Below are 144,179 nucleotides of genomic sequence, written 5' to 3'. Positions count from 1 at the left end.
GCCCACCAAGAGAAGCTCTCCAAAGCAAAATACCTTTCTAAATTAAATTTTATGGAAAATAGATCCAGATTTCAACTTAATGATATAAAAGTACCTTTCAGCTTTTATTTTCCTAGGGTCGTTAGTAGTTCTACCTTTGGGAAGATAGAACAGCAATGAGGAAAATCAGGATATTACTAGTTTTTAGTGACTTTCTTCCTTCCTGGATCATCCACCTTCCTAGTTTTCCTCTCTTCCCACTGACAGTAATTCTAGAGACTGGAAGGTGACATCCCCAGATGGCATTTTCTTATAGTCAAATCCTAAGTGAATTTTAATTATCTTTGTTTTTATTGAAAAAAATAGGCTATAAGTTCATAATTCAGAAATCATAAGGCTGGAGAATGAGAACTGCTATGAAATGTCATGATAAAATTTGACAAAAAGCTTTAGTGGTGTGAGGCTATAGGAGGTGATTTTCTGACAGTTTGGAGTGTATATTTGCTTGTAAATATTTATTTCTGGAATATGATCTCAGAAGACTGCTAAAAGAGATGTGCTCAGACATATACCTATCCTGTGATGTTGAGTTTCTAAGTCAACATCACACTGAAAAAGTTTTACAGTAAACTTTTTCTGTAAAAGGCTGGTTAGTAAATATTCGTTACTTTGCTGGCTACCTAGTCACTGTCGCAACTACTCAAACCAGCCATTGTAGCACAAAAACAGTCAGAGACAAAATGTAAACAAATAAGCAGGGATATTGAAATGAGAATTTCACATATCATAAAATGTTATTACTATTTTGATTTTATCAACCATTAAAAAATGTAAAACTATTCTTATCTTACAGGTCAAAAATAGGCAGTAGGCTGAGTTAACGGCTGTAGTTCCCCACCCCTATTCTAAGTCTATGAAATTTCATTGTGCATTTTGGGAAGAAATGAGGGCGTGGGTGGTGGTGTCAACTGTGAGCATTTACAAGGGGAGAGCAAGCCGGATAGTCAAAGTGAATATCCAATTTAAATATAGGACAAAATCAGGCATTATGGCCTCTTGATAAACAGAATATAAGTACTAAGAATAAAGACAAATAGTACTAAAAGAAGTTGTAAGTACTTTGAAAGGCCAAAGCAGTTGGATCACCTGAGGTCAGGAGTTCAAGACCAGCCTGACCAACATGGCAAAACCCTTCTCTGCTAAAAATACAAAAACTTAGTGGGGTGTGGTGGCAAATGCCTGTAATCCCAGCCACTTGGGAGGCTGAGGCAGGAGAATCACTTGAACCCAGGAGGCAGAGGTTGAAGTGAGCTGAGATTGTGCCACTGCACTCCAGCCTGGCAACAAAGCAAGATGCTGTCTCAAAAAGAAAAAGAAGAAGAAAAAAAGACATTGTAAGTATACTGGCTCTCTTTCCCTTTCCTCCTCACTTCTCCAAATCCTCTTCCCCAGAGAGGAATTCCTTTCTAGATATTTCCTCTGGTTTTATATGCCTCCATTTCCCCATCTACAAATTTCTAAATATCTGATTCATCCACTTATTTTATTTTGTGTATTTTTTCTTTTAATTAGTAGATAAAATTATATGTGTTTACTGTGTACATGCTGTTTTGAAGTATATTTATTCTGGAGTGACTAAGTCTAGCTAGTTAACATATGCATTAACCTCACATGGTTATCATTTTTGTGGTGAGAACACTTTACATATACTCTGGATTCATTTATTTTTGGCATTGTCCTTTGACCTCCTGTTATGGTTGGTAGAAACAATACAGTAGAGTGAAAGTACAGTTTTTGATTAAATCAATATTCAGCGTTTATTATATTCCATTCAACCCTTCCTATCAGATTATTACAATATTCAATAATTATATTCATACTTCTTTCCCTAAAGTTAATAATTGCTTTGCCTTTTTATAATTTTATGTAGTTTTTTTTTTTTAACAATTGCTATTTCTTCTCACATCTTCCAATAACTTCTCAGTACAATTTCACACGAGGGCAATTTTGTCAGCTAATATGTTGGCTCCAGATTTTGTGTGTGTGTGTGTGTGTGTGTGTGTGTGTGTGTGTGTGAGAGAGAGAGAGAGAGAGAGAGAGAGAGAGAGAGAGGCAGTTGCTACTTTCTTTACACCCTGTTGCTCTTTAGTTCTGCTGCACAGCTGTGATCCTGGGACTTGCTTTTGCTTTTTGCTGTCATCCTAGGGATTCCCTTTGTCTTTCTCCTAATTTGGATCCCTGTTTTCCTGGACACCATGTCTCTTTTGGTGAAATACATTTACTAGTAGCTTTTTAAAGATAAAAATGACAAAGGAAATGAAGGTGATAGTTCTTATATATATGACCTTTGAATTGCTACTTTTCCAATTTGGAACACTGTTCTTATCCTAGGATCTCACTTCATCATTGGGGATTTCTTTCACCTCTCTCTCTTATTGGATCTTTGGTTTTATGCATCCCATATCTTTCTCTTTTCTTAATTTAGTCTCTCTTTTTTGAGTAACTCACCCTGTGGTATCTTCTGATGAAATGTGCGTGGGAGGTAAATGTTTGTGAGAACTTGCATGTCTAAAAATGTCTTTATTCTACTTTCATGCTAGATTGTTAGCCTAACTGGGTATACTATTTTAGGTTTGAAATAGTATTTTTCTTTGGTATTTACCTATTGTTTTATAGATTCTGGAGTTACTTTTGAGAAGTAAAAAACAATTTTTGCTTTCTTTTTTATTTTACTTATTCTATCTATTTTTCTATCTATTCAGAAGTTTATAGAATCTTTTCTTTGTCCCAGTGTACTGTAATTTTACAATGGTGTACTTTGGTGCATTTTTATTTTGTTTTCTATACTGAGCATTTTGTGGGTTCTTCATTGTGAATATTCATGGTCTTCAGTTCTAAGAAATTTTAAAAATTACACTCATCTACCACATAATGTTTCAGTAAAAAATGGGCTGCATATACAATAGTGGTCCCATAAGATTATAATAGAATATTTTTACTTACTTTTTCTGTGTTTAGATATGTTTAGATATGCAATACAAAAACTTACCATTGTGTAATATTGTGTTGCAGTTGCCTACAGTATTCAGTAAAGTAACATAATGTATGGTTTTATATCCTAGGAACAATAGGCTATACCATCTATCCTAGATGTGTAGTAGGCTATACCATCTAGATTTGTTTAAGTATACTCTATGATATTTGCATAATGACAAAATTACCTAATGACACATTTCTCAAAACTTATCCCATTGTTAAGCAACACATGGCTGTATTGTGGTGGTGGTTTCCTCCCACATGATAGTCTCTTTGGCTCTTTTTCTTACTTCCTAGGAGATATCCAACTATTATTTATTTTCCAACTATTCTATCAAGATTTCCATTTCTTTCATTATGTTAATTCTAAGAACTCTTTTTTGTTTGTTTTGTAAATGTAATTTGTATAGTATACTATACTTGTTTTGTGGATGCAATTTATCTCTCTGAGTACCTTTTGGTTTTGACATTTGTTTTCTTCTCTTTGTATACTCTCTGTTTCCTCCAAGGTGCTTTTTTCCTGTTCGTTTGGTCTTTATCATTCATACTGGAAGCTTTCCTCATTTGTCTGGTGATACTTGGTTGTCTGTTTACATTCAGAGTGGAAGACTGTAATATGAATTGGAATTCTGAGTGCTTTGGTGGGACTTATCGACTTTGAACTTTTTTATTGGTTAATCAGGCTGGTTCTTTTACTGAGAAGCCCTAATATAAATATATTTAGGTCTTTCCTCTTGAACTGCTCTGATTCTTCTGTTAAGACTCTTCTGGTCCTTTACCTGGATGGTTGGACCTGGTTACCAATATTCTGCAATTCAAATGAAAGAAGAGATCTGGAAATCTTAGCACTCAAAAAGCGTATGTTTCTTTCATCTCTCTATTTTGCACATACTATTAATACCTTCAAGTAGACCTGGTATTTACCAGTGTTTACTTATTTTTGAAAGTAAACAAAATCACTGTTTACTTTCTCCAAAGAATAAATTTTCCATTTTCTGTTAGGGTGGATAACAGATTATTCTCACAGCTGTGTGCAGTGGGGGAAGGGATAAAGGAATTTAAATGTTTTAAAAATAATTTTCAACCAATTCTTCTTTGTTAATCTTCACCCCGACACTCTTCATTCCCTATTCCAGAGGACTTTTCAGTGTACATCACAGTTGGTTCTTAGTCCCATTCCCCTGCCTAGCTGCTGTACTGAAATTTTTCTTTCTTAGCTTTGCAAAATCAAATACTACACATCTATCTTTTATCCATTTGCAAAATTTTGTTGCTGAGGATTGTTTCCCTTCTACTCAGAAATGCTCTTTGTTCTTTTCAGTTGACATGTAATAATTTTACATATTTATAGGGTATAGACTGATGTATACAATGTGTAAAAATCAAATCAGGGTAATTAGCATATCTATCACCTCAAATATTTATCATTTCTTTGTATGGTGTATATTCAAATTTATCTCTTCTAGATTTTCAAAAATATACAATAAATTATAGTTACCATATTTACCCTACAATGATGTATAACACCAGAACTAATTCCTCTTACGTGTCTGTAATTTTGAATTTGTTACCAACCTCTCATCTTCTTCTTTCTTCTTTCATTCCCAACCCTTAATATTCAAATTATACCATCTACTTCTATATGCTAAAAATTTGTTTTCGCTCACACATATGAATGAGAACATGTAGTATTTACCTACCTGGGCCTGTTTTGCTTAACATGTCCTCCAGGCTCATCTATGTTGCTGCAAATGACGGGATTTCATTATTTCTTATGGCTGAATGATACTGCATTGTGTATGTATACTGCATTTTAAAAATCCATTTTACTGATTGACATTTGGTTTCATTTCTTAGCTACTGCGAATGGTGCTGCAATAAACATGGAGGTGCAGGAATCCCTTTGCTATACTGATTGCCTTTCCTTTGGATAAATACCCAGTAGTGAAATTGCTGGATCATATGGTAGTTCTACTTTTGTTTTTTTGAGAAACCTCCATACTATTTTCCATAATAGCTATGCTAATTAATTTACATTTCCATCACCATTGTATAGGAATTCTCTTTCCCCTACATCCTCACCAGCATTTGTTATTTTTGATAATAGATATTCTAACTGGGGTGACATGATATTTTGGTTTTGATTTGCATTTCTCTGGCAATTAGAGTTGTCAAGGATTTTTTATGTTTTTTGCTCATTTGTATGTCTTCTTTTAAGAACTCCATTTCTTGATTTTTAATGGATTGAGTTCCATTTCCTGATTTTTAATGGATTTTTTTCTTTTCTCTTTTTTCTATCTCTTTCTTGGGATATTTGAATTTCTTGTATATTCTGGAAGTTTGTTCCTTATCAAATGAATAGTTTGCAAATATTTTCTCCCATTCTACAGGTTTTCTCTTAACTCTGCTGATTATTTCCATTGCTGTGTAGAAGGATCTTCAGTTTAATATAGTCCCATTTATCTATTTTTGTTTTGTTGCCAGAGGTTTTGAATTCTTAGTCATAAAATCCTCACCTAGACCAATGTCCTGAAGGATTTCTCATGTTTTCTTGCAGTAGTTTTATGTAACAGTTTTAGGTCTTATAAAATCTTTAATCCATTTCAGTTTTTTTTTAATATGGTGAGAGATAGGAGTCTAGGTTCATTCTTTTGCATATGGCTAATCTCCCCAGCATCATTTATTAAAAAGGGTGTCATTTCCCCAAAGTATTTTCTTGGCATCTTTGTCAAAAATCAGGTGGTTATAAATACATAGATTTATTTCTGAGTTCTCTATTCATTTCCCTCTGTGTCTGTGTCTGTTTTTATACCAATATCATGCTGTTTTGGTTACTATAGCTTCATAGTATATTTTGGAGTCAGGAAGTGTGACACTTTCAGCTTTGTCCTGTTTGCTCAGGATTGCTTTAGATATTCAGGCCTTTTGTGAATCCACACAGATTTTAGGATTGTTTTTCCATAAACCTGGAATGTCTTTTGATTTTTTAGTGTCTTCATCAATTTCTTTCATCAGTGTTTTGCAATTTTAGTTCCAGAGGTCTTTCACCTCCTTGGTTAAATTTATTCCTAGAAGGATTTATTTTTATTTTTTGGTAGCTATTATAAATAAGATTGCTTTTTCTTGATTTATTTTTCAGCTAGTTTATTATTGGTCTTAAGAAATACTACTGTTTTTATATCCTGATTTTGTATTCTACAACTTTATTGACGTGGTGAAGAGCGTTTTGGTGAAATCTTTAGATGTATCTTGATATACTTTGGATTTGTGTTTCTGCCAAAATTAAAATTCATGTCAAATTTTAATCCCCAGTTTTGGAGGTGGGGCTTGGTGGTAGATGATTGGATCATGAGAGCGGATTTCCTCCTTGCTATTCTTGTGATAGTGAGTGAGTTCTCATAAGACCTGGTTGTTTAAAAGTGTATGGCATCTTCTCCTTTGCCCTCTTCCTCCTGCTCTGGCCATGTAAGATGTGCCTCCCTCCTCTTTGCCTTCTGCCATGAGTGTAAGTTTCCTGTGGCCTCGCCAGCCATGTTTCCTATACAGCCTACAGAATTGTGAGCCAATTAATCATCTTTTCGTTACAAGTTACCTAGTCTCAGGTAGTTCTTTATAGCAATGGACTAATACATTTCTTTTTTTTCTTTCTTTTTTTTTTTGAGATGAATTCTCACTCTGTCACCCGGGCTGGAGTGCAGTCGTGCAATCTCAGCTCACTGCAACTTCTGCCGCCCGGGTTCAAGTGATTCTTCTGCCTCAGCCTCCTGAGTAGCTGGGATTACAGGCATCTGCCACTATGCCCAGCTAATTTTTTGTATTTTTAGTAGAGATGGGGTTCTTCCATGTTGGCCAGACTGGTATCAAACTCCTGACCTCATGATTCACCCACCTCAGCCTCCCAAAGTGCTGGCATTATAGGTGTGAGCCACTGTGCCCAGCGGACTAATACATTTCTACATATAACATCATATTGTCTGAAAAGGCAAACAATTTCTTCCTCTTTTCCATTTTGGATGCTTTTTATTTCTTTTTATTGCCTTATAGCTCTGGCTAGGACTTCTAGTACTGTGTTGAGTAAGAGTAGTGAGAGGGGACATCCTTGTCTTATTCCAGTTCTTAGAGGAAAGACTTGCAGCTTTTTCCCATCAGTATGATGTCAGCAGTAGATTTGTCATTTATGGTCTTTATTTTATTGAGGTATGTTCCTTCTATGCCTAACTTTCAAGAAGTTTTATCTGAAGGGATGCTAAATTTTATCAAATGCTTTTCCTGTTTCCTTTCAGATATCATATGGTTTTTGTCTTTCATTCTGTTGATGTGGTGTATCACATTTATTGATCTGTGTATGTTGAACCATGCTGTCTTTTTGATGTGTTGGATTTGCTTTGCTAGTATTTTATTGAGAACTTTTGCATCTATCCTCATCAGGGATATTGGCTGTAGTTTTGTTGTTATGGTTGTTGTTATGACTTTGGTTTTGGTATCAGGGTAATGCTGGCCTCATTGGATCAGTCAGGAAGAATTCCCCTCTCTTCAATTCTTTTGGAATCATTTGAGAAGAATTGATATTACCTCTTATTAAAAGATTTGGTAGAATTCAGTAGTAAGGCCATCTGGTCCTAAGCCTTTCTTTGTGGGAAGACTTTTTATTACTGACTCAATCTCATTACTCATTATTGTCCTGTTCAGGTTCTCTGTTTCTTCCTGGTTCAATTTTGGTAAATTACAGTGTCCAGAAATTTATTCATTTCCTCTAAGTTTTCTAATTTCTTAGTACATAGTTATACAGAATAGCCTCTAATGATCTCCTTGTATTTCTGTGGTATGAATTGTTATGTCTCCTTTTCTGTGTCTGATTTTATTTATTTAGGCCTTCTTTTTTTCTTGGTTATTTTAGCTAGCAGTTTTTTTTTTTTTTTTTTTTTTTTTTTTTTTTTTTTTTTTTTTTTTTTTTTTTTACTAGGCAAAGAACTTTATTAACCTTGGTTTCAAACTTGATTCCCAGGCTTCTTCGGCTTAATTAGCTGCAAAGAATGAATTGTGTATAAGCAAAAAACTGAAAAGAGCTGCAGTGTCCAAGGGGCTTGGGCTTAAAAATATTAGAGATCTAGATTTTATCAGATCCATAAACAAAAATTTCTTAAAAAGCAGTCATAATATAAAATAGCAGCTCCCAGTAACTTCTTCAAGTTTTATCTTCAGAAGTTGACTCAATTCAGTTTGCCCCATTCTTGGAAGCCTCATCAAAATTCTCCACAAGATCTGGAACTTCATCATCATCCTCCTCTCCAGTAGCAAGTGGTGCTTTTCCATCCACAGATTGTTAGGGCAGAGCTTCAGCCAGTCTCCTTAAACTAGTCAGACTGTCTGCCCCAAGCTGGTTTAGGATGCTGGGTAGCATTTCTGTCAGCTCCTTTGTCTCAGCATGGCCTGTAATGGTGAAAGTGTTTGCTGCCAGAGATGCCTGAACTTTAGGGTTGTTAAAGTGGATCACTGTTCCTTGGTTTGTAAACATATTCACCTCTTCAATACCAGAGATATTGTTTACCCCTAACTTTTTTAAGGAGAACTGAAGTTTTTTATCATCTGCTGTGGCTGTTCTATGAACCACCTTCTTCTTTCTGCGAGCAGTTCCTTTCCCACCAATGCGCACTTGTGCCTGCAGTTTGGCGAGTTTTTCCTGGTTCATGATTGTTTCTTTCATCTTGTCCGAGCGGATAAGGAGTCGCGCGGGGGACTAGCGTTGGTGCTCAAGGGGTCTCGGGTGGACCAGCTGAGATTAGGCGCACACACGCGGGGACGCAAGATGGCAGCTAAAGGGAAGCCGGAAGTGACGCCACAGTTTTTTTTATATTGTTTATCTTTTCAGAAAAATAACTTTTTATACTTTTGATCCTTTGTATTGTTTTTTAGTCTCTATTTTGTTTATTTCAGCTCTAATCAGTATTATTTCTTTTGTTCTACTGATTTTGAGATTGATTTATTCTTGCTTTTCTAATTTCTTGAAGTGTATCATTAGATTATTTGAAATCTTTCTACTTTTTGGATGTAGGTGTCTATTGCCAAAAACTCCCCCATTACACTATTTTTGCTGTATCCCATAGGTTCTGGAATGTTGTGTTTTGATTTTCACATATTTTAAGAATTTTTTTAATTTTCTACTTAATTTCATTTTTTGATCTAATGGTTATCCAAGAGCATGTTTTAAATTTCCATGTATTTGTAGAGTTTCCAAAGCTCCTGTTGATATTGATTTCTAGTTGTATTTAATTGTGACCTGAAAAGTTATTTGCTGTATGATTTTAATTTTTAAATTTGTTGAGACTTATTTTTGTGGCCTAATACTTGGTTTATCCCAGAGAATGTTCCATGTGTGGATGAGAAGAAGGGGTATTCCACAGTTGTTGTATGAAATATTCTATAAATGTCTGTATAATATTCTATAAATATTATAATATTCTGTAAATGTCTGTTAGATCTATTTGGTTTATAGTGCAGATTAAGCCAGATTTTTGTTGTTGTTGATTTTCTATCTAGATGATCTGTCCAGTGTTGAAAGTGGAGTGTTGAAGTTCCCAACTATTTTTGTGTTGGTGTCTATTTCTCCCATTAGCTCTAATAATGTTTGCTATATGTATATTGGTGCTCTAGTGTTGGGTGCATATTATTTACCATTGTCATATCATCTTGCTGAATTGATCCCTTTATCATTGTTTAATGATGATCTTTGTCTCATATATATATAATATATATATGTATATATGTCTCATATATATTTTATATATATATATATTTTATTGCACTTTAGGTTCTGGGGTACATATGAAGTACATGCAGGATTGTTGCATAGGTACATACATGGCAATGTGGTTTGCTACCTCCATCCCCATCACCTATATCTGGCATTTCTCCCCATGTTATCCCTCTCCCACTCCCTCCCCCACACTGTCCCTCCCCTAGTCCCCCCCAACAGACCTCAGTTTGTGATGCTCCCCTCCCTGTGTCCATGTGTTCTCATTGTTTAACACCGCCTATAAGTGAGAACATGCACTGTTTGATTTTCTGTTCTTGTGTCAGTTTGCTAAGAATGATGGTTCCTGAGTTCATGTCCCTACAAAGGACATGAACTCATCGTTTTTTATGGCTGCATAGTATTCCATGGTGTATATGTGCCACATTTTCCCTGTCTAGTCTATCATTGATGGGCATATGGGTTGGTTCCAAGTCTTTGCTATTGTAAACAGTGCCACAATGACCATACGTATACATGTGGCTTTATAAAAGAACAGTTTATAATCCTTTGGATATATACCCAGTAATGGGACTGCTGGGTCAAATGTAATTTCTATTTCCAGGTCCTTGGGGAATCGCCACACTGTCTTCCACAATGGTTGAACTAATTTACACTCCCACCAACAGTGTAAAAGTGTTCCTATTTCTGCACATCCTTTCCAGCATCTGCTGCCTCCAGATTTTTTAATGATTGCCATTCTAACTGGCGTGAGATGGTATCTCAATGTAGTTTTGATTTGCATTTCTCTAATGACCAGTGATGATGAGCATTTTTTCATATGTTTGTTGGCCTCATATATGTCTTCTTTTGAAAAGTGTCTGTTCATATCCTTTACCACTTTTGAATGGGTTTGTGTTTTCTTTCTTGTAAATCTGTTTTAGTTCTTTGTAAATTCTGGATATAAGTCCTTTGTCAGATGGGTAGATTGCAATAATTTTTTTCCCATTCTATTGGTTGCAGGCTTCACTCTAATGATTGTTTCTTTTGCTGTGCAGAAGCTCTGGAGTTTAATTAGGTCCCATTTATCTATTTTGGCTTTTGTTGCCATTGCTTTTGGTGTTTTAGTCATGAAGTCCTTGCCTATGCCTATGTCCTGAATGGTTTTGCCTAGATTTTCTTCTAGGGTTTTTATGGTGTTAGGTCTTATGTTTAAGTCTTTAATCCATCTGGAGTTAATTTTATTGGAAAGTGTCAGGAAGGGGTCCAGTTTCTGCTTTCTGCACATGGCTAGCCAGTTTTCCCAACACCATTTATTAAACAGGAAATCCTTTCCCCATTGCTTGTTTTTATGAAGTTTGTCAAAGATCAGATGGTTGTAGATGTGTGGCATTGCCTCTGAGGTCTCTGTTCTGTCCCATTGGTCTGTATCTCTGTTTTGGTACCGGTACCATTTTGATTACTGTAGCCTCGTAGTATAGTTTGAAGTGCAGTAGTGTGATGCCTCCAGCTTTGTTCTTTTTGCTTAGAATTGACTTGGCTATGTGGGCTCTCTTTTGATTCTATATGAAATTTAAGGCGGTTTTTCCAGTTCTATGAAGAAGGTCATATGTAGCTTGATGGGGATAGCATTGAATCTGTAATTTACTTTGGGCAGTATGGCCATTTTCACGATATTGATTCTTCCTAACCATGAACATGGAATGTTTCTCCATCTGTTTGTGTCCTCTCTTATTTCCTTGAGCAGTGGCTTGTAGTTCTCCTTGAAGAGGTCCTTTATGTTCTTTGTAAGTTGTATTCTTAGGTATTTTATTCTCTTTGTAGCAATTGTGAATGGCAGTTTGTTCTTGATTTGGCTCTCTTTAAGTCTGTTATTGATGTATAGGAATGCTTGTGATTTTTGCATATTGATTTTATATCCTTAGACGTTGATGAAGTTGCTTATCAGTTTCAGGAGATTTTGAGCTGAGACAATGGGATTTTCTAAATATACAATCATGTCATCTGCAAATAGAGACAATTTGACTTCCTTCTTTCCTAATTGAATACCCTTTATTTCTTTTTCTTGCCTGATTGCTCTGGCTAGAACTTCCAATACTATATTGAATAGGAGTGGTGACAGAGGACATCCTTGTCTAGTGCCTGATTTCAAAGGGAATGCTTCCAGATTTTGCCCATTCAGTATGATATTGGCTGTAGGTTTGTTGTAAATAGCTTTTATTATTTTGAGATATGTTCCATCAATACCTAGTTTATTGGGGGTTTTTAGCATAAAGGGCTGTTGAATTTCGTCAAAGGCCTCTGTGTCTATTGAGATAAACGTGGTTTTTGTCTTTGGTTCTGTTTATGTGGTGAATTATGTTTATAGACTTTCATATGTTGAACCAGCCTTGCATCCCTGGGATGAAGCCTACTTGATTGTGATGGATAAGCTTTTTGATGTGCTGTTGCAATAAGTTTGCCAGTATTTTATTGAAGATGTTTGCATCTATGTTTATCATGGATATTGGCCTGAAGTTTTGTTTTCTTGTTGAGTATCCACGAGGTTTTGGTATCAGGATGATGTTGGTCTCATAAAATGATTTGGGAAGGATTCCCCCTTTTTAGATTGTTTGAAATAGTTTCAGAAGAAGTGGTACCAGCTCCTCTTTGTATGTCTGGTAGAACTCGGCTGTGAACCCATCTAGACCTGGGCTTTTATTGGTTGGTAGGCTATTCATTGCTGCCTCAACTTCAGCCCTTATTAATGGTCTACTCAGGGTTTCGACTTCTTTCTAGTTTAGGCATGGGAGGGTGCAAGTGTCCAGGAATGTATCCATTTCTTCCAGGTTTACTGGTTTATATGCAAAGAGTTGTTTGTAGTAATCTCTGACGGTGGTTTGTATTTCTGTGGAATCTGTGGTGATATCCCCTTTATCACTTTTTATTGCATTTATTTGATTATTCTCTCTTTTCTTTTTTATTAATCTGACTAGTGGTCTATTTTGTTGATCTTTTCAAAAAACTAGCTCCTGGATTTATTGATTTTTTGATTTTTTTTTTTTTAGTGTGTGTCTCTCATTCAGTTCTCCTCTGATCTTAGTTATTTCTTATCTTTTGCTAGCTTTTGAGTTTTTTTGATCTTGCTCCTCTAGCTCTTTCAATTTTGATGATAAGGTATCAATTTTAGATCTTTCCTTGCTTCTCATGTGGGCATTTATTGCTATGAATTTCCCTCTAGACACTGCTTTAAATGTGTCCCAGCGATTCTGGTACGTTGTGTCTTCGTTTTTGTTTGTTTTGAAGAATATCTTTATTTCTGCCTTCATTTCATTGTTATCCAGTCAACATTCAAGAGCCAGTTGTTCAGTTTCCTTAAAGTTGTGCAGTTCTGAATTAGTTTCTGAATTCTGAGTTCTAACTTGATTTCCCTGTGGCCTGAGAGATGTTTGTTGTGATTTCCATTCTTTTGTATGTGCTGAGTGATTTACTTCCAATTATGTGGTCAATTTTAGAGTAGGTGTGATGTGATGCTGAGAAGAATGTATATTCTGTGGCCTTGGGGTGGGGCGTTCTGTAAATGTCTATTAGGTTTGCTTGGTTGAGATCTGAGTTCAAATCCTGGATATTCTTGTTAATTTTCTGTCTTGTTGATTGGTCTAATATTGACAGTGGAGTGTTAAAATCATCCACTATTATTGTGTGGGAGTCTAAGTCTCTTTGTAAGTCATTAAGAACTTGCTTTATGTATCTGGGTGCTCCTGTATTGGGTGCATATATATTTAGGATCGTTAGCCCTTGTTGCATTGATCCTTTTACCGTTATGTAATGTCCTTCTTTGTCTCTTTTGATCTTTGTTGCTTTAAAGTCTATTTTATCAACGACTAGGATTGCAACTCCTGCTTTTCTTTTTTGCTCTCCATTTGCTTGGTAAATCTTCCTCCATCCCTTTATTCTGAGCCTATGAGTGTCCTTGCATGTCAGATGGGTTTCCTGGATACAGCACACTGATGGGTTTTGGCTTTTTATCTAATTTGCCAGTCTTTGACTTTTGACTGGGGCATTTAGCCCATTTACATTTAAGGTTAATATTGTTATGTGTGAATTTGATCCTGCCATTTTGATGCTAAGCTGGTTGTTTTGCCCATTAGTTGATGCAGTTTCTTCATTGTCTTGATGCTTTTTACCATTTGGTATGTTTTGGAGTGGCTGGTACTGGTTGTTCCTGTCTATGTTTAGTGCTTCTTTCAGGAGCTGTTGTAAAGCAGGCCTTGTGGTGATGAAATCTCTAAGCAATTGCTTTTTCGTGAAGGATTTTATTTCTCCTTCGCTTATGAAACTTAGTTTGGCTAGATATGAAATTCTAGTTTGAAAGTTCTTTTCTTTAAGGATGTTGAATATTGGCCCCACTCTCTTCTGGCTTGTAGGGTTTCTGCCAAGAGATCCACTGTGACTCTGATGGGCTTTCCTTTGTGGTAACCCGACCTTTTTCTCTGGCTGCCCTTAGCATTTTTTCCCTCATTTCAACCCTGGTGAATCTGACGATTATGTGTCTCTCCATCACATTCAGGTATACCTATCAAACATAGATTAGGTCTTTTCTCATAATCCCATTTTTCTTGGAGGCTTTGTTCATATCTTTCTACTCTTTTTTCTCTAATCTTGCCTTCTCATTTTATTTCATTGAGTTGATCTTCAATATCCTTTCTTCTGCTTGGTCAATTCAGCTATTGAAACTTGTGTATGCTTCGTGAAGTTCTCGTGTTGTGTTTTTCAGCTCCATCAATTCATTTGTATTCCTCTCTAAGCTGTTTATTCTCATTAGCATTTCGTCAAAACTTTTTTCAAGGTTCTTAGTTTCTTTGCATTGTGTTAGAACATGTTCTTTTAGCTCAGAGGAGTTTGTTTTTACCCACCTACTGAAGCCTCTTTCTGTCAATTCATCACAATCATTCTCCATCTGGCCTTGTTCCCATGCTGGTGAAGAGTTGTGATCCCTTGGAGGAGGAGAGGCATTCTGGATTTGGGTGTTTTAATCCTTTTTGTGCTAGTTTCTTACCATATCTGTGAGTTTATCTACCTATGGTCTTTTTAGTTGGTGACTCAGATGGGGTTTCTGAGTGGACATCCTTTTTGTTGACGATGAATTTATTTCTTTCTGTTTCTTAATGTTCCTTCCAACAATCAGGCTCCTCTGCTGTAGGATTGCTGGAGGTCTACTCCAGACCCTGCTTGCCTGGGGATCACCTGCCATGGCTGCAGAACAGTAAGGGTTGATGCCAGTTTCTCCTTCTGTTATATTTGTCCCAGAAGGATACCCGCCAGATGTTAGCCTGAGCTCTCCTTTATGAGGTATCTCTTTGGATATAGGGGAGTCAGGGAGCTGCTTGAGGAGATAGTCTGTCCCTTACAGGAGCTCAGGTGCTGAGCTGTGAGCTCTGTTGTTCCGTTCAGAGCTGCTGGGCAGGTATGTTTAAGTCTGTTGCAGTGGAACTCATAACCATCTTTTTTCCACAGGTGCTCTGTCCCAGGAAGGTGGAGCTTTATTTATAAGTTCCTGTTGGGCTGCTGCCTTTTTTCAGAGATGCCCTGCCCAGTGAGGAGGTAGTCTAGTCACAGTCTGCAAGCAGAGGCATTGCTGAGCTGCCGTGGGCTCTGCCCAGCTGCTGTGTCAACTTCTTTGCAGTTTTGTTTATAGAGGTATAGTTAGAACTGCCTCGGTAGTGGTGGTCTGCCTCAGTAATGGCAGACTGTCTCTATAACGGCGGACTGCCTCAGTAATAGCAGATTGCCTTGGTAATGGCAGACTGCCTCAGTAATGGCGGACTGCCTCGGTAATGGTGGACTGCCTCAGTAATGGCAGACCCCCTCTTTAGTGGTGGACTGCCTCAGTAATGGCGGGCGCCCTTCACCCCACAAAGCTGGACTGTCCCGGGTCCAGCTGTGCTTGCTGTGAAACTCTCAATCCAGAGTGTTTCAGATTGCTGGTCTTTGTGGGGGTGGGACCAGCAAAGCCAGATCACCTGGCTCCCTGTTTCAACCCCCTTTTTTTTCAGTTGAATAGGCAACTCTGTCTCCCAGGCGTTCCAGTCACCAGTTGAAATGGTGCCCAGATTTGTGTTCATTTTGTAGGGCATGTTGGGAGCCAGATGTATGGCTGATTGCCCCACAGGGTCGTGGGGTGAGCCTTTTGCTGTGCTGAGGCACAGGATCCGAGAAATAAAGAGACAGGACACAGAAGTACAAAGAAAATGCAGCTGGGCTCGGGGGGCCATGCCACCTATAAGTGGAGTCAGGCGAGGCTGGCTGGCAAGCAGCTGGCGAGGTGCCTGGTGAGGCAAGGCTGGTGAGGGTGGCAAGCCCCGAAAGTCCAGAAGCATTAGTATTTATTGTGTATAGGTTAGGGGGCAGGGCAGTGAGTGAAATCATCTTTAAAAACAGTGATAGGGTTGTGAGCAATAAAACATAGGGTCCACCCCCATTAGGTCACCTAGGCCAGGAAGTGGACAGCTTGCAGCAAGGGGCCCATTCCCATGAAAGCAACAGCCCTGTTCCCACGAAGGCAAGGGCCATGTGCAGTAAAGGGTCCACCCCCATTAGGTCACCGAGGCTTGAAAGTGAGCCGTGCGAAGTGAAGAGGGTGCAGTGTGTGATACTTCTATCTATGGGAAACTACTTCTAAGAAGATTTATAGGAGGATGCTTAAATCACATTGCAGTGACAGAGCTATCAAGGTTACTGCCACCTTCTGGCAGCTTCCAATGGCTTCTATGGAAAGATGCTTTTCAAGCAGCACAGTAGCAAGAGCTGATAAAGTTCAGAGTCACCAAGGTGGATTGCCGTTCTGAGGGCAGCCTTCCACAAGAACTGGAGCAAGGTCCTACAACTCCTTTATCAGGAGGAGTGGCTCTCGCCCCAAACCTGCCATACAGTGGGTATCTTTACGATACTGAACACTGCTGCCTGGGCCATGGATTCTTGTCCTGGTATAACTGTCTTCCCTTAAACCATGCTCTGCACTGTGTCTGCTGTAGGCATTCCTCCAACTGTAAGCTGCTTATTCCTTAATTCATGCTCTGTACTGTGTCCACTCTAGGCATTCCTCTGATTATGAACTAAGATATAATTATAGGTATATATGTAGGGAAATATTCTTTAGGCACTCATATTATCAACTATTATATGATTATATATTAAGGATTATATAAAGGGATTCTTCAAGCCCTATTTCTATAAACTAATATATGATTATGTAAAGGATATATAAAAGGAAATAGCTGAGTAGTAACACTATGAAGTGAGATACTCTTCAAACCCTAACTGCGCCAGGGTTCTGCTTAGCTCTCATTCCTCAGTGCCTATATGGGGGGTTACCCACATTTATTTGGAGACCTGCTGCGCTGGCTGAAACAGCTGTGCTGGGGACTCATGGCCTTTTCCTGCCTGGGAATCTCCTGGTCTGTGGGCAGTAAAAATTCATTTGGAAATGTAGTGATCACTCACCCTCTGCATTTTTGCTGGGAACTGCAATCCAGAGCTGTTCCTATTCGGCCATCTTGGTTCCCCTTCCCCTTTGTCTCTTTTTATGTGTTTTTCTTTTTTTTGCCTTAAAGGCTATTTTTTGTGATATAGGTATAGCTATTCTTGCATATTTTTGGTTTCCATTGGTGTGCAATTTTTGTTATTCCTTCACTTTTGGTCTAATGTGTCTTTAAAAGGGAAGTGACTTTCTTGTAGGCAGCATATAGTCGGGTTCTTGTTTTCTTATTCATTCAGCCAGACTGTATCTTTTAATTGGGGAATTTAAACTATTTACATTCAAGATTGTTACTGATAGGTGAGGACTTAACTGCTGTCATTTTATTAATTGTTTTCTGTTTGTTTTGTATAGCTTTTGTTCTTTTATTACTCTTTAATATTTGCTTTTACAATTTGTTTGGTTTTTGTAATGATATTTGATTCATTTCTCCTGATCATTTGTACATATGCTCTGCCAGTGAGTTTCATACATTTGTGTCTTATCATGACAGATATTGTCCTTTTGCTTCTAGATGTAGAACTCCTTTAAGCATTTCTTGTAGGACTAGTCTAATATTGATGAATTCACTAATTTTTTGCTTGTCTGAGAAAGACTATTTCTGTCAGTCAAGAATAGTATTGTTGGTTATAGTATTCTTGTCTGACAGGTTTTTCCTCCCCCATCATTTTGAATATATCATCCCATTCTCTCTTGTCCTGTAAGATTTCTACTGAGATAATGATAATGATTCCTTTATATATGACTTGATACTTTTCTCTTGCTGTTTTTAGAATCTTAGAATTTGACTTTTGATAGTTTAACTATATGTGCCTCAGAGAAAAGCTTTTTGGATTGAATCTATTTGGGGATCTTTGAGCTTCCTGTATCTGGATGTCTATATTTCTCCCAAGACTTGGGACGTTTTCAGCCATTATTTCCTCAAATAGATTTTCAATGCTCTTGTTCATTTCTTCTCCTCCTGGGACTCCCATTTCTTCTCCTTCTGGGACTCCCATTTCTTCTCCTTCTGGAACTTACATTTATTTTATGGTGTCCTGTACGTCACATAAATTTTCTTCATTCTTTTATTTTTTATGTGATTGAGTTATTTCAGAAGATGCCTTCAAGTGCAGAAATTCTTTCTTCTGAATGATCTGTTGTTGAAGCTCTTGATTGTATTTTTCCTTTAATTTATTGAGTTCTTCAGTTCCAGAATTTCTATTTGGTTATTTCTTATATTTGTCTTTTTGTTGAATTTCACATTTATATTATGTGTTGCTTTCCTGATTTTTTCTTTGTTTAATTGTGTTTTCTTGTGTCTTACTGAGTTTTCTTAAGATTATTATTTTGAATTCATTTTCAGCTATTTTATAAATTTCCTTTTTGGGGGCATCTGTTACTGGAGAATTATTATGTTCATTTGAAAGTGCTGTTTCCTTACTTTTTCATGTTTCTTTTGTCCCTACTTTGAAATTTATGCAATTGGTGTAATAGTTGCTTCTTCCATACTTGTGGATAGAATTTCTTAGGGAAATATTTTTTCCTATATGTGTACCTATAGTGTTAGTTGGTTAGGGTGGTTTGAGTTTGATTCTGCATAGCTGCAGTTAGTATAGTGTCTGTATTATTTCTTCAGCTTTAATCAATGTCAGTGGTGTCTATGAGCTCCATAGTGGTATAGGTTGCAGTTGTTATTGGAGGCTGTGGTGAGACTGCTGGGGATGAGAATGCCAGGTAGGCCAGTCCTTGGGCATCAGTAGTGGTGGCAACTGGATAGGCATGTCATCCTTGGGTCTCCAGGTGGCATACACAGGCACTGGCAATAGCAACAGTGAGCCAGGTGGGTGAGTTCTTGGACCCTTGGGCTATTCACATGGCCCCAGCAGTAGAATAGCAGCAGCAGACTGACCCTTAGATCCTTGGGTGGCATTCATGGGTGCCAAAGGTGGTGGCAACAGGCTTGGCAAGCAGGTCTCCAGACCCCCAGGATATGTATAGGTGACAATTATTGCAGTGGTGGTCAGCGCATACTTTTTCTCAGGCCCTTGGATGCTGTGTATACTGTCAACATTAGTCCCATAAGTAGGTGGGGTGGGCCATTTGTCAGGTCCTGGAGAGTATGTGCAGGTGTGGGCACCAGTAGTGGTGGCCAGAGTGGACCTGTCCTCAGGCCCCTGGACAGTCTATATGGGTTTCAGTAGCAGCTGACAGGATGGATTAATCCTGAGGCCCTTGAATGGCATACACAGTCATAGACAACAGTTGTGGCAGACAAGGCAGGCTTTTCCTTAGGCTCCTGAATATTTTATAGGGGTGCCAACAGCAGTGGATGAGACAGACCTGTCCTCAGGGCCCTAAATGTCATGTGTAGGCACTGGAAGCAGTGGGCAGGGCACATCAATCCCCAGTTCCCTGCATGACACATACAGTCATCAGTGGTGTCAATATGTGGGGCACGCCTATCCTAAACCTTCAGAAGCCTCATGCAGTTGTACAATGGCCTTGCCCTCAGTGCTGCAGGGTTTCTGTCAGTGGTGGTGACCCAGGCAAGCAGCTCTGGGGAGCATGTGTTTGGCTCCCTTTGTCTTGATGCAGCTTGCTTTGTGCACTGTACTGCTTGTTCCCTGGGTTGTAGGACACTGCATGGATTAGAGTGCTAGGGATCCAGCTACACCACTGGATCCAGATGGTGTCATGACACTGCAGCCCTCTTGATGGTCATGGGGGGATTCCGGTGGGGCTCCAGGGGTGCAGAGACACAGGAGCTGTTGGATCCCAGGTCAGGATATAGGATAGTAGATATTGGGCTCTCAGAATAGTGCTGTGCTGCAGCTGCTTGGGTCTCAGCATGGTGAGAGGTGCCTGATGTGGATTCCCTCTCTGGAACAATTGACTCATGTGGGCTCCAGGCAGTTCCTTATACTAGGCTCAGAGCCTCTGATGGCCAGGGGGCTCTCCTGTGACTAAAATTGCAGGTGTTTGTAGGGGAATGTGGACCACTGGGATTCTCTAGCTTAAGTTTTCTCCACAGTGCAGAGTTCCTTCTGTCTCTGAGCTGATCTCAATTGGGCTAGCTACATCTTCACTCCCTTCTTCTTCTTGACCTCAGAAGTTTCCTATAACTTCCCTGCTGAATCCCAATGTTCTTTCTTAGATGTGCTATTCAACTTGTAGTTGTCTACTTGTTCTTTTGTCCTTCCTTTGTGGAGGAAAGTTCCAGGTGCCTCTACTCTGCTATCTTAGAAATGCTCATTGCTGATGTTTTACGTCTGTATACTCTGCATGTCTATGTCTTAAAAAAAAATACCTTTGCTCTAGTGATCCTGGGGTTTAAGGGAGCAAAATTAGATGTTAGTGTTCAAACAACAATTTTCTGGCTCCCAATAATTTTGACATTTCTCAACAGCCCTCAATGAATTGACTAACAACATATAGAATGCCAATTCAACAAAAGCAAATGTCCAGAGAAGATTTTGGGAAGCTAGCAGAATAAGAATCACCAATAATCTGTCTCCCTACCTAGACAAAAAATGCACTGGCAGAATCAGTCTGATGTAACTATTTTGGAACTCTGGAGTCCGTTGAAGGACTGTAGCTTCCATGGGGGAAAGCCTGGACAATAAAGTGTGATTAACTTAAACCAATTTCAGCACTTTGCACACTAGCAGCTACCTATTCCCCTTTGTCAGCCATATGGCAAGTAATTGTGCATATGTTCCTGGAACAGCTTGCACACAACTTGCAGGGTTCAAAAAGGACTTTTAAATCTAAATATCAGGGATTATTGTTCAAGTTCTAAGCTAAAAAGTAATCAACTAAATAAATAAAATTTCAGGGATCAGTGCTCTGGTTACTGATTGCTGCTTCTGAACATACAGGTGCAGACAAAGAGTCAGGCAGCCATTATTTTTTTAGTTCCCTCACCCTCCCTCAGCTGAAGTGACTTCCAGGGTATTTAAACTGCAAGTTTTCTTTTTCTCCCTTCATTTTTCTCTGTTTTTTATTTTTGGAGCAACACATTAACAAGTAGGACTTTTAAAAAACAACTGCATATATGGAAAAAATAGAAAGTGACCACACATAACTAGGGAAAGATGGGGAGAATGCTAAACATACACACATGAAAAGATAAGCACGTCAAGGGAACACAGACAGCAACTCAAAGAGCTCCCAATTGCCAAAGCTGGAACAATTTGAGCAAGAAAATAATGCAGTGTTGAATTATAACCCCAAATATAAAATATCCATGAGTTCCTACTGATACAAATGATTGAAAAAAATGCTTAAATGGGGATGAACAGACAAATCTCTCACACAGAAGAATTTAAAATAATTTATGTAGCCACTCCCCACTTAAGGTGGTGAAGTATAACTCCTAACTCCTTTATGTGTCAGCTCTACCTAGTGATTTGCTTCCAAAGTAAACAGCATGAGGGGAGGGTCAAAAAGTAACTTCACAGGAGAAACCTCAGAAACACCGCTTCATCCAGGTGACCAAGGTTAACGAAAGTGATCATTCATCTGGGCTAGTAGAAAAAGGACATTAGGTTAAAAACTAAGAAAATGTGTATAAAGTATGGACTTTAGTTAATAACAGCGTACCAATATATGATACAATGTATCAATACATTAACTGGTTCATTAATTGTGAGAAATGTACCATACTAATCATATTAATGATAGAGGAGTTTGCTGTGTAGTATATGGGAACTCTGTATTATCTTTGCTCCTTTTCTGTGATTTAAAAGTATTCTTAAATAAAAAGTTCATTAAACATACAACTAGAATTTTTTTTTTCCGAGACAGAGTCTTTCTCTGTCACCCAGGCTAGAGTGCAGTGGCATGATCTCAGCTCACTGCAACCTCCACCTCTCGGGTTCAAGCAATTCTCTTGCCTCAGCCTCCTTAGTAGCTTACAGGCATGTGCCACCATGCCTGGCTAATGTTTTTGTATTTTTAGTAGAGATGGGGTTTTGCTGTGTTGGCCAGGCTGGTCTTGAACTCCTGGCCTCAAGTGATCCACCTGTCTTGGCATCCCAAAATGCTAGGATTACAGGTGTGAGTCACCATGTCTGGCCACAACTAGAATCTAATATCTCTGTATGTATTAATACAGAATGTTACATTAAAAATATCTACAGTTTATTATATCATATGTATATATAACTAGTTTATTGAACAATTTCATACAATGAGGCACAAGTATGAATTGTGAAATGGTTTTATGTTTCTCTAGTTACTGCCACCAACTATGATATGCCAAATAATCCTTTCTGTTGAAGAGCAGATCCTTTGATGAATATTCTATAACTGTCTGGTTCCTTTTAGAGATGTACAATCTAGTCCTATCTTACAGTCAATTCAAACCGGGCTCCTGAGGCTGGATGCAGTCATCATGCCTGTAATCCCAGAACTTTGGGAAGCCAAGGCGGGAGGATCACTTGAGACTGGGAGTTTGAGACCAGCCTGGGCAACATAGTGAGACCCGCTATCTCTACAAAATATTAAAAGATGATCCAAGACTGGTAGGCCATGCCTGCAGTCCCAGCTACTTAGGAGGCTGATGCAGGAGGATCACTTGAGCCCAGGAGCTCAAGGAGTGAGTCATGATCATACCACTGCACTCTATCCTGGGCCACAGAGCAAGATCCTATCTCTAAAAAATAAAAATATAAAATAAAAACAGCTGCTTCCTCTTCTACCCTCCAGTGCCTATCAGGCTTGTAATAGCTCAGAGAAGAGGGAAGGCATGATCTGCTCATTCACTCTTTCTCCCACTCTAAGACCTTCTAGTGGGCCCTTTAAATAGAGAGTGGTCTGCCTCTGAGACATTGCTTTTTCCTTCATTTTCAAGACCCTAACATGTCTGGCATCAGGCACTAAAAGGGGAAATTGAAGGGAAGCAGGAGTTTGTTACACAGCAATGTACCTGCTAAAGATAGAAAGATATTCCTAGTTATTCTTGGACTCAGTTCGGTTGTTTCCTATTAGTGGCCTCCACTGATGTGGTGATTTCCATATTGATGCTATATATATTTTTCTGGTGGTGATATTCAGTGTTAAACTGATCTCCTTTGCTGAAGACACCCCAACCCAGAGAGATTCACTGAGGCCTCTATTTGGTATCTGCCTTCATGACCCAACTCCCTCTCTAGACAGGATGCTTCCTGTCTGTATGGCTGTGTAGGCAACCCTGTTTCCTGTCATTTTCTTCCTCTTATCTTTACGTGAAGGTGAGCTAGGAGACTGGCAGAACTTGCTCTCTGGTCACAGTTCTGCTGACCAAAACAGGATCTAGTCCAGACAGGATAAAGTGAAGAAACTGGCCAAAAACCAGCAGATGGCAACTGAAAGCAATCCCTAGCTGCTCTCATTGCTCATTAGCATAAGACAGTCCCACCAGTACCATGACAGTTTACAAATGCCATGGCAGTAACTGGATGTTACCACCCCATTCCATGGCAATGGCCTGGAAGTTACCATCACTTTTCTAGAGAGTTCTAAATAAGCCATCCCTCAATTTGCATTAAACCACCCTTTAATTTGCATGCAATTGAAAGTGGGTATAAGTAAGTAAAAATGTAGTTGCCAAGAGCCCATGCATTGCTGATCCTGGGCACATGTCCTATGAGTTAGTCCTATTCTGCAAGAAGTAGTACCATTTAATAAAATATTGTTGTCTAATACCACCAGCTCATCCTTGAATTCTTCTCTGGGTGAAGCTAAGAACCCTCTTCAGCTAAAACCCAAATTTAGGGCTCCCTTGTCCTGCATCAAAGCCACTGGCACCACTGAATTTCTCTTCTGGATCTACTAGGATCTTGGGGATTTGGTGGAGTACCCCCACAATTTCATCCAAAGCCCATTACCTCATTGCCCCTATTTTCCTATGGACTCAGGTTGCTCCAGCAAGCCTCTCACATTCAGACATTTCAAGACAAAAGCAAGCACACAGCCTTAGATTCACTTTTGGGGTGACTCTAGTCACAGCTTTGGCTGGAAGAACAGATCTGCTCCTAATTTGCATGTCCAAGTCCAATTTAGAACATGCACAAAGATCTCTTTCCTGTACAGCTCAGATGGTTTACTCTAGATCGTGTTAGACACTTTTATCAATTTTAAAATTTTTGCTCCACTGAGTATGCAAGGCATTCTTGAGTAATAAAAAGCAGAACCTCTTCTACCTTTAGGAATTTATCATACAGAAATCGTTCATCTGTGCCAAGCATATGTGTACAAGATGTTCATTTACTTATAACAGTGAAAGTTTAAAAACCGAATTGTTCATCAGTAGGAGAATGGCTTAATAAATTGTAGTGCACCTACAGAGGCAGTACATGGAATCGGGGTTAAAAGCATGTGGTCTGAAACTAGAACATCTGGTTGAAATTCTGGCTCTGCTATTTACCAGCTATGTGACTACATCTCAATTTTCATATATGTAAAATGGAGATATACTAGTTTCTACATAATATGGTTATTGTGTGTCATTGAGTAAATTATTTTATCTGCTTGATCCCCAGTTTTTTTTTTTGAGCTGCTGACGTGACAGTAATTTTTTCTTTTTTGACTGACTCCCAGTTTTTTCAACAGTAAAATAAAAGTAATGTCTGCCTGCAGAAAAATACTGTATAAGTTGCCTCGCTTAATGTCTGACATAAGTAATAAGAATACCTCACATTTATTGTACCCTTGTAATTGTACATTGTTTAGTTTGCATACATACATTGATGAATTTACTCTTCCCCCAAAGAAATTTGGTATAGATACTATTATTACTACCATTTTGCAGATGAGAAAACTGAGTTAAAAAGAGATTAAATAACTTGCCCATGGTTACAACCTCCAACAATAGTTAGATATTCTGGGTATGATAGCTGCTATTTAAGAAGTAAGGCATACATCTATTGGGATGCTTTCAGTTGCAGGCATATAAATCCAATCAAAAGTGACAAAACAATGAGTACATTGTTAAGTAACATCACAAGAACTACAGAGATGGGGATGATCCGGGGTTGATTAAGTCAGCAACTCAATAACTTCATCGAAATCCAGGTATTTTCTAAATCTTTCTGCTCTGCCCTCTTCATGGGGTGTGTAAAGTTTATTCTTTGAAGGTTTATTGCGGAGTTAAAAACGAGGAAACTGAGGCCAGCATGAGAAATTTAGATGCCAATTTATTCAGCTCCCGGGCGAGGTTCTGTGGTCCTGGGAAGAGGGGCCAGGGAAGTTGTGCCTGAGTCCTCTCAGGAGTGGGGTTTTATAGGGAGTGAAGGTGTTTGATTGGATTTGGAGAAACAGGATGTGGACGGGGTGAGCTGCTATTGGTAGGTAGGTGGGACTTCTGGTGAGCGGGCTAAGTGCTGAGTGCAGAGGGGATTTCCAAGGCAGAGCTAGATGATTGACATATTCTGATAATGTAACTTTTCAAGTGGGGAGGGAGATGGGCATGTCCGAACTCCCGGCGAGGCAACCAGCCTTACAGGGTGTTGATTTGCCTTCTTAGACTGGATACCCTTGTGTTTCCAAGTTGAGTGACGTGGTTGTGGACATCAAATGCAAAACACTGCATTCAGAGTACCAGGAATCATCCTATGTTTGTGTTCCTTTTAACAGTGAGGATACATTTTCCCAGAAGCCTCCCAAATTAGTCTCACATATTTTTTACTAGAATTTCATCATGATCTTATAAGTCATGCACTACATAGTGATGTTTTGGTCAATGATAAACTGCATATTTGCTGGTGGTCCTATAAGATTATAATACCATACTTTTACTGTACCTTTTCTATGTTTAGATATGTTTAGATACACAAATACCATGGTGCTACAGTTGCCCAAAGTATTCAGCACAGTAACATGTATAGGTTTGTAGCCTGTGAGCAATAGGCATACCATATTGCCTAGGTGTGTGGTAGGCTGTGCCATCTAGGTTTGTGGAAGTACACTCTATGTTACAAGGACAAAATAACCTAATGAGGCATGTTTAGGAATGCATCCTTGTTGAGAGACTCATGATTATACTTAAAGTAACCCTTCGTAAGGGAAGGATCACCATGTTTGGTGTAGGCTAATTAAGATTGAACTTTTGGTACCAGAAAAGGACCCAGATACCTTGTAAGCATTTGGTCATCAGGAGAAGGGGGAGCAAAATTAGAAACCTATTAGAGAGAATGAGGGAGAAAGTGCTGTTCACATTCCTGTTTAATCTCTTCATTTTGAGTGTGAACTGGACCTAATGATTTGCTTCTAATAAATAGAATACAGAAAATGATGAAACATCACTTTCATGATTAGATTATAAGAGTCGCTGATTTTCATATCAGTGGCATTTTCTCTCTCTGGCTCTTGTGTGCTTATACTGGATGAGGCCAGAGTGAGAGGCTCACATGTCAAAGAACTCAGGGCAGCCTCTAGCCAATCATTAGGAAAGCACTGAGGCCTCAGTCCAAACATACGAACATATATGACACTAAATAATAACCCTACATGCTGGATAACTTCCTTTTGCCCTCACAAATCCATTTTCCACTCTTTTCCACCCTCCTCCATGTTTCTAGTAACTCAGTGGTCCCAGCCTCTTTGGCATCAGGGGCTATTTTCATTGAAGACAATTTTTCCATGGGCCGGGGTTTGGATGGTTTCAGGATCATTCAAGCACCTTATATTTATTGAGTACTTTATTATTACACTTTAATATATAATGAAATGAAATAATTATACAGCTCACCATAATATAGAATCAATGGGAGACTTGAGCTTGTTTTCTTGCTACTAGATGGTCCCATCTGGGGGTGATGGGAGACAGTAATAGATCATCAGGCATTAGATTCTCATAAGGAACATGAAACCTAGATCCCTCACACATGCAGTTCACAACAGGATACATGATCCTATGAGAATCTAATGCCACTGTTGATCTGACAGGAGGCAGAGCTCAGGTGGTAATGTGAGTGATGGAGAGCAGCTGTCAATACAGATAACATTTCACTTGCTTGCCCACCTCCTGCTATGTGGCCCCATTCCTAACAAGCCACGGACCAGTACCAGTCTGTGACCTGGAGGCTGGGGACCTCTGTAGTAGCTAATTTGTATGTTCTACATCAGTGAGTTCCCTTGTCCTCTGGCTTCCATTTGGGTTCTACCAAGGAAGACACTGGAGTGAGGTCTAGGAATTATTCTGCCAGCGAACCTCTCAGTAAATATGACTTTATTTGGAAATAGTGTTTTGTAGATACAATCAAGTTAAGATGAGGTCAAACTAAATAAAGGGACATGCAATGACTAATTCTTAGAAGAAGGGAGAAGTTTGAGCACACACAGAGGTACATAGGGAGAATGCAATGTGATGACAGAGGCAGAGATTGGAGTAATGATAAGGCAAAGAATGCCAAGGATTTCTGGCAGCTACCAGGAGAGAGGAATGGAACAGATTCTCCCTCAGAGCCTCCAGAAGGAACCAATTCTGTCAGCACCTTGATTTTGGACTTCTAGTTTCCAAATCTGTGGGAGAATACATTCCCACCGCTTTAAGCCACTCAATTTGTGGTCATTGTTATGGCAGCCCTAGGAGATGAACAGATTGATAGCCATTTTTCTTTGGTGTTATGTTAGAAATATCTGTGCTGAGTGGACCCATTATAATTTTAATTTGTTTCCCCCGATCATAATAGTAACATATTGAAACTACAAAAAAACTATGAAAAAGAAGAAGAATTCAAAAATATTCATGGCTTATATAGTTATCATTCTGGCATATTCCATTGCCTAAATGTGATTTGGCCTACCTTTTTACCTTGATATGTAGAATTTCCATCCTGAATTTTACTTGAAATTATAGGTAAATATGTATCTCTAGTATAAATACCTCATCATATTAATGACTGCATAAAATGCCATTATATAGATGTTCTATATTTAATTTAATGGTTTATCTCTTATAGAATAATTGGGTTGTTGTCTATCTTTTGTCATTAGAAACATTCCATGATGCAGGGTGCAATGAGATGAATGCCTTTTTTTTTTTTTCCAGAAGGGAATTTAATTTTTATCCCAATCAATGATTGGGATAGATTAAATGAGAAGTGTATGTTAACAGACATGTCCCAAAGCCAGGGACCAACCTCAACTGACTAATCCAGAAGTAACTGCAAGGGAAAGATTCAGGGTGAGAATAGACAGGACTTCGCAGGGACAGTATTTAAGTTACACAGCAGGGAAAGCTGGTGCTGGAGTTGCCATTTTACTCGTGATACTTGGAACAAGATCTGCAGGGATATCTCCTAGACATGGTCCCTTTGCTCACTCTTTTAATAAATCCCAGCTGCTCCTGTGATCCTCCTTGGATTGTTACTGAGCAGTCCCTCTAGGTATCTTCCTAACTAAACTCTTGAGACTCATTTAGAGTGAAAGCAAAACTCAATCTGTCCTTAATTGATCTGATGTAAAGCTGTCTGTGGAGATTTCCACACTTGGAACTGCTGGGATTATCTAAGTAGCAAATGCTGATGAGACCCTCAGGGTCCTGGCTCAACACTACCTTCCTCTCCCTCTGGCCTATTACCCCAGATACCAGAGAAGTCCGAAGGATAAGAGGCCCAACTGGGCAGAGATTGGCTAGGACCCAAGTGCCTCCTTAGAGTGCGATCAAGACTATTACTCTGCTTCTCCGAGGAGAAAAATTTGGAAGTTCAAAGTCGTTTTTATTGGACTAACTGGCATGTGCTGGGCAATGCTCTGCACTATAAATCTGAGATTATCAAATTCAGAAGAGGTCTGTCTTTGGTCTCCTTCAGAAAGTGAAATATAGCAAGCTCATACCGTGGAAAAATAACCTTTGAAATAAGATTGGAAAACTTCTTACAAGAAACGGGCCCCTCCCTGAGAGGCTGAGTCACAGAGAAGTTATCCAAGGATCCAATCTGTGTAGACCCTTTCTCCTCACCCTAGAACTCAAAGGTGTTTGAGTCATTCCCTCATCTCGGCTCGCTTTAACCTCTGCCTCCCAGGTTCAAGTGATTCTCCTTCCTTGGCCTCTCGAGTAGCTGGGATTACAGTTGTGTGCCACCATGCCCAGCTAATTTTTGTATTTTTAGTAGAGACAAGATTTCACCATGTTGGCCAGGCTGGTCTCAAATTCCTGATCTCAGGTGATCTGCCCACCTTGGCCTCCCAAAGTGCTGGGATTACAGTGTGAGCCACAGCACCTGGCTGAAAGACACCTTTCAAAAAAATGAAAAGGCAAATCACAGACCAGTTGAAAATATTTGCACTGTTTGTCAAACAAAAGAATTATATCCAGAACATTCATAGAAGTCCTACAAATGACAACAGTTTTAAAACATGGACAGAGGACTAGAACAGATACTTCACAAAAGATGTAGAGATGGCTAAAAATATATATATAAAAGGATGCCCAATATTAGTTGCCAGCAAAATGCAAATGAAAATCACAATGAAATACCACTTCTCACCAGCTCTATGTTACTGGTGGGAGTATGAAATGGTACACTCACTTTGGAGAACTGGCAGTTTTCTATAAAGTTAAACATACGCCCACTATATGATCCAGGAATTCTACTTTTAGGTATTTATCCAAGAGAAATAAAAACACACATTCACAAATGTTTACAGAAGTTTTACTCATTATAGCAAAAAGCTGGAAACTACCCAAATGTCTATCAACAGCAGAATAAATAAACAGTTGTGATATATTCATTTAATGGAATACTATTCAACAATAAAATTAAAAAGTATACACATAACCAAATTAGCTGAACGTGGCAGAATATGCCTGTAATCCTAGCTGCTCGAGAGGCTGAGGCAGGACAATCACTTAAACCACTTGAACCCAGGAGGTGGAGGCTGCAGTGAGCCAAGATTGTGCCACCACACTCCAGCCTGGGCAACAGAGTGACACTCTATCTCAAAAATAAGTAAATAAATAAATAAAAGAGTATACCCATAACAGTATGAATGAATCTCAATAACGTTATGTTCAGCAAAGGAAACCAGACACAAAAGAGTACTTAACTATGTAATTATATTTACATGAAATTCAAGACAAGTGGTTGCCTCTGAGCTTTAGAGAAATGAATGAGAATATGACACAAAATTTCTTGTATGATGGAAATGTTCTATGTCTTGATTGGGATACTGGTTACACAACTACATACATTTTGTCAAAAACTCACTAAGTTTTTCCCTTACAATTTGGCCACCTTTTTCCATGTGTATTTTAGCTCAATTTAAAAAGAGTAATCTTTATAAGGTTTTAAAAAAGATAAAAGGAAAAATAATGAATGTCAAATATATAAAAAGAAGATCTGGCAAAAACATATAAGGATTCTTACCTGAGAGTCCACAAATTCTGAAGGCATACCTACTTAGGAAAAAGAGGGTCTGTGAACTTGGATGAACATTACATCTTTATATTTACTTAATGTAACTGAAATTTATTATTTTATTTAATCACGACCTTAGCTAACAAGCCAGAGTAATATTAGCAGAACCTCTGACTTTGTCACCAGATATTTTTACATCACATTGCTAACACCACAGATATTTAAAAATATTCTTTAGACTCATCACTACTTCAAAATTCTGGTAGTTATGAGACTTGCCACTAGTTCATGTTACCATAGATACTTATATGCAATCTTGTTATTAATACATATGAAGTTTTTTTATTTAATACATATAAAGAAGCACACATGTTACATAGACAAATGTGTTTTCTGTTTTTTTAAAATTGTGGTAAAATATACATAGCATAAAATTTACCATTTTCGTCAGTTTAAGGGTCTGTGACACTAAGTACGACCTGTTATGCAAACATCACTTCTATCCAGTTCCAGAACTTTCTTATCTTTCCCAATTGAAACTCTGTACCCATTAAACAATAACTCCCCATTCCTCCTCCTGCCAGCCCCTGACAACCATCACTCTACTTTCTATCCTATGGCTTTAACTGCTATTGACTATTTGACTGTTATACAATGTGTAAGTAAAATCACACCATATTTTTATTTTTGTGATTGGCTTCTTTTTCTTTCTCTCTCTCTCTCTTATTGGCTTCTCCCTCCCTCCCTCCCTCCCTCTCTCTCTCTCTCTCTCTCTCTCTCTCTCTTCCTCCTCCCTCCCTCCCTCCCTTCCTTCCTTCCTTCCTTCCTTCCTTCCTTCCTTCCTTCCATTTGTTCTGCTCTTGTTGCCCAGGCTGGAGTGCAATAGTGCAATCTTAGCTCACCGCAACTTCTGCCTCCTGGGTTTCAGCGATTTTCCTGCCTCAGACTCCCGAGTAGCTGGGATTAGGGTCAGGTGCCATCACGCCTGGCTGATTTTGTATTTTTGGTACAGACAAGTCTTCTCTATGTTGGTCAGGCTGGTCTTGAACTCCAAACCTCAGGTGATCTGCCCACCTCCACCTCCCAAATCCTCCCAAAGGGATTACAGGCATGAGCCACCACACCAGGCTGATTGGCTTCTTTCACTAGCACAATGTCTTCAAGTTTCATCCATGTTGTAGCAGAATTTTCTTCCTTCTTAAGGCTGAATAATATTCCATTGTATGCTTTATACCATATTTTGTTTGTCCATTTATCTATTGATGGCCACTTGGCTTACTTCCACCTTTTGGCTTTTGTGAGTAAGGCTGCTGTCGAACATGGGTGTGCAAACATATTTTCAACCTGTGTTTTCTGTTTTAATAAAACTACATTGCAGTATATAATTTCTTTCTAAACCTATGTATTGTGTTTTATGAATTTAAAAACACTATTTTTTATTATTGCTACTTTTTTAGAGACAAGTTCTCACCCTGTCACCCAGCCGGAGTGCAGTGGAATGATCATATGGCACAAACTGTTCCAAGCAGTCTCAAACTCCTGGGCTCAAGCGATCCTCCCGTCGCCAGGACCCACTATTTTTTTTTTTTTTCCTGTAGAGATGGTTATGTTTCCCAGGCTGGTCTCAAGCTATCCTCCCACCTCAGCCTCCAAAAGTGCAGGGATTACAGGGGAGACTCACCACATCCAGCCCTAAAATCATCATTCTAAGAAAGGGATTACAATCTTCATCCACAGTTCAAAACTCCCTGGTATAGCAGGAATCCCCAAAGTAGAAAATTAAAGCAGTGGAACATACGAAATCCTAAAAACTATAACAACAATAAAAACTTTCTTAAAAGATAAAAAATTACTTAAGTTTCCATATAAGAAGAAAATACTATGTACCTGAGAAAATGGATTCAGAATTATCGCTATCAAGACATAGTCTATAAAATGATAAGATTTTAAACAAAAATTTGTCTAAACCCTCTGGGTATCCATACAAATAAACAAAGTCATCTCTAAAGAAAAAAAATCAGATTTTCATCACATTTTATTAATAATGCTGTAAACCAGAAAACAATAGATTAACATATTTTAGGCAGTCAAGATAGAAAACGTGAGCCATGAATTTTGTATCTAACCAAACTGACCTTTAACTATGAAGATCACATACAAGCTGTTAAAAATAAGAGTATACGCCTAGCAGTATGAATGAATCTCAGTAACATTATGTTCAGTGAAGGAATGCAAGAACTCAAGATAATTTTTTATTGAGGAATCTATTACAGAATAAACTGCAGACAAAGTGATTGGAGAGGTATTGATTTAAGTACTGGTAGATAATCTAATATTGATGAGGGAAAGTTTCTCTCTAAAGTCAAAGCTGAAATAACAGAACTAGAATATTGACAATTTATAGCACATAATTAATTCCTGGACCTAACAAGAGTTATTAATAGCCAATATCACAAAAACAGAGAGAATCAGACATTATATACTTCCTGGCGGAAGGAGTCAACACCAATTATAAAGCAGTCTTAGAAGACAGAAATCTAAGATGAACCTGATAAGCCTTTAGATCTAATTGCCAATTTATAGAAAAATGGGACAGAATAATGTTAAACACCACCACAGAGACACAATCAGCAAAATCCCAAGTGCATAACATCATTCAGGACAAATAATCTGATTTATTCAACAAAAGTTAGAACAAGAGGAAAAAAAAAAGATGGCAGAAGAATAGTATAGATTAAGAGACTTACAGATATGTCAACCAAACATAATGTATGAGAATTAGTCTATTCCGGGATTCAACTTCTTCCCGGTTTAGTCTTGGGAGGGTGTGTGTGTCTAGGAATTTATTCATTTCTTCTAGATTTTCTAGTTTATTTGCATAGAGGTGTTTATAGTATTCTCTGGTGGTATTTTGTATTTCTGTGGGATTAGTGGTGATAGTCCCTTTATCAATTTTTATTACGTCTATTTGATTTTTCTCTCTTTTCTTCTTTATTAATCTGGCTAGTGGTCTACCTATTTTGTTAATCTTTTTTAAAAAACAGCTCCTTGGTACACTGATTTTTTTGAATGTTTTTTTGTGTCTCTATCTCCTTCAGTTCTGCTCTGATCTTAGTTATTTCTGGTCTTCTGCTAGCTTTTGAATTTGTTTGCTCTTGCTTCAAATTGTCTCTGTTTGCAGATGACATGACTGTATATTTAGAAAACTCCATCCGCCCAGCCCAAAATCTCCTTAAACTGAAAAGCAACTTCAGCAAAGTCTCAGGATACAAAATCAATGTGCAGAAATCACAAGCATTCCTATATACCAATAATAGACAAACAGAGAGCCAAATCATCAGTGAACTCCCATTCACAATTGCTACAAAGAGAATAAAATACCTAGGAATACAACTTACAAAGGACGTGAAAAACCTCTTCAAGGAGAACTACAAACCACTGATGAAGGAAATCAGAGAGGATACAAACAAATGGAAAAACATTCCACGGATCATCCCAGTTCCAGCCTCCCGAGTAGAAGGGACTACAGTCACATGCCACCAACCCCAGCTAATTTTTGTCTTCTTTGTAGAGATGGGGTTGCACCATGTTGCTTGCCCAGGCTGGTCTCCAACTCCTTAGTTCAAGCAATGCACCCACCTCTGTCTCCCAAAGTGCTGGGATTACAGGAGTGAGCCACCGCACCTGGTCAAACCACCGTGCCTGGCCTCTTTTTTTTTTTTTTTTTTTTTTTTTTTTTTTTTTGAGATGAAGTCTTACGCTGTTGCCCAGGCTGGAATGGTGTGCAGTAGTATGATGTCATCTCACTGCAACCTCTGTCTCCTGGGTTCAAGCGAGTCTCCTGTGTCAGCTTCCCGAGTAGCTGGGATTACAGGTGCATGCTATGATGCCCGGCTAACTTTTGTATTTTAGTAAAGATGGGGTTTCACCATGTTGGCCAGGCTGGTCTCGAACTCCTTCTCAGGTGATCCACCCACCTCAGCCTCCCAGAGTGCTGGGATTATAGGCTTGAGCCACCGCGCCTGGCCAGGACATACTTTTGTTGTTTGACATACCCACTCTTGGAACAGTCTTTCCTAACCCACTTGCTAGGCCCAACAGAGCACAGGAGGAGCCAGAGAGTGTTTATATTTGACCCCAACACCTCTGAAGGTCCGTCAGTGGAGACTGAGTAAAGGTGAGAACAAAAATCTTGGGCATCTTTTTTCTACTGGTTATAGGGCAGTTGTAGGATCCTGAGAAGGAAGACTGTCTTCTACATGTGACTCAGGTCGTCTTTTAAAAATAAGATTAAAACACCTAAACTCTTTTTTTGTTTTCTGCTGCTGTAACAGATACCACACACTGGGTGATTTATAAAGAATAGAAGTTTAAGGCCGAGCACAGTGGTTCATGCCCATAATCCCAGCAATTTGGGAGGCCGAAGTGGGAAGATCACAAGGTCAGAAGTTTGAGAAAGCCTGACCAACACGATGAAACCCCGTCTCTATTAAAAATACTAGGCAAGGACTTCATGACCAAAACGCCAAAAGCAAGGGCAACAAAAGCCAAAATAGACAAATGGGACCTAATCAAACTCCACAGCTTCTGCACGGCAAAAGAAACAGTCAGTAGAGTGAATCGGCAACCAACAGAATGGGAAAAAATTTTTGCAGTCTACCCATCTGACAAGGGGCTGATATCCAGAATTTACAAAGAACTAAAGCAGATCTACAAGAAAAAAACAAACAAGCCCATTCAAAAATGGGCAAAGGATATGAACAGATACTTTACAAAAGAAGACATACAGGAGGCCAACAAACATATGAAAAAATGCTCATCATCACTGGTCATCAGAGAAATGCAAATCAAAACCACATTGAGATACCATCTCACACCAGTTAGAATGGCGATCATTAAAAAATCTGGAAACAACAGATGCTGGAGAGGATGTGGAGAAATAAGAACACTTTTACACTGCTGGTGTGAATGTAAATTAATTCAACCATTGTGGAAGACAGTGTGGCGATTCCTCAAGGACCTAAAAATAGAAATCCCATTTGACCCAGCAATCCCATTACTAGGTATATATCCAAAGGATTATAAATCATTCTACTACAAGGACACGTGCACACGAATGTTCATTGCAGCACTGTTTACAATAGCAAAGACCTGGAACCAACCCAAATGCCCAACGATGATAGACTGGATAGGGAAAATGTGGTACATATACACCATGGAATATTATGCAGCCATCAAAAACGATGAGTTCACGTCCTTTGTAGGGACATGGATGAACCTGGAAACCATCATTCTTAGCAAACTGACACAAGAGCAGAGAATCAAACACCGTATATTCTCACTCATAGGCGGGTGTTGAACAATGAGAACACATGGACACAGGGAGGGGAACACTACACACTGGGGTCCGTTGGGGGGAAATGGGGGAGGGACGGGGGGGTGGGGAGGTGGGAAGAGATAGCATGGGGAGAAATGACAGATACAGGTGAGGGGACGGAAGACAGCAAACCACACTGCCATGTGTGTACCTATGCAACAATCTTGCATGTTCTTCACATGTACCCCAAAACCTAAAATGCAATAAAAAAATACAACAATTAGCTGGGTGTGCTGGTGTACACCTGTAACCCCAGCTACTCAGGAGTCTGAGGCAGGAGAACCGCTTGAAGCTGGGAGGCAGAGGTTGCAACGAGCCAAGATCGCACCACTGCACTCCACTCTGGGTGACAGAGCGAGACTTCATCCAAAAAAAAAAGGAAAAGAGAAAAAAGAATAGAAGTTTATTTGGTGCACCGTTCTGGAGGCTGAGGAGTCTAAGATCAAGGGGCCACAACTTGTGAGGGCCTTCTTGCAGTACCATACCACAGCAGAGGGGCAAGCGTGCACAGGACACAGAGAGTGGACGGAAACTGAAGTTGCCCTTTTATCAGAAGCCTACTCCCTGGATAACCCAACCTCCTCTCCAGATACCAACATTCATCCATTCATGAGGGCAGAGGCCTCATGATCTAATCAACTCTTAAAGGCCCTACCTCTTATTCTCTTCTTTTAGATGGAGTTTTCCTCTTGTTGCCCAGGCTGGAGTGCAATGGCACGATCTCGGCTAACTGCAAACTCCACCTCCAGGATTCAAGTGATTCTGCTGCCTCAGCCACTCAAGTAGCTGGGATTATAGGTGCTCGAGACCACGCCTGGCTAATTTTTGTGTTTTTAGTAGCAATGGGGTTTCACCATGTGGCCAGGCTGTTCTTGACTTCCTGACCTCAGGTGATCCACCCACCTCAGCGTTCCAGAGTGCTGGAATTACACATATAAGTCACCATGCCTGACAAGGTCTCACCTCTTAATGCCATCACAATGACAAATTTCAACATGAGTTTTGGAGGCATTCAAACCACAGCACTTACCTTGCCTTGTTCTTCCTGAATCTCTTGGGATGTCTTCCCAAATTGTTTCATTTCTTTGTGGAAGGGGTAAAAGCAAATAGTTGTGCTTTATCATCAAACATCAGAATTCAGAATGATTTCATTCCTTTTTTCTTTCTTTCTTTTTTTGTCAAGAGGGTTACTGCTTACTGAAACCTGAACTGATTTCACAGAACTCAGATTAACTCTAAATTAACCTAGGATTTAATTTGTTCAACTTTTCCTTTATCCTCCCTTCCATCAATGCTTGACATACCCGCTCTTGGAACAGTCTTTCCTAAACCACTTTCGAGGCCCAACAGAGCGTAGGAGGAGCCAGAGAGTTTATATTTGACCCCAACACCTCTGAAGGTGCTATCTTGGCTCACTGCAACCTCTACCTCCCCAGTTGAAGTGATTCTCCTGTCTCAGCCTTCTGAGTAGCTGGGATTACAGGTGCGTGCCACCACACCCAGCCAATTTTTATATTTTTAGTAGAGATGTGGTTTTACCATGTTGGTCAGGCTGGTCTCAAACTCCTGACCTCATGATCCACCCACCTTGGCCTCCCAAAGTGTTGAGATTACAGGCATGAGCCACCTCGCCTGGCCCTCTATTAAATCTAAACATTTTAAATAAATAAAACATTTGTTAGGTATATAGTAGCTAATACAAAGGTATCTGAACATAAAATTAAGACACAGCATATTGAAGCCAGGAGTATATTAAAAAACACAAAGGAGGAAAGTGGCCAGGCCCTCCTTGGTGGGGGGACTGGGTCTGGGGTCGGTACCCTCCTCATCAACAAGATCCGGGAGGAGTACCCAGACAGGATCATGAACATGTTCAGTGTGGTGCCCTCACCCAAAGTGTCAGACATGGTGGTGGAGCCCTACAATGCCACCCTGTCCATCCACCAGCTGGTAGGAAACACAGACGAGACCTATTGCATTGATAATGAAGCTCTCTGTGACATCTGCCTCAGAACCCTAAAGCTGCTACACCCACCTATGGTGACCTGAACCACCTGGTGTCTGCTACCATGAGTGGGGTCACTACCTGTCTGTGCTTCCCAGGCAAGCTCAATTCTGACCTGCAGAAGCTGGCTGTGAATATGATCCCATTCTCCCACCGGCACTTCTTCATACCCAGCTTTACCCCACTGACCAGCCAGGGAGGCCAGCAGTCCCGGGCCCTGACAGTGCCCGAGCTCACCCAGCAGATGTTGGATGCCAAGAACATGATGGCAACCTGTGACCCCCACCTGATGGTGGCTGCTGGTGTGCAAGGGCTGCATGTCCATGAAGGAGGTGGACAAGCAAATGCTTAATGCCCAAAACAAGAACAGCTGCTATTTTGCTGAGTGGATCCCCAACAATGAGAAAACGGCTGTGTGACATACTGCCCTGAGGGCTAAAAATGTCCACCACCTTCATTGGCAATAGCAGGGCCATCCAGGAGCTGCTCTAGTGCATCTTGGAGCAGTTCACAGCCATGTTTCCACGCAAGACCTTCCTGCACTGGCACACGGGCAAAGGCCTGGATGAGTTGGAGTTCACCAAGGTCAAGAGCAACATGAATTACCTGCTGTTCAAATACCAACAGTACCAGGACGCCATGGCCAAGGAGGAGGGTGAGTTCAAGGAGGAGGTGGCCTAGAGTCTCCAGCCACCAGGGAAAGCAGGGAAGTGGTGTGAACTCTTTATTCACTCCCAGTCTGTCCTCTGGCCTGTCCCGCTGTGTGTGCACTTCCTGTTTTCCCTGTCCACGTCTCACGCTGTACAGACACCATTATTAAAGCATTTTCATAGTGAAAAAAAATTTTTTTTGGTTTATTTCCATGTGATCTTTTTTTGCCCAATATACATTTTGTCTTCTATAAAATACCTGTGCCCCTACTGAATACTTCCATGTGTGGCTCATATGTGTCTATGTTATGAAGAATAATTATCTACAGATCACAGATATAGATCTCAGAGTTTAACTGTTTATACATTCCTATAATCTCTTCATCTCATAAGCAACTGAATGTTAATCTTGGAGACAGAGGCTATCCCTTATCTTTTGGAACAGAGATTGGAAATCCTGGGTCCTGAGCGTACATCCTAAGGTTAGTAAACTTCAATGAACATCTTTTGCTGATCTTCTGAGTGGGCAAATTTTCATTTAACCAGCGGGAGGGATGAGGTTCTCCCATTTAACAGCTGTTTTGCAAGATGCTTTCCTCATGGGCTTGGTCTCCTTGTCCTCACCACGACCTCATAACCACTTCAGTCCCAGCTTCTTTCTGAGAAAGCTGGGGTTCTGAGCCCCATGGAGAATTGGTGTCTGGGCTCAGGCAGCAGGGACACAGTGAAGGGGGAGGATTTTGCATGCCAAGGTTGGGAGAGGCAAAGCTGGGAGTTGCAGGTGGGGAGAGAGGTTGCTGGGGATAAGATGATAGCAGAACAGCTCAGGATTGGCCTTGAGTTCCCTGCCAGAGTTGACCTGATTCTGAAGACCAAGACCGCAGCTCTAATAAACCAGACCCATCCTCATTGTTAGTCTCCTGGGGCCATAAATGCTAGGGGAGACAGGGTCCCCTGACAGAACCAAGTTAAATTTACCAGAGCTCTAGACATGCATTCACCCTGATCCAGAGCCTTCACACATCCAGGGAAAGAATTATCATTCCTAAAGATAATGGACTAAGGCCAGTAGGGCAATGAGGAAGTGCTGGGGGCATAATTCCCTGTGCACACCTGGTCATCTGACCTCTTCCACGGTTGCTCTGTGGGGCCCTCACGCAGCCTCCATGCTCACACTGCTTGCCCAGCCAGGAGCCTTCCAGCTCCACCTGAGTTACACAAATCCCCAAGTGACACCAACCCACTTCAGCCTTCTCTTCCACAGTCTCCTGTTTATTTCCAGGAGATTAGGTTTCTTTCTTTTGCACCCTGGGTCCCTTCACTCGTGCTTCCACTGTGGATGGTCACAAGCTCTGTGCCCTTTGGTGTGGATCTCTCCACACAGGAGACACAGGATGCCCTGCAAGTCAGGGATGGGTCCCATCCCTCTGGAGATGGCCATATGGCCCAGCTTCTATGCACACCTGCAAAACTGGTATTTCTGGCTTCTATAAACAATCTCTGGCTGCTGGTGGCTCATGCCTGTAATCTTAGCACTTTGGAAGGCCTAAGTTGGCAGATGGCATGAGTCCAGGAGTTTGAGACCAGCATGGGCAACATGGTGAAACACGGTCTCTACAAAAAGTTAAATAAGAGAGAGAGAGAGAGAGAGAGAGAGAGAGAGAGAGAGAGAGAGAGAGAGAGATGGGCATGGTGGCTCATACCTGTTATCCCAGCACTTTGGGAGGCTGAAGTGGATGGATCACCTGAGGTCAGGAGTTTGAGACCAGCCTGGCTAATATGGTGAAATCTCGTCTCTACTAAAAATACAAAAGTTAGCCAGGTGTGGTGATATGCACCTGTAGTCTCAGCTACTCAGGAGGCTGAGGCAGAAGAATCACTTGAACCTGGGAGGCGGAGGTTGCAGTGAGCCAAGATCTGAGATCACACACAGCACTCCAGCCTGGGTGACAAAGTGAGATTTCATCTCAAAAAAAAAAAAAAAAAAAAATCCCAGCACTTTGGGAGGCCAAGGTGGGCAGATCATGAAATCGATAGATCAAGACTGTCCTGGCCAACGTAGTGAAACCCTGTCTCTACTAAAAGTACAAACAATTAGTTGGGCATGGTGACATGTGCCTGTAGTCCCAGCTACTTGGGTGGCCAGGCAGGAGAATCATGTGAACCTAAGAGGCAGAGGTTGCAGTGAGCAGAGATGGTGCCACTGCCCTGCAGTCTGGTGACAAAGTGAGACTCTATCTCAAAAAAAAAAAAAAAAAAAAGAAAAGAAAAATAAAAGAAAAATAAAAAAGCCAAACATGGTGGTGTGTGACTGTAGTCCCAGCTGCTCCTCTAGAGGCTAAGGTGGGAGGATCACCTGAACCCTGGAGAAAGAGGTTGCACTGAGCCAGGATTGCACCACTGCACTCCAGCCTGGGTGACACAATGAGACTCCATCCCCACAAAAAATAAAAAATCTGTCTTTATCTACAAGAGATATCTGCTGCCAAACTCATGATGAGGAAACAATGCAACCGACTGAGTACTCTCAGAAACTTGAGAAAAGTGACCAGGATCTCAGCCAGTGTTATCCTTGTACTGCAAAGCCCTGCAGTACCGTCTGTGACATTTCTTTCTATTCACTTAAGAAAAGATGAATTTTTTTTTTTTACAAATTACTTTATACTGTTCAAATCAACACATCAAGTGGTACATTTAGAGGTGTTGGTCGAAGTCTCAGAGGTCATGTGACTAGAGGAGGGGGCTGAAGTCTGAGAGGACACTCAGGTGAAGGTTGAGTGTCAGTTGAGATGGCAGGTCAGCCAAGTGAAGGAGTTGGCTGAAGTGCTAGAGAAGACCTAGGTGAAGGAAGTGGCTGAGGGCTGAGAGGTCATGAGTAGATTATTTAGGTACTAGAGGAGACGCATGTGTAGGTGATAGTGAAGGGAGGCCACCAAAGTAAGAATGTAGCTGAGGTTCCAGAGACCACTTATGTGAAGGTGGTAGCTAAGGGGCCAGAGGCTACCAAGGTAGAGAAGGTGGCCGAAGTTCCAGAGGCCACTAAGTGGAGAAGTAGGCTAAGGTCCCAGAGGCCACCCTCCTGGAGAAAGAAGATTAGTTCCCCCAGGACAGACAGGTGGATGAGGAGGATGGAGTGTTCCAGGACAGACACCTGGATGAGGTGAATGAAGTGCCCCAGGACAGACAGGTGGATGAGGTGGATGGGGTCCCCCAGGACAGATAGCAGGATGAGGTGGATAAAGTCCCATAGGAGATGCAGCTGGAGGAGGTGGTGGAGGTCCTACAAAACAAACAGCTGGAAGACATGAAGGAGGTCCTAGAGGACACTCAATTGCTGGAGGGGTCCGCGGTTTCAGATCACTAGCTGAAGAAGATGATGGAGATGCCAGAAAGCACTTAACTGGAGGAAGGTGACTGTGGTCTCAGAGAATCTTCACTTGGAGAAGATGGTTGAGGTGGCACAGGACACTCAAGTGAAGTAGGTTGTTGAAGTCCCAGAGGACACGGGAGTGAAATAGGAGGTTGAGGTCCCAGAAAACACTCAAGTGGTGGAGTTGCCTGTGGTCTCAGAAAATCATTAGGTGAAGAAGGTGCTGCAGCTAACAGATTACACTCGGGTGAAGGTGTGTGTGGTCTCAGATAATCTTCAGCTGGAGGTGGTAGAGGTACCAGAACACACTCAGATGGAGATGTTTGTGGTCTTAAAAAATCATCAGCTGGAGGTGGTGGTAGAGATATCAGAGAACACTCAGGTGGAGGTGTGTGAGGTCTTAGAACATTTTCAGCTGGAGACAGTGGTAGAGATACCAGAGGACACTCAGGTTGAGGTGTGTTGGGTCTTAGAGAAAATCTTCAGCTGAAGATGGTGGTAGAGGTACTAGAGTACACTCAGGTGCAGGTGTCTGTGGTCTCACAAAATCAAGAAGGTGAAGAGATACCAGAAGACACTCTATTGAAATAGGTAGTTGAGGTCCCAGGGGACACTCAAAAGGTGGAGCTACCTGTAATCTCAAAAAATTGTCATTGGGACAAAGTGGTTGAGATCCCAGAGGACATTGGATAGAAGGTGTGTGTGGCCTCAGAAAATCATTAGCTGGAGATGACGGTATAGGTCCCAGAAGACACTCGAGAGGTGGTGTCTGTGGTCTCCAAAGATCAGGCGTCCCCAAACTTTTTACACAGGGGGCCAGTTCGCTGTCCCTCAGACCGTTGGAGGGCCGCCACATACTGTGCTCCTCTCACTGACCACCAATGAAAGAGGTGCGCCTTCCTGAAGTGTGGCGGGGGGCCGGATAAATGGCCTCAGAGAGCCACATGCGGCTCACGGGCCGTAGTTTGGGGACACCTGCCAAAGATCATCATCTGGAGGAGATGGTAGAGGTGCCAGAAGACACTCTGGTGGAGTTTGTATGGACTCAGAAAATCACTGGCTAAAGGTGGCAGAGGTAACAGAAGACACTCATGTATAGGTGTCTGTGGTTTTGAAAGCTCGTCATCTGGAGAAGGTGCTAGAGGCACCAGAAGACACTCGAGTGGCATTGTGCATGGGCTCAGAAAATCATCAGCTATGGAAGGTAGTAGAGGTGCCAGAAGACATCCGTGTGTAGGTGTCTGTGGTCCCCAAAAATTATCAGCTGGAGAAGGTGGCTGAGGTCCTAGTGGACACTGGAGTCGAGGAGCTGTCAGAGGTCCCAGAACACCTTTAGCTGATGGGAATGGCTGAGCTCCAAGGCGACAGCCAGCTGGAGGAGGTGGCCAGCAACCCATCAGTGGTCTTGAAGGGTCTGCTATGAGGTAGGGCGAGTAGGGCAATCCTGAGCCATGATAATGCTGTGCTGCAGCCATGTTAACCTGCAGGCAGAAGGAGGAAATGTTTTGAAATATATTAATGTGATGGACAGAACCACCACCACCAACACAGGCTGCACCTTATGTTGCTGCTGATAGGTTTTTGCACCTTTCCATCTTCCAGGTTTCAGAACAGCAGCATCAGTGGCATGAAGTCACCCTTCCATTAAGTACTGCCGACAGCTGGGGAGTGAAGAAAAGTCTTTGGGACAAACTCTGTTCTCCACATGCCACTGTGTCTGCCTGTCTGCCAATGTAGGCAGGCTAGGGGCCTGCCCCATGGGGGAGAGAGTGAGAACGCAGTAAGGAAGAAGCATGTTTCAGACACAGGAGTGTCTATGACTATCCTCATTCCTCCCTCATGGCCATCTCCAGAGCATGCTCCTTGCCTCAGATAAACAGTGAGTAAGAGAGAGGCATGAGAGCCCATTATCAACACGTGTCGCAGCTTCTTTTTGGAGCATGTTCTCCAGGCCTTTTATGTTCTGTCTCTGATTCTCAGAAGTCTGCAAGTCAGTGTGATCATCCTGCTCCAAATCTAAGAAAACAGAGGCTCCCCGAAGAAGGAGAGCATGGGCCCGGGGTCACACAGCTTGCAGGAGGCAGAGTGGGAGTTGATTCCAGCTCTGCCTGCAGGATCTTCTCATTTCCCCTCTGCTGCCCTTCTTGACAAAGAGTCTTCTTCACTCTGGGGGTGCCACCCGTGAGCACAAATGGCTTTGGGGAAATGTGGATTCCTGAAGACATGCAGGGGTCCTGGGAGAGGCTGGCAGAACAATCTGACATAAGAAGTCAGTTAGGCATGGATAGAATATCTCTTCTAACTCCCAGGTAATACAAATTTTAAGTGCATTATGACATAAATAATACTTTGTCCGTAGAAAAATGAGGTGGGAATTCTGAAAAAAGAAAGCTTTATAAATATGTTTGATTTCAAGTGTACAATTCCCATCATATGTAATCATAGGACTTGGCAGCTGTTGAAGGTACAGAGGCCACACGAGAATCAGCATAGCTGAGCATCATTTAAGGCCTTCGATGGGAATTGTCGCTGTGGGTAATAGGTTACATTCACTTTCAGTCGAGGCATATTTTCTATTACAAATACAGAAACTCTCACACTTAGAATATTAGATCAGGGGCTCCACCAAAGGGGGGTGAAGGCGTTTTTGCACAACACAGTTACCAACAGGAATGGGACTGTGATGAACTATGGAATTGACCTTTTTGAAGAGCATTCAAAATTGCACAAAGCACATACTTATGTTGGATTAATGAGTTTTCGCTTTTGTCACTTCTGGGAATACAGCAGATATTTCAAAGGTTAATCACCTACTTTATAGAAGGAAACAAACAAAATCACAGCAAAATAAAAGAAAACCCCACATATTTCAGATATAGACACCACATCTTGTGTAAAAGAGATCAGTCAGGGTTCACTGGGCCATGAAACCTACAGCAGTGGAGGTCAGGGGCATTCCTCATGTTATTTCTGGAAACAGAACAGTAAAAGCTCTTCAGCCCTCAGTTCCTAAGCATTTATGGCTTCTGGAGGTGCCACTCAAGATGACTAGCTGGGAATGGAGAAGCCAGAAAGCTTATGGGGAAGATTTTGCTTCTGAAAAAGTCCCGACAGAAAAGGTATCACAGAATCCACAGAGGAGAGGCCAGACCAGGAGAGGGCGATGGAGGAAAAGACTACAGTGTCCTGATACAGGCAGAGTGAAAATGACCCCAGCATTCACCTTTGTCTTCTCTGTGTTTTCAGTTGGGACACAGCTGCTGTTCCTCACAGGAACCAAATGAGGTCCTGAATCTGCTAAGAGCCAGAGAAGGGAATGGGGCTCAATCTGGCTTGCATGATCTGTGCAGAATACGAAACCCTCCATGCCCTCCGCTGCCATCTCACTCTCTTTGCCACATTCAGGTCCCTTACCAGAGGCACAGGGTTTATTGACCAGATGACTCAGAGGACCCTGGAGTCCTCTGGGCCTCAGCCTTTGAAGAAGACACCGCAGAGCCCTGGACCAGGGTTTTCTTAACTCTCTACTGTGGACGGGTCGGGCGCTAACCAGCTGGAAATGAGCTTTAAATCAGGGGTTCCCAGTATATATCAAAGGAAATCACCCATTATGTGAGTACAGACTCAAAATTAAAATAGAAACAGCCATGAATGGGAAGAACATCTACAGGCCCAGGACAGGAGCAGTACTGCTCCTTTTCTTCAAGCTATAGGGACATTTAAAATTCTGTGGATTCACAGTGAATCTAATCTCCATATCTCCCCAGGCACTGTCAATATTTATGAACGGAAATGAACATAAAGAGACTAACAGTCATGAGAAAGGGTAAGAGCTACAGAAATCAAATGGAGGCCAGGTATGCTGGCTCACACTTGTAATCCCAGCACTTTGGAAGGCTGAAGCGAGCAGATCACTTGAGGTCAAGAGTTAGAGACAAGCCTGGCCAACATGGTTAAACTCTGTCGCTGCTGAAAAATACAAAAAGAAAAACCTTGCCAGGCATGGTGGCCGGCGCATGTAGTTCCAGCTACTTGGGAAGTGGAGGCAGGAGAATTGCCTGAGGGAGGTGGAGGTTGCAGTGAGCACAAATCATGCCACTGCACTTCAGCCTGGGTGACAGAGCAAGTTTTTCAAAAAGAAAAGGAAAAGGAAAGGAAAGAAAGGAAGGGAAAGGAAGAAAGAAGAAAGAATGAGAAAGAAAGAAAAGAAAGAAAGAAAAAGATTAACTGGAAAGTTTTAGGGTCACACTTCAAATGTTAGAGGAGTAAGATTACATAGAAATTGAGCTTACTAAAGGAGTTACATAGTTCACAATAAACAATTTAAACAAGCAAAAAAGGATAAAGGAAGTTCCAAAAAGTGCAAATAAATGCTTCTTTTCTTAAAGCAGATCTCATGGTGCTGCTTTATTGATCCATGAAGACATTGCCTGAAAATCTCTGCTTTCATCAGCACTTTCGGCTCCCATTCTACAATGCTGTTGTTACTTTGCTCAAATGAAAGAAAAACAAAGCCTTCACGCTGACTCAAGGTGGGAAGGGGAGCTGGCCCATTTGCCTTGCAGGCTCATCTTCGCAGTTAAAAGTAACCAAGACGTCAGAGTGGGGCAATATCCACAGTTAGTGGAGGGGCCTGAGCTCCACCATTCACAGGGGACCAGCCAAGAGTCATTCAGCTAGGGCAACTGAGAAAAATGGGGTCCTGCCACCCAACAGCACAACTGTTCTCTTCTTAAGTGCTCAGAACTGTTTCCAGGAAACAAGACAATTACCCCACCCGAGCCCGAGCCCCACAAAGGAGTGTGTGGAGTGTGCAGCAGAATTTAAGCAGCTGCCTTCACTGGAGCTCCTGCCTCTCCAGAAAGGGTTCTCCAGGCCCAGGTGTTTCTGGGCTGGCTCCTCACACGTGTGTCTCTCTGGCACTCTCTTCTTTTTCCTCATTTCGCATCTAGAAGACAGAGAAAGAATTGACTTGAAGAAGAATTAAAACACCACGTTCTTTACTAGACATTCAAAGCTTCATCTTAAAACAAAAACATCCTTAAAAATGACCATCACAACTGGGCGTGGTGGCTCACGACTGCAATCCCAGCACTTTGGGAGGTTGAGGTGGGTGGATCACCTGAGGTCAGGAGTTCAAGACCAGCCTGACCAACATGGAGAAACTCTGTCTCTACTAAAAATACAGAATTAGTCAGGCATAGTGGCACATGCATTTAATTCCAGCTACTCAGGAGCCTGAGGCAGAGAATTGCTTGAATCCGGGAGTTGGAGGTTGCAGTGAGCTGAGATTGCACCACTGCACTCCAGCCTGAGTGACAGAGGGAGACTCTGGCTCAAAAAGAAAAAAAATCCATCACAATGACCTACCTGTGCTGCTTGTAGGCAGCCTTCCTCTCCGCTATCTCCCTATCCAAGGTGTGAGCACAGAGCTGTGGGGAGAAAAATACATCCATGTCCTGACCTGGCTGACTATGCCCAAAAGCAAGGAAAACAAACAAACAAACAAAACTTACCCAGTTGTCAAAAGCCTTTCTTGCAGAAGGGGCATCTGAAAAAGCCACCACACCCAGCCTGAAAGAACATCTTTCAAGTTCTTTGTAGAATCTGATTTTTCTGATTTTAACTCTCAGGTAATACAAGTGATCTCAGCTCACTCACCTGGGCAACAGAGTGAGACTCCATTTAAAAAAAAAAAAAAACTGGGCATCATGGCCTGACCCTGTAATCCCAGCTACTTGGGAGGCTGAGGCAGGAGAACTGCTTGAACCCAGGAGGTGGAGGTTGCAGTGAGCCGAGATCACACTGCTGCACTGCAGCCTGGGTGACAGAGCAAGACTCTGTCATAAAAGAAAAAAATATATGCGCCTAGATAAAGCAACAATAACAAACAACAAAACCCCTGAAACAGTAAGAACAACGGTTTCCAAGACATTTCCTCATTAATTCATTAATACTTTTTTCTGAGATCAAGTTTCCCTCTTGTTGCCCAGGCTAGAGTGCAGTGGTGCGATCTCGGCTCACTGCAACCTCCGCCTCCCGGATTCAAGCAATTCTCTCGCTTCTGCCTCCCGAATAGCTGGGATTAGTGGGTCACACCACCATGCCAGACTAATTTTTGTATTTTTAGTAGAGACAAGGATTCTCCATGTTGGCCAGGCTGTTCTCCTACTCCTGCCCTCAGGTGATCTGCCCACCTTGGCATCCCAAAGTGCTGGGATTACAGGTGTGAGCCACCATGCCCGGCTGCAGCATGCACCTTCTTAAGAACAGTTTCTTTCTGGATGCTTCCTAAGGTTCTGATTTCTAATCCTTCCTAACCCAGCTCACTGCCCCCCATTCTGCCTCACTTTCTCCTTTCCTGATTCCCACCATTTCCCACAATCAGTCCTGGCCTCAGATTCCTGCCCTTCAGGTTCCAGTGTTCCTTGGGTTCCCCCTCTCCCCTGATCCTCTGTGATTAGGGGAAGGGGTGTGAGCTGGAATTAAAGCCAGGCTTTACTGGAGTCCTGGGCCTGGATTCTGCATTGTGCTCGGCTGTGTCATTGCACCTTCTCGTTTCCACTCTCTGCAACTTCGTCCTCTTCATGCTCTAACCCCGCCAGCGGATGCTGACCCTGCCGGTGGAGCGCCTCTCCTTTCCCATTGCTGCTTCTCCATCTCTCCATCTTCTGCTCCTGGCCTTTCCTGGCATGGGGCCCGAGCTCTGAGCTCTTGCACTTCTCTCTAGGGTGTCATCCTGCGCCTCCTCATTACCCAGGAGCAGTGGGCGTGGGCTTGTCCTCTGGCTGCTGTGGGCCTGGGCCACCCCGGTCAGTGTGGCTGGTGACAGCAGAGTTCCCGCCCCACTGTGGTGCCGGCAGGTGCAGCCCTGTAGGTTAGTGTGAGTGCCACCTGGAGGTTGGTACGGCGCCCCCTGGAGGCTGGTGTGGGCGCCGCCTGGAGGTTGCTGTGGAGCTTGTTGGTGCACAGCGCTCTGCCCGGGGCTTCCTGGCTGCATTGCTGCTGCCCCTTCCTGGGGCGGCGGGGCCGGGGTTCCACTTGGCTGCATTTTCTCGAGAGGCGCCTTTGCTCCTCGGGGAAGTTAGCGGTGCAGCCGCCAAGGCCTCTGCTGCCCAGGTCGCCATATTCCCCGTGGGGGCCAGCCAGGGTCTCGTCTCAGGCCACCCACCCTGCTCCGGCAGCCACAGCCTCTCCCTTCCCGCGTCGGGTGGAGGCGATGGAGCGACCTACAGGCCCAGGGCAGCCGCTGCTCCCCAAGCAGCAGATGGGGTGGAGGAGAAAGATACCAGGAAGCAGAAGGTCCCCGCCGCCGGAGGAGGGTCAGCCCGCCGCTGCGCCCACTGGTTCCTGCCCGCGAGCAGCTGCCGGGACCCTCCCTGCCATGTTGTTCCCTGGAAAGCAGGAAGGCTCTCGGGCCTGCAGGGAAGGACACTTTCTTCCTCACTGTGAGTCTGCAAACTCCGGGTCAGGCATTTTCTGCATATTCTTAAATAGGATGCTTCGGTTAAAGGTTGATAATAGAATCACTTTCTCTGATTATTGCCTGCTGATTAATGAGAACATATGAACAGAAAATAAGAATATTTATGAATAGGTTCCAAACTTTGGAGGGATCAAGTAAGGAGAAAAAAACAAACGCTTCCACCCACCTCTGTTCACAAAAGTGCGCTTTACCAAATCGGTGTAAATTATAGATAACTTATGAAAAAAAGTTTCTTAAATCTAGAAAACAAAACAAGTAAAGGGTCAGGCGCAGTGGCTCACGCCTGTGATCCCAACACTATGGTAGTCCCAGGCGTGGGGAGGGAGGGTTGGGGATCACCTGAAATCAGGAGCTTGTAACCAGCCTGGCCAACAAGGTGAAACCCATCTCTACTAAAAATACAAAAATTAGCTGGGCGTGGTGGCGAGCGCCTGCAGTCCCAGCTACTTGGAAGGCTGAGACAGGAAAGTCGCTTGAACTCAGGAGGTGAAGGTTGCAGTGAGCCGAGATCGCACCACTGCACTCCAGCCTGGGCGACGGAGTGAGACTCCGTCTCAAAAAAAGAGAATAAATCAACAATGTTTTAACTACAAATTATAAAGGCATTATCTTAATTTTATGGATTCTTTTGTTTTGCTTCATCTTGCTTAGCAGTTTTTTGAACTATTGTTTCCTTATTAGAGTTCTAGAAATTGTTTTTTAGTTTATTGATTTTTGTTTTTATTTTTGAGATAGTGTCTCATTTTGTCGCCCAGGCTGGAGTGCAGTGGCACAATTTTGGCTCACTGCAATCTCTGGCTTCCAGGTTCAAGCAACTCTCATGCCTCCACCTCCCTAGTAGCTGGGATTACAGGCATGCAACACCATGCCTGGCTAATTTTTGTATTTTTAGTAGAGACAAGTTTTCACCGTGTAGGCCAGGCTTGTCTCGAACTCCTGACCACAAGTGATCCGCCCACCTTGGCCTCCCAAAGTGCTGGGATTACAGGCGTGAGCCACTGGACCCTGGCCTTTGATTTTTTTTTTTTAATTTTATTTTCAATGTATTGAGGGGGTGTATGTGTGAGTTTCTGACATGACTATATCACATAGTGGTGAAGCCTGGGTAGTTCATTGTTGTGAGTTATCAGAAACCTGTGTTCAAGAGGACTTGGTAGAGTTTTTTCCATGAAAAGCAAATTTGGGGGCCAGGCATGGTAGCTCATGGCTGTAATCCCAGCACTTAGGGAGGCCGAGGTGGACCGTGGATCATGAGGTCAGGAATTGGAGACCAGCTTGGCCAACATGGTGAAACCCTGTCTCGACTGCCACCAATTAGCTGGTGGTGGGGGGTGCCTATAGTCTCAGCTACTTGGGAGGCTGAGGCAGGAAAATCGCTTGAACTCAGGAGACAGAGGTTGCAGTGAGCAGAGATGGATGGCTCCGCTGCACTCCAGCATAGGTGACAGAGCGAGATTCCATCTTAAAAAAAAAAAGAAAGAAAATTTGAATTTGGACTGTTGCTGATTACAGATATTTTTAGAGAAGAATTCAAAACAGTAAATGTGGATGATGGAATCAATAGTTATAATGAAAATCTGCTGAATGTTTCCAATCCACCAGGAAATTTAGTTAGTAGTCTTATGTGCAGCATTTTTAGAGAGTAACCGGAATCCTGACTGACAGGATCACATCAGGACCACCAGATTTTTATAAATTTCATATAATCCTCTGAATACATTAATAACTTTTTTTGTTGTTCTTTTTTGAGATGGAGTCTTGCTCTGTTGTCCAGGCTGGAGTGCAATGATATCGTCTCAGCTCACTGTAACCTCTACCTCCTGGGTTCAAGAAATTCTCCTGTCTCAGTCTCCCAAGTAGCTGGGACTGCAGGCATATGCCACCATGCCAGGCTAATTTTTATACTTTTTTCTTTTTGTGATGGAGTTTCAACTCTTGTTGCCCATTCTGGAGTACAATGGGTGTGATCTCAGACCACTGCTACCTCCGCCTCTTGGGATTCTCCTGTTTCAGCTTCCTGAGTAGCTGGGATTACAGGTGCCTGACACCACAGCTGGCTAATTTTTGTATTGTTGGTAGAGATGAGGTTTCACCATGTTGGTCAGGCTGGTCTTGAACTCCTGATCTCAGTTGATCCACCTGTCTTCATCTCCCCACATGCTGGGATTACAGGTGTGAGTGACCGTGCCCAGACATCAATAACATGTTTATACAAATATAACTTTAGCAAATATTTAGCATAACAATCAAAATTACAAATCATAACATATTCAATTTGTATAAAGGTATATAATTTTTGGAACATGCATATCAACAACATACCCATAAATATAACTGATGTCATAAATGTATCTAATGTTACCTCATTTGACAATGCCCTCCCACGCAGCATCACCACATTTGACAGTGCCCACCCATACAATCTACCAACTAAATTGAATCATTTAATATCTTTACAAGATGAGAGACACATTCTTTAGATTCCCTAAAGGACCCAGCTGAAAAATCCCAAGGTTAATTTTAAGCCAAAAAGACTTGATTTAGGATTTTGATGCTGGAGAAACCCATCAAAGATGTCAAGTTTGAAAACACTTGATCAAAACAAAATCACAGGTCACTATTAGAAGAATATTCATTTAACCAGAGACTTCAAAAGCAATACAGAAAATTCCATGGATTTAAAAAGCTTAACCCTTTATGTATGTGTACAGAGTCTTGCTCTTTCACCAGGCTGGAGTACAGTGGCATGACCTCAGCTCACTGCAACGTCTGCATCCCTGGTTCAAGCAATTCTCCTTCCTCAGCCTCCTGAGTAGTTAGGACCACAGGCACGTGCCATCATGCCCAGCTAATTTTTATATTTCTAGTAGAGATGGGGTTTCACTATGTTGGCCAGAATGGTCTTGATCTCTTGATCTTGTGTTCCACCCACCTCAGCCTCCCAAAGTGCTGGGATTATGGGCGTGAGCCACCGTGCCCGGCGAAACCTTAACCCTTTTAAAGCTAAGTTTTGCTAAATAATCAAAAAGGGTACTTGAATTTCATCAGACAAAGGAAGAGTGTGTACAGGGTTATGGGTGTACACACATGATGACATTGGTCATATTTCCATTGGCCACATGATTACATATTAGAATGACATCTGTAGTGACCAGAAAGCCAGTGTTATAGAAAGTATAGGAGGCACTCTTGGACTTGAGACAAGAACATTGTTGTGTAAAAATTTCATTGATTATGTTAAAATTATTCTCCATGGGCCAGAGAACACAAAGCATGGCCTTTAGAATAAGATGGGCTTTGACAGGATGCAAAGTCTCGACACTTACTAGCTGAGTCACATTGGACAAAGTGCTTCATCATTCCGAGACTCAGTTTTTTTGTTTGTTTGATTTTTGAAATGGAGTTTTGCTCTTGTTGCCCAGGCTGGAGTGCAATGGCATGATCTCGGCTCACCGCAACCTCCACCTCCCAGGTTTAAGTGATTCTCCTGCCTCAGTTTCTTGAGTAGCCGGAATTACAGGGATGCACCACCACACCCAGCCAATTTTGTATTTTTAGTAGAGATGAGGTTTCTCCTTGTTGGTCAGGCTGGTCTCTTAACTCCTGACCTCAGGTGATCTGCCCACCTCAGCCTCCCAAAGTGCTGAGATTACAGGCATGAGCCACCATTCCTGGCCTAAATAACATGTTTTTAAAAGTCACATTGTTCTACAATATCCATTTCTCTTGCATATCTAGGAACTTGACTAAAACATGCTGACATATGGGAAATAGGATGCAAAATGTGCAGGAATGTTTTAGACACAGTTCGAGGTTTCTAAGAGATTTTGTGCTGGGGAGGCTGCTTGCTACAAGCTCCCAAAGCTCTGGGAAGACATAGTATTCATCCTCCCTCAGCAGAAGCCATGAAGCGAGAAGCCCTGGGGAGCACCCAAGCCTTGGGCTTTTAGCATAGAGTATTCAGGTCTTTATATTTTGAACCCACGGCACAGAGAGGTCACAGGTCTCTGGCTTCCTGTGACTTTTGCCTTCCTTGCCAACAGAAAATGTGACCCTCCAAAGCAAGAAACTTGAGGGCGTGGGTCACCCCAGCCCTGGCATGTGCCCAGAACATGAGAAGGAAGGAACAATGGTCCTCCAGCAATGTCACAGGGCTGGCACAAGTGGTCACTGCCCTGTGTGGATCACCCAGCTGTGTCAGGTAACCTGAACCCCATCTGCGGAAATTTGAGGAGGAAAATACAAAAGTCTTTACATGAGCACTGAGAAGGCAGATGCAGCAGAAACCTCTGGGAGGTAACTACCCAGTCTTGGACCTATGGTGGAGAGGGAGCATATTGGTGATCATGTGTACTTACACTCTAGCGTCACCAGGTGGCACTCTGACCTCGTCTGTGGCTCTGAAAAGGAAGATTTGGAAGGAGTTCATGACAGCTGAAGTTTAACAAGTCCCTACTATTTGCCAAATCACTCACCCCTGACGACAAACCTAAGGAGCTAGGGATTCTTATCATATATCTTTTATAGAGAAGGAAACGGAGACATAAAGATATGAATTATCTTGCCCACATCACTCAGTTAATTAAATGGTGGAGGCCGAATAGGACCTAAACAGTGTGGCTGCAGAGCCCACATGCATTGATTGAACAAGTGTTTATTGAGCACCTGTGATGAACAAGGCCTTGTGTAATTAAATATGGTTATGATTAATAATATGACAATGACAAATCGTTGACACTTTTTAGTTGTAAGATTTTCTTTTTTGTAGGTTTCAGGCACAGAACTGTATATTCAATAATAGTGAAATTGATCCCACTAGTTATGACAGAAATGATGATACATTTAAGTGAGTTGGGTGTTTTAGAATCCTTGACAGAAACTGAATGAGGAATGAAATTTTTTCCATTTCACACAGAAGGAAACTGAGGTGAAGAGGGGTAAAGCAATTTTGCATGGCATGAAGTAGAAATTCAAAGTACAGGAATTTGAACTTGGTTCTGACCTTTTCTGAGGCCCCCATGCTCTTGACCACTGTAGACGCAAGCATCACCTTGTTTTTCCACTCATTCAACAAACTTTTTAAAAAATTTTAATTATCTAATAGATTGGCACTGATCATGAGCTTCTGTTCCCATTCTGCAGGTGGTGAAGCCCTTTATTGTCCTGACCCCACAGTTCCTGTCCCATGACCAGGGCAAGCTCACCAAGGAGCTGCAGCAGCACGTAAAGTCAGTGCCATCCCCCATTCGAGTACCTGAGGAAGGTGAGTGAGCACAGACAGATGGGGCCTGGCGACCTTGAACAGTTCCCGGTTCTTGGTTGCCCCACATCTCACACGGGGCCATGCTGGGGGAAGTGTAGGCAGTCACAGTAACTAGCTTTTTCCTTCCATACAAGTGGCTTAGGGATGGGGTAAAGTAGTTGACTTATTTGGATAAAAACCGCTATCTTGGTCAGAAAGTCAAAACAAATCATTGCTGGCATGTTAACTTAAAGAAAAACAACCAGGCAGGTGCCCAGCGGTACTTCAAAAGGCTATTTATTATCCTGCAAAATTTAGGCAGGGAGTTGTGACTCATGCCTGTAATCCCAGCACTTTGGGAGGCTGAGTCGAGTGGATCACCTGAGGTCAGGAGTTTAAGACCAGCCTGACCAACATGGAGAAACCTCGTCTCTACTAACAACACAAAATTAGCCGGGCATGGTGGCATGTGGCTATAGTTTCAGCTACTTGGGAGGTTGAGGCAGGAGAATTGCTTGGACCTGGGAGTTGGAGGTTGAAGTGAGTCGAGGTGCTGGAGTGCGGTGGTGTGATCTCTGCTCACTGCAAACTCCGCCTCCTGGGTTCAAGTGATTGTCCTGCCTCAGCCTCCCAAGTAGCTGGATTACAGGCATGTGCCACTATGCCCAGCTAATTTTGTAGTTTTAGTAGAGACAGGGTTTCTCCATGTTGGTCAGGTTGGTCTTGAACTCCCAACCTCAGGTGATCCACCCACCTCAGCCTCCCAAAGTGCTAGGATTACAGGCGTGAGCCATGGCGCCTGGCCTATTTTTTTTTTTGAGATGGAGTTTCCCTCTTATTGACTCACTGCAACCTCCGCCTCCCGGATTCAAGCGATTCCTCTGCCTCAGCCTCCCGAGTAGCTGGGATTACAGGCCTATGCCACCATTCCCAGCTAATTTTTTTTTTTGAGATGGAGTCTCTCTGTGTTGCCCAGGCTGGAGTGCAGTGGCACAATCGAAGCTCACCAAAACCTTGGCCTCCCACGTTCAAGCGATTCTCCTACCTCAGCCTACCAAGCTGCTGGGATTCCATGCCCATGCCACCACACCCAGCTAATTTTTGTATTTTTAGTAGATACAGGGTTTCACCATGTCGGCCAGGCTGATCTTGAACTCCCAATCTCAGGTGATCCACCTGCCTTGGCCTCCCAAAGTGCTGGGATTACAGGGGTGAGTCACCACACCCAGCCTAATTTTGTATTTTTAGTAGAGACGTGGTTTCTCCATGTTGGTCAGGCTGGTGTCAAACTCTCGACCTCAGGTGATCCAACCTGCCTCAGCCTCTTAAAGTGCTGGGATGTGTGATTCACCGCACGTGGCCAAATAAAATGTTGAAGTAAATTCAGGACTACCCCTCCTTCAAGTCTTCTGCTCCCTTTGGGTGCCCAGGTGAGCAGGGGAAGGGCTGGGGGAATAACATCAAAGAAGTGCCTTTTGCTCCCTTACTCCGAGGAGAAGTCCTGGGGTTTTATACTTATTATCTCATTTCTTTTTTCTTTTTTTCAAGATGGAGTTTCACTCTTATAGTCCAGGCTGGAGTCCAATAGCACTATCTCGACTCACTGCAACCTCCACCTCCCGGGTTCAAGCGATTCTCCTGTCTCAGCCTCCTGAGTAGCTGGGATTACAGGTACCGGCCATCACACCCAGCTAATTTGTTGTATTTTTAGTAGAGATGGGGTTTCATCATGTTGGCCAGGCTGCTCTCGAACTCCTGACCTCAGGTGATCCACCCACCTCGGCCTCCCAAAGTGCTTGGATTACAGGCATATGCCACTGCGCCTGGCTCATTATCTCATTTGATTCTATGAGTTGAAGACAGCTTACCCTCCATTTCACAGACGAGGAAACCAAGGCCCAGAAAGGTTAGGAATTTGTCCAAGATCACACAGGTAGGAAGTAGGATTCACACCCAGACAGTCAGGCTGTAACATCTAGGCTCTTCTCAGGCTAATACCCTTCCTAGGGATCTGGGAAGCCCTGACCTGCAGCCTCTCACTTTGTTTACCCCCCAGCCTCCAGGAAGTCACATGTGCACTGGTGTAGGATCCTGGAACTGGCAGGAACTGTGGGTTGTGTTGGCTCCCAAACCCCCTGGCCTATATGAAATATGGTTGCTACTGTGGCCTGGGAGGCCACGGCCAGCCCTGCAATGCCATTGACTGGTGAGTGCATGCCTTGGCCCAGGCTACAAAGTCCCCCACGCTCTGGGGTAGTCAAGGCTTATGAGAAATACCCAAAACTGAAGCTGGGGGTTGGACCAGGGAGATCCCAGCATGCGGTACTACTTTGCATGCAGGCAGAGGCCTCTTGGATCACATGGCCAATGGGCCAGATCTTGGTACCAGCAGTTCTTTACCCTGGCCATGGGCTGATTATGTTGCCTTAAAAAATTGGCCAGAAGCCGTGGCTCACTCCTGCAATCCCAGCACTTTGGAAGGCTGAGGCAGGCAGATACACTTGAGGTCAGGAATTTGAGACCAGCCTGACCAACATGGTGAAACCCCATCTCTACTAAAAATGCGAAACTTAGCCTCATGTGGTGGTAGATGCCTGTAATTCCAGCTACTCGGGAGACTGAGGTAGGAGAATTGCTTGAACCTTGGAGGTGGAGTTTACAGTGAGCTGAGATTGCACCACTGTATTCCAGCCTGGGTGACAGTGGGAGACGGTGTCTTAAAATAATAATAATAATAGTGTAAAGTGACCAGGTGTGATGACTCACAACTGTAATCCCACCACTTTGGGACATCGAGGCAGGAGGATCAACATAGTGAGACCCTGTCTCTATATTAAACACACACACACACAACCAGACTAATTATGTGCTAAAAACTGCCCTGGGAATCCCTTTGAGTTCTCATAACAATTCCATTTCACAGATGAAGAAACCAAGGCACAGAAATATTAAGTAACTTGGCCAGGTGGAGTGGCTCATGCCTGTAATCTCAGCACTTTGGGAGGTCGAGGTGGTCAGATCATGAGGTCAGGAGTTCGACACCAGACTGGCCAACATGGTGAAACCTTCATCTCTAGTAAAAATACAAAAATTTGTCAGGCATGGTGGCGGGCACCTGTAATCCCCGCTACTCGGAAGGCTGAGGCAGGAGAACTGCTTGAACCAGAGAAGTGGAGGTTGCCGTGAGCTGAGTTTGCGTCACTGCACTGCAGCCTGGGTGACAGAGCAAGACTTGCGGGAAAAAAAAGAAAGAAAGAAAGAAATATTAAGTAAGTAACTTGTCTGGGGCCACAGAGTTAGCAAGACGTGGGAGCTGGGATTTGAACCCGGGCAGTCTGGCTGGATTCATGCCTGCAGCCTCTGCACTCTGGCTACTGTGTGACAAGCGCCTGTTCTGTCCAAGGTTGTGGGCAGAGATCTTCCCATGACTTCCCCTCACTTGCCCCCAGGGCTGTTCTTAAAGATGGGCATGACAGTTATGCCCATTTTACAGGTAGGGCCCTGAAGCTCAGAAGGGCACAGCCACTAACCCATTTCCACAAAGCTATAGTTAGTTAGCAGAGGGCAGAATACAGCCGCCTCTCCCCTAGCTTGAAGGCTGTGATTGGCACAGAGGTTTTTGTTGTTGTTTGTTTCTTTTCTTATTTATTCACTTATTTATTTAATTTTTAGACGGAGTCTTGCTCTGTCACCAGGCTGGAGTACAGTGGAGCAATCTCGGGTGACTGCAACCTCCACCTTCTGGGTTCAAGCAATTCTCCTGCCGCAGCCTCCCCAGTAGCTGGGATTACAGGTGCATGCCACCATGTCTGGCTAATTTTAATATTTTTAGTAGAGACAGGTTTTCCCCATGTTGACCAGGCTGGCCTCCGTCTCTTGATCTCATGATCTGCCCTCCTTGGCCTCCCAAAATGCTGGGATTACAGGCATGAGCCACAAGACCCGGCCTGGTGAGCTAATTTTTAAATTTGTTACAGAGACAAGAGCCTCCTTATTTTACCCAGGCTGGTCTCGAACCCCTTGCTTCAAGTGATCCTCCCACCTCAGCCTCTCAAGGTGCTGAGATTACAGGTGGGAGCCACCGCACCCTGCCTCTAAGGAGGGTTTTGTTGTAAACCTGTCCAGAAGGGAGGGAATCTGATTTGATGAGAGGGTGTAGCCTGGTGAGACCGGATGAAATCTGGAGGCAGTGGCTTGTACTGGGCTGAGACCTAAGGGACAAAGGGCAGACACGTAGTTACCCCACGCAGAGGGTACAGTGTGGGCAAAGTCAGGAAATGGCAGGGCTTGGATCACTCCAGGCAGAGAGAGGAGTCATGTGTCACACGAGCTCGAGGCCCAAAGAGTGAGGCAAGCAGGCAGGCAGGGACCAGGCCACCCCTCCTGGAGCCCAGCCTCCTCCAGCTTCCCCAAGCCCTCTGCCCTGGCAGCAGACACCTTAGCAGAGGGGCTGTCCTCTAGACCCTTTGCAGCCAGGCCTCTCTGCTCACAGATCCCTGAGGACATCTGGGGAGGGGGTGCAGGGCCCAGCCCCAGGCTCATGCAAATTCTGTTTCCCAGTCCAGCAGCTGTGGCCTCCTTCATCTGGTCTCTAAAAGAAATTCTTGGGCTGACTCACATTTCCTTGGTCCCCAGCTCAGTTCAGTCAAGTGTTGCTGTTTTGCAAGGCTGAGGTTCGAGTCCCTCAGAAGCAATCTCCAGTGCAAGGGCGCTGTATGCTTTAGTCAACCTCGAATCCGGGTCAGGCCCCCTAGAAAACTCATCCCAGGACAGTTGGGAAACTCCCCCTTACTGGCGGTCAGGGCATTCTGGGTTGGAGAAACTGCTTTGGGGCTTTGGCAGATGTTCATTTTGACCATCCCCTGCCTCCCCACCTAACCCCATCCTAAAGTCACTAAGAAAAGCGCCCCTGCTGTCCTGGGGGGTGCATTTCAATTCTCATGTCCCTGCTTTTCCTTCCTTCCCCGTGAAATCAGGCGTTTGGATTCAGTGCACTTCTCAGAAGGTTTGTTTCTATGCAAACACATGGAGTGGTGCACGGTCTCGGTTTTCTAGAGCAGTTCCACTTTCACAGAATTGCGGTTATTTTGAGGAAAAGGGTCCAACAATATACTGGCCTGAGTTTCCTGTTTTTGTCCCTGGAAGAGTTTTTGTGTAAATAAAGTCACACTGCTCAGGGGGAAAGAAATCCCTGAGGAATTCCCTGCAGAGAAAGGGATGGGTGATATTTAACCCATTTTCTCCCGTCTCCAGTAAAAAGAACTGGAGTTTTGGAGGTAGGTTGATTTCAGGGTCAGCTGCATCCTTGGCTGTGTGGCCTTGGGTAAGTTACTTAACCTCTCTAGGGCTTGAATTTCTCGGGGGTAGATTTAGGGCACAGTTATCCCTGGATACTTTTTTCTGTGAGGTGGGTTTTGAACCTTTTTAATTTACTTATTATTTGAGAGACAGGGTCTTGTTTTGTCATCAGAGCTGCAGTGCAATGGCTCGATCACGGCTCACTGCAGCCTCAACTTCACAGGTTCAAGTGCTCCACCTCAGCCTCCTGAGTAGCTGGGACTACAGGCACACACCACCATGCCTGGCTAATTTTTTCATCTTTTGTAGAGACAGGGGTCTCCCTATGTTACCCAGGCTTGTTTTGAACTCCTGGGCTCAAGCAATCCTCCTGACTTGGCCTCCCAAAATGTTGGGATTATAGGTTTGAGCCACTGTGCTGGACCTGGAACCACTTTTAATAAATGGAAATGAAATTCACATAACATAAAATTAACTAATTTGAAATGAACAATTCAGTGATGTTTAGGAAATTTACAGTGTTGTGCAACTGCCCCCTCTCTTTAGTTGCAAACATTTTTATCATCTCCCAAGGAAAGGAAACTCTGTATCCATTAAGCAGTCACTCTCCATTCCCTCTTCTCCATGGTAGCAACTTAGGTACCACTGGGCTTTCTTGGCTGAAGCCCCTGAAGAGGAAACAAGTGTTTTCCAGCTGAGCCATCACCTGTGACCAGTTGTCATTTGCATGGAGTTGGGATTCTATTCTGGGTATGTATGTACCATTCTATAACTTTTTTGTTGAGACAGGGTCTTACTCTGTTGACCAGGCTGGAGTGCAGTGGTGCGAATTCAGCTCATTGCAACTTCTACCTCCCGGGTTCAAGTGGTTCTCCCACCTTAGCCTCCCAGCTGGGACTATGCATGCCCACCACCATGCCTGGCTAATTTATATATTTTTTGGTAGAGACAGGGTTTTGCCATGTTGGTCAGGCTGATCTCAAACTCCTGACCTCAGTGATCTACCCACCTCAGACTCCCAAAATGCTGGGTTTACAGGTGTAAGTCAACGTGTCTGCCTCAATTCTATACATTTTAGCACTGCTGAGAGTCGTCTAACCATTACCACAGCCAGTACACAAAATAATTTCATCCCCCCAAAAAATCCCCTCTTTCTAACCTTTTGTGGTCATTCTCTCCCCTGCTACTGCCCACTGGCAACCACTGGTCTGTTTTCTGTCCCTAGAATTTTAGCTATGCCTAAGTGTCAGATGAATGGATTCCTGTAGATGTGAATTTTGGGTCTGGCTTTTTTTGCCCAGCACAAAGTATTTGAGATTCATCCAAGTTACTGGTTGTATCAACAGTTCATGCCTTTTCGTTGCTGAGTAGTAGTTTACGGTATGGATGTACCATAGCTTATTAAATTCCTCTGTTAAATTGGGTTGTCTCCAGTTTGGGGTGATGATGAATAGACTGCTCTAAACATCTATGTATAGCTTTTGAGTGAACGTAAGTCATCTTTTCTTTTTGACACGGGGCTTGCTATGTTGCCCAGGCTGGAGCACAGTAGTGTGATCATAGCTCAATGCAGCCTTGACCTCAGGGGTTAAGTGATCTTCCCAGCTAGACCTCCCAAGTGTTAGGACTATAGGTGTGAGATGCCATACCCAGCCTTGAATCTAAGTTTTTATTTCCCTAGGTTAGATACCCAGGAGTGGAAACGCTGGGTTGTATGTGAGCAGATGTGATTCTGCACTGTTTGAACTGGGTAAGTTAAACCTCTGTGGATCTCAATCTCCCACTTCTGTAAAATGGGTATAAGAACAGCGCCAACTCCATTGGGTTATTGTGAAGATGAAATGAGATGCATAAGGCACAGAGTAAGTGCTCAGTAAATGTTGCCTTTTGCTTTTGGGTTGGATTTTGTTTCATCCATATCATTGACCATGTTTTCACCTGCAGCAGGGGGACTGTTGGCCAGTGCCTTTGCAGGAGGTGGGGTGTGAGGATTTCCTTGAACCCCCTTTCTGGGGCCAGAGATCGGACTCTTGGGGAATTCATTATCAAGTCTGGCAGTAGACAGAGGTCTTCTCTATAGAAAAACGCATGAATTAGGATGCTGCAGTCCCTTTATTCCACAGAAGGGGAAAGTGAGGCTCAGAAAGGGACTGTGTCTTGCCCAGGGCCACTGAACCAGGCAGTGGCAGAGAAACAGTTGGTCTCAGAGCTCCTGACTTGCCAGTCCCGTGTACCTCCACCTTGATTCCAGTGGCCAGTGTTTGTTGAATGACTGAATGAAAGAGTGAGAACACATTCCTAACACATTAGGAACACAAGCTCTGGAGCTAGCCTGCCAGAGTTACACATCAGGTTCTTCCTTGCACAAACTGTGTGATTCTTTGACCTCTCCGAACCTCAGTTTCTTCATCTGTAAAATGGGTACAATCATTACATCTATTGTACAGGTGATCAAGAGGCTTAAATGAGGTAATATATGCAAAGACTTACAACAGTGCCAAGCACACAGTAAGTGCTGAATTAAAGCTAACTTTGGCTGGGTGCAGTAACTCAAACCTGTAATCCCAGTGCTTTGGGAGAACAAGGAGGGAGGATCACTTGAGACCCAGAGTTAGAGACCAGCCTGGGCAGCATAGTGATGACCCCATGTTTACAAATAATTCAAAAATTAGCCAGGTGTGGTAGCGTGCACCTGTGGTCCCTGCTACTCAGGAGGCTGAGACAGGAGGATTACCCAGAAGGTTGAGACTACAGTGAGCTATGATCATGCCACTGTACTCCAGCTTGGGCAACAGAGTGAGACTGTCTTAAAACAAAACAAGGTAACTTTTTAAATGAAATTAATGACATGGACATGGTGGGGAGCTGCAAACAGCTGTTTTTGCAGGCAGTTCATGGTCCTGCCAGTGATAGAGCAGGTCTCCTTGGTTTATTGAAAAGTTGAGGAAAATGTGGACAATTCATGTCCAGGGACCTGTGGCCAACAGAAAAAAGCTCCTACCTTTCCCTACTCAGAGCTGCACTAATGCAGAAGCCACAAGCCACATGGGCTGACTGAGCACTTCAATGGTGGCTTAATATGAGTTCAGAGGAGCTGTCAGTGTTGGTTATACAATGGATTTCAAAGACACGGTACAAGCAAAGGTCCTGAGGCAGGAGGGTACTTGGAGACCACGGGATAGTGAGTGGGAGATGAAAGCAGTGATGTGATCTTGTAGCATCTGTTTCTGTGTCTGTCTCTCCACTTGACTGTTGCTTCCTTTGGGCAGGGGCTGCATCTGTCTTGTACATCTCCAGAGCCCCAAGGGCTGGCACAGCATCTGGCATATAGTAGATGCCTACTACATGTTTGTTGAATGAATGAATGAATGAATTAATGCATGTTTGCGGTAACTAAATTCAGCTGAGTTCAACTGGACACAAGGAGAGAGAGGACCAAACCCCTGCTGTAGTGGACACTGGTGTGTGCCCGGGTCCTCCTTCAATACAGAGGCACTCACTCCCCAGCTGCTGGGAGAGCTGGTGGCTGATGGTTGGTGCCCAGCTGAGTCTCTTTCTGGGCATGGTCCCCTAGAACCCCCACCCCGTGGGACAGCATACCTCCAATGACTGGGGAATGTGGAGTACAAAAGCCCGGCCAGCTTTCCCCAGGCAGGACAGCTCTGCAGCACTAGTCCAGTTCCAAAACCTCCCCAGGGATGACTGAGGCCTTTGTTGTGACTGCATTGCAGCTCAGCTCCTCTGCCTGATCCTCCTGACCTTGCTCCCACACAGGTGCTGCCTCCAAGAGCACTCCCCAATAAACCTCCTGCTCACTCATCAGTGGGCTTCCCTGGGAACCTGACCCGTTACTCCTCTCAAGTCATAACCTTGTCATTCATTCATTCATTCACTCATTCAGTCAGGCAGTAAATATGTACTGAACAGCTATGCCCCAGGCATTACTTTGGGATCCAGCAGCAACCCCAACCAGACCAGGACTGTTTGTGTAGGAACATTGGCCATCGAATTTTTAGATTTCACCGAGACTGAATCTCACCATCTTCAGCCCCACTGTGGCCATGCCATCCTGGGAGGTCTGGCTGCCTCAGCTCTCTAGAGTGACCCCTAGGAGGTGTGGACAGGTGTGGCGAGAGGAAGGGAGCAGACCCAGGAGCCCAGGTCTGTGGAGTCAAACAGACCCAGGCTCTAACTCAGCTTAGTGCTTTTTTGCATTTCCCTAGTGACTAATGATGTTGAGCATCTTTTCATTTGCTCATTGGCCATTTGTATATGGTGTTAGTCCATTTTCATTGCTGTCAAGGAATACCTGAGGCTGGGTAATTCATAAAGTAAAGAGGGCCGGGCTTGGTGGCTCATGCCTATAATCCCAGCTCTTTGGGAGGCTGAGGAGGGTGGATCAGTTAAGGTGAGGAGTTCGAGTAGCCTGGCCAACATGGTGAAACCTCGTCAGTATTAAAAATACAAAAATTAGCCAGGTGTGGTAGTGTGTGCCTGTAATCCCAGCTACTGAGGAGGCTGAGGCAGCCGAGCCACTGCATTCCAGCCTGGGTGACAGAACAAAAATCCCTCTTAAAAAAAAAAAAAAAAAAAAACAAAGAAAGAAAGAAAGAAAAGAAAAGAGGGCTGGGTGCAGCGACTCATGCCTGTAATGCCAGGACTTTGGGAGGCTGAGGTGGGAATATTACTTGAGCTCAGGAGTTCAAGACCAGCCTGAGCAACATAGCAAGACCTCGTGTCTATTATAAATAAGAATAAAAAGTTAGCTACCAAAAATTAGGTGGCGTGTAGTCCCAGCTACTTGGGAGGCTGAGGTAGAAAGATCACTTGAGCCTGGGAAACTGAAGCTGCAGAGAGCTATGATCACACCACTGCACTTTAGCCTGGGTGACAGAGTAAGATCCTGTTTCAAAAAATAAAATAAAAAAAGAAGAGCTTTATTTGGCTCCCAGTTCTGCAGGCTGAACAAGCATGACCTCAACATCTGTTCGGATTCTGGTGAGGCCTTGGGAAACTTTTACTCTTGGTGGAAGGCAGAAGGGAGCAGGCATGCCACATGGTGAGAGAGGGAGGGAGGAGGTGCCAGGCTCTTTTAAACAACAAGACCTCAAAGGAACTCATAGAGTGAGAACTCACTGCTGTGAGGACAGCACCAATCCATTCATGAGAGATGCCCCCACCCTAACCCAAACACCTCCCACTGGGCCCAACCTCTAATACTGGAATGATGTCACATTTCAACATTGGAAGAGAGATTTGGAAGGAACAAAAATCCAAACCATACCATATACCTTCTTTGGAGAAATGTCTGTTTAAGTCCTTGGCTCATTTTTAAATTGTTTTGTTGTTGGTGGTGGTGGTGAGTTTCAAGTGTTCTTTATATATTCTAGATACTAGACCCTTTTCAGATATGTGATTTGAAAATACTTTTTCCCATTCTGTAAACTGTCTTTTTACTTTCTGGATAATGTCCTTTGATGCACAAGGGTTTTTACTTTTTATAAAGTCCATTTTGTTTTCTTCTTTTATTGCCTGTGCTTTTGCTGTCATCTCTAAAAATCCATTGCCAAACCCAAGGCTGTGAAAATTTACCCTTCTGTTTTAAGAGTTTTACTGCTTTAGCTCTTACATTTCAGCCTTTGGTCCATTCTATATGTAAGAGAGGGGTCAAACTTTCGGAGTCCTGCTCTGTCACCCAGGCTGGAGTGCAGTGGCATGATTTCGGCTCACTGCAACCTCCGCCTCCCAGGTTTAAGCAATTCTCTGCTTCAGTCTCCCAAGTAGCTGGGATTACAGGCACCTACCACCACAGCTGGCTAACTTTTTGTATTTTTAGTAGAGATGGGGTTTCACCATCTTGGCCAGGCTGGTCTTGAACTCCTGACCTTGTGATCCACCCACCTTGGCCTCCCAAAGTGCTGGGATTACAGGCGTGAGCCACCGTGCTTGGCCCAAACTTTCTTCTTTTTCTTATAGTTCTGGCATTATTTATTAAATGATTCCTTTCCCATGGAGTGATCTTTTGGCCCTTGTTGAAAAGCTATTGGGGGCCAGGCACAGTGGCTTATGCCTTTAATCCCACACTTCGGGAGGCCAAGGCAGGCCGATAACCTGGGGTCAGGTGTTCGAGACCAGCCTGGCCAACATGGTGAAACCCTGTCTCTACTAAACATACAAAAATTATCTGGGTGTGGTGGTACATGCCTGTAGTCCGAGCTACTCAGGAGGCTGAACCTGGGAGATAAATGGAGTTTGCAGTGAGCTGAGATCATACCACTGTGCTCCAACCTGGGGACAGAGCAAGACTCTATGTTAAAAAAAAAAAAGAAAAAGGAGGAAGGAAGGAAGGAGAGAGGGAGTGGGGGGAGGCAGGCAGGCCATTGGAAATAGATGTATATCCAAGATGGAGGTTGTGCTTAAAGACTCCTCCAGAGAGCTGGAAATGTATATCAGTCTGTTATCATGATACATCATAAATGTATATCAGTTTAGGCTGTTAAAATACTGTAGACTAGATAACTTACAAACAACAGAAATGTATTGTGCATAATTTTTTTTTGAGATGGGGTCTTGCTCTGTTGCCTACACTGAAGTGCAGTGGTGCAGTCACAGCTCACTGCAGCCTCCATCTCCTGGGCCGGGAAGTCCAAGACTGAGGCACTGGGAGATTCAGTGTCTGGTGAGGACTCAAATTCTGCCTCACTGAGTCCTCGCTAGGTGGAAGGGGCAAAAGAGCTCTTTGGGGACCCTTTTTATAAGGACACTAATCCCTTTCATGAGGGAGGGCTCCACTCTTACTCATGAGACCTAACCACCTCCCAAAAGACACATCTCCTAACATTTTCACTTTAGGAATTAAGTTTCATTTTCTTTTTACATTTTTTCCCTTTTATTTTTAGTTCACATGTAATAATTGTACACATATAGGGGATACAGAGTGATATTTCAATACATGCATACAACATGTAATGATCAAGTCAGGATAATTAGCATATCCATTTCAAACATTTATCAATTCTTTGTATTATAAACATTGAAAATCATCTCATAAAGTTTTTTGTTTTTGTTTTTGCTTTTTTGATATGGGGCTCACTCTGTCACCCAGGCTGGGGTACAGTGGTGCAATCTCAGCTCACTGAAACCTCCACCTCCTGAGCTCAAGCAATCCTCCCACCTCAGCCTCCTAAGTAGCTGGGACTATAGGCACGCACCACCATACCTATCTAATTTGTGTGTGTATGTGTGTGTGTGTATATATATATGGGTATATATATATACACACATGTATGTGTGTGTGTACATATATGTGTATATATACATATATGTGTGTGTGTGTATACACACACACACACACTTTTTTTGTACAGACAGGATTTCTCCATGTTGCCTAGGTTGACCTCAAACTCCTGAGGTGAGCCACCTGCCCACCTCAGCCTCTTCAAGTGCTGGGATTAAGCTGTGAGCCACCACACCTGGCCTCTTCTAGTTTTTTGAGAATATACAATAAATTATAGTTAACCATACATAGTAGAACATATGAATTTGGCGGGAGAGGACACAAACATTCTATTCGCACCATGGCAGTGTGCCATGGATTGCAGACATCACCATCAGTACACAGGGCCCGGGAGTGTCAGTCATCAGGCACTGAGGTGTGACTTCACCCTGCTCTACCCATGCTCCTCTGAGGCCAGCCCTGGGCCTGCATGAAGTGGAGAAAAAAGGCACCACAGGCCAAGAAGCATCAGCTTTCACAGTGACCTGGTGATATTCTGTGAGTGAGGGAACAGGAAGTTTGCTTGTCACTGAGTGGGAGAGAGCTGGGCCCCAGAATCATTCTAGGGTGCCACCTCCAGACATTCCAGTGCAGGAAGGCTGTGCTGTGGCCCTGGAACCTACAGCCGTCCCAGATGTTGTGTTATTGAAAGAACAGTGCAGTGAACACCATGCACCCACCATGTGGATTCCACAATGAACAGGTAACTCTAGTCACCTTCTCTCAGCTCGAGCCACCTGTCCTTCCCTCTATCCACCCATCCATCCACCTTCTTATTTTATTTCTTGTTGCATTTCAAAGTAAGTTGTAGAAATTCCATCCACTGCCCCTTTGCATACTTTGGCAGGCATTTCATTAACTATAGTTCAAAATGTGTGTCTCAGGCTGGGTACGGTGGCTCACGCCTGTAATCCAAGTACTTTGGGAGGCCGATGTCAGGAGTTCAAGACCAGCATGGCCAACACAGTGAAACCTCATCTCTACTAAAAATACAAATATTAGCTGGGTGTGGTGGTACATGCCTGTAATTCCAGCTACTCGAGAGGCTGAGGCAGGAGAATCGCTTGAACCTGGGAGGCGGAGGTTGCAGTGAGCCAAGATCATGTCACTGCACTCCAGCCTGGGCAGCAAGAGTAAGACTTTGTCTCAAAAACACAAACACAAAAAACTAAAATAAAAAAATTGTGCATCTGTGTGTTTTCATAAAACCTGTATTTCAAAAAAATTTTTAAAAATTTCTCCAGGGAAGTCTTCCCTGGTGCCAATGCATGATAGTGGGTAGGACCTTATATTCAGAACCACCATCCTGATTACTGAGAGGCAACTGAGAGGAACACTTTGTAAGCGTTCCCAGGGTGTGGATTGGTCCCTGGCTCTACGTCCTCCTAGCTGTGTGGTCTGGGGCAGATCACATCATCTGTCCGAGCTTCAATGTCCTCATCTCTAAATTGGGCTTAAGAAAAGTATCTACTTCTTAGGGGTGTCATGAGGAATAACTGAGTCTCTGCACACCGAAGTGTCTGGCATGGTGCTTGGCGCAGAGTAAGGGCTCAGCTAATAACAGGCTTTGCTATTACAAAGACGTCACTCTATGGATTTTTTTTTTTTTTTTTTAGATGGAGTCTCACACTGCCGCCTGAGCTGGAGTGCAGTGGTGCGATCTTCACTCACTGCAACCTCCAAGCGATTCTGCCTAAGCCTCCTGAGTACCTGGGATTACAGGTGCCTGCCACCACACCTGGCTATTTTTTTGTATTTTTAGTGGAGACGAGGTTTCACTATGTTGTCCAGGTTGGTCTTGAATGCTTGACCCTGTGATCCACCTGCCTCAGCCTCCCAAAGTGCTGGGATTACAGATGTAAGCCACTGTGCCCAGTGTTGTTTTTTTGTTTTGTTTTGTTTTGTTTTTGAGAACAAGTTTCCCTCTTGTTGCTCAGGCTGGAGTGCAATTGTGTGATTTGGCTCACTGCAACCTCTGCCTCCTGGGTTCAAGCCATTCTCCTGCCTCAGCCTCCTGAGTAGTTGAAATTACAGGCATGTGCCACCATGCCCAGCTAATCTTTGTATTTTTAGTAGAGATGGGGTTTCACCATGTTGGCCAGGCTGGTCTTGAACTCTTGACCTCAGATGATTTGCCCACCTAGGCCCCCGAAAATGCTGGGATTACAGGCATGAACCACTGTGCCCGGCCCAGAACAACTCATTTTCTTAGGGTAGTAGGGTTCTTTGTTTCTGGAAACCAGAAGCATTTTGGCCTGATTGGCCTGGGAACTGGTGAACAGGCAGGTTGAGAGTAAAGCCAAGGCCTACAGTTCCTTTCATATTACCTTTGTCCTCACTGTCGCAGGTGGCAGGAAACCCCCTTCCAAGGTTCTTCGATCTCACTGGGAAGCTGGGGCTTGGGGAGGCTGGCACAGGGGGTTGCTTCAGGCCTGAGCATGAGGGTGATGGATTGTGGTGTGGGGATGGGGGATAAGCCCCGACACATGGGGCTTACCCAACATGTGTCGACAAACCCCAGTTGTCTGCTCAGGACTGTAATTTAAGATGCTGATTTTGCAACTCCTGGAGCTGGTGAAACTCCATAGCTCCTTGGGTATTTTGTAGGAGATTTAAGGAGCTGCAAATTAGTGAACATGCAGGCTGCCTTGGTGCCTGGAGCAGAGCTCACATTCTAGCGAGATTATAGATTGGCAGCCCATGGGTGAGAGTCATTCCATGGATGACTTTCAGGGGCACATGGTTTCTGTTTGTTCCTTTATTTTAGAATTGAATTCATTGCCAGCATTTTTTTAAAAAAACATGGAGATTATACATAGAAATGTTTTGAGCCGGGCACAGTGGCTCACACCTGTAATCGCAGTACTTTGAGAGGCTGAGGAGGGCAGATCACCTGAAGTCAGGAGTTTGAGACCAGCCTGGCCAACATGAGTGGAAACCCCATTTCTACTAAAATACAGAAAGTTCCTTGGGCGTGGTGGCAGGTGCCTGTAGTCCCAGCTACTTGGAAGCCTGAGGCAGGAGAATCATTTAAACCTGGGAGGCAGAAGTTGCAGTGAGCTAAGATCATGCCATTGCACTCCAGCCTAGGTGACAGAGTGAGACTCCATATAAAACAAAAACAAAAAGAAGAAAATGTCTTGGAAAAATCAGATCTAGCAACAGTACATGACAACCATTGGCTAAGTGTGATGGACCCCTTTTGCCGGGACATCAGAAGGCCAGTTTGTCTCTGCTATACCAGGGTTACCTGTCTGTCTGCTGCTGACAACTTAGTTTGAGACCCCAGGCTTAACTGGTAAGATAGACACAGATTCAACTATTTATCAGTGAGTATTGTAGCCTAGGACAGTGGTTCTCCATAGAGGTGATTTAGCACCCTAGGGGGCAGCGGCAGTGTCTGAAGACATATTTTGGTTGTTGCAACTTATTTTGGTTGTTGCATGTTGTCTAGTGGATGGAGAGCAGGGATACTGCCCAGCATCCTACAGTGCACAGGGCAGCCCCCATGACAAAGATTATCCAGCCCCAAATGTCAGTAGAACTGAGGTTGGGAAACTGAATTAGGGGCACCAGCAAACTGGTCTGGAAGGAAGAGGTTAATTCCAATGGTGGGGCTCAAGAAAGGCTCCCTGAATAGAAGAGGTGTTGCTGGTGAGCAGCCACTTGATGATGTTCCTGCTTCCTTCTCAGTCCAGGAGCCTGGTTACTTTATAGAACAGGGTTGAGGTGTTGTATTAGTCTGTTCTCACACTGTTGTAAAGAACTTCCCAAGACTGGGTAATTTATAAAGGAAAGAATTTTAATTGACTCACAGTTCTTCAGGGCTGAGGAGGCCCCAGGAAACTTACAATCATGGCAGAAGGGGAAGCAAACATGTCCTTCTTTACATGGCAGCAGGAAGGAGAAGTGCTGAGCAAAGGGGGAAAAGCCCCCTATAAAACCATCAACTCTCATGAGAACTCACTGTCACAGGAACAGCATGGGGGTATCCACCCCCATGATTCAGTTACCTCCCATGGGGTCCTTCCCATGATATGTAGGGATTATGGGAAGTACAATTCAAGATGAGATTTGGGTGGGGTTACAGCCAAACCATATTAGGTGGACAGGCCAAAGCCTCATAGAGGCTACTGAGAGTTTATGGTCAAGCCACCTAGCTTCCTTAAGCCTCAGTTTCCTTATCCGTGTAGAACAGAGTTTTGTCAGAGTCTGTGGGGTACACGGGATACTTTCTACAAAGTTCTTAAAATAAGACCTGGCTCAATTTTATAAAAATCAAACTCTTGGCTGGGTATGGTGGTTCACACCTATAATCTCAGCACTTTGGGAGGCCAAGGTGGATGGATCGTGATGTCAGGATTTAGAGACCAGCCTGGCCAATATGGTGAAACCCATCTCTACTAAAAAATACAAAAATTAGCTGGGCATGGTGGTGTGCACCTGTAGTCCCACCTACCCAGGAGGCTGAGGCAGGAGAATCACTTGAACCCGGGAGGCAGAGGTTGCAGTGAGCTGAGATCGTGTCATTCCATCCTGGGCAACAGAGTGAGACTGTGTCTCAACAACAACAAAAAATCAAGTTCTTGCTGAACACTCTCTGAATGCCTGGTACTGCAGGAGGCCCTGGGAATTCAAAGTCTCTCTCTATTTTATTTTTTTGGTATTTTTATTTATTTATTTATATTATTATTATTTTTTTAGTAGAGACGGGTTTTCTCTATATTTGTCAGGCTGTTCTCGAACTCACGGCCTCAGGTCATCCGCCCACCTTGGCCTCCCAAAGTGCTAGGATTACAGGCGTGAGCCATCGCACCTACCCCTGAAGTCTCTCTTAAGAACTGACCTTGACTTTTTTGATTGCCTGATTTAGGATTTGTGGACTTTGCTGACTGGCGACATCCAATTTTTAGGGAGAAATTTCTGGGAATTTTATCTGAAAGATGTGCACAAAGATTTCACTTTTAAGTAGGTCCACAGTGGCTATATTTATAAAGTGAAAAATTGGAAATAGCCTTAATGTCCAACTATAGGATATTGGTTTAATATGTGATGAGACAAACTGAGTATTATGCAGTCATTCAAGAGGAAGCAGATGGAAATTTGCTGATATGGAAAGATGCTCATTATTAAGTGAAAACAATATACAAAACAATCTTCGTATATCAGTAATAGGCCAGGTGTGGTGGCTCACACCTGTAATCCCAGCACTTTGGGAGGCCAAGAAGGGCGGATTGCTTGATCCTGGGAGTTCAAGACCATCTTGGGCAACATGACAAAACCTTGTCTCTACAAAAATACAAAAATTAGCTGGGCGTGGTGGTGCACACCTGTAGTCCAGATACTCGGGAGACTGAGATGGGAAAATCACCTAAGCCAGGGAGGTGGACGCTGTAGTGAGCCATTATTGTGCCACTGCACTCCATCCTGGGCAACAGAATGAGAACCTGTCTCAAAAATACACACACACACACACACACGCACACACACACACTCTTACACTTTAAAACCTGGATGCTAATACACCCCATAATTAACAGTGGGTATCTATAAGCAGTTTTTACAATTCTTTTCTTATTCTACATTTTTTCCTTTTCTAATTTTTTTTACAATAAATGTTCTTTTCTTTTTTGAAAAATAGCAGTATATTTTGTTAGCCTTAAAATTATTTGATGCTATTAAAATATAAATGAAAACAATAATAAAAGAGAGGGCGAGTGTTCCAGCTGTTCCCATCTCCCTCCCCAGCCTTATCTCCTGACTGGATTTTTGATCACTCCCAATAAACACAGGCTCTTCATTCGTTTCAGTATTTACTAACCTCAAAACAAGGCAATGTAAAGATGAATAATCACACTCTGCAGGTGATCTGCATGCATGCAAAACTTTGAGATGCGCTGAAAGAGGAAGTTCTTTTTTTTTTTTTAAGAGACAGGGTTTCACCATTTTGGCCAGGCTGGTCTTGAACTCCTGACCTCAGGTGATCCGCCCTCCTTGGCCTCCCAAAGTGCTGGGACTACAGGCGTGAGCCACCGCGCCCGACTGGAAAGAGGAAGTTCTTTACCTCTCTGTCTTCCCTTATTTATTCTCATTTAATCCATTTCTTCCATTCATTCGTAACTTGGGGGCGTTTCTTTATCATTAGGCCGGCGGATCCCCACTGCCCACCACTTTTTTCTACGCATGCGCACTCCTGGCTGATAAAGAGGCCCGCTCCTTCAGGTCCCGCCTTCTGACGTCGACCATTGGCCGGCTCTGCCAGCGCGCTCCTGATTGGTGGCTGTGGGCCAGGCCCCGCTGCTTCTCAAAGTTGGTGAGAAAGCGGCGGCGCGGCGGAATGGCAGCTGCTGCGGACTGGTTCTTAGGCGGGCCCACGGCGGTGCGGCTGCAGAGGTCGCCGCTACTCAAGGTGCTGGCGGAGCAGCTGCGGCACGACGCGGAGGGCGGCCGGGCGCGTGGCAGCTGTCGCGGGCGACGGCGGGCCGCGGGCTGCTGGAGCTGGCGGCCGTGTGGATGCAGGGCACTGTGGTGACGGCTGGCCGCAGCGAGGCGCGGCTGCTGGACCCGAGCAGGGCCTTCTTGGTCCGCGGCCTGGAGCGGGTGCGGCGCGGGCGGCCCTGCCTCCTCCCAGGTAATGCCCGGGCCTCACCGGGTGCTCTCTTCCCTGCTGTCCCCCGAGAAGTTGCCAGAGGCCAGATTCATTGAACCCGGTCTTGACACTGGAAAGGGGGCGGGGCGCCGCGGGACTGCCCTACCTCGGGCCTCTGCCCCTCGGGTTCCCCTCTGGGTACCCTTGCTCCGGTCCCTCATCGGTCAAGTTGATCTGATGATAGGCATCACCTGCAGTCCCTTTAGCAAATACAGATTTCCGGGATTCTTCCACCTCCTAATGGGAATCTTCTGGGAGGAACCCCGGCACCGGCATTTGTCACAATCCCCCTCCCACAGTTGATTTCCTTGTTCGCCATCAAGTTTTGGGCAATACTGTCCTGGGAACTTCTGCTCATCGTTAACATCTCAACTCAAATGTACCTTTCTCAGGGAAGTCCTCCCTAACCCCTAGGAATGGGAGGCCCTCCTGTGCTGCTCCTTCATTGAACTGACCTGCGCTGGAGCTCACACACGTTTGCCTCCTCTTTTTTTTTTTTTTTTTTTTTTGAGACGGAGTCTCACTGTCTCCCAGGCTGGGGTGCAGTGGCAAGACCTCGGCTCACTGCAGCTTCCACGTCCCGGATTTAAGTGATTCTTGTGCCTCAACCTCCCAAGAAACTGGGATTAGAGGCATGTGCCACCACACCTGGCTAATTTTTGTATAAGAGACTGGGTTTTGCCATGTTTGCCAGGCTAGTCTCGAACTCCTGGCCTCAAGTGATCCGCCCGCCTCAGCCTCCCAAAGTGCTGGTATTACAGGCACGAGCCACCACCACCCTGAGGGTGGAACCCAGCCATCCCAGCTTTAGGAAGCCCTCCAGGAGAGACAGAATACACGCTCAAGTTTGAGCATCAGTGGCTTAAGAGAGGAAGCCCAGGCAGCAGGGCTGGCACCAGGCCTATCCTTCCTGTAGTGTTTGGAGTTTTCTTTTACGCAATTGGATTTTGTGTGGTTGAGAACGACCAAGTTTTGCTTTGAAGGAGAGTCACTTCCCCAATGGAATGGGAAGCGAGTCACAGTTAATATGTCATTAGATCATCTGGGTGGCAGCCTGCCCTTGTGTGGATTTGTTTGTATTAGCTAAGCTGTGTGGTTTCTCTGAATGTTAATAACTTGCACTGTTTCAGCTTGTGTTTCCTCCGTGACATCACCAAATGAAAACATGTCAGAGGTTTTGGATTTCTGGTGCCAAATCCAAGCTGGTTTATCAGCAGACGCCCCCCGCCAGACAGTGGAGCCTGTGTGCTGGGGCAGAGCCGCTTCCCCTTCAGCTCTGGCTCTTTTCTAAGAACTGAAAATAGGCTGCGGAGGCTATGACTTCACTTTTCTTGGAACTGCTTTACGTTACCGCCCAAAATGCAGAAAACCCTTATTTGGCAGCTTTTGGATTGCTGAGTTCTCTAATTCTTTCTGTTGCTTATTCTTGTAATGCTCAAGTTTGACTGACAAATTCTTTTGCATCGGGAGAAGCAGGAGGGGGAAGGAATGACCGTGTGAAGGAACTGAGTGCTTTGTCACTTACCTGGAAGAGACACTGTATATAGAATGTCTTCCAATTCCAGGGGTCACAGCCCTGCGATCTGCTGGCCAGCAGTTGGCTAGGGCTGCTGTTGCCCAAACTTATAGAGCAGCTGCAAGGACAAGGGGAATAATGCATTTTCAGCCATAATGATCTATGTTTATTAGATATTTTAGAGCTCGTGCCAAAGGACATCTTCAAGGGGCCTCTGCCTCCTTGCAATAGGGAGATAGTGATGTCAGCCAAACCTGGGGTTGAGTCCTGGTCCTACCCATTCCTGTCTGACTTTGGCCTTGAAAGTCAGTCTGTGAAGTGGAGACAATTCTTCCTCTGAAGGGTGGTACCTGGTAGGTTCTTGGAAACTGAATTAGGTTTCCCCTCCTGAGAGTGGGTGTCTGTAGACAGTCAGATACGTTGTTCTGAAATCATCTGTTGCTATCTCTGTCTCTGTTGGAGGTGCTTCCAGTGATGTGTGATTGTGTCTTACTTATCTTAGTATCCCTGCCCAGCATGGGGTCTTACATAACATACATGGGCAGTCAGTCAATGTTAGGACTGCCTGGGTTTTAGGCTGGAAGGCAGTGGAAATATTCAGGCAAAGGCAGTGTCTTGAATTTACACTTGGCCTGCAATGGCTTTCAAATGAAAGGAGACCCCTGCTTAGGAGGGCCTTTTGAATTGGGCCCCCTGTATGGTTTCTAGTGGGCCTGAGGGTGATGGCTAGACTGTTGGGGAGTGTTCTTTAAGTACAGAGGGAACCGGCCGGGCGCGGTGGCTCAAGCCTGTAATCCCAGCACTTTGGGAGGCCGAGGCGGGTGGATCACAAGGTCGAGAGATCGAGACCAACCTGGTCAACATGGTGAAACCCCGTCTCTACTAAAAATACAAAAAATTAGCTGGGCATGGTGGCGCGTGCCTATAATCCCAGCTACTGAGGAAGCTGAGGCAGGAGAATTGCCTGAACCCAGGAGGCGGAGGTTGCGGTGAGCCGAGATCGCGCCATTGCACTCCAGCCTGGGTAACGAGAGCGAAACTCCGTCTCAAAAAAAAAAAAAAAAAGTACAGAGGGAAGACTTGGTAAAGACATAAAAGCATGGAGGAAAAGGATCGAGACAGTCGAGTCCAAAAAATGATTCATGTGGTTTGGGCAGAATCTGAAATGAGAGGCCTTTGAGATGACTAAACTTCTCTTGATAAAGAATGCAAATTCAGCTGAGCTCGGTGGCTCACACCTGTAACCCCAGCACTTTGGGAGGCTGACGTGGGCAGATCACCTGGAATCAGGAGTTCAAGACCAGCCTGGCCAACATGGTGAAACCCTGTCTCTACTAAAAATGCAAAAATTAGCCAGACCTGGGGTGGGGGGGTGCCTGTAATCCCAGCTACTCGGGAGGCTGACACAGGAGAATTGCTTGAACCCAACCAACCTAATGGAGGTTGCAATGAGCTGAGACTGTGCCACTGTACTCCAACCTGTGCTACAGGGCAAGACTCTGTCTCAAAAAACAAAACAAAACAAAACAAAAAAAGAATGGAAGTTCAACTAAGAATAAGCCATCTTGTGAGTTGCTTCATTTTACTGCCCCAGTACCCCTGGGAGGTCCATTTCCCCTGTCCCCTTTCACAGCTGTGAAAACTGCAGCCATGGAAATGAAGTCCTTTGTCCAGGGGCTCTGTCCAGCTGCAGAGCCAGATTGTGAACCACTACGGGACCCTCATCGTTAAAGACACTCTGTTGTCGCGGGTGGCCAGGACCAGGCCCTTCCCTATGGCAGCTTGTCCCCAGGGCAGCTCTGGGAGCTGACAGTATCTGCATGGGCACTGGCACCCCCTGCTGGTCTGTGCTTGGGAAACGGGATGACAACCCGTTGCCAGAAAACAAAGGCACAGAATGAAGCAAACGGGGCCAGGAGAAGCTTCACCCCTGTCTACTCAGGAGTTCTGCCCATTATGGTCAAGCTGAGGTGGGGTTGGGGGTGCTGGATTTGGCAACCAGGTGGGTTCTGAGGGGCTTGCAGTGGGGCCAGCCCCACTGTTCATTCGTTGGATGACCTTGGGTGGGTTATTTCAAAGCCCTGACTTCTGATAGCCATAGAAACAGGATGATGTAGGGTCAGAGAGGTTAAATAATTCACCCACATGGCTGTTAGCTGGAATCCAGTGCTTAGAAGTTCACTTTAGTGGCTCACACCTGTAATCCCAGCATTTTGGGAGGCTGAGGCGGGTGGATCAGCTGAGGTCAGGAGTTCAAGACCAGCCTGGCTAACATAGTGAAACCCGGTTTCTACTAAAAATATAAAAAAATTATCTGGGTGTGGCGGTGCATGCTACTCAAGAGGCTGAGACAGGAGGATCACTTGAACTCGGGAGGCAGAGTTTGCAGTGAGCCAACACTGCACCACTGCACTCCAGCTTGGGCAACAAAAGCAAAACTCCATCTGAAAAACAAAAAGAAACCACAGAAGTTCACTTTATTGGCCTTTCTGTGGCCAAGCGCCTGCTGGGTTCCAGGCTCTGGGGTTACACGAGGTGAACGAGACACATGGTTGCTTGCTGTGCGGCGTGGTGACTTCTTGGACCTCCCATTCCTCCTTACGTTCCTGGTTAAGCCTGAGAAAGCCCTGAGCTTTTAAGAACGTGTGTGGTTAGATTGGGCTCACCTGGGTATCCAGGCCAATCTCCCTGTCTCAAAACCCTTGCTAATCTCATCTGCAAAGTCCCTTTTGCTACATAAGGTGAAGTATTCAGAGGTTCTCGGGATTAGGGTATGGACATCGTTGTGTGGGGTGGGACAGTCTGCCTACCTAGTCAGCCCTCTAGACCCCGAAGATGTGTGTTCATCCCAAATACAAAATACTTTCACCCTGCCCCAAGGCCTCATCCCATTATAACATCAACTCAAGAGTCCAAAATCTGCTCTAAATCTCGTCACCGAAATCACCTCAATCTGGCATGGGGGAGGCTCTGGGGATGACCCATCCTGAGCAGTTCCTTTCCCTCTGTGAACCTGGAACTCACTAAACCAATTACCTGGTCCTAAAGTGTAGTGAGCGGCCACTCAGAGGGGTACAATCTAGTTCTGTCCCTGATCCAAACAACCTGAGATGTGATATGGGCAAGAAAGATAAGGAAGAAACAAAGAGGCTGTACACCCAGAAATACCAGACCACTAAGCCTCCTTTCCTCTTGGTCACACAAGACAGGGAAAGGAGTTTCTCCAAAGGGCTGTCAGCACCTAATTCCATGTCCTGTGAGCTTGGGAGACGGCTGAGCTAGACACTTTCCTTCCGTGGGTACTGCTTATTTTAGAAAGTGGGTCAGGCCGGGTGCGGTGGCTCACACCTGTCATTCCAGCACTTTGTGTGGCCGAGGCAGGCTGATCTCCTGAAGCAAGGAGTTTGTGACTGGCCTGCTCAACATGGTGAAACCCTGTCCCTACTAAAAATACAAAAATTAGCCAGGCGTGGTGGTACATGCCTGTGGTCCCAGCTACTCAGGAGCTGAAAGAGGAGAATTGCTTGAATCCAGGAGGCAGAGGTTGCAGTGAGCCCAGATCGTGACCCTGCACTCCAGCCTGGGCCACAGAGTGAGACTCTGTCTCAAGAAAAAAGAGAGTTGGAGTCAGGGCCTGCCCTGGGGTCTTCCATCGGACAGCTGTGCATTACTTCTTGGTGAAAATTTTCCCAGAGCACAGCTAAGCCTGGTTGTCCTGCGTGTAGGACTCCTGCATGTAGCTAATTATCAGCTCCACCTGAGCTGTTTTTACCTGGTCCCTACCCAATATCTTTAATTAGGATCCACGTGCTGGGGGCTCAAGAAAGTCTAAGCTTTTAGAAAGCTCTCAGGTGAGTCTCATCATCAACCAGGTTTGGCAGCCACAGATCTACAGCTTTCTGGCCCAGAGACACCTGGGCACAGGAGGGGTCAGAGCTGCCTGTGATGCTGGTTGTGAACTGGTGAAGGCTCACTCGAGTGGGGACCCTGGAGCCCAGGGGACCAGGACCAAGGGGTCCCTGCATGCCCCAGGTTTCTGAGGAGGAGAAGAAAGGAAGGCTGGAAAAGCCCATGTGGAGGAATGGAGCTGCTCTGCCTCTTGGACATCCAGGGCCATGCTTGATACTGGGCCATTGCAAGGTAGTGATATCAAGTTCCCTTTTTAAAAAGCCCTGTGACTGGGTGCAGTGGCTCACACCTGTAATCTCAGCACTTTGGGAGGCCAAAGTGGGCGGATCACCTGAGGTCAGGCCTGGCCAACATGGTGAAACCCCATCTCTACTAAAAATACAAAAATTAGCTGGGTGTGGTGGTGTGCACCTATAATCCCAGCTACTCAGGAGGCTGAGGCAGGAGAGTCCCTTGAACCCAGGAGACAGAGGTTGCAGTGAGCTGAGATCACTCCATTGCACTGACAGAATGGGATTCCATCTAAAAAAAAAAAAAAAATAGTGAGCCCTTTTACAGAAAACTATTAAGTAAACAATAGTACAGTGGTACCTGAGTGACTGGTGTGTGGATACTTGCTTTTCCTTGATGTTTTGGAGTAGAGCTGCGCTGTCTAATGTGATTGTCAGCAGCCTCATGGAGCTATGAAGTACTTGGAATGTGCTGGTGTGACAGGCAGAGTTGCCAAACTCAGTAAATAAATTAGGATTCCTCCTCCATCAGTGTGGTCTGCACACAGTGCCTTCTTCCAGAATGGAAAGGGGGATAGAAGAGTAACATTACAGTGGCAAAAGCTGACAGACTGCCTCAGCCAGCCAGCCAAGGTTAATGTCAAGGGATGCATCAAGTTAATAACACACCTGGGTAAGACACCAGAGGCCCTGGGGGACCAGGACATCGAAGCTTCAAATTCCACAGCTCTCCTCTTCTCACTGCCCTCATGGCCTGGGCCTTCGGGAGCCTGATGGGACCACAGGAGGTCTCTTGGAGGTGTAGAGAGGCATGTGAGGACTTGGCATTTTCCATAGGTATGACAGCTGGGGTTGGTGCTTGAGACCTCTGATCAGAGCTGGTAATGCTGCGTAATGAATTGCCACAAACTTAGGAGCTTAAAAAACAAGTGTATTGGCTGGCTGCAGTGCTTCATATCTGTAATCACAGCACTTTGGGAGGCCAAGGCAGGTGGATCACCTGAGGTCGGGATTCAAGACCAGCCTGACCAACATGGAGAAATCCCGTCTCTACTAAAAATACAAAAATTAGCGAGGCTTGCTGGCACATGCCTGTAATCCCTGCTACTTGGGAAGCTGAGGAAGGAGAATTGTTTGAATCTAGGAGGTGGAGATTGCAGTGAGCTGAGATCGCACCACTGCCCTTCAGCCTGGGTGACAAAGCAAGACTTCATTGCAAAAAATAAAAGAACAGCCTTGTTAATTTCTTCCCGTGTGTTGATGCACTTGTTATAATATTTCTTCCTGCCATTATGAGTCACCTGCTCCCAGGGCTGCCCTGCCCATTGTGAGACCTATTCTGTCTTCTAAAGTGTGACCTTCGCCTCCTGGGTTCAAGTGATTCTCCTGCCTCAGCTTCCCAAGTAGCTGGGACTACAGGCACGTGCCACCATGCCCAGCCAATTTTTGTATTTTGTAGTAGAGATGGGGTTTCACCATGTTGGCCAGGATGGTATTGCTCTTTGACCTTATGGTCTGTTCATCTCAGCCTCCCTAAGTGCTGGGATTACAGGCGTGAGCCACCGCGCCTGGCCAGGAAAAATCTTTTTAAAGATGCATGTATATAGTAAAATGCATATCCCAACACAAACATTGTTGCACCTGTTGATGTGTGTCTGAAAAAGCCTGAGGTAGGGAAGTTTGGTAGGTGGAAGTTACTTTCCATCTCCTTTCTCATAGCATGGCACATGGAAGAGGAGATTTTGGCTTTAGCATTTCACTGTGAGCGTCCTGTTTATTCCATGGTCATGGGCCTTTAGTGCCAAATTTACTTCAAAACATTGTGAAATTATTTATGCAGAAAGAAATAATGAGGAATCTTGGGTAATGAAAAAACAACCGGCCAGTTTTGCAAAAACTCCAACATGGGTGGTTTATAACTAATTGGAAAAACGTGTCTCCTCTCAGTTGACTTAATCCTTTTTGCGGTGCTGGGGGCCTTAAGTATTCCCAGAAGGTTTAAGGAGCATAATTAGCTCCCAAGGTGGTCAGCACAGTTTCAAAAAAGGACAAAGGGCTCTGCCTGCCTCTGAGGGTCCTTCAGTCATGGCCAGCTCTCGGGGAGCAAAAACCCTATCTGTCCTCAGCCTTCCTGGCTATGGCAGGGGCGTGGGGTTGGGAGAGCAGAGTGTGGGCACTTGTTCTGGCTGGAAGCTTAGCCTTTGAAACAAGGTTCCAGAGGCAGAGTTTGAGACTCAGCAGGAAAAGGAGATGGCCCATGTTGATGCTCTCAGAGCAGAGGGGCCCAAACTGTCTGATTACAAGCACAGTGTTGGGTCCTTATGTACTTTTACAAAGTTATTTTCAGAGACACAGAAGTCAGTGGTCCCCACTTTCTCTTCCTCATTGGAGTTCTCTGGAAAAGAGTGTTCCCAGGGACAGATGATCTGATGGGGCTATGGCCCCACTAGTGTTCTTAAGAGGGAAAGCTCTGCCAGCAGAGGGAACCTCAGCCCTGGCTGATTACACAGGCTACACTAGGCCGGGATCTGCAGACACCAACAGCCTGCCTAAAGGCTCCCAAGTCAGAGAGGCCCTGTCGGTCCTGGTCCTGGCTTTTGGTAGCCAGTCTAAGTCCCTAGCTTCGTCTCTCAGGGGGCTGATGAAATGTTGTTTGTGGGATGGAGCAAATGGCATTGCTTCTACCCACACCAGGGTGGCTTCAGGATGAAATTCAACATGGGAAGCACCCTCCCCCATCCCCATGGACCAAGAGGTGATGCTATTAGAGATATATGGGTTTGTGGTTTCCCCTTACTGTTTCCTTTTCCTTCCTGAAACCCTGCAAGAGGCTTCGTGGGAAAGGAAGGGTCTTTCAGACGCCTGAGTGCAGCTGGGAATGGCTGTCCCCAGTTAGCCAGGCTGGTTGGAGCCCAGGGGAAGTTATCTGGGTTGTGGCTTTGAATTGCCAGAGCCACTGAGGCACAGCTGGCCCACTGCCAAGTGCTGCCAACCATCCTGCAAACACCACCATTGCTCATGCCTGGGAGATGTTCCAGCATTGACCAAAAGGGTTGCTGGGTCTTGCCCTGCTCAGGACAGGCCACTCTAGAGTGATCTATAGTCATACTCTAAGGACAGATCTGGGTCCTGTGCCTCCCAGGGACCCTGAACACAGAATGCCCATGACAGGACCCCAGCCCATGGGCAAGGCCCCTCTTGTTAGCATTAATTATGCACTTATGTGAAATGTACCCACTCTTGAAGAGGGGGACAGCCAGTGATTAAAACAGTTGAGGGCAGGTCACCAGGCTGTTTCAGGCTCCATTAGGAAATGGCTCTGAGAGGGTTACTTTAGAATGAGGGAAAGGTCTCCCTGTTGGAGGGGCTCTATGCTGGCCAGCCCCTTACTTTAAACCCCGGCCTACTCCAGCCACCCAAGAACCTTCATTAAGTGGCTCTGAAGTAGGAACAGCTACTTAATTTGCAGGGATCAGCACAAAATGAAAATAATTTTCAAAAATTAAGATTCAAGTGGGCCGGGTACAGTGGTTCACACCTGTAATCCCAGCACTTTGGGAGGCCAAGGCAGGTGGATCACGAGGTCAGGAGGTGGAGACCAGCCTGGCCAACATGGTGAAATCCCATCTCTACTAAAAATTAAAAAAATTAGCTGGGCGTGGTGGTGGGCACCTGTAATCTCTGCTACTGGGGAGGCTGAGGCAGGAGAGTCGCTTGGTCCCAGGAGGTGGAGGTTGCAGTGAGCCGAGATCACGCCATTGCACTCCAGCCTGAGTGACAGTGAGAGACTATGTCTCAAAACAAAGGAAAAAAATGATTCAAGCAGCAGAGCATTCAAGCAAGCATTGGGGACCCTTTGAGCACGGGGCCCTGGCTGTGTAGCTTGTACACTGGCCCAGGTCTAGAGAGAGTGCAAGACAGGCAGCTGGCCTGCACCATGTGGGTGAACTGAGTCACCCTGCCCTTTGCAGGGTTGATGGGGATCTTTTCTATGCTGTTGGTCTGGCAGGGCTGATGACATAAGTGGGGCTTACCCTGGTCTGGGCTGAATATGATACAGGCTGGTTGGAGCCCAGGGGAAGTTATCTGGGAAGGTATCTGGGAAGTTGTCCCAGATACACTGGGACAAGTTGAAGGGAGAGGGATTGGAGCGGGGTGTTCCAGGGAGCATCAACTCTGTACAACAGGAAGTCCCTGAGTTTGGACACATGACTTAATCATCTGTCACAAGGTTCAGAGTAAAACCCAGAAGGCCAGGGCAATGATACATTTAAACGGTCACTACACAAGTTAGCATTTTCCAGCATCATTAAAAAATGTTTTATAGATATGAGGTCTCGCTGTGTTGGCTAGGATGGTCTTGAACTCTTGTTCTCAAGTGATCCTCCTGCCTCGGCATCCCAGGGTGTTGGGATTACACTCATAAGCCACTGCACCTGGCCTCCAACACTGTTTTAAAATTTTTGATGTATCAGTGATGTTGGATTATATCTGTTTTGTTACTTCCGTTAGAGAAAATCGAACTGGCCAGGTGAGGTGGCTTACGCCTGTAATCTCAACACTTTGGGAGGTTGAGGTGGGCAGATCACATGGTGTTTCTCCTGTGATAGTTTGAGACTAGTTTGGACAACATGGTGAAACCTCGTCTGTAATAAAAACACAAAAATTAGCCAGGCATGGTGATGGGTGCCTGTAATCCCAGCTACTCTGGAGGCTGAGGCAGGAGAATCTCTTGAACCCATGAGATGAAGATTGCAGTGAGCTGAGATCGTGCCACTGCACTCCTATCTGGGCCACAGAACAAGACCCTCTCAAAAAACAAAAACAAACCTTAAAAAGGAGATTTTTGTCACCGCCGGGTGACCTTACTGATCACTAACCATGGGTGTACAAGGACAAAGGATATCAGGATGAAAGAGTATGTGCCTTGTTTTCTTTGCCTTTGACCTTCAGCCCCATGCATTCCTACAAAGGCTTTGCCCATGGCAAACCTTCGAAGACCTTAACTTTTCTGTTATAAGTGAGATTTCCAAGTGATTTTATGTTGTCTGGAAAGGGACTATCTCTTTACTGGAGAGCAGTTGGTATCTGAAGAGAATGAGATTAGGTTGCTAGGGACACCCTTGTTTGCAGTGTTTGGTTTATATAAATTATTGGTGAATAAGAAAAGTTTATTCTTTCTTCCAGATGGTAAACTGGAAGGGAAGTGTGTTACAGAGCAAAGTGAGTCAGGGAGCGTGGAAGACTCAGATGGAACAGGGCTCTGGGACGTTTCTTTCTTGACTTGGGACCTCTTTCTAATTTACTTACCAGGCCTCAAATTAAAAGACAAACAGAGGCCTCTAATCCGTTTGGGTGGGAAGAGATAAAAGTTCCTCTGGGTGGATCGATAGGGGAGGGAAGGAGGAAGTTCAGAGAAACTGAAAGAGGACTTTTTTTGGGGAGAGAGGAAGAAATCTCTTGTTTAATTACAAAACCAAAATATCATTTGCAGTGTGTTCCTTCTCCAACCAGTCTTTTTAAGAAATTGACATGTAATTCACATACCACAAAATGCAGCAATTTAAAGAGTATCATTCTCTGGTGGTTTTTTTGTTTGTTTTTCAGATGGTGTCTTGCTCTGTCACCCAGGCTGGAGTATATGGCCTGATCTCAGCTCACTGCAACCTGTGCCTCCCAGATTCAAGCCATTCTCCCACCTCAGGCTCCCGAGTAGCTGGGGTTAAAGGCACCCACCATTGTGCCTAGCTAATTTTTGTATTTTTTGTAGAGACAGGGTTTCACCATGTTGGCCAGGCTGGTCTTGAACTCCTGACCTCAGGTGATCTGCCTTCCTTGGCCTTGCGAAGTGCTGGGATTAGAGACGTGAGCCACCACACCAAACCCATATTCTCAGTTTTTAATTGTTCCATCAAAAAAGTAGGAAGCCCACATATTACTTACCTATTTATCTGATGTTAATAGAACTTTCTTATTAATGTTTACATAGATATCTTTTTTCATCCTGTTGTTTTCATCTTATCTGTGTTTTTGTATTTAAAGGGTGCCTCTTCTACACATTATATAGGTGGGTCATGTTTTTGTTTGTGTTTCTTAAAATTCAGTCTCACTATTTCACTTTCACTTGGAGTGTTTAGTTCACTTACGGTTCAATGGAATTTCTAATGTGTGCCATTTGTGTTCTGTCACCCAGGCTGGAGCACAGTGATATGATCTCAGCTCACTCCAACCTCCGCCTCCCGGATTGAAGCGAGTCTCCTGCCTCGGCTTTCCGAGTAGCTGGGATTACAGGTGTGTGCCACCGTGCCTGGCTAATTTTTTTTTTTGTGTGTGTGTTTTTAGTAGTGAGCCAGACTGCCTGGCCTATTTCTCTTTTTTTTTTTTTTTTTTTTTTTCGTTCTTCCTTTCCTGCCTTCTTTTGGATGAATGGAATGATTCTTCAGGTATCCTTTCATCTCTAATGGCTTTTCAGCTGTATCTTTTAGCTCTTTGTTTTTAGCTATCTATGCTTTCTTTAGCAATTGTTCTAGGGATTATGACATACACCCTAACTTTTCACAGTTCACCTGCAGTGCTTATGACACGACTTGGGCAATAAGGCAGTGAAGAGGAATGAAGCACAGACATAGGCCATATGTGGGTGAGCCTCACACTTTATGCCAAGTCCAAGCAGCCAGTCACGAAGCGCCACATATTGTATGATCCCATTTATATGAAATGTCCAGAATGGGAAAATCCAGAGAGACAGGGAATAGATTACTGGTCACCTAGTGCTGGGGAGGGAGGAAGGAAGAATTGGGAGGGGTGATGACTGAGGATAACAGGGTTCCTTGTTGGGGAAATGAAAATGTTCTAAAATCAATTGTGGTGATGGATGCACCGTTCTGTGAGTATACAAAGAACCACTGATGTTGACACTTTATTTTTATTTATATTTGATTTGGAGACAGTCTCACTCAGTTGCCCAAGCTGGAGTGCAGTGGCATAATCTTGATTCAATGCAGCCTACACCTCCCGGTTCAAGTGATTCTTCTGCCTCAGTCACCCGAGTAGCTAGGATTACAGGCATGCGCCACCACACCTAACCAAGTTTTTTGTTTTTTGAGACAGAGTCTCCCTCCGTCACCCAGGCTGGAGTGCAGTGGTGTGATCTTAGCTCACTGCAACCTCTGCCTTCCAGTTTCAAGTGATTCTCCTGCCTCAGCCTCCCGTGTAGCTGGGATTACAGGTGACTGCCACCATATTGGGCTAGTTTTTTTGTATTTTTAGTAGAGACGGGGTTTCACCATGTTGGTGAAGACTTCGTCTTGGACTCCTGACTTCAGTTGATCTACCCACCTTGGCTTCCCAAAATGCTGAGATTATAGGCCTGAACCACTGCATCTGGCTCCATAAGGTAAATTTATATTTACCTTTTAAGAAACCGCCAAACTATCTTTTGGAGTGGCCATGCTGTCTTATGCTCCCCCAGCATGTGTGAAGGCTCCACTTCCACACACCCCCACTTGATATTGATAGTGATATCTTCATTTGTTTGCTTTTTGAGATGGAGTCTCGCTCTGTCACCCAGGCTGGAGTGCAGTGGTGTGATTTTGGCTCACTGCAACCTCTGCCTGCCGGGTTCAAGTGATTCTCCTGCCTCGGCCTCTCGAATAGCTGGGACTACATGCAGGCCACCATGCCTGGCTAATTTTTTTGTATTTTTAGTAGAGACAGGGTTTCATCATGCTGCTCAGGCTGGTCTCGAACTCCTGACCTTGTGATCCGCCCACCTCGGCCTTCCAAAGTACTGGGATTACAGGTGTGAGCCACCACATCTGGCCATGATATATTTTTTTTAATGTTGCACCTTTCTTGATCACATGTACAGTGTGGCTTTCTTTGCATTCAAAGTGTGTCATTGAAAGATTTCTTCATATGGATTGTGTGTGCATATTTTAGCACATTTATTTCTGAGAGCTTCGTTTCTTGGGGGTGTGCTGTTGCAAATGGGATGTTTTCTTCTCTTTTCTAACTGCTTGTTTGTACATAGGAAGACTGAGGCCAGGCTTGGTGGCTCAGGCCTGTAATCCTAGCACTTTGGGAGACTGAGGCAGAAGGATTGCTTAAGCCCAGGAGTTTGAGACCAGCCTGGGCAGCATAGTAAGAGCCCATCTCTCTTTTTTTTTTTGAGGCATGTCTTGCCCTGTCACCCAGGCTGGAGTGCATATTAGTGCAGTTCTGGCTCACTGCAACCTCCACCTCTCAGGTTCAAGCAATTCTCATGCTTCAGCCTCCCATGTACCTGGTATGAGAGGTGTGTGTCACCACACCCGGCTAGTTTTTGTATTATTAGTAAAGTCAGTGTTTTGCCATGTTGGCCAGGCTGGTATCGAACTCCTGGCCTCAAGCAATCCACCTGCCTTGATATCCCAAAGTGCTGGGATTACAGGCATGAGCTGTGGCCGGCCTCATCTGTATAGTTTAAAAATTAAGAAAAAGAAGGCTATTTAGTATGTTACTTTTGTACCTAGCTCCTTAGCAAAATCTGTCTGCCTCATTTTTCAGAGTAAATATAACTATTTCACCTTCTGCTTTTTTTCTTTAATGTCTTACTTTCCTCCTTATCTAGTTTCACCAGCTAGGGCCTCCAAAATAACAGTGGTAACAGAGGACATTCTTTTGTTCCAAAGGATGATGGAAGCTTCTGTTGTTTCCATTCCTTACAAATGATGCTGGGCTTTGGCTTGATGGGTGTGTGTCTGGGTGTAATTTCCTTTACTGTGCGTAATTTAAGGAGGCACCCCTCTTTCTAATTTGATAAGTTTCTTTGATAAATTTTGTAGTAAATTTTGTCAAATGCCTTTTCAACGTATTAATATAAATAAAATGAAAAGTTCTAATTTTGAGCCATTCTTTTCACGCTGTACAAGTCTCACTTGGTTTAGGTAACTTTTTTTGAAGCCCCAGTGGGGTTTATTTGCTAATATATTATTTTGGATTTTCGTACATTGATTTTTATGTAAACGTCTTATCTTGTTTTGTTTTAGAGATAGGGCTTCGCTCTGATGCCCACGCTGGGGTGCAGTGATGTGATCACAGTTTATTGTAATTTTAAACTCCTGGGCTCAAGTGATCCTCCCGCCTCAGCCTCCTGTGTAGCTGACACTATAGGCACATGTCACCACACCTGGCTAATTTTTAATTTTTTCATAGAGACAGAGTCTTGCTATGTTGTCTAGGCTGTAGTTCAGTGTACATTGTAGGTGTGAATTATTGGTCTTTTTTTTTTTTTTTTTTTTTTTTGAGATGGAGTTTCGCTCTTGTTACCCAGGCTGGAGTGCAATGGCGCGATCTCGGCTCACCACAACCTCCGCCTCCTGGGTTCAAGCAATTCTCCTGCCTCAACCTCCCTAGTAGCTGGGTCTACAGGTGTGCGCCACCATGCCCAGCTAATTTTTGTATTTTTAGTAGAGACAGGGTTTCACCATGTTGACCAGGATGGTCTTGATCTCTTGACCTCGTGACCCACCCACCTCGGCCTCCCAAAGTGCTGGGATTACAGGTGTGAGCCACCGCGCCCGGCTATTGGTCTTTAGCTGGAATCATTCCCTCTCCCATCTGTTTGTCTTTAAATTCTGGGCAGGCACACACAGTCCACCTGTGCCCCCCAACTGCAAGATATTGATGTTGTCCAACCTGCCTTGAGAAGGGAGAACTGTTTGTTTTTCCCTCTTTGTATCTCTGCTGGTGTCCGGTCCACTGCTGTGTTTTTGGTAAATACTTGACCGACAGAGTGTGGGAAGCAGGAAGGGAAGGCTTCTGCATTTCCTTTGTGGACCCGACATCATGGATCTATTAAGCATATTGGGAAACCAGCAGGTCAGGTGGCCGCACACTCGAGTTGCCTCTGACTCTGAATTGCTCAGGGCCCTGCGTGTCAGTGATTTGCTTTTCTTTGTGAGTTGTCTCTTCACTCATATTCCTAGGCTGAGTTCCCCAAAACAGTGGCTAGCACAGCACCTGTAACAGTTGTGGGTGCATTTCTGATCTTGCGTGACCTGATTTACAGGGTATTTTGAACAGGAGCTACCTATTACAGCTTGAGATATGGCTAAAGTTTACTTGACTTTCTTTCATAAAGTAACTGGTAGAATATGTGGCATAAGGCTATTATTGCAAAAGCAGAAGTGGTGGGGGGGTGATTGAGCTTGGGCAGCCTTGGGAGGCAGACAGGCCCACATCAGCACCGTCCTGGCCATTTGTAGGTTATACTACCTTGGGGGAATTCCCTGAACCCTCTGAGCCTTTGTTTCTTCCCTCATTAAGGAGATCATCCATTCCTCATTGGACTATTGTAAGGCTTAAGATCAAATATCTTTCAAGGTACTTGTAGCAGTGCCTGGGCTCAGCTGGTCTTTAGGCTGTAACCATAGCAAACACTCAAATCTCAGCTGCTCCCTCTTCTCTTCCCTCCAGTGTGGGAATGTGGAGGACCAGCCTTCTCGTTCCCATTTACCCTGGGGTTCTTTCTTCTAAACTTCATCTAGCACCTGCTATGCACCAGGGATTCATGGGTGGGAAGGCCAGGAGGGACAGCTGAGTCTGGCCTCTGGCCTTCAGCTTGCCTCAGTCCCCATGGCTGACACCTGGCCCTTTGCTCTGAAATCTGGACCCTGCAATCTCCCACCGGCTCAGCCCAAAGAGTGCTCGAGGGCACCCCCTATTGGTGAGAAGATTCTGTAGCTGTCCATGTCTCCCCATCTCCTGAGTGGATGATCAGCCTCAGCAATCCAGAGACATGTTCTTGGATTCTGCCAGCTTTATTTTTCAGTTGAAAATTCAAAGGAGAAGGTTATGTTCAAAAAGAAAGTAAAACACTTTGAATGCTGTAACCTGGGGACCCAAGTTCAGTTGCCCCCACAAAAACAGAGGCTCTCAAAAGCATCAGTCCCTGTGTGTCTACCCCAAAGAGAGCAGCTCTCTCCTTGGGCTTCTCAAGGGCTATCAGTTCCCCTCAAAGAAACTTCTGCCTCAGGAGACCCCTGGATCAGGCAGGGAAAGCCAGTTCCAGGCAGCTGAGAACCTGGCTTCATGTCTTCCTCTGCACAGTTAGCGTTCTGAAGTGGTGGCCTTCCCACATGGCTGTTGAATAAGTGAATAAATACCTTGGGCATGAACAGGAGCTGAGTAGAGCTCTCTCTGCAGGGCTGGGACTCATTGGCTGCGCTGTTTGCTGGTTTACAGTGGAAGTATGGAGGAAGGGGGAGAATTATCCAGACTAGTGGGAGAAGTATATATCCTCAGAAGTATTTTGAGCGCAGTGGCAAGCAGCAATTCTTCCCAGCATTTGCAGCATGTGTGGTTCTGAGTTTCATGGCATTCCATGCTGGTTATTCTGTCCCAGCCAAGAATCTTGCCCTCGTAAGGAACTGGAATTATAGTAGAAGGTGAAAGAGTTTGAAGTCTTTGGCAGCCTATTGCTGACTTAGACAAAATTTCAAACTGTAAAGAAGAGGGAAGAGAAGTAAGGCCAGGCTATGGGTCCCAGAAGGGAGGGGCCCCTGCTGTTTCCTGAGATAAATTATGCTGGGGCCCCTATTACAGCCCCTGGCCCTCCTTATTAAAAGGGAAACTCTCCATTCACTCCCACTCCTCTCCCTCTCCCCTTTCCGTAAGAGCAGCAGGCACGGGTTGGTGAGTCCCTACACCTGCCAGGCCTTTGCAGGCAGTGGTGTTAGGCCTAGCTTGCTGAGTTCCTAGGAAATTGAACAAGCATCTATGGAGTGCTCACTCCATGTCAGGCTCTGCCCCCAGCACCCTGGAGACAGAAGACCAAGACATAGTTCCCAGCCAAGGGGAGGGTGGAACCTTAGCATGCGATGCTTTGAGAGCTCAGGATGCATCGAACCCAAAGTGCAGGCTAAAGGGTACTCTCGCTGTGTGGGTGGGATCTTCAGTACAGCTTGCAGTAAAGCCTGCTCTACTGTGTCCCCATCAAGTGTGGTGGTCAAGGGCACGGACTGGACACTCAGAGCTACCAGGGTAAGGAAGTGCTCTTCTATCCCTCATCTGCTAGGAGAACTGTTTAAAAGATAGGCTTTATTTAATTTTTCTGAGATGGAGTCTCACTCTATCACCCAGGCTGGAGTGCAGTGGCTCACTGCAAACTGCCTCCCGGGATCAAGCAATTCTCCTGCCTCAGCCTCCTGAGTAGCTGAGATTACAGATGCCTGCCACCATGCCCAGCTAATTTTTGTGTTTTTAGTAGAGACAAAAATTTTGTATTTTTAGCTGGGGTATGGCCAGGCTGGTCTCTAACTCTTGACCTCAAGTGGTCCACTCACTTTGGCCTCCCAAAGTGCTGGGACTACAGGTGTGAGCCACTGCACCCTTCTATTTATTCTTTTGAGATGGAGTCTTGCTCTGTGGCCCAGGTTGGAGTACAGTGGTGCAATATCTGCTCACTGCAACCTCTGCCTCCTGTGTTGAAGTGATTCCCCTGTCTCAGCCTCCTGGGTAGCTGGGACTACAGGCATGAGCCACCATGCCTGGCCAGGAAGTGCCCTTCTATCCCTCATCTGCCAAGAGAACTGTCTAAAAGATGAGCTTTAGGTGGCCTTTTCTGCCATCACTGTCTACTACATTCTGGTTCTTTTTCAGATATGTAATTTTCAGTAATTAGTAAATTAGCTGATTGGCTAAATTAATTACTAAACAAATTTAGTAATTAGTAATTTTAATAATTTCTAGTTCCCTGCTGAAATCTATAATCTGTGTCTAATAAGCCTACTATCTGAGTCCTGTGGGTCTGTGTCTATTACTGTGTATCTATGCTAGTTTTTACACTTAGAATTTTATCTCCCTGAGAGTGTTGTTTGTAACTACAGTGTTCATAATCATATCATCATGCCTAGCACAGAGGTGCTCAATAAATACATATTTCCAATGTAAAAAATTTTTAATGTGGTAAAACCCTTATGAAATTTTCCATAACCATTTTAAAGTATGCAATTTAGTGTAAGTACTTTCATATTTTTGTGCAGCCAAACTCTGGAACTCACTAAATCCTGCCAAACTGAAACTCTCCCCATTAAATAAGCCACTACTGGCTCTCCCAGCTCCTGGCTGCCACCACTCTACTGTCTGTCTCTGTGAATCTGATTACTCTAGGTCAGGCGTCCCCAAACTTTTTACACAGGGGGCCAGTTCACTGTCTCTCAGACCAGTGGAGGGCCGCCACATACTGTGCTCCTCTCACTGACCACCAATGAAAGAGGTGCCCCTTCCTGAAGTGCAGCGGGGGGCCGGATAAACGGCCTCAGGGGGCCGCATGCGGCCCGTGGGCCGTAGTTTGGGGATGCCTGCTCTAGGTCCTACACATAAGTGGAATCATACAGTATTTCTCTTTTTGTGACTGGCTTATTTCACTTTGCATAACAAGGTTCATACATGTGCTAGCATGTGTCAGAATTTCCTTCCTTTTTAAGGCTGAATAATGTTTGACTGTGTGGAGAGACCATATATTTGTTTATCTGTCAGTAGACATTTGTATCGCTGCTGTCTTTCAGCTGCAGACTCTGACCTACGTATTTATTCTTGACTTTCCAGTGACAAGTTTTACAAGCAGATGCTCTGTGTTCTTTCACTGGTTAAAGGTAAACTAACCAGGCAGCTAGTGTGTGTTTACTATAGGTTAAAGACAAACTAGAAAGCACTCTTTACGAGGGAACAAAGGAGAGGGTCACATATCCTGTGTTCAAAGAACTAATTCATCTGGCGTGAGACATATTTATATTGGCTACTGTTTTATAGTGCTTTGAGCAGTTTTCTGCTTTGGGGGCAGTTTTCCACTTTGAGGGGCCGACTAGGTTTCCCTTGCCGCCGCTCTCAATAGGATTTCTCAGCAAACAATATGATTTCTCACACACGTCAGAATTGCTCTCAACAACGCTGCTATGAACATCAGTGTATAAATGTGTGAGGCCCTTTCAATTGTAGGGGTACATACCCAGAAGTGGAAATGCTGGATTATATGGTAATTCTTTGTTTTGAGACAGAGTCTTGCTCTGTCACCCAGGCTGGAGTGCAGTGGTTCAATCTTGGCTCACTGCAACCTCTGCCTCCTGGGTTCAAGCAATTCTTATCCCTCAGCCTCCTGAGTAGCTGGGATTATAGGCCTGCACTGCCACATCTGGCTAATTTTTGTATTTTTAGTAGAGAAGGGGTTTTAGCATGTTGGCCATGCTGGTCTTGAACTCCTGGCCTCAAGTAATTGGCCCACCCCGTCCTCTCAAAGTGCTGGGATTATAAGTGTGAGCCACCATACCTGGCCTATTTTTAACTTTTTGATGAATTAACATACTGTTTTCCACAGCTGCAGCTCCATTTTAAACTCACAGTAAGAATACACAAGGGTTCTAACCGCTCAGCATCCTCACTAACACTTGTTATTTTCTGTGTTGATTACAGCCATCCTAATGAGTCTGAGGTGGTGTCACCTTATAAGTTTTCTTCTTTTTCTTTTTTTGAGATGGAGTCTCGCTGTCACCCAGGCTAGAATGCAGTGGTGTGATCTTGGCTCACTGCAACCTCCACCTCCCACTCCCAGGTTCAAACAATTCTCCTGCCTCAGCCTCCCAAGCATCTGGGACTGGAGACACGTGCCACCACACCCAGCTAATTTTTCTATTTTTAGTAGAGATGTGGTGTCGCCATGTTTTGGCCAGGATGGTCTCAAACTCCTGACCTCAAGTGATCCACCCACCTTGGCCTTTCAGAGTGCTGAGATTACAGGCACGAGCCACCATGCCCGGCCTCTCCATGTGACTTTGGTTGAGTTTCTCTAATAATTAGTGATAGTGAGCATCTTTGATGTGCTTATTGGCCATTTGCATCTCTTATTTGGAGGACTGTCTATTCAAGTCCTTTGCACATTTTTGAACTGCGTTAGTTGGGGTTTTGTTGTTGCATTGTGAGAGTGTTTTATATATTCTAGATGGGAACTCTTTAACATGGAATTTGCACATCTGTCCTGTCATTCTGTAGGTTGCCTTTTCACAATGTTAATATAGCCTTCAATGTGATCCAATTTGTCTACTTTTCCTTTTGTTGTTTGGGCCTTTGGTGTCATATCCAAGAAATCATTGCTAAAGGAAGCTCTCCTTCTATGTTTTAAGAGTTGTTGGCTGGGAATGGTGGCTCATACCTATAATCCCAGCACTTTGGGAGGCCAAAGCAGTTAAATCATGAGGTGAGGAGTTCAAGACCAGCCTGACCAAGATGATAAAACCCCGTCTCTACTAAAAATACAAGAGTTAGCTGGGCATGGTGGTGGGTGCCGGTAATCCCATCTGCTTGACAGGCTGAGGCAGAGAATTGCTTGAACCCCAGAGCTGGAGGTTGCAGTGAGCCGAGATCATGCCACTGCACTCCAGCCTGGGTGACAGAGTGAGACTCCATCTCAAACAAACAAGAGTTGTATAGTTTTAAGGCTTACAGTTAGGTTTTTGATTCATTGCTTTTTTTTTTTTTTTTAAAGGTGATGTAAGGTAAGGGTTTAACTTTATTCTTTTGCCTGTAGATATCTAGTTTTCCCACACTATTTGTTGAAAGACCATCCCTTCCCTGATTGAATAGTCTTGGCATCCTTATTGAACTCATTTGACTGCAGTATAAGGGTTTCCTTCTTCACTCTGTACTCCATTCCACTGGTCTCTCTGTATATCTTTACTGCTTTACCACACTTTTGACCACTGTAGCTTTTAATAATGCATTTTGAAATTGGGAAGTAAAAGACTTCCAACTTTGTTATTCTTTTTCAAGATTGCTTTGGCCATTTGGGATCCCTTGAAATTGTCTATAAGCTTTATGAAATTTATAAGGATGGATTTTTCAATAATTGTAAAAAAAATGTTTCTGAGATTTTGGGATTACACTAAACCTGTATATCACTTTGAGTCGTATTGACATCTTAATGAAACTAAGCCTTATAATGTATAAATATGAGATGCCTTTACATTTGTTACACAACTGGTCTCTGGAACTCTAAATCTTGCCAAAGTCTTTGCCTCCTGGTTAAGTTTATTCCTATTTTATTCTTTTGTAAACAGACTTTTTTTCTTTCTTTTTTTTAAGATGGTGTCTCACTATGTTGCCAGGCTGGAGTACAGTGGCTATTCACAGGTATAATCATTATAAAAACTGACAGCATTGACCTCCCAGTTTCAAGTGATTCTCCTGCCTCAGCCTCCCAAGTAGCTGGGACTATAGGCATCCACAATCAAGCCCTGCAGGAACTGTTTTCTTAATTTCCTTCTTGGATCGTTGACTGTTAGTGTGTAGAAATGCAACTGACATTTGTATGTTGATTTCATAATCCTGAAACTTTGACAGATTATTAGTTCTTACAGTTTTTTTCATGCAGTCTTCAGGATTTTCTACAAATAAGATCATGTCATTTGTTAACAGAGATAATTTTATTTCTTCCTTTCCAATTTGGATGCCTTTTCTTTTTCCTTTCTTTCTTAATAGCTCTGTCTAGGATTTCCAGTATTATGAAAGCAGGCACCATTGTTTTATTCCTCATCTTGGAAAACTTTGTCTTCCATCATTGAGAATGATATTAGCTGGAGGTTGTTCATATGACCTTTATTACATTGAGATTATTTCTATTTCTAGTCAGTATGTTTTTAATCATGAAAGGGTATTAAACTTTGTTAAATGCATTTTCTTTTCTAATTGAAACAAATAGTCATGTGTTTTCTTTCCTTCGTTCTGTTAGTGATATCTTACATTAAGTTTTATATGGTAATCACCTTTGCATTCCAGGAATAAATCTCACTTGACGATGTTGTAGAATCCTTCTATGACACTGTTGAATTCTCCTTATTAGTATTTTCTCGAGAACTTTTGCATCTGTATTGATGAGGGATAGTGGTCTGCCTTTAGTATCAATAATGCTGGCCTCACAGAATGAGTTTGGAGGTATTCTTTCCTCAGTATTTTAGAAGAATATGAGCAGGATTGGTATTGATTCTGTAAATGTTTGGTACAAGTCACCCATGAAGCCATGTGTTCTTCGTACTTTTCTTTCTTGTCAAGTTTTTGGTCACTGATTCAATTTCCTTGGTAGTGATAGGTCTGTTTTTCCATCTTCTATTTCATGTATTTCTGTTCTAATGCTTATTTCCTTCCTTCTCCCAGCTTTGGGTTTAGGCTGTTCTTCTTTTTCTAATAATTGAAGGTACAAAGTTAGGATTTTGATTTGAGACTTTTTCCTTTTTCTTTTACTTGAGAGAGGGTCTTGCCACGTTGCCTGAGCTAGTCTCAAACTCCTGGGCTCAAGCAATCTCTTGGCCTCAGCCTTCCAAGTAGCTGGGATTATAGGACAGTGTCACTATGCTTGGCTGCTGCTTTTGTGTGTGTGTGTGGGTGTTGGGGAAAATGGAGTCTAGCTGTGTCACCCAGGCTGGAGTGCAGTGGTGTAATCTCGGCTCACTACAACCTCCTCCTCATGGGTTCAAGTGATTATCCTGCCTCTGCCTCCCAAGCAGCTAGATTACAGGTACTTGCCACCATGCCTGGCTACTTTTTGTTTTCAGTAAAGACGGGGTTTCACCATGTTAGCTGGGCTGGTCTTGAACTCCTGACATGAGGTTATCTGCCTGCCTGAGCCTCCCAAAGTGCTGGGATTACAGGTGTGAGCCACTGCCCCTGGCCAGCTTTCCTTAATGTAAGCATGTACAACTATAAATTTCCCTCATAGCACTGCTTTTGCTGCATCCCATAAAATTTGATATGTGATTTTGTTTCAAAATACTTTTCCTTTTTTTAAATTGTACTTTAGGTTCTGGGATACATGTGCAGATCATGCAGGATTGTTGCACAGGTACATACATGGCAAGATGGTTTGCTGCCTCCATCCCCCCATCACCTATATCTGGTATTTCTCTGCTCATTATCCCTCCCCTAGCCCCCCCTACTGACCGCAGTATGTGATGCTCCCCTCCTGTGTCCACGTGTTCCAATTGTTCAACACCCGCCTGTGAGTGATAACATGCGGTGTTTGGTTTTGTTATTTTTCTTTGATCCATAGTTTTGTAGTATGTTGTTTAGTTCCCATAGATTTGTGCATATTCTGGTTTTCCTTCTGCTATTATGATTTCAGTAATTTAAAATGTATTAAATGTTGCTTTGAGGCCTAATATATGATCTTTCCCAGAGAACATTCCACATGTACATTGAAGAATGTGTATTCTGCTGCTGGGTGAAGTCATCTGTGTATGCCTGGTAGGTCAAATTTGTCTATAGTATTGTTCAAGCCCTCTGTTTCCTTCTTGATCTTTTGTCTGGGTGTTGTATCCATTATTGAAAGTGAGTTATTGGGCGGGGCACGTGGCTCACGCCTGTAACCCTAGCACTTTGGGAGGCCAAGGCGGGTGGATCACTTGAGGTCAGGAGTTCGAGACCAGCCTGGCCAACAGGGTGAAACTCTATCTCTACTAAAAATAGCCAGGCATGGTGGTGTACACCTGTACTCTCAGCTACTCTGAGGCTGAGGCACAGGAATCATTTGACTCAAGGATGTTGCAGTGACCTGTATCACACCACTGCACTCCAGCCTGGGCAATGGAGTCAGATTCTGTCTCAAAAAAATAAAAAGTAAAAAGTGAGGTGTTGAAGTCACCTACTGTTATCATACAACAACGATCTGTTTCTCCTTTCATTCTGTCAGTGTTTGCTTCATATATTTAGGAGCACTGAGGTGCACTGCATGTACATTTATAAATTTTACATCTTTTTGGTGAATTCACTGTGACTATCTAACAGCTTTTGACCTTAAGTCTATTTAGTCTGAGATTAGTCTAGCTCCTCCTCCTTTTTTTGGGTACCATTTGCATGGAATATCTTTTTTCATCCTTTCACTTTCAACCTATGTGTAAGTCTCTTACAGTCTTTTGATTGTGGAATTCATTTGCATTTTTAAAGACTGTCATCTGATGAAATTTACTACCCTGATGGGTGACTGTGCCGTGAGGCCCACAGCCAAGGGCTCAGTGAGCAGCTGCTCTGGGAGGACTCTAGCACACCATTTATGGGGCCTTCCGGTGCCACTCTGTGGATTGTTTTCTGCATGGCTTATGGTTTGTTTTCTCACTTCCTTCCTTCTGCCTTCCTTTGTGTTTAACTGATGTTTTTGTGTGACACACTTAGAATCCCTTCTCATTTCCTTTTGCGTACATTCTACAGATATTTCCTTTGTAATTACCATGAGGATTACATAAAACACCCTGAAGTTAGAGCAATCGATTTTAAACTAATAAGTTCAATCACATACAAATACTCAATTCCTTGACAGCTCTGCCCCCCTCCTATGTTGTTACAAAATATATCTATATTTTAGAAAGAGGGTCTCACTCTGTCACCCAGGCTGGAGTGCAGTGGCACTGTCATAGCTCATTGTAACCTTAAGCCCCTGGATTCAAGTGATCCTCCATAGCTGAGAGACTACAGGTGCATGCCACCAAGCCTAATTTTTTTTAAAAAATAAATTATATATTTAACATAGACTTATGGATACACATCTCTCAAATCCAATAAAATAATTAAAATCAGAGATATGAATCAAAATTCCAATAATACAGGTCTTTATATGTGGCTTCAAATGTCCACCTAGCATCCTTTTGTTTTGACTTGAAGGACTCCCTTTAGCATTTCTTGCAGGGTAGTTCAATGTAATGAACGCTCTCAGCTTTTGTTTATCTGAGAGTGTCTCAATTTCTCCAGTCAGGTGCAAGGTGGAAGGATCACATGAGGGCAGGAGTTCGAGACCAGCCTGGCCAACTTGGTGAAACCCTGTCTCTATTAAAAATACAAAAACATGGTGGCGGATGCCTGTAATCCCAGCTACTGACATCCAAGCCGTGTCAGGCTGTAAATGTTTTGCTTTGACTCTTAGCTCCTTGAATGATAATTGAGTATTTGTCCTGGAGAGAGACAGACAGGTTTACCTCCAGGCTGGAAGGCAGATGCCAGACGGGGCAGAGTGCCAGCCAGCTGGGGCAGCTTACCACACTGTGGAGGAGGGGCCAGGGGCACGAAGCTGCGGGCACATAGGTGGATGTAGGTGGCCGCCAGAGTGCAGGCAGGCTGGAGCTCCCAAGTGCCACAGGGGTCCTACACACAGGCTGAGGAATGGTGCAGGGTCCACCTGAAATCAGGGTCACCCAGTCACTGTCCCTATCCTGGGGAGTGGCATAGAGGAGGGGCCTAAGCTAGATCGGGGAAAGGGTGCACATTCACCACCCAGAAGCAGTTCCCTAAGCCGGAGCAGAGGTCCTAGAAGAAGGCCCAGCAGGTGGGGCTCTGTTCTGGACAGGCCTACTGAGTCTTCTCGGTGGCCCAGCAGTCACCATCCACCTGGCAGGACAGACAAGACTCAGGCCTCCCCCTGGACCATGTGGCCTCCCCACATACAGCAGCCTCAGCAGGAGACTCCTTCAAACCTGGGCCTGCAACGTCCTCTGCAGAGCCAGCAGGTCACCTGCCTCTCCTGGGACTCCAGCGAGCAGCCCTCAAGAGACTCAGTGGAGGGAGGAAGGGCAGGTTCACCCACTCACCTGCGAGGCCAGGCTGAGCTCCTTCAGGCTGTGGGCAACATCAGCTCATTGCCTGCTTCATTGTTGTTGGTGCCCAGAAGGCATGCGGATAAGCATGTGGGGAGGAGGGAAGCCGAGAAGGTCCTGAGAGCCTGTGATCCTCCCACAGGGGACCTGTGTATGAGATGAGCCTGAGGCACACCGAGGAGCGGTAGAATCCTGCCATCTCCACCCCAGACTCCCGGAACCCAGGGCCCTGGCTCCAAACCCTCATGAGAGGAGGGAGAGAAAGCACAGGGACTGAGGACAGCATGTGTCCCCCCACCGTCCTCAGCTCAAGTGGCCGGAATCCAGGCCCTTCCTTTATGTTCCTTGGCAGAGGGACCACGGAAGGGCCAACTCCACCCTGGAGCCATGTATCCCAGGGATGGGGGCGGAAAGCCCTGGGCCTCAGTGCGATCACGTGGACACAAGGTCAGTAACATGCTGCAATGCTAGAGACAAGGCCAGCAGAGCCTCTGCATCCATAGTCGCCGCCTACAGCCCGGGGACCTGTCGCACTGGAAGCTGAGACTGGTGCATCCCGAGGAGGCTCTTGGCGATGGGGCCAACCCCACCAGGGCCCAGACTCACCATGGTGCCAGAGGCCCAGAGTCAGGCTGCAGAGGCCAGTGGGCACGTCACAGGAGGTGGAGACCCCGTCCTCACTGGCCAGCTCAATCCTGGGGATGTCCCTCCTTGTCAAGGCAGGATGCAGCTGGAGGTCTGGATAGCTCTCCCCAGGCACGGAGTTGTATAGCCTGCAGGCCTGTGGGCCAGAGTGGGTGGGCAGGAGGGCTGACCCACAGCCAGGGGACAAGCTTGAAAGGGCCGTTCCCCCAGGTGACCTGCCACAGGCACAGATCTCTAGGGGAAGCTCAGGCCTCTTCTTCTCACCTGCAGGCTGGGGTAGAAGATGAGGGTCATGTGATTCTGCTCCATGGTCAGGGCCATGAGCCCCGAGTCTGTCTGACTCAGCATCAGGGAGAATATGTTGTGAGCAAAGTCTTGGGCCAGCAGGATGCTGCCGCACTGGGTGCTGAGGTCCCACACCCGGCTGTCGAAGGTCACCACGTGCTAGGCCCCAGCCACCAGGGCATGATCTGGGGAGAAGCAGCCCCAAAGGCAGGGTGGGTGAAGCCAGCTCCACCCACCGCAGTGGGAGCCCAATGCCTGCTGGGCACCCTGATGCCTAGAGCCCCAGCGTGGCCTCCCCTGGTGCAGCAGCCAGAGGCCCAGTGATTCCCCACCAGCTTCAAGACGGCATGAGCTGAAGGTCTATGGCCAATTCAGCCTTAACAAGGAATGGAGTCCTGAGACCCGCTACAAAAATGCTGTGCTAAGTAACAAAGCCCGGCTCAGAGGCCACGTATTCTATGCTTCTGTTTACATCAGATGTCCAGAACAGGCACAGCCACAGACACAGCAGGCAGACTGGCAGCTGCAGTCTAGGATGATAAAAACCTTTTAAAATCGAGTGTGGTGAGGCATGCACAATTCTGTGAATAAACTAGAAGCCACTCAATCATGCACTTAAAATTCACAGATCGGCTGGGCACGGCAGCACTGAGCCATCCCAGCGCTTTGCGGGGCTGAGGCAGGAGGATCACTCAAACCCAGGAGGTCAAGGGTGCAGTGAGCCGAGATTGCACCACTGCACTCCAACCATGACAGCAGAGTGAGACCTAGTCTCAAAGAAAAAAAAAAAAATCACAGATCATGCAAGTCATCCATTTAATCTCAAGGAAGCTACTGGAAGGAAGGGGGGGAACACTGACTAGTTAAGTCGATGGCCAATGGCTCCCTCAAACATGACAGTGGTGTGCTGCAGCCCTGCCCTCTTCAGGGTAGGGAAGAGATGGCCTGTGAAGTAGCAGGTCTGAGCAGTCCAGCCAGTGCGGCCCCTGAACTGCCTTGAGGGTGCTTGTGCCCGTGGCGGGGAAGCACCATCCATGGTGCACAGCCAGGCACCTGATGGCCAGGGCCAGCATCCCGAGGGAGGCACTACCAGTCCTGTGGTCAGCTGTCAGAACTGAGGGGCACAGAGAAGCCCATGGCCACACACACACAACTTGAAGACCAGGCTGTTTTCTACAGCATCAGCATGCTGCTTAGACATGACCGCACCCACACTTCTAGGGAGCCCTAGGCCTCCCCGTGAGTCTCACACGGACAAATCACTCCTTGTCAAGCCTGGGTACCCTGGCTACCCCACGGACATGAGGGGCTCCCTCATGCATCAAGAACTGTACATGCCCCTCACCCATGTACATTCCTCAGCTTGTGTGTAGGGTGGTTACCTGCATTTCACAGTGGAGGAATCCGCATCCAGAGAGGTCAGCTGACTCACCTGAGCCACACGCAAGCTCCCCCGGAGACCAGAGCCAATCCTCCCAGCACTGCCCTTGGCTGCAGGTTGCCCCTGACCAGTGAGTCTGAACTCGGTTAGTGCCCTTCCGGCTGTAACAGGAGGTCTGCCTTCTGCTCCAGCAGAGCCCACTGGGAGGGAGCTGGCCTGAAGTCCTAAACTGCCCGCTATACTCTGCTGGGCCAGGCCTTATATTCTGGACATCTGCAGGATGTGCAGCCTCAGCCCCAGTCCCAGAGGACCTTGGAAAGTCCAATAAGCTCTGGGCCTGGCACTGTGATGCCACCAGCCTCTGCAGGCTTCCCTGTGCCCCCACAGTACCTGGCCCTGCTGCTGTGCCCATGGGGCAGAGGGTGTCACAGCCCCAGACAGGACTCACACTCCCAAGGATCCTGCAGCAGGTGGCATCTGAGCCAGCACGTTGGCCCCAGACAGCTCTCGGAGTGGCCGCAGCAGCTTCTCCTCCACCAGGTAGCTGGTCACCGGGCCACATCCAGGGGCTCATCTCCCCCAGGCAGCAGTGGCGGCATCACCACCCCTGAGTTGGTCCTAGAAGGAACACACAGGACAAGTTGCTGTGCCTGGCCGAGCCTTGCTTCCTTTGGCTGCAGAGGGGGAGCTCACAGGTCCGCAGGAAGAGCTCTGCCATGGAGAGCACAGGGGTGTCTCTTGGGGAAGGGCTGTACTTGTTCTAGGAAATCCCATAATGAGGTGGAGGAGGACAGAGGCCATCACGACAGTGGAGGTGGGGGGTGAGGCTGGGACAGAAACAAGCTGCCCTATTTTGAGGACACAGGTGTCTGATGTCATGTCTGATCTGCCCCCCGGGTCTTGGGCAGCATGCGGCCTGTGTGTGGGGTGCTGAGGACAGAAGCTGGAAGGGCTAGGAAATTGTTTTGGTTTGTTTTTTCAGACAATCTCGTTCTGTTGTCCAGGCTAGAGTATAGTGGTACAATCTCGACTCACTGCAATCTCTGCCTCCTGGGTTTCAGTGATTCTGTTGTCTCAGCCTCCTGAGTAGCTGGAACTACAGGCACTCACTGCCATGCCCAGCTAATTTTTGTATTTTTAGTAGAGTCAGGGTTTCACCATATTGGTCAGGCTGGTCTCGAACTCTCGACCTCAAGTGATCTGCCCACCTTGGCCTCCCAAAGTGCTGGGATTATAGGCGTGAGACACTATGCCTGACCAACAGGTCTAAGAAATTTCTACAGTTGAGGGGAAGACGAACTTTCTCAATATGTAGAGTAGGGATCAAGCCTGTGAGATCTGAATGATAGGGATATCTTGGCTCACATGGGGGTGTAGTGGGAAGAGGAACATTGCACACTCTGTTGATGGGCCGGTGGAGGGGGTGCAGGGGCAGGTGGCCTCACGTACCTTCTAGGGAGCCCAGAGGCCCTGCAGCTGAAGGCAGGAAGCAGCCTCAACACCCTTCCTGCCAGTGGAATCCATTTTTTGGCACCCCCACCAGATCCCACTCATCAGGTAGGCGAATAACCAAGCAGGTGATTCTTCAACCAAGCCAAAGCCCCACCCTGGGAGCTCTTCCCTTCCTTAGTCTACATTCTGACCGCAAGAGGGCAGGAGCAGGAACTTGTGTTACATGGAGCCTTTTCCCCATGATGCAGGTTTAGTCCCTATTCTACAGCTGGGGAAACTGAGGCACACAGAGCTGATGCAGAGGAATCCTAGAGGCAGAGCCAGAGTCCAGATGCTCTGCAAGGCCAGCAGTGTGGAAGAAGGGGGCTGCCCCCCTGCCTGGAGCCCAGTTCCTGGTCGGCCTCATGCCTGTGAGGGAAAAGGATACTGGGTCCCCAGGCCCCTGCTCTAGACTGGGTTCCCCACTTCACCACCCCTGTGTTCTCAACACAGGGACCAAAGGGGCCTTTTGAAGTGAAAGGGTGCTCACATCCTTCCTAGGTCAGAGCAGAAGCCAGAGCCCTTGCCCCTGCTTCCACCGGTGAAGCCTTGGGGCCTCCCAGTCCCTCCCAGTTATATCCACTCTCCCTTGCTCACATTCTGTTTCAGCCCAGCCAGCTTGATATTCAAACAGGCCAGGCACGGTGGCTCATGCCAGTAATCCCGGCACTTTGGAAGGCTGAGTCTCTGGATCCCAGGAGTCTGAGACCAACCTAATATGGTGAAACCCCGTCTCTACTAAAAATACAAAAATTAGCCGGGTATGGTGGTGCGTGCCTATAATCCCAGCTACTTGGGAGGCTGAGGCAGGAGAATCACTTGAATTTGAGCGGCAGAGGTTGCAGTGAGCTGAGATCACACCACTGCACTCCAGCCTGGGAGACAGAGAATGAGACTCCATTTCAAAAACAGGCCAAGCACATCCCTCTCCCAGGCCTCTGTGCAGTGGCGCCCCCACCTGGAGCTCTCTTCCCATGCTGACCCATGGCTCTTGCTCAAACTGTACCTTCTCAAAGCTGGCCGTGGCCTCACCACAGGATCCCCCTGCCCACCATCTCACCAACGTTCCTTCTCTAGCATCTGCCACCTAACGTATCACTCAGTGGTGGTAAATGATGAGCAGTGGGCCATACCCAGCCTGTAGCCTGCTTCTGCACAGCCTGTAAGAAGGGCTTCTGCATGTTTAAAAGATTACGAAACGATTTTCCGAGGCGCCTGCGCACTAGGCAGCCGCTCTTCGCCGTTACCGCTATGTGTGGGGCGTGTGTGGAATAACGTTATCGCCCAGCGGAGCTGAGGGCCCCGGAGCTCGGCCGCGGCGGCAGCGGCAGCGACGACAACCGCGGCAACGACGACGACGAGGTCGGGGGAGGACGGCGTGCGAGAGACTCCCGGGACGCGCCGCGCCCCGCCTCCCCCGTCCGGTCCCCCTCTCCGCGGAGAGGGCTGGGCGGAGCCCACAGCAGCTCAGCAAAGCCCCTGCGGGCAGGCAGAGGCTAGGCGTGCTGCTAGCTAGGCGGGTCTGACCTGAAAAAAAAAAAATCAAAAAAGGCAGTAGTGCAACGGAAACTCATAAAGCTCCAACTCCCTGGGACAGAGACAGACAACAGGTGGATAAACCCACAAAAATGGGTAGAAACCAGCGTAAAAAGGATGAAAACTCCCGAAACCAGAACACCTCTCCTCCTAAAAGTGATCACAACTCCTCACCAGCAAGGGAACCAGACCGGATGGAGAAGGAGGGTGATGAAATGACAGAATCAGACTTCAGAAGATGGGTAGTAAGAAACTACAATGAGCTGAAAGAACATGTTCTAACCCATCGCAAAGAAAATAGGAACCTTGAAAAAAGATTGGACGAACTGCTGACGAGAATGGACAGCATAGAGAGGAGAATAAGTGAATTGATGGAGCTGAAAAACGCAACACGAGAACTTCATGAAGCATGCACAAGCTTCAACAGCCGAATTGACCAAGCAGAAGAAAGGATATCAGAGGTCGAAGACCAACTCAATGAAATAAAAAGAGAAGGCAAGAACAGAGAAAAAAGCGCAAAAAGGAATGAACAAAATCTTCAAGAAATGTGGGACTATGTGAAAAGACCTAATCTACGTCTGATAGGTGTACCTGAATGTGATGAAGAGAATGAATCCAAGCTGGAAAATACTCTTCAGGATATTATCCAGGAAAACTTCCCCAACCTAGCAAGGCAGACCAATATTCAAATCCAGGAAATACAGAGAACACCACAGAGATATTCCTCAAGAAGAGCAACCCCAAGGCACATAATCGTCAGATTCACCAGGGTTGAAATGAAAGAGAAAATGCTAAGGGCAGCCAGAGAGAAAGGTCGGGTTACCCACAAAGGGAAGCCCATTAGACTCACAGCAGATCTCTCAGCAGAAACCCTACAAGCCAGAAGAGACTGGGGGCCAATATTCAACATCCTTAAAGAAAAGAACTTTCAACCCAGAATCACCTATCCAGCCAAACTCAGCTTCATAAGTGAAGGAAAAATAAAATCCTTTGTGAACAAGCAAGCACTCAGAGATTTCATCACCACCAAACCTGCTCTACAAGAACTCCTGAAAGAGGCTCTACACATATAAAGGAACAACCAGTACCAGGCACTCCAAAAACACACCAAATGGTAAAAAAGCAGCAACACAATCAAGAATCTGCATCAACTAACCAACAAAACAGCCAGGTAGCATCAAAATGACAGCATCAAATTCACACATAACAATACTATCCCTAAATGTCAATGGACTAAATGCCCCAATCAAAAGACACAGACTGGCAAATTGGATAAAAAGCCAAAACCCATCAATGTGCTGTATCCAGGAAACCCATCTTACATGCAAGGATGCACAAAGGCTCAAAATAAAGGGATGGAGGAAGATCTACCAAGCAAATGGAGAGCAAAAAAAGGCAGGAGTTGCAATTCTCATCTCTGATAAAATAGACTTTAAAGCAACAAAGATCAAAAGAGACAAAGAAGGACATTACATAATGGTAAAAGGATCAGTGCAACAAGAAGAGCTAACGATCCTAAATACATATGCACCCAATACAGGAGCACCCAGATACATAAGGCAAGTTCTTAATGACTTACAAAGAGACTTAGACTCCCACACAATAATAGTGGGAGACTTTAACACCCCATTGTCAATATTAGACAGATCAACCAGACAGAAAATCAACAAGGATATCCAGGACCTGAACACAGACCTGGAACGAGCAAACCTAATAGACATTTACAGAACTCTCCACCCCAAATCCACAGAATATACATTCTTCTCAGCACCACATCACACCTACTCTAAAATTGACCACATAATTGGCAATAAATCACTCCTCAGCAAATGCAAAAGAACAGAAATCATAACAAACAGTCTCTCAGACCACAGTGCAATCGAGTTAGAACTCAGAATGCAGAAACTAACTCAGAACCGCACAGCTTCATGGAAACTGAACAACTTGCTCTTGAATGTTGACTGGATAAACAATGAAATGAAGGCAGAAATAAAGATGTTCTTCGAAACCAATGAGAACGAAGACACAACATACCAGAATCTCTGGGACACATTTAAAGCAGTCTCTAGAGGAAAATATATAGCAATGAGTGCCCACATGAGAAGAAAGGAGAGATCTAAAATTGACACCCTATCATCAAAATTGAAAGAGCTAGAGGAGCAAGATCAAAAAAACTCAAAACCTAGCAGAAGACAGGAAATAACTAAGATCAGAGCAGAACTGAAGGAAATAGAGACACAAAAAACTCTTCAAAAAATCAATAAATCCAGGAGCTGGTTTTTTGAAAAGATCAACAAAATAGACAGACCACTAGCCAGATTAATAAAAAAGAAAAGAGAGAATAACCAAATTGATGCAATAAAAAACGATAAAGGGGATATCACCACAGATTCCACAGAAATCCAAACCATCATCAGAGATTATTACAAACAACTCTATGCACATAAACTAGTAAACCTGGAAGAAATGGATAAATTCCTGGACACCTGCAACCTCCCAAGCCTAAACCTGGAAGAAGCCGAAACCCTGAATAGACCAATAACATGGTCTGAAGTCGAGGCAGCAATAAAGAGCCTACCACCCAAAAAAAGCCCAGGTCCAGATGGGTTCACAGCTGAATTCTACCAGACATACAAGGAGGAGCTGATACCATTCCTTCTGAAACTATTCCAGACAATCCAAAAAGAGGGAATCCTTCCCAAATCATTTTACGAGACAAACATCATCCTGATACCAAAACCCGGCAGAGACTCAACAAGAAAAGAAAATTTCAGGCCAATATCCATGATGAACATAGATGCAAAAATCTTCAATAAAATACTGGCAAACCGATTGCAACAGCATATCAAAAAGCTCATCCACCATGATCAAGTAGGATTCATCCCGGGGATGCAAGGCTGGTTCAACATACGCAAGTCCATAAACGTAATTCACCACATAAACAGAACCAAAGACAAAAACCACATGATTATCTCGATTGATGCAGAGAAGGCTTTTGACAAAATTCAACAACCCTTTATGCTAAAAACCCTCAATAAACTAGGTATTGACGGAACGTATCTCAAAACAATAAAAGCTATTTACGACAAACCAACAGCCAATATCATACTGAATGGGCAAAAACTGGAAGCATTCCCTTTGAAATCTGGCACTAGACAAGGATGCCCTCTCTCACCACTCCTATTCAATATAGTACTGGAAGTTCTAGCCAGAGCAATCAGGCAAGAAAAAGAAATGAAGGGTATCCAAATTGGAAAGGAGGAAATCAAATTGTCTCTATTTGCAGATGACATGATTGTATATCTGGAAGACCCCATCATCTCAGCCCCAAATCTCCTGAAACTGATAAACAACTTCAGCAAAGTCTCAGGATACAAAATCAACGTGCAAAAATCACAAGCATTCCTATACACCAGTAATAGACTTCAAGAGAGCCAAATCAAGAACGAACTGCCATTCACAATTGCTACAAAGAGAATAAAGTACCTAGGAATACAACTAACAAGGAACGTAAAGGACCTCTTCAAGGAGAACTACAAGCCATTGCTCAACGAAATAAGAGAGGATACAAACAGATGGAGAAACATTCCATGTTCATGGTTAGGAAGAATCAACATCGTGAAAATGGCCATACTGCCCAAAGTAATTTACAGATTCAACGCTATTCCCATCAAGCTACCAATGACCTTCTTCACAGAACTGGAAAAAAACACCTTAAACTTCATATGGAACCAAAAGAGAGCCCGCATAGCCAAGTCAATTCTAAGCAAAAAGAACAAAGCGGGAGGCATCACACTACCGGACTTCAAACTATACTACAAGGCTACAGTAATCAAAACAGCATGGTACTGGTACCAAAACAGAGATATAGACCAATGGAACAGAACAGAGGCCTCACAGGAAATACAACATACCCACAACCATCTGATCTTCGACAAACCTGACAAAAACAAGCAATGGGGAAAGGACTCCCTGTTTAATAAATGGTGTTGGGAAAACTGGCTAGCCATGTGCAGAAAGCAGAAACAGGACCCCTTCCTGACACCTTACACCAAAATTAACTCCAGATGGATTAAAGACTTAAACATCAGACCTAATACCATAAAAACCTTAGAAGAAAATCTAGGCAAAACCATTCAGGACATAGGTGTAGGCAAGGACTTCATGACCAAAACGCCAAAAGCAATGGCAACAAAAGCCAAAATAGACAAATGGGACCTAATCAAACTCCACAGCTTCTGCACGGCAAAAGAAACAGTCAGTAGAGTGAATCGGCAACCAACAGAATGGGAAAAAATTTTTGCAGTCTACCCATCTGACAAGGGGCTGATATCCAGAATTTACAAAGAACTAAAGCAGATCTACAAGAAAAAAACAAACAAGCCCATTCAAAAATGGGCAAAGGATATGAACAGATACTTTACAAAAGAAGACATACAGGAGGCCAACAAACATATGAAAAAATTCTCATCATCACTGGTCATCAGAGAAATGCAAATCAAAACCACATTGAGATACCATCTCACACCAGTTAGAATGGCAATCATTAAAAAATCGGGAAACAACAGATGCTGGAGAGGATGTGGAGAAATAGGAACACTTTTACACTGTTGGTGGGAATGTAAATTAATTCAACCATTGTGGAAGACAGTGTGGCGATTCCTCAAGGACCTAAAAATAGAAATCCCATTTGACCCAGCAATCCCATTACTGGGTATATATCCAAAGGATTATAAATCATTCTACTACAAGGACACGTGCACACGAATGTTCATTGCAGCACTGTTTACAATAGCAAAGACCTGGAACCAACCCAAATGCCCAACGATGATAGACTGGATAGGGAAAATGTGGTACATATACACCATGGAATATTATGCAGCCATCAAAAACGATGAGTTCACGTCCTTTATAGGGACATGGATGAACCTGGAAACCATCATTCTCAGCAAACTGACACAAGAGCAGAAAATCAAACACCGTATATTCTCGCTCATAGGCGGGTGTTGAACAATGAGAACACATGGACACAGGGAGGGGAGCACTACACACTGGGGTCTGTTGGGGGGAAATGGGGGAGGGGCGGGGGGTCGGGAGGTGGGAAGAGATAGCATGGGGAGAAATGACAGATACAGGTGAGGGGACGGAAGGCAGCAAAGCACACTCCCATGTGTGTACCTATGCAACAATCTTGCATGTTCATCACATGTACCCCAAAACCTAAAATGCAATAAAAAAAAAAAGAAAAAAAAAAAAAAAGATTACGAAACAGGCTAAGTGTGGTGGCTTATGCCTGTAATGCCAACACTTTGGAAGGCCAAGTGGTGTGTATCATCTAAGGTCAGGAGTTTCAGACCAGCCTAGAGCGGCAAAACCCTGTCTCTACTGAAAATGCAAAACATGAGCCAGGTACGGCAGTTCACATACCTGTACTCCCAGCTACTTGGAAGGCTGAGGCAGGAGAATCGCTTGAACTCAGGAGGCAGAGGTTGCAATGAGCCAAGACCATGCCACTGCACTCCAGCCTGGGCGACAGAGCGAGACTCCATCTCAAAATAAAAGATTACAAATAAGAGCAAGGAAATGTGACAGAGCAGAATGGCCTGCTTAAGAGGTGACTCTCAGGCTCTCTGCAGGGAGCTGTGCACACCCTGCTGTAGATGATTTCTTGTGCTTTGTATGGGTTACTGAGTAAAAGTGAGCTTCCTGAAGACGCGCCACTCCCAACCCCGCGTTACCTGGCTGCGAGGCTGTACAGGTCCAGCAGGGGTTTGCAGAACCTCTTCAGTGCCCATGAGAACGTGGCCTTAGCCCAGGACAGCATCTGGTGGGCCACCTGGAGAGGGAGGGGACAGGGAGAGCTGTCTCGGTCATCCTTAGCTGCCAGCCCCGCCCCATCCTTGCTCTCACTCACCAGTTCCAGGGCGCCTTTCACGGCCCCCAGGGCCACCGTGATGGGCTTAGGACCCTGCTGCCTGGCATCTCAGGCACCCAGGCCTGTAGCCACCACATGGCCTCCTCTGCCTGCTTCCACCACACCTCCTCCAGGGCCCGCAGTGTCACCTCCAGGTAGGCCTCATTCAGAGTGGCCAGGGGCCCTGCAACGGGCAGCCCCCACCCACCATGGGGCCTCTGGGCAGCTCGGAGACCCAGCCCAGGCCTCGAGGACACAGGGCCTGTTCCTGGGATTAAGATGGGGGGGGGAGTGGGGGAAAAGAAACAGAACAGTGGGCACTGGAGATTGCAGGCGAGTTACCACAGCAGACCCAAGCCGCCTCTGCAAGGCCTGCTCATAGGTTGTCTGGGAACTTGGATTGGGGTTGAGAATCCTAGAAGTGATCCGAGGCTCTCTGCACCTGAACTGTTTGCACAAACGTGGTTTATGCTGGACAACTGCTTGCCTCCTAGGAGTCTGACAGTGTGGTCCGTGCCAAGCAGCACCTGCCAATGTGGCAGCCCCCACTAAACACTCTGGGTGACATACTGCTGGGATAGCCACGTGCATCCCATGTGAAGGTGCTGGGACTGGGAGAGGACACTGGGTGCTGGCCCTGGTTCCCCCTGGACGGCACCCCAGCCCCCGTCCCTGCACTGACACTCCTGCCTCCTCAATCAAAGCTGCGCACAGCACAGTGTGCGTCCTGGAGCACTCCTCCCAACTCACTGCCCTATGGGTGGCCATGGGACTCTGGCACAGCAGAGAGGATGTGGAGGTGACATTCAACAGCCAGTCAGAGGGACGCCCACCCTGGTGCTGGGCCGGCCATTAGCCGCGGATGGTGGAGAGGCCAGGAGTTCCTAGTCCTGCCTGGAGGGCTGTTGGGGCAGCAGCTGTGAGTGTTTAAGAACCACACGGCCACAGAGAGCTCATCGTGGAACCTGAGACCCTGGTCTCTGTCCCCTGCCAGCCCCAGGCTCAGGAAGCTGCTGGCTGGGGAGGCTGTGGTCAGACCTGTAGTAAATCAAGGGAAGGCACAATGCCCACGCCCGATCTCCAGGGCACCAGGTTCCCCACGCCACATCCCTCCCCAAGGCTCCCAGTGCCCCATCACAGAAAGCACCTATGAAAATACTCAGGGCTGGGCACAGTGGCTCACTCCTGTAATCCCAGCACTTTATAAGGCCAAGGTGGGCAGATCACTTGAGCCCAGGAGTTTGAGACCAGCCTGAGCAACATGGCAAAACCCTGTCTCTACCAAAAATACAAAAATGAGCCAGTTTCATAACAAATAGATTAAGAAAAAATTTTTTTAATATCCATCTAGGCAGGGCATGCTGGCTCACGCCTGTAATCCCAGCACTCTTGGAGGCTGAGGCGGGTGGATCATGAGGTCAGGAGATCGAGACCATCCTGGCTGACACGGTAAAACCCAGTCTCTACTAAAAATATGAAAAATTAGCCACGCATAGTGGCACGCACGTGCAGTCCCAGCTACTTGGGAGGCTGAGGCAGGAGAATTGCTTGAACCCAGGAGGCGGAGTTTGCAGTCAGCAGAGATTGCGCCACTGTACTCCAGCCCAGGCAATAGCGACTCTGTCTTCAAGACAAACAAAACCATCTAGGAGCCCACCAACCAGGCGAGTCTAGATTGGGGTGGGGGAGAGGCTCAGAGGCCCCAAGACAACACAAGCCTGGAGGAGGCCCTTCGGGAGAAGGACCTCAGCTACCCTGTATTCTACCCTGTATTCTGTCTTGTTAGCTCCAGATGCTGCAGCTAAGAAGCTGTGCACCCTTCAGTAAGGTCGGCACCCTCTCTGGGCCTCAGCTCCAAGGTCTGTAAAACATACAGAACAATGGTTCACAAAACTTAGCAGGACTTAGAGAGAGAGAGAGAGAGAGAGAGAGAGAGCATGCACGCGCATATGTGTCTGTTATGGGTTGAATTTTGTTCCTCAGATATGTTAAAGTGCTAACCCCACATACCTGTGAACATGGTGTTATTTGGAAATAAGCTTTTTGCAAATGTAATCAAGTTAAGATGAGGCCACAGTGGATGAAGGCAGGCCACACACCCAATGAATGCTGTCCCTAGGAGAAGGCTACCATGTGGGACAGACGCAGAGACTGGCGTGATGCCACCACAGCCAAGGGTTGCTGGCAGCCACCAGAAGCTAGAGGTGGTACAGAGGATCTTCCCTAGGGCTTTCAGAGGGAGTGTGGCCTTGCTGACAACTTGTTTTGGACTTCTGGCCTCTAGAACTGTGAGACCAGACATGTCTGTTACATTAAGCCTTCCGTTTGATGGCAATTTAATACAGTAGTCCTGGGAATTGAATGCAGGGTGCTTACTACACATGCAGAAGCATGTCATTCTCTGAGGAGATCCAAATTGGTAAGAGGGTACAGCCCCAGACTCCTGTGGAATTTCACAGAGCACAGTGAGATCCCGCCAGGCAGGTAGGGTCAGGGGAGGGTCTGCAGACCACAGCCATCAGCCCTGGTTGGCTCCCCGTGTCTGAGCTCAGCCCCTCACTGGCTATCACTGAAGAGCGAGGGCCCCACCTGCCTCTGTGCAGCCTGGGCGAGTGCCTGACCTCTCCGAATTTGTCCTGGGGCCACGGGGTTGTGGGAAGGAACAAACAAGGCTGAGGAAGCCTCTGACCACTCCACAGATCCCATAACAGCAAGGGAGAGGGAGCCAGAACAGCTGTCCTAAATAAATCAGGGACAGAGAAGCAAGAGGACCAGCCACTTGCTGAGTGTCTGCCACAGGCTCATTCCCAGGCCTCCAGTTCTGTCGGGCAAGGGGCCTACAGATCTGGGAGCAGCCAGGAGCCTGGCTGGGAAACGGGGAAGTGACAGTCAGTCCCGGAGAACAAGAACCTTGGAAGGAGAAGCTCCTTTGAAATGGCGACAGCTGCTGAACTCTCAACCACAAATGCCATCCCCATCCAGCTCCAGATGCCAGGAAGGGAGGGAATTCCCTTCTCCCAAGCACCTGCTATGTGTAGATGTTGTACAAATGTCTGTTTTCCTCCTAACGACTCTGCAAGGGAGATGGTAGATGTTCCCATTTGACAGAGGGGAAGACAGGCTCAGCAAAGGAACGTCACAAGGTCAAGTTCACCCGGCCAGGGAGACAGAGGAGGTGGATGGAAACATCGACAGAGCACCTGCTATGTCACATGCCTTGGCTATGCAGACAGTGGGAACTGGTATCCAGACCCTCCAAAACCACTCTGTGAAATACCTGATCCAAGATGAGGAAACAGATGTTCAGAGAGGTTCCTCGCTGGGATCACCTGGCCAGGTCAGGGCAGAGTAGGCACTGGAGGCCAACTCTGCCCTTTCCTACTTCCCAGGGCTGCTAGGAGGCAGGAGAGGGAGGACATGGGGCCAATAATGGCTAATGACAGTAAATACTCACATAGTGGCTGTTTTCTGTCAAGCACTGGTCTAAGCGATGTATGCCTATGAACATATTTAATATTTGCAATATTAACCCCATGGAAGAAAGGGCTAGTGCAATTATTATACCCATTTTAAAGGGGAGGAAACTCAGGTACCAGGAGGCAGCTGGTCTGGGATTCAAACTTGGGCAGCCCAACCGCTGCCTCTCCGTTATAGGAAGGGCTGGGTGTTGGGGCGGTGGAGGAGCTGCTTTGTCTCGGTGCCAGGGCCAGGCCTGGGGTTCAGCAGGTGTTCCCCTCACCCAGAGTGATGCTCTGGCCCTATCCAGGGTGCTGGTCTGCAGTTCCTCAGGTGGCCACTAGATGGCGGGGCCGCCCAGGCAGTGAGGACCTGCTGGCGAGGGAGGAGCGGGAGGGAAGTTGGGGCATCTTCCCCAGGAACTGTCAGCTCCGTCCTGGCCACCTACCTCCAGCTCCCCAGAGAAGTCAGGCGAATGAGGTCTGCTGTGGTTTCAGAGGGTCAGGCTGAAGTGCAGGCGGTGATCTGGGGCTGGGGCAAGGCCCAGTTGGCAGTGGGAATGCATCAGGAGCCCATCCCTGCCCAGGATGTGCTCCCCGGAGACCTGGGAAGAGAGAATCTGGGTGTCAGGCAGGTACAGGGGGTGGCAGCTTCCTCTCCTCACCATCTTCTGCCCCGGGAATGCAGCAGCAGCTGTCACCTCCCAGCCTCCACACCTGCCCCTGCCCCTGCCCCTGCCCACCTCTAAGAAACACAAATCAGGGCTGGGTGTGGTGGCCCACACCTGTAGTCCCAGCACTTTGGGAGGCTGAGACGGGTGGATCATGAGGTCAGGAGTTCAAGACCAGCCTGACCAACATGGTGAAACTCCGTCTCTACTAAAAATACAAAATTTAGCTGGGCATGGTGGTGCTCGCCTATAATCCCAGCTACTCAGGAGGCTGAGGCAGGAGAATCACTTGAACCTGGGAGGTGGAGGTTGCAGTGAGCTGAGATGGTGCCACTGCTCTCCAGCCTGGGTGACAGAACAAGACTCTTTGTCTCGGGGCGGGGGGAAGCAAATCAGACGTTGTCCCCTGCACTTAGAAGAGAAGCTGGGCTCTGGCATGGCCTGCTTTGTCTTCCCAGCCTCACCTCTCTTGCTCCCTCCATGAAGCCTGCCCCATGTTTCTCAAGGCAAAGTCCTGCCTCAGGCCCCTTCCCTTTGCAGGGCTCACCCTCACCAGTGAGGCCCCTTTTCCAACACCCTGCTCCCTCTCCCTGCTTCCTTCCTGCACAAGATTTACCACGCCCTGACCACAGACGATATAGCTCTAGTTTGCTGTGTCTTCCTGGCCCTGCTGGAATGCACCACCCAGGAGGCCGGCACCAGGGCTGTCTGTTTCACTACCCAGTCCCTGCACCTAGAGCACAGCCTAGCATAGGTGAAACACACACATGTTTTCTGCATGACCAGAGGAACAGATAAGGGGTGGAAAACTATGGTTCAGGGCCGAATCTGACTCACTGCCCACTCTTGTAAATACTTTTACTGGAATATAGCCATATGCATTCACTTACATATGATCTATAGCTGCTTTCACAAGGCAGTGGTAGAGTTGGTAGTTGCAACAGAGACTGGATGGTTCATAAAGCCTAAAATATTTACTATCTGTCACTTTACAGAAGAGTTTGTGTCCCTGGGATGAATGGATGGAGGGATGGATGGATGGATAGATGAATAGTGGATGGACAGATGGATAATGGATAGATGGATGGATGGATGGGTGGGTGGTGGGTGACTGGATAGATAGATGGATTGATGGATGGTGGATGGATGATAGAAGGATGGGTGGATAGATGGATGGATAGTGGATGGATGGATGGATGGATGATGGATAGTGGATGGTAGATGAATAGATGGGTGGTGGATGGATTGATGGATGATGGATGGATTGCGGATGGATGGATGGCAGATGGATAATGGATGGATGATGGGTGGATGGATTGATGGATGGTGGATGGGTGGATGGATGGTGGATGGATGGATGGTGGATGTATTGATGGATGGTAGATGGATGATGGGTGGATGGATGGATGGTGGGTGAATGGATGGATGGTGGATGGATGATGGAAGGATGGATGGTGGATGGTGGATGATGAATGATGGATGGATGGGTGGTGGATGATGGATGGATGGATGGATAGTGGATGGATGGATGAATAGTGGATGGACTGATGGATGGTAGATGGATGATTGATGGATAGTGGATGGATGGATTGATGGATGGATAGTGGATGGTAGATGAATAGATGGATGGTGGATGGACTGATGGATGGATGGATGATGGATGGATGGTGGATGCATTGATGGATGGTGGATGGACTGATGGATGAGTGGATGGTGGAGGGATGGATGATGGAGGGATGGAGGGATGCAAGAGAGTGAGGGTGGGAGGGCAGTAATCGGGGGATGGATGGAAGATGGGAAGGAGGATAGAAGGATTGATGAATGAATGGATAGATGGGTGGGTGGATAAAAGAACCAATCAACCAGCTACCAACCCCAGGAGGGGATAGGGGTTGAGGAAAAGGGGTCCCAACACCTCTCTTCTGAGGCAGTCATGACAACAGCAACTCTAACTTCTGTGCCAGGCACCAAGGCTGAGCATTCCTGCATCACATCTCTGTTAACTCTCACCATCACCCTACATCCTGGAACCTGCTGCTGCCTGCATTCCTCAGATGAAACACTGGAGGCTCAGAGAGGAGATGCACCCTGCCCAGTCACCCAGGAGGCAAATGGCAGAGCCACCATGCTGATGTCTGGCTGCCTGGCTCACACCCCTGCATTCTGTGGGCACCACCCTCCCTGCTGCCCCCTTATCATGGGTCCCTGATCTTCCAGCTTCCCCTTTCCCCAGGGCAGACTCACCCTGGGCAGGTCATGGAGCCCCAGGTGGAGGGAGTGCCACAGCCAGTGTGTGTAGTCAGTCTGTACTTCTCCCCAGAAGCTCTGTGGGGCACAAGAGGCCCTGAGGATGTGCTCCAGCATGGCCTCCACGATTATCTTGCGTGGCTGAGATGGCCGATACCTCTGGAATGACAGGGCCCATGTGTCAGGGGCTTATCATGTAAGAGAATGCCCATGGCCAGCTGCAGGTGGAGACCCTCATGTAGCAAAAGCATGTGCCAGGAATCCACCGTCAGAGCCCTTGTTAGCCACAGTACCCCCTCATACTCTGGGGCAGGATTGATTTTTTTTTTTTTTTTTTTTTTTTTTGAGACAGAGTCTTGCTCTGTAGCCCAGGCTGGAGTGCAGTGGCATGATCTCAGCTCACTGCAACCTCACCTCCCAAGTCCAAGTGATTCTCCCACCTCAGCCTCCCAGATAGCTGGGACTACAGGTGCACATCAATGCACCCAGCTAATTTTTTTGTATTCTTAATAGAGACAGTGTTTCACCATGTTGGCCAGGCTAGTCTCAAACTCCTGACTTCAGGTAATTTCCCCTGCCACAGCCTCCCAAAGTTTTGGGATTACAGGCATGAGCCACTGTGCCCTGCCTGTGGTAGGATTTCTGCTGTGAGCACTTAGGGGGTTGGGCCTAAGAGCCCGAGGAACCCAGGTGGGAGGCCCAGATGAGGAAGGAGGCTTCCAGGGCCAGCTCTCCCCAGCTCTCCATGGCCTGGTTCCTGCTCCAGGCTCTGCAGAACAGTGCTCGACACCACGAGGAACCCATCAGGCAGTGATGCTGGAAGAGACCTGGTCCCTGAGGCCTCCAGGAACCTGAGCTCCTGATCTCCCTCCGCCCCCTCCTGAGAAGCCCACAAGCACCCCACCTCCTTCCCCATCTGTTCGCAGCATCTCATGCAGGAAATACCTGCTGTTCTTGTCTTCCGGAGCGCTCATCACATCCCAGGTAGGAAGGGAGTACCGTGCGCATTTCACAGATGAGAAAACCAATACGCACAGCAGAGAAGTGAGTTTCCCGGGATCTGGCAAGCACTGGAACCTCAGACCACACAGTCCCAGAGTGGGACACTCCTGCAGCAGGTGGAGCCGCCTGGGGCTTCCCAGCGCAGACGCTGCTCCCCGGGCCTCACCTCATATGCCAAGTTCTGCCACATGCACTGCTGGCCCCAGGCACATCGAGCTGTTCAATGAACATGTCCGGGGTCTGTGTTATGGCCCCACAGGCCCAGAGGGCATCCAGGCCCCAGGTTTCCTGGAGCTGATAGGGATGAAAATAGAGTACATGACCTGGGGTTGGCGGGGGAAGCCAAGAAGCCTGGAGCAAAGGGGAGCCCCACACTGGGCACAGTGGCCAGGCCCCACATACCTGCCCCGGGGAGGTAGCCAGGCAGCTGTCCCAGGCGGTGCCGTGTGCTGAGAACCTGTAGGCCCAGGCAGGCTGCAGGGTCACAGGCTGTCCTCTGTTCCAGGTGAGCTGTACCTGCGTTGAGATGGGAGGGCAGGAGTGGGGGTAAGAGGGAGATGTAGGGGAGAGGAGAGGCTAACGGCATCCCCACACCCCATGTCTGTTGGGAAATGAGAGGCTAGGGAGGATGGAGAAGCTGGCACCACCCCCCACCATATCCCTGTAGAGGAATTAGCATTGGGGGTGGAGAGACTGCCCTGCCCCTCACCTCTGGAAGAGCCCAGACCCATTCCCAGGCTGGAGACTGAAAGCATCTGGATAAAAAACCCACCTCATCCCAAACACCCAGACTCAGCATTTCCAAAAACAGAAAGCTATCGTGCGCCTCACTGCAGCCTCCAGGGCCAGCAGGATCCGTCCCTGCCCATCTGATCTCATCTCCCTGTCCCCCACCCCCCTGCCAATCACTCTGCCCCTGTCTTACTCCCCCTCCCTCCTTCCCCGAAGCACCAGGCTCCTTCCCACCACCAGCTCGCCCACCATCTGCCCAGTCACTCTCAATCTCATTTCCTCTTTTTTTTTTCTGAGATAAAGTCTCATATCCTTTTTACTTTTTTTCCAGTCGCCCAGGCTGGAGTACAATGGCATGATTTTAGCTCATTGCAACCTCTGCCTCCCGGGCTCAAGCAATTCTCCTGCCTCAGCCTCCCGAGTAGCTGAGACTGCAGGTGTGCACCACCATGCCCAGCTAATTTTTTGCATTTTTAGTAGAGACGGGGTGTTGCCGTGTTGGCTAGGCTGGTCTCAAACTCCTGACCTCAAGTGATCTGCCTGCCTCGACCTCCCAAAGTGCTGGGATTACAGGCATGAGCCACTGTGCCTGGCCCCTCTTTACTGCTTTATGATGCTTATTGCACCTTCTGATTTTTAAATTCATTCCTTAGCTTGAATTCTGGAGAGTACCTTTTCCCTGCACACAGCTCTCCTATTGTCCTCCCTTTCACAGATGGAAAAACCTAAGGCTCAGAGAGGTGATGGGAGATGCCTGAGACCACCCAGCCAGATGGGGCACCCAGTTGCCTCACTCAGTCCCCAAAGCTACCGCTAAACAAGCAACTATAAGTGATGAATTGGAGATGCCTGTACCCGTTTCCCATGTTAAAATGTGAGCTGTTCTCAAACACTACCTGGTATACAGTAGGTGCTTAATGAAGTATTGATGAACAACTGAATGAAGGACCCTGGAAATCTGCAGGCTTCAGGGAGCTGTGATTCTGGAGAAGTCCTTGTCACTGATGAACACGGTCTCCTTCTCCTACCTGAGGTGCCCAGCCCCCCAGGCTTAGCCATGTCCCAGCTCCTGCCCCTGCTAAGGGTGCCTGGAATATCCTTGCTCACCTGTCAGCTCTGCCTGCCACTCCTGCTCTCAGCAAGGCCTCTGGCCTCAGCTTGCTGCCAAGAGACGCAGAATGGGTGAGCCAGGGCCAGCGGGGCAGCCTGCTCACTCTTCCCCAGCCATAGGGAGGCAGAGACCAGCATCTGGGGAGGGGGACAGACTCAGCCAGGGGCCTTACCCAGACAGGCCGCAACTCTTTCCCACCCACACAGACCACCTTCTCCATCAAGGTCAAGGCTGCAAGGGCAGGTGGCTTTGAGGACAAACCCAGCCCTGTGCAAAGTCCTGGGAGAGCTCAGCCCATTTCTCAGAGGAGAACATCGAGGCTTGGAGAGGAGTGGATGGAGCGAACACATGACAGAGATGAAACTGGAGGTCACCCTCCTCTTCCACTGTCTTCCCCTAGCTCTGTGGCTCCGGGCAGGTCACGATGCCTCCAAGTCCTTCAATTTCATCATCTGAACACGGGGCTATTAAAAGCACCAAGCAGGTGGGAGGCTGAGGTGTGGGTTCACACACAGCACCTATCATGGGATAAGCATTCAGGGCCCGTCAGCCACTGTCACTGCCGTGCCTGTTAAGGTGTTGCGGGGACCCAGTTCTGCTGCCCTTTTGGAGAGACTGTGGGACATGATGCAACCTTGTCAGCCACAAGTAAGACTCTTCAGGCAGGGGAGAGCCCCAAGGACCCTGCTCAGCCTTCAGGGTGGAGTTCAGCTCTGCCCCAGGGTCATCTTCCAGCCCTGACACCTACCTGGTCCCTGCCATCCCAGCCGACAACCAGGCCATCCTGGTGGCTGCCTCCCAAATGCTCTGACAGGCAGAGACTGCAGTGTCATGGCAGGGGAAAGGGCAGCAGGTGGGTGAGCTCCACTGGGCGGGTGAGGACACACACAAAGGGTAGGGCATGTGAGCTGAGGTCAGCAGCTCCAGGCCCAGGGTGTGTTCAGGGGACCCTCAGTGGATGCTGCTACCAGCTCAGGCAGGTGGCCGCTTGGGGTCCACGCACCCAGATAATTTTCACAAAATTTAGAAGTTATGCGCTCACTTTGTCACCATCACCACTTGACACCCTGCACTGTCCCTGTGGGAGCCCCGGACTTCACGGCTCCTCCCCAGCCCTTGGACCTGGGCTGGCCTCATGATGTGCTAATGGAGTTTAGTGAAGTTGACCAAGCACCAGTTCTAAGCCCAGGCCTTAAGAAGCCTTGCCCCGCTTCCTCCCTCAAACCCCTGCCCAGCCGCATGAGAACAAACCTGCTCACCTGTGGGCCGGTGACACCTGGGGTTGGAGGGAGCCTGGTTTCAGCTCAGCACGTCCAAGCACAGCTGACAGCCAGCCCCCGAGCAGGTCAGAGAGCCCAGCCAATGCCAGCAGAGCCGCCTGCTCACCCTACAGCTGACCTTGAACATGCGGAAGACCAGAAAAGCTGCCCGGGTAACCCACAGCTCGTGAGCAAGGAGCAACGCTCGCTTGATGCCACTGAGTTTTGGAGCAGTTTGCCATCTTGAATCAGGAGCTAATGGGTGCAGCCCCAACCCCAGCAACAAGTATTACTCTTGGGGCGTCACATGTGTGGGTGACCTGCGCCCCCTCGGAAGCCCCACACCCCCATGCCGCCCTTCCTATGCTCTCCTTCCATCTCGGGTATGACGGGTGGCACCCCATAGCTGAGTCCTTGCAACAGTCTCCACACCCTGGGTCTTCTTCCTCCGTCCCCGAGGTGAGTCAAGCTGCCCTGACCTCCTGCCCACTTGACCCCCCTCCTGAGGCCCCTGCACAGCTCTGCTTTCCCAGACCCCCACAGCAGGAGGCTGCCCATGGGCACTTTGCACTGTGGTGAGCTCTGAGCTCTGTACAAAGGGCACCTACCTGTTCAGATGGGCTGTAAGGAGCTGTGCCCAGAGACACTGGCACTGGCTGGTTCTCAGGGCATCACCCAGTCATTGGTTCTGGGGAAGCTGACCACATGCATGGCCAGAAGCCTTTTCCCTGCCACCCACTGACCCATCACCTGCAACGTTGTGACCACAGTGTGGGGCTGCAGGCTGTGAGGCTCATCAAGGGTGGCACAAATACACACACACACACATATATGCACATGCATCCACGCACACAGGCATGCTCACAGGCATACACATACATACATGCACACATACATACACAGGCATGCCCATACACGCACACATACACACATGCACACACATACATGCACACACACGTGCACATACAGGCATACAGTCACACACGCATGTGCACACACAGGCACAGATACATGTGCACATAAAGGCATGCACACACATACACAGGCACACACATGCACACACATGCATACACAGGATTACACAGGCACATATACATGCACATATGCATGCGCGCACACAGGTGCAGATACATGCACACATACATACACATGCACACACACGTCCACTTGCAGTCATGCTTACACAGGCGCACATACATGTGCACATATAGACATGCACACACAGGTATACGTATACACATGCACATACACATGCACACACACATACGTGCACACTGCCTCGGCTCATGGAGAACCTGCTCATTCCCTCTGCCTTCCAGGGCACACGTGGCAAACATGACACTGGAAGTATTCCGTTAGGCCACCTGGAAAGGCATGCCCCTAGGCTGGGGTCTGCATTCTGTCTCCACACCTGGCGGGTCGGGGGTCAGGCTCTTCTCTGTGCCCAGCGGGTTTCTCACACAGAAACTGACAGTCTGCATGGCTGCACAGGCTACGAATGACAGCCCCTTCCAGGGATGTCTGTTCCTGGAGGACCCTGGGGCTCACGGCTGCCATTGGGGTTTCATTGGCACTCACCTCTCCTGGCACCAGAATTGCCCAGGGATGCCACCCCTCCCACACCCTGGCCTCTTCTCCCTGCCTTTATCCCAGGATAAGCCCCAGCTCCTGCGTGACCTGGGTCCCCCAGCCCTCCTGCCTCACCTCCTCCCTTCTCCCCACTCCAGCCACGCTGGCCTCCCTGAGGCTGCTCCACACGCAAAGCTCATTTCCACCAGGGCCTTCCACCTGAAGTGCCTCTGCTCAGTCTCTGCACCTCAGCCAGCTCCTCCTTATCCCTCAGATCTCAGCTTGGAAGTCACCTCCTCCAAGAGGTCTTCCCAGACCACCCTACCTAAAGAAGCCACACACTCCACACAGACCCTGCTTGCTCTCACAGTCTTTCCCACACGTAGAAATTGTCACGTTGGATGTTATTTTGCTTATGTGTGTCTGGTTGCTCAATGACTGTCTCCCTGAGGGGGACACCTGGGACATCTTGTTTCCTGATAGATCCGTGGTGCCTAGAAGGGATCAGCAGGTGCTCAGTGATGGCTTTTTTTTTTTTGAGACCAAGTCTCACTCTGTTGCCCAGGCTGGAGTGCAGTGGTGTGATTTTGGCTCACTGCAACGTCTGCCTCCTGGGTTCAAGTGATTCTCCTGCCTCTGCTTCCCCAGTAGCTGGGATTACAGGTACCCACCACCACACCTGGCTAGTTTTTATATTTTTAGTAGAGATGGGATTTCACCATGTTGGTCAGGCTGGTCTCGAACTCCTGATCTCAGATGATCCACCCACCTTGGCCTCCCAAAGTGCTAGGACCACAGGCGTGAGCCACTGTGCCCAGCCAGGGATGATTTCTTGAGTGGCTGGATCACTGCTGCCCACATTCCCTCATACACTCACCCTGCAGGCTGAGGTTCCTGAAGCACTTGGGGAGAGGCCCAGAGAGGCTCCTAGTGACGGCCAACACCTGGCCATTCCATAGCAACACCTGGCGCAGGACACAGGTCCCATGAGCTTGCTCATATGTGGTCTGCAGGAAGAGCACTGAGCTGGAAGAGAATGATGGCGTCACAGGGGAACCTGACACATGCTTCTGCCTGGGATGGGAAAGGAGAGAACTTTGCAGAAGAGAAAAAAGGGAGTGTTTGTGGATCATTTCTCGTTTCCTGCATGGCAACATATGTCAGGGAATCAAAAAGCCAAATGCTTCCTAAGGATGAGCAGATAACATAAAGGAGAGGAGTGGGTGAGGGGACTATGGCCAGCTGGAGACGGCGCAGAACAGCCATCTCTCAACTCCATGGCCAAGCTGTGTGGCTCTGGGCAAGTTTCCAGCCTCTCTGAGCCTCACTTTCCTAGACAATGGAGGCAAGAAAGTGTCAGCTTCTGCAAGATAATACAAACGGTGCACTCAGCCCAGGGCTAGATCGTGGAGAGGAGCTTGTAGGAGCCACGCAGTTGGTATTGAGATTTCTCAATCATGTACTGAGCATGTATTATGCTCCCCAGCCAGTGCTGAGTGCCTGGGTACAAAGATAGCCAAGACCTGATCCTGGCCCTTAAGGGGCTCCCAGGCTGACAGAGAGATAGTCAAAGGACAAAACATGATGGTACAAGGATGGTCACAGAGGCATTCAAGGGTGAAAGGAATGCAGAGAAGCAAGCTTGGGGAGGAGGCAGGGAAGAACATTCCAGGCAGATGGAACAGCCTGTGCAAAGGCTCAGAGTGGGTCGCTGTCCTTGCTGGTAGGTACCATAGTCTGAGGGTCACTTGAGGGCACTGCAGGGGGACTGCTGGGGTGGGGTAGGAAGTTTGCTTTTTGAGGGGGGGATGGAGTCTTGCTGTGTTACCCAGGCTGGAGTCCAGTGGTGCAATCTCTGTTCATTGCGACCTCCACCTCCCAGGCTCAAGCAATTCTCCTCCCTCAGCCTACTGAGTAGCTGGGACTACAGGCATGTGCCACCATGTGCCACCATGTCTGGCTAATTTTTTGTATTTTAGTAGAAACGGGTTTTCACTATGTTGGCCAGGCTGGTCTTGATTTCCTGACCTTGTGATCTGCCCGCCTTAGCCTCCCAAAGTGCTGGGATCACAGATGTGAGCCACCATGCCCAGCCTTCCCTTAGATTTTCAAATGGCTGGCGCTTATCATCCATGGCTAGCTCAAGAGCCACCTCCTCAGTGGAGCCTTCCCTGGCCACCTAATCTAAATGTGTTCCCTGTTCACTCAGTCACTTCAGTGTGTCTTCTCCATATCATACTAGTATCTGGCACGTCTGTGATTTTGGGTAATCTCCCCAACTAGAGAGCACATTTAATGAAAGGAAGGATTGATCAGTTCCATTTTAGGTCATACCCCAGCTTCTAAAATAGTGCCTGGCACCTAGTAGATGCTCAATAAATAATGCAAAAGGAAGAAGGGATTGATTCAGACACCAGCTAATAATCTACTCCAGCAACTTTTGTCCATTTCACAGCCTTGCCTGCCCTCCCCTCCCAGGAACCAGAACAATTTCTCTTTTCTCAAAGGGCTGTCCCAGGAGCCCACAACCCCCACCCCAGCATGCCCTGGGCCTGGACTATCCTCCACATACCTGTAGGAAAGTCTGTTCCAGCTTCATGAAGTTGGCGAGACTGGCCTTAGCAGCTACCAGCCAGGTGCTGATGTGAAAATGACACTCTTCTGCACCCAAGGCAAACGTGCTCTGAATCTCATCCTTGGAGTAGTGTAGCTGGGTCAGGGAGGGGCGAAAAAAACGTGATAGAACTCATCAGGGCTCTGATGGAACATTTAAGCAGATGCTGGTTCTAAGCTCTGCCTCCCAAAGCCCCAGGCCCAAGAGACCCACAGCTTCCTGGGCTGGAGGAACTTTGATGAAGCAAGGGTTTGGAGCCTCAGTTTAGGCCATCAAATGTGGCCATGGCAACTATCTTCTCAAGCCCTCCCTGCTGTAACACGGACTTAAAAATATCTACCAGCCTGGCGCCAGCAGGCAAGAACTCTAGTTGCAGTTCTGTTGTAGACTGCAGGGGGCAGTCTAGCAGACAGGACAATGCTTGGGCTTGTGTCCGCATCAAACACACACAACTCCAAGTATGGATCCACCACAGAGAGGCGAGTGATCTCCAGCTAGTTCCTTAACCACCCGAGCCTCAGCCTTCTGATCTAAAACACAGGGATAAGGACACCTATTTTATTATGGGTTGCTATGAAAATTACATGAAATAATGTGCTAACTTCCAGGTTGGCTGAACATCAGAATCACTGGGGGAAACTTACTAAAAATATGGATTCTGGGCTCCCATTTAAAACCTATAAAAATAGTCTCTGAGAAGAGGTTCAAAAGCTGGTACTTTTTTTTTTATTATTTTTTGAGACAGTCTCTGTTGCTCAGGCTGGAGTGCAGTGGCACAATCTCAGCTCAATGCAACCTCTGCCTCCTGGGTTCAAGCGATTCTCCTGCCTCAGCCTCCCGAGTAGCTAAGATTACAGACGTGCCACCATGCCCAGCTAATTTTTCTATTTGTAGTAGAGATGGGGTTTTGCCATGTTGGCCATGACCAACCTGAACTCAGGTGCTCCACCCACCTCAGCCTCCCAAAGTGCTGGGATTGCAGGCTAGAGCCATCACACCTGGCTAAGAGCTGATACTTTTAATGAGCTCACCAGAGATGCATCATTATGTTAGCGATACCCCTTATCAAAAATGTTCAACCTGAATCTTATCTTCAGCAAACAATCTGACAAATCCACATTAGGAGAATATTTTGCAAAATAACATCCTGGACACTTCAAAATTGTCAATGCAGGAATTTTTTTCTTTTTTGAGACAGGGACAGGGTCTGCTCTGTCATCCAGGCTGGAGTGTGCAGTGGTGTGAACACAGCTCACCGCCGCCTCAACCTCCTGGGCTCAAGCAATTCTCCCATACCTCAGCCTCCTGGGTAGCTGAGACTACAGGTACACACAGCCATGCCTGGCTAATTTAATTTTTTTTGTAGAGATGGGGTTTCCCTAGGTTGCCCAGGCTGGTCTTGAACTCCTGAAGTCAAACGATTCTTGGCCTCCCAAAGTGTTAGGATTACAAGTGTGAGCCACTGTATCTGGTTGGGATTTTTTTTAAAGGTTGTTAATGATAATAAAATGTTTATGGGAAATTATATTGATATTTGCAACGTATTTTGAAATGTCTCCAAAAATAAGATGGATGGAGAGCTATGTGATTACGTGAAATAAAATGTGAACAGGAAGATCTAGGTACGTGGGTGTTCACTGTAAAATTACTTCCATTTTTTAGTGTCTAAAAAATTGTATAATAAAATCTAGGGGGGTCTGGGTGTGGTGGCTCATGCCTATAATCCCAGCACTGTGGGAGGCCAAGGTGGGTGGATCACTTGAGGTCAGGAGTTTGAGACCAAGCCTGGCCAACATGGTGAAACCCCATCTATACTAAAACTGCAAAAATTAGCCAGGTGTGGTAGTGCACGCCTGTAATCCCAGCTACTCAGGAGGCTGAGGCAGAATTGCTTGAACCCAGGGGATGGAGGTTGGCAGGGAGCCAAGACTGCATCACTGCACTCCAACCTGGTGACAGAGAGAAACTATCTCAGAAAAAGTAAGTAAGTAAGTAAGTAAGTAAATAAATAAATAAATAAATAAAACATTAGGTAAGGAAAGGTAGAACGTGGAAGGAGAATGTTCTAGATCAGGAGTTGGCTTTTGGGTCAAATGTGGCCCACAACTTGATTTTATAAATAAAGTTTTATTTTAACACAGCCATGCCTATTGACTTACATATGGTCTATAGCTGCTTTTGTGTTACAATGATAATTCTGAGTAGCTATAACAGTGATCATAAGGCCTACAACCCCCACATTTTACTTTAAGGTAAAAGTCTGTAAACCTCTGTTCTGGCAACTACGAAGGCTGTGTGATCTTGGCCTGCATCCCAGATTTAAAACAAAATAGTTTTTTAAAAGAATGTTACTGAGAAAGCTGGGAAATTTTATATGGGCTGTCCATTAAATGAAGGTATTACTTCAATGTTCAGTTTCCCGAATGTTGTAATTATTTTGTTAAATCAGAAAATATCCTTGTTACAGGAAAGAGTTGAAGTAGCTCAGAATAAAAAGATGATGTCTTCAGAAACATCTCTGAATGACTGCGGAACGAAGGGCTCTGCAGGGATTCCTGGGGGTTCTCTGAGCAGCCTGCAGAGGAATCAGCATGAGGTCTGCCCTTGAGAAATACCCACCTGCAGCCACCTGGCCCTGGCTGGAGGGTCCCATCCCTTCCATCACCCCCCACAGAATAGGAGAGTCTGGTTCACGGTTAGGAGTTTCTTCTTTGACTTAAATTCCCACTGCTACACACAGAACCATCAGGTCCAGGAGCCCCTGAGCAAACGGATGTCGCCTACTCTATGTCAGAGGGCAGGTTCTCATGGGGTGCAGCTCATGGCTCAGGCCCAAGTGACACTCAGCCAGGCTCCAGCACCTCCCACCTGGCCAGGAGGGTGGATGAGCCCCGCAGCTCTGAGCCTTGACTTCCTTATCTATAAGGTGGGCACAGCCAGCCCACCTCAAGGGACAGCGCACAGAGTAAATGGGGGAAGGGACTGCCTGTGGGGCATGCAGGAGGCCTGGGAAACACTTCCTTCCTTCCTCATTCAACATTCAACCACGTGTACCTACTATGTGCAGGACAAGAGGATGGAGGGGACACAATTCCCTTGCCCAGGAGCACCCGGCTGTCAGAGACACCAAGAATGTTAAAAGGCAGAAAGCATCCCCGAGAGGGGGGACAGCAGACTGTGGACAGCAATGGGAGGAGGGAGAGGTCACTCCTTGCTGGGGGTGGCCATAACAGTCATCCTGGGTCAGGAACTAGAGTGGCGTGGAGGTGTTCATCCAGAATGACCTCCCATCACTTGGCCACCCTGTCCCCAACAAACTCTGAGGTCAGCAAAGACTGGAGACAATTTTCTCATGTGATCCAAAACTCCATTCACCCCTCAGGAGGCTGAGGGCCAAAAATAAAGTTTTTGTTTGTTTGTTTGTAAATTTTTTTGAGATGCAGTCTCACTCTGTTGCCCAGGCTGAAGTACAGTGGTGTGATCTCAGCTTATTGCAACCTCCACTTCCCAGGTTCAAGAAATTCTCCTGCCTCAGCCTCCTGAGTAGCTGGGACTACAGGCATACACCACCATGCCCAGCTATTTTTTTTTTTTTTTTTTTTTTTTTGTAGAGACAGGGTTTCACCATGCTGGTCAGGCTAGTGTCAAACTCCTGACCTCAAATGATCCACCCACTTTGGCCTCCCAAAGTGCTAGGGTTACAGGCATGAGCCATCACACCCAGCCCCCAAAATAAAAAAAAAATTGAGGCCAACAGAAGATGCCCTAGGGGACTAGGGAGACCCAGGGGTCCTGAATGCTCAAGAGCCAGGTCTCTGTAATCTATATGGGGGTAAGAGGGTGGTTCTGGGTTTAATCCTTACTCCGTCATTACCAGCTATGTGGCCTGGACCAGGTGATTCAACCTCTCTGAGCCTCCATTCATCATCTGCAGAATGGGAATGGTGTTCCTAACCCTACCTCATAGGCTCATTCATGCACATTCAACACCTTCTATGTGCCCTGCAGCAAAGCAGACAAAAATCATCCCTGCCCTCATGGAGCACACATTCTGGTGATTCTTGTGCAGAGAGAATGAGAAACAAAGGTATTTGGATGCTACACCGTGTGTTCAAATGACAGAGCCAGGGAGAGGGTGGGAGGGGATGGGAGCGGACGGGGAGGTGGAAAAGAGACATCCCTGAGATGACATTGGAAAAATCCCTAAGGGGGGTGAGGGATCCAGGCAGGTGTGTGGGAGAGAGGCATTCCAGGCAGCAGGATCAGCCCGTGCCAAGGTCCTGGGGCAGCAGCAAACCTGGTGTGTTAAAGAATAGCAAGGAGTGGAACAGGTGGGGCTGGGGGCTGGGAGACAAAGTCAGATGTGGGAAGGAGGTGGGTTCTGATGGCTTGAAGTCCCCTCTAGGAGCTGTGATGTTCCCCTGTGTGATCGGGACAGCTGTACTGTACTGAGCTCTCGTGTGTACACAGCTTGCCTGGTGTGTCTGCAGTAAGTGCCCAGCCAATGCTGGCTCCTCTTATTGCTTTTATCTTTCCCCCATAATGGGTTGAACTTTGTCCCCCAAAAAGAGATATTAAAGTCCCAGCCCCTTGCCGTCTGTCCTATGAATATGACCTTATTTAAAAATAGGGTCTTGGCTGGGTGCGGTGGCTCACACCTGTAAACCCAGCACTTTGGGAGGCCCAGGCAGGCAGATCATGAGGTCAGGAGTTTGAGACCAGCCTGCCCAACATGGTGAAACACTGTCTCTACTAAAAATACAAAAACTAGCTGAGTGTGGTGGTGTGCACCTGTAATCCCAGCTACTCAGGAGGCTAAGGCAGGAGAATTGCCTGGAGGTTGCAGTGAGCCAAGATCGCACCACTGCACTCCAGCCTGGGCGGCAGAGTAAGACTCCATCTCAAAAAAATAAACAAATAAAAAATAGGGTCTTTACAGATGGAATTAAGTGAAAATAATGTCATATTCAAGCCAGATGGGCCCTCAGTCCACCGTGGATTGTTTTGTTTTTATTTTGAGACAGGGTCTCATTCTGTCATCCAGGCTGGAGCAGTGTTGCAATCATAGCTCACTGCAGCCTCGACCTTCTGGCTCAAGTGATTTTCCTGCCTCAGTCTCCTGAGTACCTGGGGTCACATACACATGTCACCACATCCGGCTAAGATGTCTGTGTTTTAAGCCATCAGGTGGGTGGAACTTGGTTGTGGAAGCCCTAGGAAACGAATCCGCCTGCCTTGGGAGTGAGGCCATCGATGGACAAGGCTGTCCCAGTTGTCCCAGAGCCCAGGGCCACACTGGGCTTGATGGGGTGCCACCTGGGTCTAGGGCTGCTAGGCTGGCCCAGGCATGGAGGAAGCCAGCTCCCCAGCCCCGGGGCTGAGCACTGGGTACCTTACCATGTATCTGCAGCTCTGTGCTCAGGGAGGCCTCGCCTGGGAACCCCGCCTACAACAAAGCCTCACTGTTGTGCCAGCTCTGGCTGGAGAGCTCTAGGTGCTTGTCATGGTAACAGCAGCTCACGGAGTAATTGAGAGACGTGGGTCCCATCAGGATGTGTCCAGAATGCTCAGAGCCTGAGCTATCATTGTGAATGTCCATGAAGACATGGAATGACAGGAGACATTGGACTGCCCTGTGCAGAGAGAGCCAGCCCGGGGCAAGCCGGCACTGGCTCCGACACACCCGGGGGTTATCGGTGCCATCTGTGTCCCTGTGGTGGGAGGAACGTAGATCCTCTCCAAGGAGCAGGTTTGATGACCAGCGCAGTTAATTCAACTAATTACATGTGCAACAAGGAATCCACAGAGGAAACACAGAGAACCAATCAGGAGGTGGGGCAGGCAGAGGGGAGGGGGCCTGGGGATGATGGCTGGAGAAAAACTTTGGGAAGGAGGAGGCATCCTGGCTGATGTGAAACAGGTTGGCAAGCCACAGCCTACACCTGTTGTTATAAATAAAGTTTTATTGGAACACAACCCTGCCTGTTTGTCAGAAGCATTTGAACCAGAGCAGCTCCATGTTGAATAGAGGCTGGGTAAAATGAGGCTGAGACCTACTGGGCTGCATTCCCAGATGGTTAGGCATTCTAAGTCACAGGATGAGAGAGGAGGTTACACAAGAGAGAGATCATGGCAGGGTGTGGTGGCTCATGCCTGTAATGCCAGTACTTTGGTAGGCTGAGGTGGGCAGATCACTTGAGGTCAGGAGTTCAAGACCAGCCTGGCCAACATGGTGAAACCCTGTCTCTACTAAATATACAAAAATTAGCCAGGTGTAGTGGCAGGTGCCTGTAATCCCAGCTACTCTGGAGGCTGAGGCAGGAGAATCACTTGCACTGGGGAGGCAGAGGTTGCAGTGAGTGGAGATTGTGCCACTGCCCTCCAGCCTGGGTGACAGAGAGAGACTCCATGTCAAAAACAAAAAACATCAACAAAATAGTCTTGTGTTTTTTAGTAGAAACTCTGTCTCTACTAAAAAACACAAGAATTAGCTGCTCATGGTGGTACATGCCTATAATCCCAGCTACTGGGGAGGCTGAGGCAGGAGAATCACTTGAACCTGGGAGGCAGAGGTTGTGGTGAGCTGAGATTGCATCACTACACTCTAGCCTGGGCAACAGAGTGAGACTCCATTGCAAAAAAAAAAAAAAAAAAAAAGAGAGAGAGATACAGGTTATAAAGACCTTGCTGATAAAACAGATTGCAGTAGAGAAGCTGGCCAAAACCCACCAAGATGGCGACGAGAGTGGCACCGCCGGTCGTTGTCACTGCTACACTCCCACCAGCGCTATGACAGTTTATAAATATGGTGGCAACGTCAGGAAGTTACCCTATATGGTCTAAAAAGGGTGGCATGAATAATCCATCCCGTTTAGCATGTCATCAATAAATAACCATAAAAATGGGCACCAGCAGCCCTGAATCTTTTCTTGCACCAGATCTAATCTTTTCTTGCACCTTCTCTTGGGTCTGGATCGAGATCCCCTTCCTGTAACACGTTCATGTCCTATTCCCGGGGCTGTTTTCATGACATCACAGCTGCAGAATGGAATAGCTGCAGCAGAGACTTAGGGACCACAGAGCCTAAGACATTTACTATCTGGCCCTTGACAGAAAACATTTCTCAAACTCTGCCGCAAGATGTAATTCCATCCCGTGCCACCCCATGGCCATCTCAGTATGGTAAAACCTTCAACGAGGCCGGGGGCAGTGGCTCATGCCTGTGATCCCAGCAGCTGGGGAGGCTGAGGCAGGAAGATCACTTGAGGTCAGGAGTTTGAGACCAGCCTGGCCAACATGGCAAAACCCCGTCTCTACTACAAATACAAAAATTAGCCAGACATGGTGAGTGTCTATAATCCCAGCTACTTGGGAGACTGAGGTGGGTGGATCAAGAGGTCAGGAGTTCAAGACCAGCCTGGCCAACATGGTGAAACTCTGTCTTACTAAATACAAAAATTAGCCAGGTGTGGTGGTGGGCACCTGTAATCTCAGCTACTTGGGAGGCTGAGGCAGGAGAATTGCTTGAACCTGGGAAGTGGAGTTTGCAGTGAGCCAAGATCACTCCAGACTGGTTGACAGAGCAAGACTCCATCTTGAAGACAAAAAAAAAAGGAAGGAAATTCTGACACAAGCTTGTCAAAACTTTGAGGACATGCTAAGTGAAATAAGCCAGTCCAGAAAAGGAGAGGCCGTCATGGTGGCTCACACCTGTAATCCCAGCACTTCAGGAGGCCGAGGCACGAGGATCAGCTGAGGTCAGGAGTTACCAGGCTGGCCAACATGGTGAAACCCTGTCTCTACTAAAAATACAAAAAATTAGCTGGGTGTGGCGGCACGCACCTGTAATCCCAGCTACTTAGGAGGCTGTGGCAGGAGAATTGCTTGAACCCAGGAGGTGCAGGTTGCAGTGAGCCCAGATGGTGCCACTGCACTCCAGCATGGGCAAGAAGAGTGAAACTCCATCTCAAGAAAAAAACAAGGACAAATAGTGTATGATTCCACTTCCATGTGGTACCTAGAGTAGTCAAAAGCCTAAAACACAAAGTAGAATGGTGGTTGCCAGGGACTGGGGGCAGGAGCGCATGGGGAGTCAGCGTTTAATGGGTACAGACTAGCAGTTTTGCAGGTTCTGCAGCTGAATAGTGGCAATGGCTGCAGAAGACTGTAAACACAGGTAACGCCACTAAACTTAACAATGGTTAAAACGGCACATTTTACGCAATGTATATTTAACCACAATTAAAAGTTAATATTTAAAAGACCATTTGCGGCCAGGCGTGGTGGCTCACACTTATAATCCCAGCGCTTTGGGAGGCCGAGGGGGGTGGATCATGAGGTCAAGAGATCGAGACCATCCTGGCCAACATGGTGAAACCCCACCTGTACTAAAAATACAAAAATTAGCCTGGTGTGGTGGTGCGTGCCTGTAATCCCAGCTACTCGGGAGGCTGAGGCAGGAGAATCGCTTGAACACGGGAGGTGGAGGTTGCTGTGAGCCGAGATTGTGTCACTGCGCTCCAGCCTGGTGACAGAGCAAGACTCCATCTCAAAAAACAAAAAACAAAACAAAACAAAACAAAACAACAACAAAAGACAATTTGCAAGACTGGATGTGAAAAGGGAAAAAAATCTAAACCAATTTTTAAATAAATGTAAAGGTGAAATGCGCGCTGTAGAAGAACCGCCGCCCGCTCAGCTGCCGAGCTCACCATTATTTCTAACTCAGCAGAAGAGCCCACCCTCTGGGAAAAACTAAAAGCAAACGGCTGCTTCCAAAATGCATTTTTATGGTTGGAAATCTGTTTTTCCCAAGCCCTCCTTCCAGTCCTTGGCACTGTGACAAGTGTTTCTCATCCCTGGGGATCTGGGGCTGGAGATGCAAAAGGGAAAGTCACCAAGGCGGAGTTTCAGTTGCCTGCATCCTTGCGGCCAGGGCCAGAAGGCCATGCCGGGTTCCCCAGCTCCTACCGTCCACTCTGGACTCATGCGGCATGGCTCTGCTGCAGTGGCTGGGCTCACCTCCACCAAGTGATTGCTCAGGGTGGGCTCCGAGTCATTCTGGAAGGTCTGGCTGACCTGGAGATGCCTGTTGTTGCTGCTCTCATCCCAGTGCTTCCCGTAGTTCGCCTCCAGCTGTGAGTGCAGGTGGCCCGAGTCCTCCTTGTGCCAGAGCTGGACCTGGGACACACATGAGTGGTGAACTGTCCATGGAGGCCCTGCACACCCAGTCCCTGGGCCCCCTCACAGCCACCCACTCTAGGGATATCAGTTTGGTTTTCTGAGGAGACAGTTGTGTAGGAAGCACTGTTTTGTTGATGTTTTTTTGTTTTTGACATGGAGTCTCTCTCTGTCACCCAGGCTGGAGGGCAGTGGCACAATCTCCACTCACTGCAACCTCTGCCTCCCCAGTGCAAGCGATTCTCCTGCTTCAGCCTCCTGAGTAGCCGGGATTACAGGCACCTGCCACTACACCTGGCTAATTTTTGTATATTTAGTAGAGATGGGGTTTCGCCATGTTGGCCAGGCTGGTCTTGAACTCCTGACCTCATGATTCACCTGCCTCAGCCTCCAAAAGTGCTAGGATTACAAGCGTGAGCTACTGTGCCTAGCCTCGTTTTGTTTTTGTTTGTTTGTTTGTTTGTTTGTAATTTGTTTATGTTAGAGACAAGATCTCACTCTATTGCCCAGGCTGGAGTACAGTGGCACCATCTTGGCTCACTGCAACCTCTGCCTCCTGGGCTCAAGCAACCCTGGATGAATAGACATAAGACAGGCTGAAGTGCCAGCCCTGGATCCATCCTATATGGCTATGCTATTGGGAGCAGGTTCATCTCTTTGGGGATGAGCTCAGGGTACTCAGATCACCACTTGCCTGACTCTGATGTTCTCTCTGGGCGTCCCACCTGGCCTGGATGTGTGTGCAGCGGAGCTCATGGCCCAGCTCCAGCGTACAGGCACTATCTGAGCCGCTCTCTGTCTGCAGACTCTGGCTGGTGCTGCACTTGTGTTCTGGCTGCTTTGCCTGAGCTGTGAGGATCGATCCAGAGACCCCTGCCGTCCTCTGCCAGGCAGCCCTCCACCACGGCTGGCTCCAAGAGGAGGAGGACCCAGTCCAGCCTGGCCTCAGCCATGCCCCACACAGCCCCATGCTCTGCTCTACCTGTCACTCCAGGTTAGAACCTGTTGGTAGGAAGGTCTTAAGAGATGAGTGAATGTCCCCTCAACGGACACGCCTTTTTTTTTTAATGAGCAGGTATGAAGTCCTACTCAGAGCCCACAGAGTGACTAATGAAAACGCTGTGGTGACAGCATATCTTACCTTGCAAAGCCACAGCCGCAGGACACAGGGCAGGCCCTGCCACTTCCACCTGCCCTGCAGTCAGGCACACAGTGCCTTACCTGGGAAGCTGTACTGCATCCTCAGGGAGTTGGTCCCGAGCTGGCCTCACTGCTGCAGCAGGCCAAGGGCACGCAGCCGCACCAGCCCTGGGGCACCTAGGGTGGCCACCCACTGTCCATCTTCCTCCTTCCTCTCCAGCGGTGCTGCAGGGACAGAGAGTAGGCAGATGAAAGGGTCAGCCCTCAGGGACCAACAATCCCAGACCCAGGCAAAGAGGGGACTCGGGAATCCCCCAAGGGCCTTGGAGTTGGGGGCTCCTTAAAGAGCCAACACCTGTGCCCTGCACAACAGGCCACAGACAGGCCTGATCACGGCTCACTGCAGCCTTGACCTCCCAGGCTCAGTCAATCCTCCCACCTCAGCCTCCCAAGCAGCTGGTACTACAGACATGTGCCACCACACTTGGCTAATTTACATATATATACATATATATACGTATATATACATATATATATACACACACACACACTTTTTTTTTTTTTTTTTTTTTTTTTAAGAAACAGGGGTCTTACGATGTTGCCCAGGCTGGTCTTGAACACCTGGGCTCAAGCAATCCTCCTGCCTTGGCTTCCCAAAGTGCTGGGATTAGGCGTGGGACACTGTGCTTAGCCCAAAAATAAAGTAGAATGAGGCCAGGCGCAGTGGCTCATGCCTGTAATCCCAGCACTTTGGGAGACCAAAGCAGACAGATTTCCTGAGGTCAGGAGTTCGAGACCAGTCTGGCCAACATAGTGAAACCCCATCTCTACTAAAAAAAAAAAAAAGCCCCACAAAACCAGGTTTGGTGGCAGGCACCTGTAATTCCAGCTACTCAGGAGTCTGAGGCAGGAGAATCACTTGAACCCAGGAGGCAGTGGTTACAGTGAGCCAAGATTGCGCCCTTGCATCCAGTCCCGGCAACAGTGCAAGACTCTTTCAAAAAAAAAAAAAAAAAAGAAGAATGAAACAAAATCAAATAGGACAGATAAAAAAAGAACTAACTACATATCATGGGTTGTCATGTAAATTTCACCTTCTGAAGCGTCTGCTTCTGCAACACTCAAGGTCAGCCAGAACACACAGGTGGAACTAGGCCAGCTGTTATGACTCCCAAACACCCACGTGAGGTGGTCAACAGCCACCACTCCAAGTGCCCCCGGCCCCAGCTCCTATCCTTACCTTGTAATCTTTCAGAACCCATAAGTGGCACACCCAGGCGCTGCCACCCCGGCTCCAGCACAGGGCCAGCACCTGCTCAGCCTGTGTGTATTCAATTCCCAAGGTATTTTAGGTCAAAATATTACCTGTTTCTTATCGTGGGTCAGAATAAAAACAGCCCAAAAGCTGCTATTTTAAGGTTTGTAGGGGCAGTTGGAGGTTGGAGGAGGTTCTGGGGGCTCATACTGAGCCAGGGTCTGTCCTTAGATGAGAGGTCACTATTGAGAGGCTGGGGTGATGAGGACCATCAGGAGGCATTTGGTCCACACCCTAGCCTGGCCACAGAGGAGATGGGGCACAAGGGGTCTCATCTCCTACCTGTCACCTGGGCCTGGACACTCAGCAGATGACTCAGTAATGTGGAGAAGGCCAGCTTGCTGCCCGCCTGCCATGTGAGGTTCCCTATAAAGATGATGCGGCTGCCCCTATTACTAGTTTCACCTCCAGCTGTGCCTGGAGCCGCTCAGCCTTGCCACCCATGGGTGGCTGCAGGTCACTCCAGCCCTGAAAAGGCCTCAATGTCACCTGGGAGGATAGGCTTAGCCAGCAAGCCCAGCCATGACCACACAAGCTGTGGCCGGAGAGAGGGCAGGAGACAGCCCAGCTAAAGGCTTTCTATGCCAATCCTTCCCCAGGTTTTGTTTTTTCTTGAGACAGAGTCTCACTGTTACCCAGGCTGAAGTACAGTGGCGGGATCCTGGTTCACTGTAACCTCTGCCTCCCAGGTTCAAGTGATTCTCCTGCCTCAGCCTGCCAAGTAGCTGGGATTACAGGCACACACGCCCGTGCCCAGCTAAATTTTTCTATTTTTAGTAGAGATGGGGTTTCACTATGTTGGCCAGGCTAGTCTCAAACTCCTGAGCCCAAGCGATCCGCCTGCCTCGGCCTCCCAAAGCGCTGAGATTACAGGCATGAGCCACTGTGCCCAGCCCTTCCCCAATTTTTTAAACTCCAGATTTCTCAAAATTAGAAACCTGTGCTACAAACTAAGAAGTAAATACAAAGGCTTCCCCTCCTCGACAATCCCCTCATTGGATCCATCAGGAATTCAGTCGACTGTCGCTATGGAATCCGTCTAGAATCAACCCCTTCTGCCACCTCCGCTGCGCACCAGCTCCAGCCCCGGTCATCGCCCCTGTATTACCGCAGCATCCTCCTGGCTCTCCCGGCTCCCATCTCACTGCTGGTAACTGATCTCCACGTGGTCACCAGACATGTCCAATGATGGCACATTAGCGTTTCTTCCAGTACAATCCAAAGTCCTTGAGAAGGCCAGTGAAGCCAGAACTTTGTGGGTCACTGGTGCAGACACTGACAGGTGGGCCATGGGGAAGCTCACTACACTCCAAGGCCCCACAGGGGAGATCCTCTAGAAAAGCCATGAGCAACTGCAAATATCATCTTTGGTGGCTCTGCCAACCTGCAGACCTACCCCACACACCCCTCTGATGGCCACTAGCTGGTCAGTTCACCCAAAAGATGTCAAAACAACACTTGCTATTACCAGACCGTCACTACTTAATGCTCTTTCCCTGATCCCCATAGATGTGTATGCAGATGTGTGTGTACAAATGTGTGTGCATGTGTGTACAGATGTATCTGTACATGGATGTGTGTGTATACAGAAGTGTGTGTGTAGACAGTCATAGGTATGTGTGTATAAATGTGTGGATATGGATGTGTGTGTACATGGATGTGTCTGTATGTAGATGTGTGTGTATATGGACCTGTGTAAAGATGTATATATATATAAGGGTGTGTGTATATGGATGTATGTGTACAGCTATGTCTACATGTGGATGTCGATGCTCGCAGCTTTTCCTGCTGACAGGCGCATCCTAGCGACGGCTTTCTCCAGTCTGTGTCAGAGGCTGTGTGGTGGTGTCAGAGTTTCCTCTGTGAACAGGGTGAGCAGTTAAAGAGAACACTAGTTATAAATGCGTCAGGTCAGCAGGTGTAAGCTGGGGCTCTCCAGGCAACCCAGGACCCAACCCCCACACACCGGGGGAGGGGGTGCCAAACAGAACACTTCCCACACCAATCTTAAATCCCATAAACTTTGAGACCAGTTGAACTCAAGCTCTGGCACTTAGTATTCATGAGCTCATCAGCCTCAGTATCCTCACCTCGTATGGGGTTACAGAGAGGACTTGAAGAAGGGACCTCATGTCTGCTGGAACAGGCGCCAGAAAGTTCCAGAGTGCCGACTATTACTGTAATTGTGATGAGTCTGCGGCAGATGGAACTAGAATTTCTTCAAAAGCAAACAAGCATTTCCAGGCTGCAGACAGCTCTATAGGGAGCAGCAGGAAGGTCTGAGGAGAGGTACAGGCAATTCGTGCCTGCACATTTAGCAAACAACGAGAAGATCAGAAGCCTCTGGGAGTTCCAGAAAGGAGGCATAAGTCTCAGCCATCAGGCAGGTGGGGCTTTAGGAGGAAGATGGCTCTCCCCTGACATGGGTCTTTTTCCCACCCAGGCTGACGACAGAGCTGGAAGCAGAAAGTGCATTTATGCAGCAAGACATCCAGCCCTGGTCAGACGCTCCACTCCAGGCCTCTCTGAGAAGACACTGGAAACTCAGGCAGAATCGGGAGATCCACTGCTGAATGCGCCCAGGGGTCATGCCTGGCAGGATCAAGTCTAAAGCTGCTATTTGTACCCTGGCTGGAGTGCAGTGGCACGATCTCAACTCCCTGCAAACCTCCACCTCCCAGATTCAAGCAATTCGCCTGCCTCAGCCTCCCGAGAAGCTGGGACTATAGGCATGGACCACCACGCCCAGCTAATTTATGTATTTTTAGTAGAGACAGGGTTTCGCCATCTTGGCCAGCCGGGTCCCAAATTCCTGACTTCAAGTGATCCTCCCTCCTGAGCCTCCCAACATTTGTATACTTTTTGAAGTCACTGATCTGCTTGAAAAGGAGATAGAAGTTTTAAATTTTCTCCCCAGGATAGAGGAGACAGACACAAAACTTCAACACAATGACAAGGGCTTTAAGTGACTCACTAACTTCCATCCAGGTACCCTTGGTTAAGAACCCTTGAAAAGCACCTACTAAGATGAAAATGAGCCTGGACAACATAGTAAGACCCATCGTCACAAAAAAAGAAAAGAAAAAAATAGGAAAGCATGGTGGCACAGGCCTTAGTCCCGGCTACTTGGGAGGCTGAGGCAAGGGGATCGCTTGAGCCCCGGGGTTCAAGTTTGCAGGGACCTAGGATCATGCCGCTGTACAGAAGACCTTGTAAAAGAAAAAGAAAAGTGAGGGAGAGAGAAAAAGAGGGTGTCAGAAGAGAGGGGGAAAGACACAGGAGGGAAAGGGGTAGGAAGAGGAAAAGAGCGGGAATAGAGGGAGGGAGAGAAAGGAAAGAAAATGAAAAAAAAAAAAAGGAAGAAAATAAAACAAATGAGAAAAAACAAACCTTGTGGCCAGGGAATTCCACTATTAAGAATTTACTCTGCAGAGAGAGTGGTGTTCACAGCAGAATATTTGTAAGAGAAGAAACCTGGGAAAAACTCTGGAGCCCTTCGTTATAAAACTAGCTGGATACATTCCATTCCATGGATTATTACATGGCCATCTGCACTGCATGGGAGATGCTGATTTTTTTTAAGTGGACACATTAACCCGATATGCTGACTATGTGCATAGATCATCTCGGAAAAGAATCACCAAAACAACCCTAACAGTGGTTGGCTTTCAGGAGGGGTGGGAGAGCGGCTTTAAGGCTGCACCAGCACCAACCAATAGAACTTTCTGCGATGAGGACCATGTTTCAGGGCCACCCGCAGCTGCGGAGCACCTGAAATGTGGCCCACGCAGCCAGAGAACCAAATCTTTCATTTTCTTTAACGTTAATTCATTTAGATTTTTTTTTTTTTTTGAGATGGAGTCTTGCTCTGTTGCCCAGGCTGGAGTAAAACTGTGTGATCTTGGCTCACTGCAACCTCTGCCCCTCAGGTTCAAGCAATTCTCCTGCCTCAGCTTCCCAAGTAGATGGGATTACAGGAGCCCACCACCACATCTGGCTACTTCTTGTGTTTTTAGTAGAGATGGGGTTTCACCATGTTGGTCAGACTGGTCTCAAACTCCTAACCTCAGGTGAGCCACCTGACTCAGCCTCCCAAAGTGCTGGGATTATAGGCGTGAGCCACCATACCCAGCCTCACTTAGATTTCCGTAAACACATATGCCATTGGCTGCCATGTGGGAGACTCAGTTCTATACCCTTTCATAGTTTTTGAACTTTGAATCATTTAAATGCGTCACCTATTTTTTAAATTGTAGAATTTAATAGAATAGTATTTAGATAGAATTAATCTAAATGAAATCTACAATAGAATTTAAGTTGTACCAGTGCATACTGATATGTAAAAAGAGTGCCAAGGTAGGAAGGGGGGAGGGGGGGAGGGGGGGAGGGAGGGAGGGGGGAGGGGGGAGGGAGGGAGGGGGGAGGGAGGGAGGGGGGAGGGAGAGGGGGAGAGAGAGAGAGAGAGAGAGAGAGAGGGAGAGAGTGAGTGTGTGTGTGTGTGTGTGTGTGTGTGTATATTTCCTTTTTTTTTTTTTTTTTTGAGTCGGAGTCTTACTCTGCTACCCAGTCTGGAGTACAGTAGTAGGGACTTGGCTCTCTGCAACCTCCACCTCCAGGGTTCAAGTGATTCTCCTACCTCAGCTTCCCAAGTCACTGGGATTACAGGCACACAACACCATGCCCACCTCATTTTTGTATTTTTAGTAGAGAAGGCATTACACCATGTTGGCCAGGCTGGTCTTGAACTCCTGACCTTAAGTGATCCACCTGCCTCAGCTTCCCAAAGTGCTGAGGATTACAGGCATGAGCCACCATGCCCAGCTGCAAAGGTGTATTTTTGAGTAAAAATAGCAAGGTACAAACAAAAAATAGGGACTAGCTGGGCATGGTGGCTCATGCTTGTAATCCTAGCACTTTGGGAGGCTGAGGTGGGAAGATCGCTGGAGCCCAGGAGGCCAAGGCTGCAGCGAGTCATGTTTGTATCACTGCCCTCCAGCCTGAGTGACAGGGCAAGATCCTGCCTCAAGAAAAAATTAAACTTAAAATTAAAAAACTAAAACCTAAGCATGACGATTGGGTTTTCATGCTACTGTATGATCATATGCCTTCCTCAAAACTTGTTACAACATCATCACATCACCCATCTGATGCAAAAAAGAAAAAATAGAACCCAGAAACCCAAACTAAAAATATTTGCAAATCTATCATGTTATACATTGTACTGTGTCTCCCTGAAAGACGCCGAAGCCCTATGCCGCAGGGTCTGTGGATGTGACCTTATTTGGAAATAGGTTCTTCACATGTGATCAAGCTAAGCTGAGGTAATGAGGGTGAACCCTAATCCTGTATGCCTGGTGTCCTTATAAAAAGGGGATGTGTGGACACAGACACGTACAAAGGGAAGACAATGTCAAGACAGAGACAGAAGACCACCTACAAGCCAAGGAACTCTGGAGGCTACAAGAATCAGGAGCAAGACCTGGGACAGATCCTCCCTCACGGCCTTCATAGGAAAAACAAACAAACGAAAACCCCTTGACTTCAGACTCCTGGCCTCCAGAACTGTGAGAATAATCCTCTATGGTTGAAGCCACACAGTTTAGGGGACTTTGTTAAGGCAGCGCTGGGAAATGATGCGGATTTCTTGGGGCGTACATCAACACTTCTGCAGGAAATGTGGGACGTGGCGTGCTTGAACTTACCATTCATACCTTTCTCTACTCTGAATTCTTTTTTTGATAGACAGAGTCTCACTCTGTCACCCAGACTGGAGTCTAGTGGCACAAGCACGGCTCACTGCAGCCTCCACCTCCTGGGCCCCAGTGATCCTCTTGCCTCAGCCTCCTGAGTAGCTGAGACTACAGGCACACGCCACTGTGCCTGGCTAATTTTTTTAAAAAAATGTTTTGTAGAGATGGGGTCTTGCTATGTTGCCCAGGTTTACCTGGAACTCCTAGCCTCAAGTGATCCTCCCACCTTGGCCTCCCAAAGTTCTAGGATTTTAAGTATAAGCCAGTGTAACTGGCTTGCTGGTTTTTTGTTTTTGTTTTTGTTTTTTTTTAAATACAGAATCTTGCTCTATCGCCCAGGCTAGAGTGCGGGGACATGATTTCAGCTCACTGCAACCTCCACCTCCTGGATTCAAGCAATTCTTCTGCCTCAGCCTCCTGACTAGCTCGGATTATAGGCACCTACCACCACACCCAGCTAATTTTTGTATTTTTATTAGACATGGGGTTTCACCATTTGGCCGGGCTGGTCTTGAACTCCTGAATTCAGGTGATCCACCCAATTCAGCCTCCCAAAATGCTGCAATCTTGGCTCACTGTAGCCTCTGCTCCTGTGTTCAAGCAATTCTCCTGCCTCAGTCTCCCAAGTAGCTGGGATTACAGGTACCTGCCACCATGCCTGGCTAGTTTTTGTACTTTTAGT

General features: G+C 46.2%; 1 long non-coding RNA gene, 1 other non-coding gene and 3 pseudogenes across 2 annotated transcripts; 4 read left to right on the top strand and 1 right to left on the bottom strand.

Moving 5' to 3' along the window:
* Nucleotides 1-7,912: 7,912 nt before the first annotated feature.
* Nucleotides 7,913-8,739, bottom strand: LOC101040456 (transcription factor BTF3 pseudogene; annotated as a pseudogene).
* A 28,889-nt stretch (nt 8,740-37,628) lies between these two features.
* LOC101031780 (tubulin beta chain-like) lies at nt 37,629-38,387 on the top strand (annotated as a pseudogene).
* Nucleotides 38,388-48,898: 10,511 nt separating this feature from the next.
* On the top strand, nt 48,899-67,273 carry LOC104651374 (uncharacterized). The gene is made up of 4 exons (XR_012518421.1): nt 48,899-49,436; nt 54,617-54,737; nt 60,646-60,764; nt 61,696-67,273. It is a non-coding gene; the product is annotated as an uncharacterized LOC104651374 (long non-coding RNA).
* A 6,049-nt stretch (nt 67,274-73,322) lies between these two features.
* LOC101032409 (recQ-mediated genome instability protein 2-like) lies at nt 73,323-106,086 on the top strand (annotated as a pseudogene).
* A 36,712-nt stretch (nt 106,087-142,798) lies between these two features.
* On the top strand, nt 142,799-142,897 carry LOC120365222 (small nucleolar RNA U13). The gene has a single exon (XR_005580229.1). It is a non-coding gene; the product is annotated as a small nucleolar RNA U13 (small nucleolar RNA).
* The last annotated feature ends 1,282 nt before the right edge of the window (nt 142,898-144,179 follow it).

Source organism: Saimiri boliviensis, chromosome 7 (assembly GCF_048565385.1).
Source record: "Saimiri boliviensis isolate mSaiBol1 chromosome 7, mSaiBol1.pri, whole genome shotgun sequence".
Lineage (NCBI taxonomy): Eukaryota > Metazoa > Chordata > Mammalia > Primates > Cebidae > Saimiri > Saimiri boliviensis.
This window is presented reverse-complemented; position numbering and strand designations above follow the sequence as displayed.